This window comes from Populus alba, chromosome 17 (assembly GCF_005239225.2).
Source record: "Populus alba chromosome 17, ASM523922v2, whole genome shotgun sequence".
Classification (NCBI taxonomy): Eukaryota; Viridiplantae; Streptophyta; class Magnoliopsida; order Malpighiales; family Salicaceae; genus Populus; species Populus alba.
In genome coordinates, this window is record NC_133300.1 from 19,091,779 (window position 1) to 19,213,792 (window position 122,014).

The 122,014-nt window shown below is 35.7% G+C and overlaps 11 protein-coding genes, 2 long non-coding RNA genes and 3 pseudogenes across 15 annotated transcripts; 7 read left to right on the forward strand and 9 right to left on the reverse strand.

Moving 5' to 3' along the window:
• Positions 1 to 11,407: 11,407 nt before the first annotated feature.
• LOC118052532 (protein ABA AND ROS SENSITIVE 1) lies at positions 11,408 to 16,271 on the reverse strand. 2 transcript variants are annotated; one of them, XM_035063530.2, is made up of 7 exons: positions 15,946 to 16,271; positions 15,151 to 15,250; positions 14,449 to 14,659; positions 13,038 to 13,326; positions 12,197 to 12,272; positions 12,037 to 12,083; positions 11,408 to 11,915 (listed from the first exon to the last, which is right to left on the reverse strand). In XM_035063530.2, the coding sequence occupies exons 1-7, from the start codon at positions 16,029 to 16,031 to the stop codon at positions 11,735 to 11,737; spliced, it is 990 nt and encodes a 329-aa protein (XP_034919421.1). In that variant the 5' UTR covers positions 16,032 to 16,271; the 3' UTR covers positions 11,408 to 11,734. The 2 variants fall into 2 exon arrangements, with proteins under 2 accessions (XP_034919421.1, XP_034919420.1); XM_035063529.2 differs by having other exon boundaries at positions 13,038 to 13,332; positions 15,946 to 16,263.
• Positions 16,272 to 16,899: 628 nt separating this feature from the next.
• Positions 16,900 to 18,864, reverse strand: LOC118052533 (polyubiquitin). The gene is made up of 2 exons (XM_035063531.2): positions 18,697 to 18,864; positions 16,900 to 17,937 (listed from the first exon to the last, which is right to left on the reverse strand). The coding sequence occupies exon 2, from the start codon at positions 17,935 to 17,937 to the stop codon at positions 17,020 to 17,022; it is 918 nt and encodes a 305-aa protein (XP_034919422.1). The 5' UTR covers positions 18,697 to 18,864; the 3' UTR covers positions 16,900 to 17,019.
• A 2,514-nt stretch (positions 18,865 to 21,378) lies between these two features.
• LOC140954751 (uncharacterized) lies at positions 21,379 to 23,866 on the forward strand. The gene is made up of 3 exons (XR_012168256.1): positions 21,379 to 21,513; positions 21,640 to 21,686; positions 22,270 to 23,866. It is a non-coding gene; the product is annotated as an uncharacterized lncRNA (long non-coding RNA).
• A 4,372-nt stretch (positions 23,867 to 28,238) lies between these two features.
• On the forward strand, positions 28,239 to 30,507 carry LOC118052530 (1-aminocyclopropane-1-carboxylate oxidase homolog 1). Its single transcript, XM_035063526.2, has 3 exons — positions 28,239 to 28,880; positions 28,970 to 29,291; positions 29,788 to 30,507. Exons 1-3 carry the CDS (start codon positions 28,333 to 28,335, stop codon positions 30,076 to 30,078), a joined length of 1,161 nt encoding a protein of 386 aa, XP_034919417.1. The 5' UTR covers positions 28,239 to 28,332; the 3' UTR covers positions 30,079 to 30,507.
• A 2,243-nt stretch (positions 30,508 to 32,750) lies between these two features.
• On the forward strand, positions 32,751 to 36,739 carry LOC118052531 (1-aminocyclopropane-1-carboxylate oxidase homolog 1). Of its 2 annotated transcripts, XR_004688202.2 has the most exons (4): positions 32,751 to 35,210; positions 35,305 to 35,626; positions 35,957 to 36,342; positions 36,448 to 36,738. XR_004688202.2 is itself a non-coding variant. In XM_035063527.2 (3 exons), the coding sequence occupies exons 1-3, from the start codon at positions 34,681 to 34,683 to the stop codon at positions 36,212 to 36,214; spliced, it is 1,110 nt and encodes a 369-aa protein (XP_034919418.1). In that variant the 5' UTR covers positions 32,751 to 34,680; the 3' UTR covers positions 36,215 to 36,739. The 2 variants fall into 2 exon arrangements, 1 of the variants encoding a protein (XP_034919418.1); XM_035063527.2 differs by having other exon boundaries at positions 35,957 to 36,739.
• Positions 32,915 to 33,322, forward strand: LOC118052521 (1-aminocyclopropane-1-carboxylate oxidase homolog). Its single transcript, XM_035063517.1, has one exon. The coding sequence runs from the start codon at positions 32,915 to 32,917 to the stop codon at positions 33,320 to 33,322; it is 408 nt and encodes a 135-aa protein (XP_034919408.1).
• Positions 36,740 to 39,365: 2,626 nt separating the features above from the next.
• LOC118052547 (NADH dehydrogenase [ubiquinone] iron-sulfur protein 1, mitochondrial) lies at positions 39,366 to 46,052 on the forward strand. Its single transcript, XM_035063545.2, has 5 exons — positions 39,366 to 39,957; positions 41,684 to 41,930; positions 43,168 to 43,462; positions 44,208 to 44,582; positions 44,814 to 46,052. The coding sequence occupies exons 1-5, from the start codon at positions 39,555 to 39,557 to the stop codon at positions 45,711 to 45,713; spliced, it is 2,220 nt and encodes a 739-aa protein (XP_034919436.1). The 5' UTR covers positions 39,366 to 39,554; the 3' UTR covers positions 45,714 to 46,052.
• Positions 46,053 to 54,693: 8,641 nt separating this feature from the next.
• On the reverse strand, positions 54,694 to 58,345 carry LOC118052544 (putative disease resistance protein RGA3). The gene has a single exon (XM_035063543.2). The coding sequence runs from the start codon at positions 58,151 to 58,153 to the stop codon at positions 54,893 to 54,895; it is 3,261 nt and encodes a 1,086-aa protein (XP_034919434.1). The 5' UTR covers positions 58,154 to 58,345; the 3' UTR covers positions 54,694 to 54,892.
• A 7,587-nt stretch (positions 58,346 to 65,932) lies between these two features.
• Positions 65,933 to 69,662, reverse strand: LOC118052520 (putative disease resistance protein RGA3). The gene has a single exon (XM_035063516.2). It carries the CDS (start codon positions 69,432 to 69,434, stop codon positions 66,147 to 66,149), a length of 3,288 nt encoding a protein of 1,095 aa, XP_034919407.1. The 5' UTR covers positions 69,435 to 69,662; the 3' UTR covers positions 65,933 to 66,146.
• A 1,919-nt stretch (positions 69,663 to 71,581) lies between these two features.
• LOC118052546 (disease resistance protein RGA2-like) lies at positions 71,582 to 76,672 on the reverse strand (annotated as a pseudogene).
• A 1,421-nt stretch (positions 76,673 to 78,093) lies between these two features.
• Positions 78,094 to 83,335, forward strand: LOC140954799 (NADH dehydrogenase [ubiquinone] iron-sulfur protein 1, mitochondrial-like). The gene is made up of 5 exons (XM_073405568.1): positions 78,094 to 78,099; positions 78,425 to 78,798; positions 82,284 to 82,335; positions 82,848 to 82,946; positions 83,036 to 83,335. The coding sequence occupies exons 1-5, from the start codon at positions 78,094 to 78,096 to the stop codon at positions 83,333 to 83,335; spliced, it is 831 nt and encodes a 276-aa protein (XP_073261669.1).
• Positions 83,336 to 85,407: 2,072 nt separating this feature from the next.
• On the forward strand, positions 85,408 to 93,113 carry LOC140954834 (uncharacterized). Its single transcript, XR_012168359.1, has 3 exons — positions 85,408 to 85,482; positions 92,306 to 92,387; positions 92,978 to 93,113. It is a non-coding gene; the product is annotated as an uncharacterized lncRNA (long non-coding RNA).
• Positions 93,114 to 94,080: 967 nt separating this feature from the next.
• Positions 94,081 to 95,847, reverse strand: LOC118052518 (putative disease resistance protein RGA4). The gene has a single exon (XM_035063513.2). It carries the CDS (start codon positions 95,845 to 95,847, stop codon positions 94,081 to 94,083), a length of 1,767 nt encoding a protein of 588 aa, XP_034919404.2.
• Positions 95,848 to 96,850: 1,003 nt separating this feature from the next.
• LOC140954846 (putative disease resistance protein RGA1) lies at positions 96,851 to 102,728 on the reverse strand (annotated as a pseudogene).
• A 2,187-nt stretch (positions 102,729 to 104,915) lies between these two features.
• On the reverse strand, positions 104,916 to 108,762 carry LOC140954847 (putative disease resistance protein RGA3; annotated as a pseudogene).
• A 2,163-nt stretch (positions 108,763 to 110,925) lies between these two features.
• On the reverse strand, positions 110,926 to 114,866 carry LOC140954822 (putative disease resistance protein RGA3). Its single transcript, XM_073405612.1, has one exon. It carries the CDS (start codon positions 114,436 to 114,438, stop codon positions 111,040 to 111,042), a length of 3,399 nt encoding a protein of 1,132 aa, XP_073261713.1. The 5' UTR covers positions 114,439 to 114,866; the 3' UTR covers positions 110,926 to 111,039.
• Between the last annotated feature and the right edge of the window lie 7,148 nt (positions 114,867 to 122,014).

Sequence of the window (122,014 nt, forward strand, 5' to 3'; positions counted from 1 at the left end):
CAATCACACATCCACCTATAGAAATCAGAACTGATCCTTGAAACGAAATTCCAGTTTATATTCTGAATTTTTATCTTTTCTTAACGTTGGTTAATTAACGGATCCACCGTATAACTAACCCTAACCAACAAATAATCACAGTGTCCGCACTAATGATTTAATCCAATGGCAGCCTTAAGATCTAGATAAATTCATTATCTTAACAACTAAGTTGTCTGCTTATGTTGCTTTGATCGAATGTTCTCCTTAAGATTAATAACGTAGATCCGCTACAATTATTAAACTCAGTTGCTTCACAAGTTCATATACCACAACTCCGGTTTTGATATCAAACTTAGCAATAAATTGTCTATAATAATAACTTAGAGTCCACTCTAGCAATTAAAATAAACAATCATAGGAAAAATAAGCATAGGAGAACAAACATATTCATCATATATAAACTGAAAAGAAAAGGTAGAATAGATCTCACAGTTCTTGAAATCCGAAGGTTTCCGTGTCCTTGCAACCAAGAAAATGAGTTTAGCCTTGCATGTTTTATTGAACAACTAATCAAAAAGATGGAAGAATGCATGATTTAGGGTTTCTTAGAGTAGGGGGGCGTTTTTTCTCCTCTTGGGTGGCTGCCCCCTTCTCTTCTCTCATTCTTTTTATATGCTAGGAAACCCTAATCTCTATTTTACAAAATAGTCCTCCCTTAAGTAGACAATTTACATTTAAGTAGTTCAATAACTATTTTCCTAAAAAAGGAGAAATAGTTTTGCATGAAATCTTCAAGCTTTGACTTAGAGGAGCTACATTGCTGAAATAAAAACTTGGATGTCGGTTTAGATGCTTCGGAACGTAATCTGGACTCGTTTCTTCACGAAACCTGTTTGCTGGCAGAATTCAGTTGTCATCTTTGAAAAATCATATCTCCCTCATATGACATCGTTTTTGGCTGAAATTTGGAGCGTTTATAGGCCTTTGAGTCAGGAATCCAAAACAATTGAGTTTTCATCAATTGGACTTTTGTAGCTCTAGATATTCAAGTCGGACTGACCGAAGGTCAACACTGGCAGATTGCGAGATTTGACTTTGAAAGCTGCGATTTCCATGCTCTTCCTTATTTTATTGTCTTGCCTTAGATGTCCAGAAAGGTATGGATGTTAGCTTTTTAATGCCACTGGAATCACTTCATTTTGCCCTTTAGAGCTCACGTTCTGCACAAAACATCGACTGAACGTCAAATCTGCCAATTACCTTCAATTTACTCCTTTTTGCATCTTTCATCCAAAAGTGCCTTCAAAACATAAAACAAAGAATATCAAGGCATTTTATATATAAAACATAGGCAAAACACTAGTTAAATGTGGGTGAAACTATCGAATAATATGGTTGCATCAAATACCCCCACACTTAGCTCTTGCTCGTCCTCGAGAAAGGATAGGTAAAATCAAATCAAAGTTAAATTAAATCAAATCATTATGACCAATCTCCTAATCTCCCATCAATATCTAAGAATATATGCATTATAAACAAGAACACAATTAAGAAGGATAAAGAGTATAAATTTTTCATGAATTTATTTACATGCAAACTTCAAAACTCAATTAATTGCGGGATTTAAATGAAAATATATGTCATGCCAAAGTGATAGGTCCTCTCATTGATATACACTCCAACACTCACGTGTTTAGGGCTTATGTGTTTAAATCTCTCAAATTCAATCAATGAATATGTTCTACCATAAGCTTGCTCTTCAATCTCATCTCCATTACTAACATATTACAAGCAATGCATGAATCAAAAGGTCTTATTTCCGGTTGTAATGGGGCTAAGGTTAAGGTGAGGTAAAAGAGAAGTAAAAGAGAAGGTTCAAACCAAAGAAAGTAGAGCATTCTAAAAAATGATATTTCAAACAAGATATTCCATCAAAGCACATAAATTTTCCATCTTTAATCACCAATGCTTAACCTTTTTTTTTTTTTTTTTATTTCAAGCTCTTTCAACATAAAAATCTTAAGAACATAAAGGAACAATATTTCTTTCTTTCTTTCTTTCTTTCTTTCTTTCTTTCTTTCTTTCTTTTTTTTTTTTTTTTTTTTTTTTTTTTTGTCTTTCACCTTTGGAAACTTGCCCATATTTTCATCAAGCATCACTTCTTCTTTCTTTTCACATAATTTCCAACCATAATTCCATAAGATATCACAAGTATATGCTCTACTAATCCTTGGCCACGGGAAAGGAAAACATATATAAAGTTAAGGCTTATACATGGATAAAGCAAAGAAAAGATAAACAAGCTCAAAAGGGGCTTACTAAGGATAATATGCTTTAGGTTGGCTTTTTGGCTCAAATGGTTAAAATTCCTAATGCCTTTATCATCTTCATGTATATATGTAATGTGAATGTAATCTCAACAAGATATGAAGCAAGTTCTAGAGATACATATCATTGAAAGAATGCACACTCAAAGAATATAATGTTGAAGGCTCAAAAGCTTACATTGGTATAACACTATAAAGTCAACATGGCATATTCTCAAAGTCAATCCCTAAACCAATTAAACCTTAAAATTTGCATGCATAGTCCTTCATTTGATTTATATCTTCATCTATCTCAATTAATTCTCATACATAATACTCATATTCTCAAAAACCAATGGGAGTCAAAAAGATCAAACATATATATATATATATATTTTTTTAGAACAACAAAGAAAACTAAAATAAGAAAACCAAAATTCTCTCAATACCCCCACACTTAAAACACAACATTTTCCTCAATGTTGAAATAAAAGCAAAGGAACATAAGAGAATGAAAAAAATAAATTAAAATGCGAAAAAAAAAGATAAGGAAAAAGAAAGCAAATCTGATTTTTTTTTTTCGTGCTGGGTTGCCTCCCAGTAAGCGCTTTTGTTTTATGTCATTGGCTCGACATGTGGCATGCTTATTCTTCATAGATTGGTTCAGCTAACTCTACAGAAGCGGTGAGTTCTGCCGTCCAACCTTCATAGAAAGGTTTCAAACGATGCCCATTTACCTTGAGTACTTTGTTGGTTTCTAAACTTGTAATTTCAACTGCACCATAAGGAAAAACATTAGAAACAACAAAGGGTCCAATCCAACGGGAGCGCAACTTTCCAGGAAAAAGTTTCAAACGTGAATGATAAAGAAGGACTTTGTCCCCAACATTAAATTCTTTTCTTATAATCATTCGGTCATGGAGACTCTTAGTCTTTTCTTTGTAAATCCTTGCATTCTCATAAGCATCATTTCGAATCTCTTCCAACTCTTGCAATTGCAACTTTCTTGCAATCCCGACAGCATCATAATCCATGTTACATTTTTTAATGGCCCAAAAAGCTTTGTGTTCAAGCTCCACCGGTAGATGACATGCTTTTCCATAAATCATCCTATAAGGTGACATTCCTATAGGTGATTTGTAAGCAGTCCTATAAGCCCAAAGTGCATCACCAAGTCGTAGACTCCAATCTCGCCGGTTGGGTTGCACTGTCTTCTCTAAAATGGACTTGATTTCTCTATTTGAAATTTTAGCTTGGCCATTTGTTTGAGGATGGTATGCTGTGGAAGTTCGATGAGTCACATGATATTTGCGTAACAATGCTTCCATTGAACGATTGCAAAAATGAGTACCACGATCACTAATGATAGCTTTAGGGATTCCAAACCTGTCAAATATATGAGTCCTGATAAAATCTAAAACAACCTTAGCATCGTTAGTTCGTGTGGCTTTTGCCTCAATCCATTTGGACACATAATCAACAGCAAGAAGGATATAAAGATTGCCTAAAGAAGAAGGAAATGGACCCATAAAATCAATACCCCAAACATAAAAAAATTTCACTTACAATAATATTCATTAAAGGCATTTGATTCTTATGAGTGATATTACCTGTTTTTTGGCATTTTTCACATGATTTGCAGAAAAATGATATGCATCCTTAAAAATAGAAGGCCAATAAAAAACCACTTTCAAAGTACCTTGTGGGCCGTTCTTTTTGCTCCAAAATGCCCACCACAAGAATGAGAATGACAAAAGGTAAGAATGGAATGAAATTCATCTTGTAGTACACATCTCCTAACTACTTGATCCACACAAAATTTCCACAGATAAGGAGTTATCCCAAAAATAATATTTAGCATCAGCTCGTAACTTGTCTTTTTGGGATGTAGACAAACCTGGAGGGAATTCTTTGGTGACTAAATAGTTCACCAAATCAGCATACCATGGTCTTGTAGAGGAATGTAACACATACAACTGCTCATCAGGGAATGTCTCTCGTATTGTTTCGGTTTGTATATCCTTAGTCCTTAGTCGGCTCAAGTGATCAGCCACATGGTTTTCGGCACCTTTTTTGTCTTTAATCTCAAGATCAAATTCTTGTAAAAGCAAGATCCACCTAATCAATCTTGGTTTGGACTCCTTTTTCTTCAAAAGATACCTTAAAGCTGCATGGTCAGTAAAAACAATGACTTTTGTACCAAGTAGATATGACCTGAATTTTTCAAGAGCAAACACTACTGCAAAAAGTTCCTTTTCAGTTGTATGGTAATTGCATTGTGCTCTGTCCAACATGGCGGGAAGCATAAGCGATAACATGCAAATTCTTCCCTATTCTTTGCCCAAGGACAACCCCTATCGCATAGTCACTCGCATCACACATTATCTCAAAAGGCTCATTCCCAATTTGGTGGTTGGATGATAGGTGCAGATGTGACACGCTTTTTAAGCTCATCATGGGCATCTTTACATGCTTGATCAAAACACAAAATCCACTTCTTTAGCTAATAGTTTGCACAAGGGTGATGTAATCTTCGAGAAATCTTTGATAAAACGTCGATTTAGAAACCTGCATGGCCAAGAAAAGAACGAATTTCCCTCACGCAGGAGGGGTAAGGCAATGATGAAATAACCTCTATTTTAGCTTTATCAACCTCTAATCCACGTGAAGACACAACATGCCCAAGAACTATTCCTTGTTCTACCATAAAATAAACACTTTTCATAGTTTAAGACAAGGTTGGTTTCAATGCACCTTTTCAAGATCAAAGATAAATTTTCTAGACATTTATCAAAAGAATCACCATACACTGTGAAATCATCCATGAAAACCTCAATTATTCTTTCAACATAATCAGAAAAAATACTCATCATGCATCTTTGAAAAGTTGCAGGTGCATTACAGAGACCAAAGGGCATTCTCCTATATGCATATGTACCAAATGGACATGTAAATGTAGTTTTTTCTTGATCCTCAGGATTAATAACAATCTGATTGTATCCACTATATCCATCAAGAAAGCAATTAAAAAGACTTACCTGCTAGGCGTTCAAGCATTTGATCCATGAATGGTAATGGGAAATGATCTTTACGTGTAGCAAGATTTAGCTTTCTATAATCAACACACATTCTCCATCCACTCGAGATGCGAGCAGGAATGAGCTCATCCTTTTTGTTTTTCACCAACGTGATTCCGGTCTTTTTGGGCACCACATGGATTGGCGCTACCCATTTACTATCCGTGATGGATAAATGACTCCTGCATCTAACAGTTTCAAAAATTTCAGCTTTCACTACCTCCATCATAGGCGGGTTCAACCTCCTTTGCATTTCCCTTCTTGGTTTTGCATTGTCCTCCAATAGTATGTGATGCATACACATTGAGGGGACTAATGCCTTGATGTCAGCTAAAGTCCATCCAATGGCCGTCTTGTGATCACACAACAACTTCACAAGTTTTTCCTCTTGCGTATTTGTCAAACCTGTTGCTATAATAACGGGAAGTGTATTGTTTTCACCAATGAATACATACTTCAAATTATCGGGCAAAGTTTCAATTCTAACTCGGGGGCCTGTAAAATAGATGGCAAAAGCTTTTTATGTGAAAGTATTAAATCAACAAAGACATTACCATGGGAACAATTTGCAAAGATTGCAAAGCCAATGCTGATTCGTGCACATTTTGGGGAACACATATGTGCCTCTCCATCTTTTCTATCTCGGTAAAAATCATAGCCATAGCTCAAGGCTACACTTAATCCATCCTCACACTCAAAATCAAAAACTTGCTGCACATACTTATCAACTTGGTCATAGCATGTGATAGAATAAACATTGCTATAAGGATATTTCATTGCATCATGAAAATTAAATTCAATCTTTTCATCTCCTACTTCCATAGACAAAGTATCCTTACCACAATCAATCTTTGTATTGGCAGTTTTCAAGAATGGTCTCCCAAACAATATTAGGAGTGTTGTTTGATGAATCACAAGAGTCATGTTCCATATCAAGAATATAAAAATCACATGGAATGATCAAACTATCAATCTTGACTAGGACATCTTCTATCACACCAAGTGGGTAACAAAACTCCGATCCGCAAGTTGTATTACAATGCTAGTTTTATTCAAAGGCTCAAGACTAAGAGAATCATAAAACATGTTTGGGCATAACACTAATGGATGCACCTAAATCACACAAGGCCCTTTTAAAACTAGCATTACCAATAACACATGGGATAGTAAACGCACCTGGGTCCTTTTGCTTCAAAGGCATATTCTTTTGAACAACAGCAGATACAACTTCACCCATACTTACCCATTTCATGACCCTTTCAGTTTGAAAGCTCTCTTGGTAGTACACAACTCTTTCAAAAATTTGGCATACTTAGGAATTTGTTTGATAGCATCAAGTAAAGGAATGTTGAGTTCTACTTTCTTGAAGACCTCTAAAATCTCTTTTTCTTTGTCCTCTTTCTTTGACCTAGAAGAACTCATAGGAAAGGGTGGAATTGTTTTAAACTAGAATTCATTAAGTGAGGAGTTACCTTTGGAGTGTTGGTCTTTGTTTCAGTTTGTGGAGAAGGAGGATGTTCCTTCTTTGTACTCAATTCAGTTTCTATCTCTTCTTCTTCCTCCATCTCAATTTGTTTTAACCTTTTCTCTTCAAGTTCTTTCCCACTTCGCAGCATGATCGCACTAACATTCTCTTTTGGATTCAATGCTTGGGAGGGCAATTTTCCATTCATTTGTGCTTCTAATTTCCCCACACTTGAAGCTACTTGCCCCATTTGCTTCTCCAAGTTGTGAATACTTGACCTTGTTTCCTGTTGAAAAGACATGACATTTTGTTGCAAAGTCACAGTGTTAGAAGCCAAAGTTTTCATCATCTCACGAAGATCATCATTGGATGAAGACCCCATAACATTGGAGTTTGTGAATGGAGGGGGTTGTCTTGCTTGATAATTCTGTTGGGATTGAAATCCATTAGGATGGAATTGTCGGCCTTGATTGCCTTGTTGAGGTTGGTTCCCATACCGTAGGTTAGGATGATCTCTCCATCCAGAATTGTACGTGTGGGAAAAAGGATCATACTTACACTGAGGCTGTCCATTAAATGCTCCATCAACTGCATTAGCTTGTTCAATGTAATCTTCTTGCATTGTTGGGCACATATCTGAAGTATGTCCTTGTAAGGAGCATATGCTACAAGCTTTCACCTGTTGTACATTGCCACAAGCCAAAGAACGCACAAGAGAAGTAAGATCATTAACTTTATTCTCAAGGTTAGAAATACTTACCTCATTTACTCGTTTGTTTGCGAAGTCTCCACGAGTGCCAAACTGTTTTGAGTTGGCTGCCATGTTTGAGATTAATTGGCGTGCAGCCTCGGGTGTCTTATCTACCAATGCCCCTCCACTTGCAGCATCAATGATACTACGGTCAGTAGGTATCAATCCTTCATAGAAATATTGAATGAGCAGCTGATCGGGTATTTGATGATGAGGCACTGAATACATAGTTGCTCAAATCTTTCCCAATACTCGGAAAGTGTCTCTCCATGAGATTGTCGAATCCCACATATTTCTTTTTCTTATGTTGGCAAACTCGAGATGCTGGGAAATACTTCTCAAGGAAGATCTTTTTCATGCCATTCCAAGTTCCAATTGAACCTGGGAGAATGGAGAAAAGCCATGCTTTTGCTGCCCCTTTTAAAGAGAAAGGGAAAGCTTTCAACTTAACCTGTTCTTTCGTCAACTCCATTCGGTTTCATGCCAACACAAACCATATGGAACTCCTTGAGATGAGTATGGGGATCTTCTCCTGCAAGACCATTAAATGTTGGTAGCAAATGTATAAAACCAGATTTGAGCTCAAAGTTTACACTATTGTTGATGTTTATGCACAATGGCTGATTTTCCACGTTAGGAGCAAGCAAGCTCCTTGAGTGTTTGTTGTCGTGCATTAGCCATGGTGTTAAGGCGAGCTTCCTTTCGTAACCTGCGTAAAGTTTTTTTCTATTTCGAGATCTAACTGCACTTGACTTTGATTAGTAGAACGGGTTTACTGGCATAAAGCATCAAGAAAACTCAAAAGAAACCAACCACGCAAGAGATCAAAAACAATGCAAATTGTACGAAAATCTTACGTTAGAAAACTAAACTGCCGAAAAACCCTAGAAAACAGTGGAATTTAGCCTCGATAGAGTGGGGCTAGTGGTTTACCACTAGTTCTGTTTAGAACGTCGTTTCCCTTCTAGAAACAAAAGGCCAAAACCTAATTCCACCAAACAATCTGTTTTGAACAGTACCGTTTGCCGCAAGTGAACAGTACCGCCGCAAGCAAAAATTATGTTTCTCTTTTTTTTTTTTTTTTTTTTTTTTCAGAAATATAAATAACAATCACAGCAACTAAAAATAACAGTAAAAGCACAAGAATCAATTAAAATTACTTCCCCGGCAACGGCGCCAAAATTTGTTGCGATGTCGTGGTCGCACAAATTAAATACCCTAGCTTCAAACACAACACACAAGATAATATAGAGCAAGCAAGGGGTCGATCCCACGAGGAAGATTTAGTTCAGATTTTATGCTATACGTTATGCAATTTAGGGGGTTGGATGTTATATAGGCTAAAGAAAAAATAAAACAAAAAAACTATCAAACAAAATTTAATAAGATCAGAAAATTATCAAGAGAACAAACCTTGGTCGCAATCACACATCCACCTATAGAAATCAGAACTGATCCTTGAAACGAAATTCCAGTTTATATTCTGAATTTTTATCTTTTCTTAACGTTGGTTAATTAACGGATCCGCCGTATAACTAACCCTAACCAACAAATAATCACAGTGTCCGCACTAATGATTTAATCCAATGGCAGCCTTAAGATCTAGATAAATTCATTATCTTAACAACTAAGTTGTCTGCTTATGTTGCTTTGATCGAATGTTCTCTCTAAGATTAATAACGTAGATCCGCTACAATTATTAAACTCAGTTGCTTCACAAGTTCATATACCACAACTCCGGTTTTGATATCAAACTTAGCAATAAATGGTCTATAATAATAACTTAGAGTCCACTCTAGCAATTAAAATAAACAATCATAGGAAAAATAAGCATAGGAGAACAAACATATTCATCATATAAACTGAAAAGAAAAGGTAGAATAGATCTCACAGTTCTTGAAATCCGAAGGTTTCCGTGTCCTTGCAACCAAGAAAATGAGTTTAGCCTTGCATGTTTATTGAACAACTAATCAAAAAGATGGAAGAATGCATGATTTAGGGTTTCTTAGAGTAGGGGGGCGTTTTTCTCCTCTTGGGTGGCTGCCCCCTTCTCTTCTCTCATTCTTTTTATATGCTAGGAAACCCTAATCTCTATTTTACAAAATAGTCCTCCCTTAAGTAGACAATTTACATTTAAGTAGTTCAATAACTATTTTCCTAAAAAAGGAGAAATAGTTTTGCATGAAATCTTCAAGCTTTGACTTAGAGGAGCTACATTGCTGAAATAAAAACTTGGATGTCGGTTTAGATGCTTCGGAACGTAATCTGGACTCGTTTCTTCACGAAACCTGTTTGCTGGCAGAATTCAGTTGTCATCTTTGAAAAATCATATCTCCCTCATATGACATCGTTTTTGGCTGAAATTTGGAGCGTTTATAGGCCTTTGAGTCAGGAATCCAAAACAATTGAGTTTGCATCAATTGGACTTTTGTAGCTCTAGATATTCAAGTCGGACTGACCGAAGGTCAACACTGGCAGATTGCGAGATTTGACTTTGAAAGCTGCGATTTCCATGCTCTTCCTTATTTTATTGTCTTGCCTTAGATGTCCAGAAAGGTATGGATGTTAGCTTTTTAATGCCACTGGAATCACTTCATTTTGACCTTTAGAGCTCACGTTCTGCACAAAACATCGATTGAACGTCAAATCTGCCAATTACCTTCAATTTACTCCTTTTTGCATCTTTCATCCAAAAGTGCCTTCAAAACATAAAACAAAGAATATCAAGGCATTTTATATATAAAACATAGGCAAAACACTAGTTAAATGTGAGTGAAACTATCGAATAATATGGTTGCATCAATAAACATCAACAAGAGTTAATGGACTAACTTATAGATTTTTCAAACATGAAGGACTAAGAAATAACTTCATGGAGCCAAGCACTTGAGAATAATTTCCTCAGGCCACCACTAACCTATAGAATAAGCCATTAGGCTCCAGCACAAGTGCAGAGGTTTAGACATTTGTCTTGATAAGGAGGGGGGGGGTAAGGGTGATCTCCACATTTCTAAACAATGTTATTGCCACCGGAGCAGCTGACGGTAGCCCTGGCCTGACATATCCACGTCAAAGTGATTCAGCTCCATTACAATATGGTTATTGGTTAAGCTCTGTCCTTTCCTTGTACAATCTGATCATCTCAGCATTGAAGAAAAGTGAATTGAACATATCTGTCTGTCATTTTGTATCAGTACGTTGGCTTTGGATGGTTAGGTCAATGAGGAGAAATAGCACTAATCATTACCATGATTAGGCACCCTCCCATCTTTGCAACTTAATTTATTTTTATGTTTTTAAAAATATTTTTTAATATTTTTATATATTTTCATATACTTATCTCAAAATAAATTTTAAAAAATAAAAAATATATTGTTTCAATATATTTTCAAGTTAAAAATAATTAGTACTACAATAACAAATAAGATCTCAATATCAACCGGCTGTTTAGATTAATAAATATGTTTTCTTCATCATTTACTAAACAGGAGTAAAAAAAATCAAACTTCAGCCCGGTGGCTTCGGGTTCATTATCATGGTCGTTCGGTCAAAACCACTTTGCTAACGAATTCTTAGAGAACTTGTTCATCCTAGATTTCTGAACTCCGAAGCAATTGGATGTACAGCTAAATTGAAGAAAATGCAGGCCACCATTCACTAAAATATTTAATTGTTTGAGCACATAGCAAGTTTCCATGGTCACAAGTTCAAAACTTCGGAAGTTGAAGAGTGACAAGGCAATCACTCATCATCTTACTCGGCAGCCAGCTTGTGACCCATGACCATGCAAGGTCTACGGCGATTTTATATATATTAAAATGAAAAGTAGGAAAATATAAACATGATTCTTTTCAATTGCAATTGAAGAGCGAGTTAGGGTTCAAAGTTTACAGATTCATCTCTGATAATTGAAATGATGCCTTCTCTTCCCTTTTAGTTTATGACAAGCATTCATATTTGAATTAGTTGTTTGAAAACCTAATTTACAATACAGTAAATATGGAAAATTTTGCTCCCTGTTAGTGTTGTAAAATTTGGACTCTTCATCTGGAAAGACTACGTAGGCTATACTAATGTCCATACAATGACCATACAAAGATGAGCATGCAGCAGTCCCCTCCAGCAGAAAATTTTGTCATGTCTCCACGTCGTTTCATAAATGCTGAGCTCTCCAATCAACTGCAAAATTTACATCACTGTCATCGTCGCTGGATGAATCTTCATGGCTAGACTCTTTGCTGGCAACCTCAGAACCTTTGCTGCGTTCGGAAGCCCTGGCGGCCATTAACTCCATTTTCTTTTTTTTCAACAATTCAACTCTTTCTCTGTACGTCCTGGTAAAACAGAGATATATAAAAAAAAAATTGAATGCAGAAGCAGGAATAATTAGCAACCAAACTAACAATGATGTTATTGAGGACAGCAGAAAATGAATTTTGGCCAAAATGAGCTTACTTCTGCTCCAATGATTCAGCTTCTTCGATAGTTTCAGCTGCATCAACCTGAAGTTACAATGTAACATATTAAGGACTTGAGCTTCTTGTGTTGGCAAGTGTCTAAACGGAAAATAGAACTAATTCTAAAATGATTGGTATTAGGATAGATAAGCCCAGACCTCCTCTTCTTCCAAGCGGTCATCCACCTCCCGCAGGTCTTCTTGGATCAGCTTTTCAAATTCCTTGTACTCATCACTAACCAGAATTTAACATAAATACAAGGTTACGCTGCATCCCAAAATAATATAAAAATATAATGGAAAGAATATCAACAACACATTGAAGAGCTATAAGAGGAAACATAACATGCAGCAACTTCAGTAGGAAGATGCAAGATACTGGAAACTGTAAGGCATCTCAAAATATATATCTACACAAAAACTTCTAATGTACTACAGAATTCCATGGGAGGTACTATTCCAAAGGAAAAAAGGAAGAAAAGGCACCCTCCAATAAACACACATACAGTCATCTGGTTTGCATACTTCTCTTAGAAGACCAGAAGGTCAAGACAGAGATTGAGTGGGGTAGCAGAGAGAGTTCATCATGTAGGATAAAAAAACTGATCACTGTTTGAGAATGTCAAAAATTTATGTACACTCATGATATCGAGACTCAGCAGTTTGGTTTAACTAGCAGTTAAAGATTTCAAATCTGCACTGCATAAACAGACACCAAGAAAACTACGTTTTGAAAACAATAGTTTCATTAGTTCCCATTGGTTCTTAACATCCATTCTCATTCTTCTTCATATTTTGCATGTGACTAGTTTCTTTGTGCTCACTATAAAATGGAATATTTTGTGCCTTTTCTCTCTCTCACCATCAACTGGATATGCCTATAGTAAACTTGATATTCAGGAAACAGAAGAAATAGATCGCAATGAAGAAGAGACCTATTTAACATCAGTCTAAAGAAACTAGGATTGCCACAAATAAGATATAATAATAGACAACTTACTTGACATCTGGCTTGACAGGCTTAATACCACGAGCACGTAAATCAGCTTCCTTGTTATCAAAGAAGCCTTCAGGAAGAGCTCCTTGTCCTTGCTTGGCTTGTGAGTCAGAAATTTCAGTGGGTGTGGGTGTGTTTGTAATCCCCCGAGCATCCTCAGTATTTTTTGTCTGCAGATGATTACCACTGGGCAGTCCACCAGTCTCATCTTCCAAGAGAGACCGTGTAGCCTTACTTTGAATAGAACCGGCTGGCTTTGAAGATGAATCTAGCTCAGATGGCTTGACAGCATCTGCACCTAAATGCAATATTTTAGTCATAAAGTTCATACTCGTCCAACAGCCAGTGCCAAATACTTTTAAGGACAACATATTGAACATATTGCTGAGAATGACAGAAGCACAGGTTCAATGCAAACATGGAAACAACAATAACATGATGAAAACTAGCATAGACAAAGAAGGGAAACAGGGAATAAAAGGTTCTATTTTAGGTTAATGACTTCATCAGGTAAAGCAATTAGAGGGTGCTACCGCAACTAAAATTACTTTATATGAAGAGCCCAAAAAATAAAATTTGCATGGATAGCATTATGCGAGTGATTTATCATGTGGTAGGTTGAAGGTTATCTTCATGTGTAAAATCTTTATCAATTTTTAGACTGAAGTTTAATGATCAACTACTGCATGCAAGGGGACAAAAAAGGTTGAAGAGGGGATTGTTAAAACAGGCAAAGGGAGCAGGTGTAGTCAGGAGGGAAAACATCATGCCTTTGGGGGAGTTATGTGGTGGAAGAGAGGATCGAGGGCACGGTTACAATCTATAATGCATAAGATAAATTTTATGTGCCTAAAAGGTGGCTGGAAATTAAGGAAAGAGGTAATGGAAACAAATTTGTAGATATCAACACATGATGCAGGATGAAAATGTTAAAAGAGCCTATGTAATTTCGCCTGGAATTCCAAGGAAATGACAGCTAGGAAACAAATATCATACTTTCACGAAGACCTCAGTTGCATCTTAAATGTAAATATTGCTCTCATTCATTTAAAGTTGCAGGACCATTTAACAATGACACTGTTTGAAGTAAGATGTGATACTTTACACAACTATGTCAAAATTGCTTCTCAATAAAATTCAAAAAGATATTTCCCATCATACCACTTCTTTCGGATTCACTGAATTGCTCTTTTCCTCTTTCACCAACAATCTAGATAGAAAGAAGTCATTTTTGTAGATTGAGATGGATTGATCTTGATCTTCTCATCACTAAACTAAAGCATAATTTTTCTTTATTTCTATTTTCAAAAATAAATTACATCATATCCATGACATAATGGCCACTTGATTGATTTATTTATTTTGCCTAAGGAATTCAAATGAACCAAAAAAAGAAAAAAAAGTACTATTGTACCAGTTTTTTGTCTCTTTGCCTCTTTATTATCAAAAAAATCTGGAGGAAGTGCCGACTGAGGTCTGGGCAATTGTGTCAATGACTCGGATTTTGCATCTTGCAGCTGAGCATTATCTGCATGTTTGGATCCAGTTGACACTGCAGAGGGTTCAGATTTTGCATTGTTAACATTCTTTAATCGAGCTGCATTCGCTTTGATGTTATTTATTGCCTGTCCAAAATAACCCAACAGTTAGTGCATGGTCAGTCTGGAAACACAGAAAAATGAAAACACAAGTGATTCGAAATGCATCCTCAAGCAGGAATGGTAGCTATATACCTTGTAGCAGAATGCAATACATATATAGGAGTATTTGCTGAAGTATTTCTATCACTATTACCTTGAAATTTCTATTGGCAAATTTCCCAATTAGAATGAAATAACACTCTAGTGCCAGTGTTACTTATGTCACATTGCTATTGAGATGGCTTAAATTGAAGTTCAACTACAACCAAGACACATTTTCAGGAGTTTTCAAGCTTCTAACTAAAGAGCAAAGGATCATGTTCAATTGTCGAAGCTCTTTTACCTAGCAGAAGATTCTCACCATAAAAAATGCGGTATCCCAAATTTATTATGTCTATAATTATGGCTAATTTCCCAACAGTGTTATCCAAAAATCATTTGTAACAGAAAAGGGGATTGAGATATCTCTATATTACCTCGATATGTTTACGAGAAGCTTGGTGAGCATCCCACTGGAATTCAGATTTCAAAACAACATCGCAAACCCTACAAACTGGTTGATCCAATTCATTGTACCTGTATATTGTACAAGAAAGAAAGATAGGTAAAAACTTCATTCTGATAAGTAAACAAAAGAGAGTAGCAATAAAAATATTAAAAAAAAAAAAAAAAAAAACATTGTGCATCTGAAAGTCTCAATTTTCAGAGACAAATAACCAAAAACATCATAACACCAAAAGCATAATGCTGAAATTATATATCACAAGTGATTCTCCACTGTTTCTCCATCATATGTACCGAAAAGCCAACTACCATTTCTCCATAATACACCATAGCGCCATCTCAATCACAGCTAAAACTGACATCACCACACTTGTACAAAAAAAGTTCATCTTTTTTATATACTCACATAACCCACGATTTCGTTACATCAGCATAAACATCAAATAACACCATTTGTTTTTTTATTTGATCAAAACCCTCACTAGAAAATGACTCAAAAAAGTAAAACAAGGTAACCCATGTATTCCGTCAACCTCATTTTGCAGTCTTTTTAACTTCAACAACTACTTCAGCAACACCAACCCATCAAACCCGCCATCCAAAAATCTAAACAGAAACCAGAGAAAGAATCATAATAACAAAACGGGTTTCTTATAAACTGCTGAAATTCTAACTTAAAACACTAACCCCCCATGCTTAGATACTATTATTTGCTACATTCAAACTCTACATGGAATCAATTAAAGAAATTTCAAAATAGGGTGTACCTAACAAGAGGAGAATCGATTTTCTTCTCTTTCCTTTGGGCGTTCAGTTTGGATCGAAACAGTGCCTTCTTCTTCGCTGCATCCATTGGAAAATCGGGCTGGCGTCTTCTTCTTCTTCTTGTTCCTCTCGTCCTCTCTTCTTTGCTCGGACAAAGATTCTCTCTTTTTTTTCTTAATTTTTATTTTGTGGATTAAGATATCGGAATTTTTTGAGAATTTTAAATTTTTTATAAACATGGCAATTTTATTTGAATGGGTAATGGGCCCAAATAACTTCAGCGGGGGGAGGTGGTTAAAATCCAGGAAAATTGGGATGATAATTTGGCCCAATTTGAATAAACCAGGCCCAATTAAGAACCATCTAAATAACTGCCATGGTTTTAAGAAAAAAAAACGTCAGTTTTGATTTATATTTTTTTATATAATAAAAAGTCAGATGAAATTATATAAAGTAAATTCTCAGAAGATATAGGCAAGTAGAGCTTTTTTTAAAAAAAAAAAAGATGTTTTTAAAGAAATTTTAATTTTTTTTTCTTTACTTCACTTCAAATTTTTTTTTTTAAAAAATATTATTTCAATTTTCAATCTACTCACCATGTTTGAGCCAGATTTAATAACATTGCTATCAATACTCAAGTAATGCTTATTATTAAACAAATTTGTAATGAATGATGACAGGGATAGGAAGAGGAGCAGGTAATGAGACAGCACAGGGCATAGAGGAACAAGTGCTGCTATCTTTGGGTTTGAATCACAATCATTTCATTTTCGATTGCAATTTTTAGCACTGGTTTGTGAGATTTTTATGCGTATAGCAAGGAAGAATAAGTGCACTTTGCATTTATACCCTCGTCACGATGTGATTTAGCAAAAACATTTCGAAGGAAGAGTAAAAATTTATACAAGAAGAAAGATTTATATATTGAGGCTAAAATGCATTAGAGACACCGAGAATATCAAGAGACTAAAATGCTCGTTCCGGCCAACTCAACATTTATTCATCCAGAAACAGTTCTACAACTTTGCAAAAGTAGTAAAGACTGACAGGAGATGGATCAATCACAGAATAACGACTCAGAAACCACCACGAAGGCGGAGGACAAGGTGCAATGTGGACTCCTTTTGGATATTGTAGTCTGCCAGGGTACGTCCATCTTCCAACTGCTTACCAGCAAAGATCAACCTCTGCTGGTCAGGTGGGATCCCCTCCTTGTCTTGGATCTTTGCCTTCACGTTATCAATGGTATCGGAGCTTTCCACCTCGAGAGTAATGGTCTTTCCTGTCAATGTCTTGACAAAAATCTGCATCCCACCACGCAGACGGAGCACCAAATGCAGAGTCGATTCCTTCTGAATATTGTAGTCTGCAAGGGTGCGACCATCCTCCAGCTGTTTTCCAGCAAAAATCAACCTTTGCTGGTCCGGTGGGATCCCTTCCTTATCTTGGATCTTTGTCTTGACGTTATCAATAGTATCCGAGCTCTCCACCTCCAAGGTGATAGTTTTTCCAGTGAGGGTTTTCACAAAAATCTGCATCCCACCACGCAGTCGGAGCACCAAGTGCAGAGTTGATTCCTTCTGGATATTATAGTCTGCAAGGGTGCGACCATCTTCAAGTTGTTTCCCAGCAAAGATGAGCCTCTGCTGATCTGGTGGAATTCCCTCCTTATCTTGGATCTTTGTCTTGACATTATCAATGGTATCCGAGCTTTCCACCTCCAAAGTAATTGTCTTTCCTGTCAAGGTCTTGACAAAAATCTGCATCCCACCGCGCAGACGGAGCACCAAATGCAGAGTAGATTCCTTCTGAATATTATAGTCAGCAAGGGTCCTTCCATCTTCAAGCTGTTTGCCAGCAAAGATAAGCCTTTGCTGATCTGGTGGGATCCCTTCCTTGTCCTGGATCTTGGTCTTCACATTGTCAATTGTGTCAGAGCTTTCCACCTCAAGGGTAATAGTCTTGCCAGTAAGAGTCTTAACAAATATCTGCATCTGTTACACCCAAAGATAAAAAATCATGAGTACCTCTGTAATTCAAGATCAAAAGATTTAAAAAATAAATAAATTAAACTATAACAAAACCCTAAAAAGATTAAGCAAAAGAAATCTAAATAGACCCTCATCAAGCAAGAACTTCGAAAACCCTAAAATGATAAAACTAAAAGAAATCAAAACAGACCCTAAACAAGCAACAATTTCAAAAACCCTAAAAAGATTTAAGAGAAAGAAACCAAAACAGACTCTAAAAAAGCAAGAACTTAAAAAACCCTAACAAGATTAAGCAAAAGATATCATCCTAATCCCCAAATTCAAGTGAACAAAATCTTTTAAAAGTTTCTTTTTTCAAAATATAAAACAAAGACAGATCAAACTTCCAACATTAATACACACTAATCTTAGGACTGTCTTCAACTAATCCAAATTAACCAACTTGGAAAGAAAATTATTAGCACCTCCATAGATTGCACAATCCAGCATCGAAACAGAGCAATTATAAAGAACAAATCCTCTTCAAATAAAAACAAAAACAGAAGAAATGCAGAATTTCTTGATGCTTAAAAACAATCAAGCAACAACTTGAAAAAAACCCTAAGAAGATTCAATTCAATTAATCAATCAATCAAAAGGCAAGCATAGATGAATTCTCTGACAATACAGATTTTGACAGATAAATAAAAAAACCTAAGAGATTAATTAAAGAGAATAGAGAGAATAATTAAAGAAAACGAAAGTAGTTCAAGAAGAAATTACCTTAGCTAAATAAGAAAAATGATAAAAAGCTTGAAAGAGAGAGATTTATCAACGAAATCACAAGTGAGAGGAGCTGGATGGGAGTTGGGTATTTATAGGACGTGGTGAAGGTTTCTCAAAGCGGTGCGGTGGCCTTTAATTAATAGAAACTTGCTCGCAACGATGGGTCCAGATTCTTCTCGTGTTTTACGAGGTATTTATAGAATGTGGTGAAGGTATCTGAAAGCTGTGCTGTGCGGAATTAAAATTTGACTTGCACGCCACGATGGGTCTAGATTCTTCTCATGCTCTACGGGATTTGATTAAACGTGTTTCACCGTGGTTTTAAGTGACTTTCAAATTATTTTGTATTTGAAAATATATATAATTATTTTTTTTTTATTTGTTTAGTTTTAATATGTTAATGTTAAAAATAAAAAAAAATAAATATATTTTTTATTAAATAATATTTTTTAAAAAATTACATACCGCATTACTGAATTCTTGCTTAAAACTTAATTATGTATTAGAAGAATTAACTTTTGAGTTGAAGGATTACGGTCTCCATGAATACTCTATTATAAAAAGCTCATTGAAATACAAAATGTAATGTAAGAACAATTTTTTAATTTATTTTTGATTAAAACTAAAATAAAAAATAAAAAACATTTTAGTATGTGAGTGAAAATATTATTTATTTAAATATTTTTTTTTAATTTTATCTTTTCTACTTAAAAATACTAAATTTATTATTAGAGTAAAAAGGTCTTTCCACATGGACTTATTAGTTATTATTCTTTTATATAGGGATAAATTGGTCTTTGCAATTTAAAAATAAACAATTAAATGATTACACTACCCTTAAATAAAACAAAAAAATTGTTATTTTTAATTTCTAAGCACAATAAAATTACTCTACTGGACTTTGAACGAAAACTTTTAAAATTATCATCCAAGGTCCTTTTGGACTTCCAATATAGCGGAGCATGTATTGTGTTTCGTGACGGTGAGATTTATTCTTTCCTGTTCCCTTTTCTCTCTTATGCATTGGGATTCGTGCTAGCCTAATCAAATTAAAAAGATAGTACTCTGTTTACTTTGTATTTTAATTGTAGTTTTCATTCTCTTAATTATTCTTTGTTTATTTTAAATTATTTTTTTATTTTTCTTTTCAATTTAAAAAATAATTTAAAATAAAAAAAGAATAATTAAGAGAATGAAAACTACAATTAAAATTTCTCTTAATTATTCTTTTTTTATTTTAAATTATTTTTTTATTTTCTTTTCAATTAAAAAAATAAATAGGTGTCATCTCATTTTTTATTATAATCCTCATTATTTTAATTTTTTTTTTCATTTTAAATTATTTTATTTAGTTAGTTTTAAATTTCATTCCTTAATTTTTATGTAATTTAATTTTTATATTTGTTCCCTATTCAATGTGATTCAGCCAAATTCTTTTAGTATAATAGTTAATTCTATTTGTAGATCCTATTTACTATATTTTAAAATATAAAATTAAATTAGAATATAGATTTGTTGATTGTTTCTGTAAGTTTCACAAATCGTGTAAAATTATTATTGTTTAAAAAATTAGGACATCTAAGAAACTGATTTGTTTGCAAAAAAAATCAATAATATGTATTGCCCTTTCTAAATCTCTATCATAACAAAATGATAGAAGTTAAGGCTCTGTTTATTTGTTGAAAAATAATTTTTTTTGAAAAATAAATTATGAGGAAAGTGAATTTCGAGAAAGTATTTTCTGATATTTGGTAATGTAATGAAAAATGAGTTGGAAAACATTTTCCAGTGTTTGGTTATGTCATGGAAAATGAGCTGAAAAATAACTTATTAATATTTTATTTTTCTCAAGTTTATTAAAATAATAAGGAACAAATCTTACAAATTAAAAAGTTGAATGAGAATGAAATTGAAAAAATATATAATTTCATAAATTATCTCAAATAAAATAAAAAATAAAATAAAGAGATCAAATCTAAAAATAAAATAAAAATATTTCATAAATTATTTCAAATAAAATAAGTAACAATAAAAAATTGAAGACCAAATTTGATAGATACAAAAAACTAAAAAAAAAAATATTCAAAAAAAAAATATATATATAGCAATTAAAAGTTTGAGGATCAAATTTGATATAATCAGCAAATAATGATATTTTTAAATTTTTCACAACTTTCGGAAAGTGTTTTCCCCTCAAATTTTTCAGGAAAAACTTTCCTGAAAATCAAGTCAAATTTTTCTTTGACTGAAATTGACTAGAAAATGTTTTTCATTGATTGGAATATATTTTCCGTTGACTAAAAAATGTTTTTCGTTGACCAACTTTTCTAATGACAAACAAACACATGAAAGTTTGAAAAATAGTTTTCCGGAAACTGCTTTTCAAGAAACAAACATAACTTACTATAAGTCAAATCGGTGAATCGTTAGTCGATAATTTACACTAGTTGGGTTTTATATTTAGAAGTTGACCAACTCTTTTTTAAAACAAATTAAAATAACATTATTGTTTTGATCAACTAGATTAACTCACCTAACTGAGTCATGAGCAGTCCTGATTTTATTTCTATGCCTTAACTGTTAGAGTTGGAACATTAGGAGCTTGATAGGTAATAGTTTTTGTTTTTGTGTTTTAAAAATCACTTTAACCCTGTTGCCTGTATCCGTTGTCTTAAAAAAAAAAACCAACTGCTACTTTGTTCTGCTTGGCAAACCCTGAGGCTGAGAAGCAGAAGAAGAGTGAAAATTAAGAGAAAGCAATGGAGGAGAGACTGAAGTATTTGAAAGTACGAGTGGGAGCTGGAGCTCTCTTAGGTTCTGTTTCTATTCTATTCATTCTCAAGCTTCTTCCAATCAAAAGTTGGAAAAATTAAGAAAAAGGATTTTCTTAAAGTTTGAATCTTTTGTTTGAATTGATTCGTTTTGTTTGTGTTGTTACAGAAGGGTAGCAAAGGAATGCTGTGAAAGGGTTAGTGAATCGAATGCTGGTTAGTTGCTCTCTGATTTGCTTTCTTAGTATTTATTATTCAGTTTTTGTTTGTTCTTGATAGTTTCTGGCATTTCTTGAATGCCTCTTTTCAAATACTAAAGAGCAGAATCATAAGTCGGAAATGAGGTCTTAATTGAAGTCTAGGGTTGTACTTTAGGTGTACTGGTCTCTTCCCTCCTCTTCCAACCTCCTCAATTTACTTGTATGATACAGTTTTGATAGTGACTTGAATAACTCGAAACATGCCATTGGACTAGATTAGTTTTACACCTGCTAGTGGAAATTTTGGAATCTTAACGACACCGTCCTCCGGGTCTCTTTCCCTCCTCCTCGGACCTCTAAAATTTACATCCATGGCAGGTCCTAAAAATAAGTTGGATAGCTCAGTACATATGACCTCCAAGCCTGAATCTTAAGAGCTGAGATTCCGACAATGGGTCTCTTGTCGTTTTTGATTTCCATTTTTCAACATTTTTTTCGTTCTTGAATTATGGCAACTTGGCTGCTCTATTTTAATAGATGCATCTCCTTCTCACTATTCCCCATCCGCTTCTGACACCAGGAAAAAAAAAATTACACAGGGAAAATTATCAGTATCCACTTTTGCAATCATCGAAGTCGTGAGTTCCAATGCTGTAAAGTCCATACCTGAAGATGGGTCCTTCGGCGATAGAGCTAGGGAAGTGAAGGCATTTGATGCTTTAAAAGCTTGTGTTAAGGGACTAATGGACTCTAGTGTGACCAAGATTCCCTGTTTATTTGTCCACCCGCCAGCGAATGTCCAGAAATCATCATCCGAGACTTGCAGTCTTCAGGTTCCAATCATAGACTTCGAAGGGTTGGAGAGTTGTTGGAGACCTGAGGTGGTCAAAGCATCAGAAGAATAGGGTTTCTTTCAAATTGTTAATCATGGAGTTCCAGTTAGTGTTATGGATGAGATGTTAGCAGCTACGGAACGATTCCACGAGTAACCCCAGGAAGTGAAGATGGAGTGGCACTCATGTGACCTAACCAACAGGTGAAGTTCTTCAGTGGGGAGGATTCCATCGGAAAAATGAATCAGATGCGTGTAGGGATTCAGTAGCAATGAATCAGATAAATGGGCATCAAGTTCCAGATTCCTCTCTATACATTCAATTATCTGGAGATTGTTATTAGGTGTATGTTAAGCATGTTTTTCAGAGAAGAGATAAATGAGTACATCAGACACATGGTCAAAATCAGCAAGGTCCTGACAGAACTCTGATCAGAAGCACTCAGACTTCATTGTAATGTCACTGCAAATCATACAGTCTCATCTTTCTTTACTTTACTTCTGCAAAACAACATGGGTGATCTCCAAGTTCGGCATCAGAATCAATGGGACTTAATGCAGGTAAATTGATTTAGATTCTCCTTTTGTGAAAAAAGGATTATATAACTTGGTGACGAAACATTTTCTTGACACTGTGAGATCACTATACATGAGCATGAAAAACAAATCACCAAGACTAATCTTAAATTAACACAATGCTAAATAATTAAATAAAAAAATTGATGGGCCAAAATTGAAAAAAAAATTATTGAACTGCCAAAAAAAAAAAAAAAGAAGAATTAGGTGCTGATAACATATTTTCTAATGGAAAAAAATGTAAATTGCATTGAGGTTAATCCGATCACTTGGTGGGTGTAAATGCAATTTGGACTTTTAGAAAAAAACAACAAAAATAAATATTTATAAAATCAAGCATCAACAAAATAATTGGATATTTATTTAAGATCATAATAATTACATAAATGAAAACATATTAAAAATAAACCAATTAAAAAAAATTAGAAGAAAAACATTACCCAGATACACAATCCTAAGTGGCCCAATATGCCTGAGCCTTAATAAAAAAAAGTCAATGAGTGCGAGATGCTAGCCGAAGCTTATGCACTTAAGCCTTGATTTTTTTTTTTGTTCTTATCATCATTTGTAGCCTTTTTTGAAGAAAAAATAGGCAATACATCGCATGCTATGCCAAGATTCCACGACCAGAGAGTCGAGGCACAAGTATTTTACATCTAAAAAATTATTTTTAACTATTTTTTTATCCAAAAATAAATAAAAAAACATAAAAATTTATATAAACTCATTTATGCATTCAAAAAACTTGAAAAAACGGTTCAAAAATAAAAAATTAACCCAAAACCTAAAGATTTATGAAGGTAAAATCTATTATCTCAAATAATTTAAAAGTAAAAGAAAACCCTAGCGGAACTTCTCTAATCAAATAGTTGTTGATATTAAAATCAATTATTATGATGATTATAATCGGTGTCGAACAATAATATTTTTTTTTATCATCAAAATTTTGTAATTTTCTCACTGTTAGCTTAAAACATAAATCGAGAAATATAGTTTTGGATGGAAAGAGAAATTTTTTAAAATTAAAGGGACTGAAAATGGATGAGTTGGAAAGTAAAAGGAATAAACTTATAAAATTGACTTTATTCCTTTCAAATTTTACAAGGAATAAAATAAATTTTACAAGTAAAAATATATTGTACACACCAATTAATGGACTGATAATTTAGGAGAAATCCCAAGATACTAGCCCAAGCTGTAATTATCATTCACTTCAGTATAAGAGAAACAAGAGGGATAGAAATTTGAAAAAGTATCTTTGTTTGAAAAGAAAAGAAATTCCTATCATTTTTATTATGTCTAGACTTTATCTTTTCTTCTTCTATCTCTCTCTCCTATGTTATAAATATTGATAATTACAGCTTAATAATCATATATATATATATATATATATATATATATATATATTTTGTAATTCAGTGCTATATCGAACAACAAGATAGATGAAGTCTTAAGTCTGAGGAACGTGCATTCAACTCAAAAAACAGTACTGTTCAAGCTTGGTTTATGAACTTTTTGATGGAGATTTAGCACAAATTAAGCAAATAAGATTAAAAAGAAATACGTTAGAAGAAGAAGAAGATCTTGAGCAGTGATTCATTGCTTGCCCTTCCATGGAAACAGAGGCAAAACTCATTGCAACATATTGCTTGAAGGGTCCGTCCATAAACGTCTGAAATGGGTACTCCATGATTTTCACCCTCTCTTTTCTTGTTCGTGCATGCTTTCCATTTTTAAAAAAATATATCTAAGTGAAGGGAATGAAGGCAATCCATCGACGTCAATCTGATTGTTAGCTAGTGATACCAAATATAGAACTATTTTAGACAAGATATATTGTAGCTTAATTAGGTGTTAAGAGAAAGAAAATCCATTGATTTATATATTTATATATATATATACTAATTGAATGATTTATTCATAAAATAATCATTCAGATAATGACAGGAAAAAACAGGATGAACTAAAAAAATTAAATAAAAAATTTATTTTAATATATTTTAAAGTGAAAAGCGTCTTAAAAAAATATTTTATGTTTTAATCTCAAATATTTATTGTATAGATTAAGAGTCTGTTTGTTTTTGGGTTTTAAAAGTATTTTTGTAAAATTAATTTTTTTTTTATGTTTTTAAATTATTTTTATATATTAATGTTAAGAATAAATTTTTAAAAATATAAAATATTTAAAATATAAAATAATTTTTTTTATATTGTTAGCTAGTGATACCATATATAGAACTATTTTAGACAAGATATATTGTAGCTTAATTAGTTGTTAAGAGAAAGAAAACTGATTGACTTTTTATATATATAATAATTGATTGATATATTAATAAAATAATCATTTAGATTATGACACGATAAATAAAAAAAATAATTAAAAATTTATTTTAATATATTTTAAAGTGAGAAGTATTCTAAAAAAATATTTTATATCTCAATCTCAAATATTTACTGTATAGATTATAAGTCTATTTGTTTTTGTGTTTTAAAAGTGTTTTTTAAAAATTTTAATTTTTTTGTGTTTTTAAATTATTTTGATATATTAATGTTAAAAATAAATTTTTAAATAAAAAAATATATTTTTAAATTAACTGAATCTTAACCCTTATTTTCAAAAGAAAGTGCCTGCAGGCTTGTATGGTATGATCACTGATGGTCCCGATTTTTCTCTTTTAGGGCATAAAAAACAGGGCCTTATATTTTGTCCGGTGTGGTCACGCGCAAACACCAGATATGGTTAGCCAGGCTGTGCAGCAATCATGTTTTCCAGTCACCAAGTTACCTCGGGGATTAAGCTGTAGTTTTTGGAATGTTATGCATATAAAAAGGATTAAAATTCCTGAAAACATTCTCGCTTCTCTCGAGCATTGCTGCTCAATGATTACCCTTTTATATGTGATTGAAAAAAAAAAACTTTTTAAATATCTATTTAATAACAAAAAAATAATTATCTTCATTAGATATTCATAAACAAAGTTTTAATTTTATTTGCACACAAATGAAAAAGAAAATCTTAACATTCCTATAAAAATGCTTAACATTATTTGATAACTATGCCAAAATTAAACAATAACTTAAGGGTTGATAACGTGCATTAGTTCTTAAAAACAAGTTAAAATAAATGATGCGTTATCTCTAAGGCTGAGTAAAAAAACGATAAATCAATTAACTAGAAAAATTAAAAATAAATAAATAAATAAATTATAAAAAAATTTGATTAAAACAATTAAAATATTTTAAAAAATATTTAGTTCGGTTTCATAAGACTGAAACCAAAAAACCTCAACTGAATCAAACCAATTTAATTAAAAATAAACTTAACTAAATCAAAACTGAAATCTATCATAAAGTAAAAAAAAAATCCAAAAAAGAATATAATTTTTTTAATTTTAATATAAAATAATCAAATCAAACCGAATCAAATTAAAACTGATCAGTTGGGTTTTAAATTTTTTTTAAATGGGTTAAATGCAGTGAACCCACAACTTTCCTTTTCCTCTTCTATTTTTCAGGGATCTTCACTCTTCTGCCAAACCCTAGTGATTGAAACCCAAAACATATGAAATTTAGGGCTGAAAAGCCAAATCATAAAAAAACAAAAAATGAAGAAATACAAAATTTAGAGGTCAAAGTGTATGTTTTCACGTTCTATGACAAAAAAAATAAAATATAGGGATGGTTATCTTAATTTTTGCAATTGATAAGACTAAATATAATTTTATAAAATTGGGCATCAATTAAAAGGCAAGGCACTTTTAGGCACGAAGAGCATGGCAAATAAACGATCCGAAAGGAATAATATGCTTTAATTTTATTTTTCATCCAATAGCAAAAAAGTAGTTTCACTATGCATCACCGCACAGTAACACATCGAGCTTTTTAGGTTTATGATATAATATAATGACTTTGATTTGATGAAGAGATGCATTGAACCTTGCATCGAACCATGATGCGTGAAAGGTGTCCCTATGATGGAAACAAACAGCAAAAAAAGAGAGACAGGAAGTTAGAATTAGCTAAAGGTAAAATGAAAACATATGATGTGTTTGTTTATCTACATTATTTTTGAAAATTTTTCATTTTTTTAAAAAAAAATTCCAAATTTATTTTAAAATTTTAAAAATATCAAATATTATTTAAATTATTTCCAAATAAAAATATTTTTTAAAAACTTCTCGTAATTAAAATCTCAAACAAGCTATTACTCTAACTATTATATATAGCAAGGGATCAATAATGGAATGGCAAATCATGGTGGTGGTTCCAAAGTCCATCTCAATACGTAACGCAACAGTGTGGATGAATATGGAAAATTAAATTGACATTTTTCTTTCTTTTCTTTTTATGATTATATGGTAAATAGAGAGTACTGATTGGAAAGGAAAAATTAAAGAAAAGGATGTAAACCAAACAAATATTATTGGTAAGAAATTAGTATTTAATCTCTTTACGTTTTTTATTAATTTAGTCAAAGCAATTCTTCTAGTTTTGAAAGTGTAATAATTTTTTTTTAGATATTTTTTAAAATATATTTAATGTAAAAAATATTAATTAATATATATTTTTAGTTTGTTATCATATTTTTAATTTTTTTTTAATAAATTTTCAATAAAATATATTTTTAAAAAATAAAACAAGATAAAAATATCCATCCACCATAATCAAATCAAAGGTGATTTGACATCCTCCAAACATTACATATTATATTATATTATGTCATATCATATCATACAAACAGTCATGATATTTATCCTCTATATAATTTAAAATAGTAAAAGAGTTGATGAAATGATATTAAGAGTATGGTATTGATTTGACCAAATATAAATATAAAAAGTAGAGGTAACTATCGATTTTTTAGTTACTAAAAAAACAGAGAAATATGATTATGTAAATTCTAAAATAAAGAATGAATTAATAAAAAAAAATCAATTAATCTATGGATTCTTTCTCTTTTAGTTCTTCGAAAGACATTGAAAAAATGAGTTCTGTAATTAGAAGAAGATAATTTATTTTACCCAATTTAAAATTATAAATTTGATTTGACGAGATGAGGTGAAATTTAAAATAAATAATAAATTAAGTAAAACTCAATTAATTTATGAATTCTTTCTCTTTCAATCATCTGTCGTATATATTTGCTTGCCATATTGGTTATCACTACTCAACTTCAGCTCTCTTTCCTTCATTATTGAATTCCTTTCCATCTTCATCAGATTCCCACTGACCAGTACTGTTGCAACTTGCAAGCATGGAAGTTATGGCTTCCAATGCTGCAAGTTCCTTTGATCCTGAGGATGGATCCAGCTATGACACTGCTAATGAAGTGAAAGCATTTGATGAAACCAAAGCTGGTGTTAAGGGACTAGCAGACTCTGGTGTGATCAAGATTCCCTGGTTTTTTGTCCACCCACCAGAGAAAACCCAGCAACCACCATCCAAGTCTAGCAATATCAGCCTTCAGGTTCCAATAATAGACTTCGAGGGGTTTGAAAGTTCTCGGCGGATGGAGGTAGTGAATGAGATTCGCAAAGCATCAGAAAACTGGGGTTTCTTTCAAGTTGTTAATCATGGGATTCCAGAAAATGTCATGGATGAGATGTTAGCAGGAGTGAAACGGTTCCATGAGCAACCTCAAGAGGTGAAGATGGAGTTCTACTCTCGTGACGCTGATCAACGAGTCAAGTTCTTCACTGGTGTTCTCCTTCTGACTCAAGAACCAGCAATTTGGAGGGATACGGTAGCATTTGATTTCAAGGATGGAAAACTAGACCCTCAACTCTTTCCTGCCATCATAAGGTATTGAATATGTGTAGGAAGATCCTAATCTATCTATGAGTTCAGTTTTCTTGGAGATTTTTATGGATTTAACCAAACTTATGTTTCAGAGAAGAGGTAAGCGAATATTTCAGACACGTTACCAAGATCGGCAAGGCACTATCTGAGCTCTTATCAGAAGCACTCGGGCTTCGAAGCAATTTCCTTTCAAGCATAGAATGCATGGAAACAGAATCATTGGTGGGTCACTACTACCCGGCTTGTCCTCAACCAGACTTGACCCTTGGCACCACCACACATTCAGACCCATCTTTTCTGACCATACTTCTGCAAGACAATATGGGTGGTCTGCAAGTTCGTCATCAAAATCAATGGCTTGATGTCCCCCCTCTTCATGGTGCTCTCCTAGTAAATATAGGGGACTTGATGCAGGTAATTAAGATTTAGTTCTCCCATTGTCTGCATTTTTCTTTCTGAAAGTGATAGCCATTTAACGTATCCATAATTTCATTAATTTGAGCTTGTCTAATTAAGAATATAACCCTACCAGCCTGGGACAAACGGGAAAGGTTCAACTAATCATGGTCTTGCAGTGCAATGATCAATTTTTGGTCCTTTATATTTTGCTGTGGCAGTGTCTTTTTTGTATGGACAGTACACTAGCAATGTTTCTATGTAATATTCATGTTTCCGGGTATTGTTTTGGTTTTTCAAAGAAAATATGAAATGCTGATTGCTAGTCCAGATGAGCATGATTGATGCACATCCTACAGATCAACGGGGATCAAAATCAAATAACTAGCAAGTAGGACTTCTCGACAAAACACAGCATCGATCATATAATGCCTCTATGTCTGAGAGGTTGTTGCTTGGTATAATAGTCTGGAAAAATAAAGAACTAATTCAAGTTTGTTTCTTCTTTCTGTAGCTCATCACCAATGACAAGTTCAGAAGTGTGGAGCATAGAGTTCTTGCTGGAGAAGTCGGGCCTCGGATATCAGTAGCATGCTTCTTCTTCCCAAGCACAGCAAATAAGTTTAAACCCTATGGGGTAATAAAGGAGCTTCTATCTGACGACACGCCCATGATCTATAGAGCAACTCATTTGGCTGAATTCATGGGTCAATACATGTCCACAGGATCATATGTTTCCACCCTTTCTCATTTTAAAGTTTCAAGTGGCCATGCCTGTTCCTCTGGAGAAGAAGATACAGATTGAAATCAATAAACGGCCTGTAACCTATAGCATTATCCTCCCCTTGTTGAATTTTTTTTAGTTGATTTCAAGAAGTCAGTTTGGCTTTAGCTGAGCAGCTCATCCTTTATGCTCACTCTACATTGTTTCCTGCTTCAATGTTTTCTGCTTTACAGTCTAAGGAACCATTACACTTTTGCAAAAGAAGCTGTTTTCCTAGCTAGAACTTGTTGGCATAGCTAGCAGATTGTTTTGAAAACGTGTTCCAAGGCAATTCCTTGCGAATCTACTAATCCCACTGTGGATGTCTGTTCTTGGCAACGTTAGAAGATTGGATCTAGCTAGTTTTGATGCTTGGGGATAAACAACCTGTCGCTCGCTCCATTATAGCAAATGGCCCATTGTTACGTACAATAAAGGTAATGGTTATAAAGTCCTATTCTTTTCACATCATGCTATCGTGTCGATAAACGATGGAACATAAAGAGGATTTACTCAGAATTATGGCAAGTAAAGAGGATTGGTCGGAAAGGAAAGAAGAAAAGGATGGAAAGCAACCGATATTCCCGATTGAAAATCGATAATGGTGGTGGTATAGTGCTGCTTAACAATATATACCTTCATATGAACAGTGTTTATGATAAGTTCTAAACAGGGGTGATAATCTTACCATATGCAGCATATATTTAGTGCCCGAGTTGAATTTTTATCTAATTTCATCATAATTAAAATGGATCAAGTGAAAATCCAAGTTGTTTTCATTATCTGACTTGTATCCAACCTGATATTTTTATTGATTTCTTGTTAATATATTATTATTATTATTATTAATCCTATAAAATATATAAACCCAATGATCTAACATTTACTTATTAACTAAAATTTATTTATAAATAAAAAAATCTTTAATTTATATAATTGTTATTATAAATCCTGTAAAAATCAATCTAATTTCTAAATTTATTTTAATTATAGTTGAATTTTAATTTATAATTAATGATTATTAATTAAGTAGTTTATATATATATTTTTTGAAATGTATGTTCAAAGTTTATTTAACAAATAATAAGCATATAATTCAACTTTATATATACAAACACATATAAAATATAAAGACATCTTGAATAATTCTTATATATAACCGTGTTAACCTCTAATGATTTATCAATTAATATAGTTTACTAGTAAGTACTTTAATGATATATTTTTATATTATTAAATTATAAACACATCAATATATTAAATATTTTGAAAAATAAGATTAGATTTGTTATGTGAGGGTAGAACAAATTTAAAATAAAAGGTTATTTTAAGGATTAAAAATTCTCTTGTTAGATTAGTTACCTACCAGATATCTTGTCAGTGATAAAAACTCTTTAACATCATAGGTAGTGCAAATTACAAATTAAAGTAGATTAGACTAATATTTGAATTTGAGATTAGACCAGTTTTTTTTAATAATATTTTAATTTTTTTTATTTTAAATAATTTTTTTAAACTATTTAAATGTGTTGATATAAAAATGAATTTTATAAAATTAAAAAATATATTATTTTAATATATTTTAAATAAAAAATTTAAAAATATTTCCACTAATCTTTATAACGACATAATTACCCGCCTGCAGGCATCGATATTTTTGAATGTAAATTAGATAGGAGTACGTTAACACCCTCTCCAAAAGTCAAAACTTTAACATGATAGCAAGTGGCCGGTGCAAGCTAAGGGCAATAATGGTGGTGGCACAAAAGTCCACTTCTCATAATTATATGATGTTGTAGTCTTGATAAATAATGACAAATAAATAGGATTTTTTTTTTTTTCAAACAGAGGATTAATTGGAAACGAAATTAAAAAAAGAAAAGAAAAGATGGAAAGTAACCCTAATCTCGGCTAAAACTAGGATGGTATTGTGTATTTGCATGTCGAATTTTTTCTATATTCATGAAAAAATTTAGATATCTATATTATATTAATTAATTTTTGAAAATTCATTATTCAAGTATTATGTATTATTTAATATAAAATAAAAATAATACATATATATATATATATATATCTTGGGTCATATTTAATAATATTTATATTATATTTATTATTCATTAGATAAAATAATCATATAAAAAATCTATTTATTTATGTCATTTTATATTAACATTGAATTTAACTTAAATTATCATTCATAAGGAAAAGACAATACATCCTTTTTATATATACACTAAAGCTTAAAAAATTTTAATGAGAAAGAAGATAAATTAATTAATCTAATCAAATTTAAAATTTATTTTGATCAAATAAAGATAATAAATATAAGTTTTGAACATTGAATTTTAAGGAGTACTAGGGAGAGTAATAATAGTTATTATATTATATTTTACTTAAAAATATATTAAAACAATATATATTTTTTATTTTTTAAAAAATTATTTTTGAAATCAATAGCAAAACAATCCAAATATATATATATATATATATATATAATTTTAAATAAAATTATTTTAGAAAACTCTGTTAAGCAAACAGGCGCATGAGAAAACATCTTTCTAATCATTGATAAATCCTGTAGTTATGTATAAAGTTGGCTCATGCAGAATAGTGGAACTGTGGAAGAAAAACTATTAAATAAGTTTTGGGGCTAATATGCCATGATATCTCGAAATGAAGATCGTTGCCATATTCATCAGTGGAGTCAAAAGGAGTATGAAGCAGCGTTTTGGCGTCTTACCGCTTTTTGCTTACCATATTTATTTTGGACTCCTCATCATGGCGAGCGTTCTCTTTCCTTCATTATTAAATTCCTTTCCATCTTCACCAGGCACGAAATCTTCAATAAGATCACTCACTCAGTACTGTTGCAAACATGGAAATTATGATTTCCAACGCTGCAAGTTCTATTAATCCTTTAGATGGATCCAACTATGATCAAGCCAAGGAAGTGAAGCCATTCGATGAAACAAAAGCCGGTGTGAAGGAACTAGGAGACTCAGGTGTGCCCATGATTCCCAGGCTTTTTATCCGCCCATCAGAGAAAGTTCAAAAGTCGTCAACTAAGTCTAGCAATTCCGGCCTTCAGGTTCCAACGATAGACTTTGAAGGGTTTGGAAGTTCTCGGCGAATAGAGGTTGTGAATGAGATTCGCAAAGCATCAGAAAACTGGGGTTTCTTTCAAGTTGTTAATCATGGGATTCCTGCTAGTGTCGCGGATGAGATGTTAGCAGGTGCAAGACGATTCCATGAGGAACCTCAAGAGGTGAAGCTTATCTTGTAGAGAAGAGGTTAGTGAATGTATCAGACACATGATCAAGATCAGCAAGACACTATCTGAACTCTTACCTGAAGCACTCGGGCTTCGTTGCAATTACCTTTCAAGCATAGAATGCATGAAAACTGAGTTATGGTGGGTCATTATTACCCTGCTTTCCCTGAACCAGCCTTGACGCTTGGCCTCACCTAACATCAGAATCAATGGATTGATGTCCCCTCTGCAGGGAGCTCTTCTAATAAATATAGGGGACTTAATGGCCGCAGGTACGTCATAGTTTATGCAGCAACAGTTTTATTTGAGTTTGTCAAAGGGAGGCAACCTGCCTGTCTCGGACAAGCTCGAAACGTCGAATTCAAGTACTGTCTTGCAATGAAACAAAGCATTGATCATATGACACTCTCTCTTGAAAGGTTGTACATGACATAAATGTCTGCAATTAAGTCCTCAAGATTGATATAAATGGATCGAAAATCATAACTCACTATAACTTGATGTTGTCTAAAGTTTGATGACCTTTTCAGGACGTGCCTATCTTTGTTTCGGACATAGAATCATTCTAAATGTAATGACCTAAAAGTGTTGTTTTCTTCAATTTTTAGCTTATCACCCATGACAAGTTCACTAGATAGCTTGTAACACCAATAACATTCTCATTACCTTGTTGAAATTGTTGGTTGAGTTTGGATTACACAAAATAATTAAACCTTGTGGTGAAGGATCCATTTTCAACCTTTTATGTGACATCGCGTTTGTATTTTTACTCTTTTATACTTCTTTCTTCAACAGCTTGCTTGAGGGCCTTTTGTTGTTCTTGAATGATTCCGAACACCAATCCAATTACTCTCTAATGTTTATAGAAATGATCATGGAAAATGAAAGCATGGATCTGATCAGGTAATAAGAGCAAGGGTGGAAACTAAATCAAAAGAATGAGAGATTAATTAAGGAAAAGGTCAATTTTGTGTGTTTAAAAACCACTTTCAATACTTTATTTATTCTTTCAATTCTTTCGACTGAGACTAATTCAAAGATGTAACAATGAAAGAATTGAATGGATTCAATCATGTAGGCTAGAGTGGACCTAGGCAATAGTAAACAAAATTATCATACGAAGAGAACTGGGAGAGAGAGAGGGGGAGGGAGAGATTTGAGGATGGGATTGCAGACCTTTCATGATGTCTCATAATTATGGCTAGACCAGGAAGATCAAAAGTTCTGATGGGCCATTCCAGGTTACAATTTTTCTTATGCTTCAATTTTGACCATCCGGCTGCTCTAGTTAATTAGACACAAGCCCTTTCCGTAATCACAAACTCTACTTCTGTAACCAAAAACTAGCATCATCATCCGATTCTGCAAACATGGAAGGCACGATTTCCAATTTAGAAGAAGGCTCAAACCATGACATAGACAAGGAAGAGAAAGCAATCGATGCAACAAAAGCTGGTGTTAAGGGACTTGTTGATTCTGGTGTGACCAGGATTCCCAGGTGTTTTGTCCACCCACCTGAGAATGTGCTGAAGTCATCATCCAAGTCTAGCAAAATCAGCCATCAGGTTCCAATTATAGACTTCGAAGGGTTTGAAAGTTGTCAGCGATCAGAGGTGGTAAATGAGATCCGGAAAGCATCAGAAGAATGGGGTTTCTTTCAAATTATTAACCATGGAACTCCAGTTGCTGTCATGGATGAGATGTTAGCAGGGGTGAAAAGATTCCACGAGCAACCCCAGGAAGCGAAGGCGGAGCTGTACTCTCGTAATCCTAAACAAAAAGTGAAGCTCTTCTATGGAGGAGTGGTTCTGACCAAAGAATCAGCGGTTTGGAGGGATACAGTGGCAATAAATTTTCAGGATGGTGAACTTGACCCTGAACTATATCCTGAAATTTTAAGGTATTGAAACTTTGCAATAAAATCTAAAACTGTCTCTCTGTGAATTCATTTCTCTATGAGATTTTCACTGGAATCAGCTAAATTTGTCTTGCAGAGAAGAGTTAAGTGAATACACAAAACACATGACCAAAATCAGCAAGACTCTGTCTGAGCTCTTATCAGAAGCACTCGGGCTTCGTTGTGACTACCTTTCAAACATTGAATGCATGGATACTCAAGCATTGGCGTGTAACTATTACCCAGTTTGTCCTCAACCAGACTTGACAGTGGGCACCACCAAGCATACAGACCCTTCTTTTCTGACTATACTTGTTCAAGACAACATGGGTGGTCTCCAAGTTCATCGTCAAAATCAATGGGCAGATGTCCCCCCTCTGCAAGGAGCACTTGTAGTAAATATAGGGGACTTCATGCAGGTAAATTTTCTTACATTTTCAGTTGATTAGGATTTTCCTCCTATGAACAAAATGATTTTGATTTTCTTTTGCAATATTTTTATGTGATTCTATCAAAGAGAGGCAACCTATCTCCCTACGGAAAATAGAACGAGATCCCATCTAAACACGGATGTTAAATCATCACTATTCTGACATTTTCAGAATTATAGTTTCAGAATTTGTGTCGCACCTTATCCGATGCAATGATATGAATCGTTAATGTTGAAATCATGATGGGAAATGTGCCAAAAATTGTTTTCTAACTTCTACCATGATGGATGATCTACATTTTGTTTCTTCATTTTGCAGCTTATCACTAATGACAAGTTCAGAAGTGTGGAGCATAGAGTTTTGGCTCAAGAAGTCGGACCCCGGACATCAGTCGCAAGCTTTTTCTTTCCAGGTGCAGCAAACAAATTCAAACCATATGGGGTAATAAAGGAGCTTCTATCTGACGACACACCCATCTATAGAGCAACTCATTTGGCTGAATTCATGGGTCAATACATGTCCACAGGATCATCTATCTCAGTCCGTTCTCCTTTTAAGGTGACGAGGCCATGCTAGTTGCTTCACTATTTCTGCTGCGCGAATTTGTTGAATTTTCTCTTTCTTTCATGGATGTTGAACATCAATAAAGTAATAAACAGCTTGTAACAGCATAATGTTATCATCCAAAAGACTTAAACCTTACTGTGAGTGATCCATTTTCAACCTTTTGTGTGACTTTGCTTGTATATTTTTGTTCCATGTTGGGTTGCCTACTGAAATGCATTCTTTTATACCTTTTACATTGACAGCAACTTAAGAGTTGTGTAATTGAATCATCCACTGCATTGATCATGCATGCCAGCTCTATTCAATCGAATAATTAACGAGATGAATTCAACTTCTTACAAGGCTTGAGCTCGTCATGCGAGCTTAAATGGGGTAGAGTTGAGGCGCTGTCTACTACTTTGGACATGAAGTTAGCCACAACTTTTATGTTAAAAGTCTTGAATCATCACTTGCATGTGATGATTCACTCACACGCAGCTATGTTCCTTCAAGTCTGAAGGAAATTCAATCTGCACAAAATACAGACTTGGCCTCCAGGGTACCTTATTTAGACTGGACCTTATTTCGGCCAGCTTGTCAGAAGCTCATAGGTTGCCTTTCTACTCATTGGTCTACTCACATTAATAAAACTGTTGGCATATCAATTGATAGTATCGTTAATATTAATTCCTGAAATCTTCTCTGAATGGTCCATAAATATTTTATTTTACACAAGCTCAAAGTTTTATGTGAATATATACGTGTATATTTAACATTGTTCAAAGAAACAGTAAGTGCACTAGGATTTTAAACATATATATTATATAATTCCAAAAGCAAAAATCAGTGCATGAAAAATCTGGCATGTTTGTATAATATATATGTTCCACATTGGCTCCATGTGAAAAACAAGCATAACATAATGAATTCCATTTTTTTTTTCAAATCCATATCTTGAATATATATGTTAATGATGTTTCCCGGTTCATATGGAATTTTCTAGCTGATAGAACTTCAATCTCAATGAAGAATGCAAGCTCTGATTGTTCAAAAGATTGCAACAACAATGGTGGTGACTGGTGAGTGCATGAGGTTGCTTTGAGTGCTTAATCTGTTCTCTACCCACACACAGGCTATTGCCTTGCTCCAACGGACTCTGTACTTTGAAATTTCCTTCTACGGCTAGCTCTACTACCATATCTACGTATGAAGCAAAGAATCTAACTGCAGAAAGGATCGGTAAATTAGGACTGATAGATTGCTTATAAGAGTGAAAGCTGAATGTGTTAACATGAATGTTATGGAAAAGTAAACCATACCTTGCATAAAATTTAGCATATGTGCTATCAGATTTGAATTTTTCCCTGCCATTAGTGCGTGATATGCTGTGTTACATCAATATGCTTCACTGCCTGAACTGATCTGCTATTTTTTCTGTCTGCTCACACGACAGGGAAAGGACTTGCAATGCGGTTTCCATTACAGGTACGAACCTGCATATTCAACACGCCTGAACCGTGAATCTGGAACTCGGAATGTGTTTCCATCAGATTCGTCCGATCTCATGGGGATGGTGGAATATCCCATCTGGACACAAAGCAACTGACACACAACCCGGCTCCTGTGCAGGATGCAGTTTCTGAGTGTCTAGTTTTGCCATAACAGAGGCTTACCTTGCAATTATTCATACAAGAGCTTATATGGCACAGGCCTTGAAGCAGGATTGATTGATGATCCTAGTTTAGGTTGATTTTATGAATTACACTACCTAAAAATGTTAGGATCAAAGCTAAAAAACTTTTTCTCGTTCACAATCCATTATCGAAATCACTAGTGTTTATTTTAACTTTGGCTTGGATGCTGCATTATTTGACTTGCATCCTCTTATCATACAGGGAACTCTTGTCATCGAATTCGATCCTTACGAATGGATTGTTCTTCAAGTTAAATGTTTTCCAGTAATGCAAAGCTAATCAAGTAGGTTATCCTTCTGAATTTTGATCATGACAAGAGTCAAATTACAACTTCCTTCCTCTTGGAACACCCTTTTTCTTTTTGGGATTTTAGGATTTGGGAGAATACATCAACTCTGTGGGTGATTGATTGTATTTTTGGTGCTCTATGAAAAATGAATTTTGAGATTAATTTCTTGTTTAGAAAATCCAAAGTCAAGGTAAAACCTTATTGACAAGCAGTTGCGGGTTTATTTTATACTTCTAAATGTAAAACCTAGATAACATGAATTTAGCTCGCTTTCAAGTCCAATATTTTTTGATGTAATTATGAGTTGAGTCCAAATGGATATAGATTTGACAAACTATTAGATTCCGCACCTCTTGAATCTAGCTAAATATTGAGCTCAATTGGACATGAAGTTAGTGAGTTACCAGACCAATTACCCTTGAACTTGATTGCACACCAAGCCTAATTAAGCATATGCTTTGTGAGCTGCTAGACTTAGCATTTTTGGACTTGGTTGCACACCAAGTCTAATTAAGTATAGATTTAGTAAATTGTTGACCCATCATTTTTATAATTAATTGCGCCATAAACCTTAATAATGTGCATGTATTATTCATTTAAGTTGATTTACATGATCAAATTAATATATTTTGTAAAAATTAAACAATGTTAGAATAAAGTCTAATATTTTCCTTTTCATCTTAACTCATGCAAATCATCTAGTAAATTCCATACCTGTAATTACATACTTTTTAAATAATTATCTTTCTTTCCATCAAAGTAATTAAACTCGGTTCTCATTTCAATCCATTATTTAATTCAAAGCCTAGACAAGTAAGGTAAAATAATACTAATTATTTTAAAATAATTTTGTTTTTTTTTTGAAAAAATATTTCTTAAAAAAAGTAATTTAAAATTTGATTAGTTAGACTAAATTACCGGTCAATTTTGTGGGTTAATATTTTTAACACTTGGCTTTGATCAAAAAGATGAATCAACTAAGTTAAAGTATTTAGTGTTGTGATGTATGGAGGATAATATTATTTTAAAAAATGTTTAATTAAAAATGTATTAAGTTTTTTTATTTTTAATATCAAAATCATAAAAAAATATTAAAAATAATAATTTAATAATTTTTCAAAACAAAAACATTTTTTTAAATTCCCTCGTACTCTCTTTCAAAAGCAAAAACAAACTTTTACCTCGAACCCCATTAATGAAAAACCAAGTATGATCAGGTTTCAGTGATCCACCCCAAACAGATCCGGGTCGGTCAAATCATCCTCCACGTAAACAATCCTCCTTCATAAACCATTGCTGACACTTAACACACGCCTTCTTCCTCTCCACCATTTCTTTCTCAGTAACACTTGAGATCTCAAACCTTGGCACCAAAAAGTAACACAAAATGGGGTTAGGCTTATTAGCTTCAAGGCTCATAAGACCTCAAACTGCAGCCCGAACCCTTCTTCTACGCTCCATCGTGACCAAACCGGAGCTTCAATCACCCGAACCCGCAACCGCCCCACAACCCGACCCAACACCTGGTATTCCGCCGCGAACACCATTGGGTGGTGCCCGAGTTCACTTTCCGAACCCGGAAGATGCAATCGAAGTGTTTGTTGATGGGTACCCAGTGAAAATCCCGAAAGGGATGACTGTGTTACAAGCTTGTGAAGTTGCTGGTGTTGATATTCCGAGGTTTTGTTATCATAGTCGGTTGTCGATTGCTGGGAACTGTCGTATGTGTCTTGTGGAAGTGGAGAAGAGTCCTAAGCCTGTTGCTTCTTGCGCTATGCCTGCTCTTCCTGGTAGGTTCTTTGATTTTTTTTATCTGGCTTTTTAATTTGGATTGTCAATTTGGTGGAATTGAGTGGAATTTGTTTTAATCTTGAGTAAATATCGGAATTTTTTGGTAATTCATTGTTAGGATTTTCCCCTTTTGTGTTTTTTTTTCCTTGAAATGATTAGTTTTTTTTTTTTTTTTAATTTTAATTATGAGTGGAATTTGTTTTAATTGTCAATAAAGATTGGAAATTCTTGGTAATTTATGGTTAGGATTTTTCCCTTTTGTGATTTTTTTGTTGTTGAAGTGATTAGTTTTTTAATTTGTTTTGTAGGTAGAAATGAATGATAATTTATGTCTGTGATTTGGCTGATTTTAATTAGAATTTGGAGTGTTGGACTTTTCTTTTTTGGGTTTTTGAGCTGGATGGTGAATTTGGTGGAAATGAGTGTAATTTGCGTGGATGTTGAGTAAAGATTGCAAATTTTTGTTGTTTATTTGGGGCTTTGCTTTAATTGTTCATTTTGTAACTTGTATTTTGGGTTTTTATGACTTCTTTGGGGTTTGATTTTTTAACTGGTTTATTTGGTGTTTAATTTGGTAAAAATGAGTGCAATTTGTATGATTATTGATTGAAGAACAGAACATTTTTGATAATCGATGGTTTAGGCTTTTGGCTTTTTGTGATTTGGGTTCTTAGTTCTCTAATTACTCTATTGGTAGAAATGACTGCTAACTTTTGATGGTGATCGTGTGATCTTGATGGGCTTAAGTGGTAATTGGTGTTCATGTGGTTTAACTGGGTTTTCAATTTAGTTCTGGATATCCATTTACCAATTGAAAATGGGATTTAATTTATTATATATGGTGTTATTTTTTTGGAAATTGGAATCTTATGGATCATTTCATTAAAAAGGATAAGATTTAATTTGGCATCTGTTTGCTCATTTGTTATAATAGATTTATGTCCTTGATGCCCTGAGTATGAAATGCAATGTAACAATGTGGTACATTTGGGGGTCTAGATTATGGTGTGCTTTAATTGTTTGATATATTGAACATTCTATTATTTATGATTTTTGCTTTCTCCCAAACAAGTCATGATGGGTAATTCGTTTTTAGTTGGATGTTGTTCTTAAAGCTATTGTTTTTCTCGTTGCTTTTTTTTTTTTTACCCTAGAGGTTCATTTAGATGTGTATTATTTTGTCTCATTTTTGTGTAGTTCACCTTTTCAAGTTTGCAGGTGATCTCTTTTGCTCTTTTGATTTTTTCCTTGTTTTCTGGTCTTGTGACTGAGAAACTAGTTGGTTTTAGTTTCTTGCCATGTGCTCAGCAGAAAATTTTGTTTTTATTTTATTATGATTGATTTAATGTTTCTAGTTTTTTGGTTTGTTTTTGCTCTCAATGTCAATGTTTCTGATTTATTTGCTACTTTAAAAGCTTCATCACACACACACATATATGATTCATCTCAGATTTGATTTATGGCATGCATTGTATATGCAAATGCATTTTGATTTGCTTATATAACTATAAGAAATGGCTATTTTATGATGCAAGCTCTTTGTATGAATTTGCATGTATCCTTAGTTTTTCCCTTTTGTTTCATAATCTTTTTTTTTTAGGATCTTTTGGTTTCTTAATTTGTTGATTGAAGTTTCAGGATTGCATAGTTTAAGAATATGTATTCTCTTTAGCGTCTGTTTTATTTCTTAATGATGTTTCATTTATCAGAGGGTTTATATTGTAGGAATGAAGATTAAGACAGACACACCCGTGGCAAAGAAAGCACGAGAAGGGGTTATGGAATTTTTGCTGATGAATCACCCATTAGATTGTCCAATTTGTGATCAAGGTGGAGAGTGTGATCTTCAGGATCAGTCTATGGCATTTGGATCTGATCGTGGCAGGTTCACTGAAGTGAAGCGATCAGTTGTCGATAAGAATCTTGGCCCTTTGGTGAAGACTGTGATGACTCGTTGCATTCAGTGTACAAGGTTTGATTCTGAAACCACTTGTTCATGTTATCTATTATATGAACATGATTATTTTAAATCATCAGACATTTTTTTTGTGCAAGCAGCGTTGAATATGACAGCATATATGTGCATATTCTTTAAAGCAATAATTTGACTTTAGGAGTGCAATGCAATTACTTCTGTTTAGCCTTTTCAATTAGGATAAATTTCATACTTTGGACAAAAATCTTCATGCTGCAAAGAGTTACCAGATCTTGTCAGTGAGTCATTTTCTATTATTCCCCATTGTGGTTGATTTTTCTTTTCTGTTTTTGATGAATGATACACTGAGACCTTGCTAGGGTTTGAATCCTGGACTTTGACCCCATGATTAAGGTTTTAAGAGATTACTTGGTGCAAATTGGGTTAGACTCCACTGCTCATTTCATACTTGATTTTTTATCTCTGTTTTCAGTCTTCCACTTAAGGAAGCTAGTGTAATCCTTGCCATTGTTCTGACTTATCAAGAAATCCAATCTCTATTCAATATGATAATATTCTTTTATTGTTCTGTTTCTTAGATGCGTTCACCTTTGACATCTAGTAGTTTGCGTTTTCATGCTTTTGTCACCTCGCCCTGTTCTAAATACATTTGAAAGAAATTTATGTGGCATGTCCCACATTGATGAATAGAATAATTCCTAAATTAGTTCTGCATACAATGGAAAAACTCTTATCCTTTACCCCCTTTTATGATTAACTTGTTCAGAAGCCAACAGGTTTTGGTGTTTTTCTTTTTAACCAACTTATTTGGTCTTGGATAATCTTCCTTGTACTTTCTTGGTTAATCCATTTTAGCATTTCATATGTTGTTTCATTGATTTTTTTTTTCACTCTAGTGATGTGATCAAGTTAGGTCATGTGCTGTGGGTACTGCATAAAAATGAATCTTTGATGTAATTGTGTGTGAACGCAGCTTTGCCAAATTATTTGATCTGTAAGCTTTGCTAATGGTTGAAGATGCAGTTGATGTCTTTGTAAGTTGCCATAAACTTGTAATAAATCTTTGATGTAATTGCATGTGAATGCAGCTTTGCAATATTAGTTGATCTGTAAGCTTTGCTAATGGTTGAAGTTGCAGTTGCAGTTGATGTCTTTGGAATTTGCCATCAACTTGTTCTTGTTTTCTGTCAGCATTTATACATCTTGATTATAGTTTTGTGCACACTGTGCTATCTTATGATGTGAACTCAAATATTCTTTTGGGACCCTACAGGTGTGTGAGGTTTGCAACAGAAGTTGCTGGGGTTCAGGATCTTGGCATGTTAGGTCGTGGCAGTGGAGAAGAAATTGGAACTTATGTTGAAAAACTTATGACAAGTGAACTATCTGGAAATGTGATAGATATCTGTCCTGTGGGAGCCCTTACCTCAAAACCTTTTGCATTTAAAGCTCGAAATTGGGAGCTGAAAGGTACAGAGACCATTGATGTCTCTGATGCAGTTGGATCCAACATCCGGATTGATAGCAGAGGTCCAGAGGTCCTGCGCATCACTCCACGGTTAAATGAGGTAGACTCCCTGCACTGCAGTGTGTGTTATTTTCATTATTTTTCAGATATTTTTTTGGTTGGGCTAACCAAAATGTCAACTTGCTTCCTTCTAAAACAAATTTGTCTTGTTCTTTGAAGGGCTCAGAATTTTTGTGAATAGGAAATAAGGCTATTGTTTTATATTTGGCAATTAGGTTTACCAAGTGGCATTTGCATTTTATCTTCGTTCTGGTGTTGACAAGGATTTTATGAGTTTCAATAAATGTTAAACTATACAAAATCCATCAATTTTACTAGTAGATTCTTTTGCTTGAGAGTGTATGAATAGATCAACAGCTTAATTGTAGCATTCTAAAAGTAGGCTGCTGTGTTTATTCTAGTTTTATGTTATGCAAAATAAGTTAATGTTCAGTGATGTTAGACCCGCTGTTTTCAGTTTGTGAAGGACTACTGGTCCTCTTAACTTGTTTCTTTCAACAGATTGATTTATGATCTTATTGCTTTGATTTCTTTCAAGTGAATTACTTCGAAGATAATCAAGCTGATTAATTCTGGCTCTTTTGTTGTGTATTTTACATAAATTAATTATGGGGCAAAGCACTTCAATATACTCTGTTTTAAATATCCTACTATGATTATAATAGATTAAAAAGGTGGAAGAAAAAAAGATCAATAATTTCTGCTTTTATGTCATGGATTTTTAATTGTTTTTTGGTGTACAAGACTGCAAGGCCTGTTCATGATTTTGGACTGGCTTATTTCAGGATATAAATGAAGAATGGATATCAGACAAGACTCGGTTTTGCTATGATGGTCTAAAGAGGCAGAGGCTAAATGATCCTATGATTCGTGGCACAGATGGGCACTTCAAGGTCGTGAGCTGGCATGATGCCTTAGCTGTGGTTGCTGAGATTGCCCATCAAGTTAAACCAGAGGAAATAGTGGGGATTGCTGGTAAACTATCTGATGCTGAATCCATGATGGCGCTGAAAGATTTCTTAAACAAAATGGGGTCAAATAATGTGTGGTGTGAAGGAAATGGACCTAGCCCAAATGCTGATCTTCGATCTGGATATATTATGAACTGTGGCATTAGTGGTCTTGAGAATGCAGATGTTTTCCTCTTGGTTGGCACCCAGGTAATCGTATGGACATTTTTAGTCATTTATAGAACGGAACTCTTAGATTTCAGCTGTGCTTTGTGCTATTTCTTTGTGTATGACTTCACAGCCATTAATTTGTTCTTTGCACTTGTACACTGTTTTACACTTTTTCCTTGCCACGCTGACTTCGAAATAATCTTGTTTCCAAGGCATTTGGATTGATTGAGACTTTGTCATTATCTCATATATTGTTTGCTGAATTGTCAGCCAAGGGTAGAAGCTGCCATAGTTAATGCCAGAATCCGCAAGACAGTTCGAGGAAGCAATGCTAAGGTTGCTTATGTTGGCCCTCTTACAGAATTCAACTATGATTGTGAGCATCTAGGCACTGGCCCTGAAACTCTTACTGAAATTGCAGAGGGTCGCCACCCATTTTGCTCAACACTTTCAAATGCCAAAAACCCTGCCATCGTTGTTGGTGCTGGACTCTTTGAGAGATCAGACAAGGATGCAATTTTCTCTGCTGTTGAAACCATTGCGAAAAATGGAAATGTTGTAAGACCTGATTGGAATGGTTTCAATGTGTTGCTTCTCAATGCTGCCCAAGCTGCAGCACTTGACCTTGGACTTGTGCCAGAATCTATCCAAAGTATTGAGAGCGCCAAATTTGTGTATCTGATGGGTGCTGATGATGTGGATTTGGAAAAGCTTCCAAGTGATGCCTTTGTTGTTTATCAGGGGCACCATGGGGACCGAGGCGTGTACCGTGCCAATGTAATTCTCCCAGCATCAGCATTCAGTGAGAAAGAAGGGACATATGAAAACACAGAAGGGTGTGCGCAGCAGACTTTGCCTGCAGTTCCAACAGTTGGTGATTCCAGGGATGATTGGAAGATAATTCGTGCTCTTTCCGAGGTAGCAGGGGTGCAGTTGCCCTATGATACAATTGGGGCTGTCCGATCTCGGATTAGGACTGTTGCACCAAACCTCTTGAGCATGGACGAGAGAGAGCCAGCTACCTTTTGGGCTTCATTGAAGCCTGAGGTTAATCAGAAGATGAATTCAACTCCTTTCCAGGCTGCTATAGAGAATTTCTATATGACTGATTCTATTACCAGGGCATCAAAGATAATGGCTCAATGCAGTTCACTGCTGCTAAAGAAGTGAGTTCTTGATTTGTTTTATCTTTCCAAAAAACTTGCAAATTTACTTTTATTTGTATAATCATTCAAGCCGTGCAAGGCCTTGTTTGGCAAAGGGGCAAGCTTGTGGAACTTTGGAAGTACATCCAATAAGGTTACTTTTGGATTCTGTTTATTTCACTGTAACATGTCCAATGTAATAGCATTTCCCTGTAACCTTTTTGTGTGTAAGACACTGGACTTCCCAGGTTTTTTTTGGCTCAATCTTGTAAGATGCTCCAGTTTGCGGCAGCATCTGCTTTTGTTCACCAATTCTATTTAATAAAGAAACATCCTCGTGGAGTGAAGTTATCTTTTTAGTTAATTCTTATCCATGGTGGGCTAGTGTGTTAATTAAAAAAGCAGGTTGTCTCCTCATTACTTGATAAGCTCTTTGTTCACAACTGTTGAAAACCATATTCAAGGAGTTTCCTTTCAGTTTCAAGTAGCTCACTGTTTGGTCTCTAACCCTCCACGAGTGCATTTTGTCATCTCCATTGCAAGCTTCTGTAGCTTCTTACCCTTAAGCATCTTGCCATGATCTCAACCCATTCGCTATACGGTATGGACCCCAATTTGTCCCACTTTAGCAAACTATAAGGTGCTACTTTGGCAGTTAGGGACAATCTAGCAATGAAGGAATGCCTACCTCGTTCATGCATTACAAGATTCATTGGATTTTACATCAAATTAAAAAGGGCTGTTGAGTAGCAGACTCGGTATTTGAAGATATTTGAAAACAACAAAAAAGAAAACAATTGGAGATATTTGAAGCACGTCGTGTTGCACACTGATCATGGAAACATCTCATAAAACTAGAGCAATTATTTATTTTGCTCCTTAAATTCATCTAAATTGATAGTGTTGCTCATAGACGATCAGAAGCATTATTTCTACAAGTTCCATGGCCAGTAATATCAGTTTCCTGTGACTCTGTCAAGTTCATGAGCAGACTTGGTATCGTCTTGAGAAGCAGAATCAGCATTTCCACCACAAATTTTCATAATATTATTACAGCATCTACTAAATTGAAGCGTGCTAAAAGTGGCTCCATGACTAACACCAGTTGTTGCAGTAACAACTGGTGTTAGTCAAACTGATTGGATGATGGGGGTTGGACATGAGGTTAGAAAGATTTTCCATGATGTTACCAGCACTGTTTACCTATAAAATCTAAAAGGAGGAGCCATTGGCATCTGTTAAGGCATTTTTTTATTGTTTCTTGTAAATCAGGGAGAATCAAGCTCAAGACTAGTTGATTACTCTAGTTCTAAGCACTGTCTTTTAAGTGCATTGATTAATTAAAAAATGCAAGTCAATCTTGTTTTTTTTCATAGAGCATTTACCTGATCTTTATGTTTTCATCTCATAATTGAAGTTTCATCAAGGTTATGCATGCTGATGTTACAGCCAGATTAGCAGGGGTGATTATGCATAACAGAGAGGATCCTGTAATTCCAATAGGTGCCAGCAAATGGTCATCAGTTGACTACTCACCATCCAAAGTCTAGTACCATAATATCTTTGAATTGTCATCTCCTCCTTTGGCCACACTTCTATGTCATCCTCTGACGCTAAACCAAGGAAGCCTGCACTTTTGCTGATTAGTAACATCAATTCTGGAAACAGAACATCTTTGTTCTCACCAGTATTTCATCAGTGAGAAAACGAGAATTACATCATCAGCATAATTTCCTACTCGATTCATTTCCTTCTATGGCTATGGATCGATGACATTACTATCATTTCCTTTGATAATGAAAACCATAAAGGATTTTCAGAAAGGAGAATCTGATTATAGATTGGTTCCTGCGAAGAACTTTCAGAAATGCCCTAAAGTGGCTTCTGGAGGAATGTCTGGCAGATGACTACTTGGTGTTCTACTTCTCAGGACATGCATTCAGAGTTCTAATAACCTGATTTCAATGTCGATGCCTCAACTAGGAAAATCAGAATTCAGAGTTCTAGCTAAATGTTATCAAGAACACACCAGAAGATCCTCATAATGAAGATATTTATGATTTATAAAATAAGACAAACAAAGATAGTATGAAGTAGAATTGCAAGTACAAGGTAATGGTAACTCAAGGTTCATTTGGTCTCGCTCTCGTTATTTACAAGGCTAAGTAAAGAAAGAAAAGGCATGAACAACAATTTCACCAAAAGAAAATACGCGGGGAAGGAAATTAAGATGAAATCTTTATACCCATAAATGCAATGCCAAAAAGTCCAATTGCTGTAATCTATTACAATCCCCAATGTCCCCGTCATTCCAATGTTGATGCGTCCAATCCATTCAAGGATTCTTGGATCGCTTTACAGTTGATTTCAATGTCAGGGATGTGAGCTATCTGAGACCAGTCCTTTCCTCTCTCTTTCTCATACCTTTTCTCCAAATTTGGACAATCGTAGATCACTAGAGATAGGAGAGAAGTGAGATGTTGTCTTCGAATCACACTAAAAACAGGGGATGTGAGCAAGAAATGGCAAGTATATTGAGAAATGGAAAGGGTGAAAGTGTTTGGTTATGGGATTTACTTCTGCTATCGATCTATTTTTATCACTGATTTTAGTGTGATTCGAAGACAACATTCGTCAACTTGAATTTTCTTGTTGGCATGGTAAAAGTCTTCTTCCGGCGCTTGCCAACCCGCGTGCTAGTGTTGAATAAAATATAAATCACTATCAAGTGTTGAAATTTATAACCATGGGTTCATGGATACGAGTTCTTAAATCATATTATGCCTTCAGGTTCTTTGACAATTGTAGATTAAAGTATCATTTTTACTTTAAGGGTGCTCAACGTAATAGGAAGAAAAATGAATAAATTTTTTATTTTTTTCCCCTTTGGTTTTACATTTCGGTTTGACTAAAAAATACAGTATCAATCCTTATATTTTTTTTTTGTTTATAAAATTTTTAGTATAGCCTGTACGAGCTCGGTCAATAATCATTTAGGGATTAATGATTCAAGGGAAAAGCATGGAGTAATTTCAAGTGTATAAAGTAACTTTCTTAAATCCAGTCACAGCTAGAGATGTGATCTGCATTACCTCAAAACAAAATCTTTTTAAACCATTTCCAGGCACTGGAAATCTGGATATCCATGAAGGTGATTAAAGTTAAGATTCCATTATTCAACACAAAATGCAGAATCAATCATAAGACAAGCAAGCAAAGGAATAACATCCCTTGCAGCCTCAAATACAAATGGAAACAAATTGAAAGATATCCATCCTACTGACACAAATCTTTCCAAGGTTCCTTGTAAGTACAACTACTAACAACATTATTTTGTTTGAGGTGTTGCTTGAGATTCTCATGGCTTCCACAGGATGGTGGTTTCTACAATCATGGAAGTCGCAACATGTAGATCCATGTTTGAAGCAGGCATTATGTCCTCATAATACCCCTTTCCTTCTCTCTCTATGTCACGGCCAACACAAATGGAAGCTTTGCGATTAGAGAACTTAAGCAGCAAGGAAATTGTTTCTTTTCCCTCTTACCCAATTGAAAGTACTAATATCCTCTGTTTCGTGCCGCCGTCCGGTAAGTCTCTGCTCAATCCCTTTCTCCATAGACTGCAATATGTTCTTTATGCCTCAGACCAAGCTTTTCAACTGCTTTCTTGATGACTTCACAGCCTCCTTCATTTCTCATAGACATAGCACTGAAAATGTGAAGAATTTTCAAGTATAAGATAAAAAAAAAATAGCAAGTGTGGAACAAAGAAGCAAATAAATTAAGCTTCAATCAACGATTCAAATTTGAACCTGTAATTTTTATGTGCCCCCGCTCCTTTCCAATCTTCTTGACAAAACAGAAGTCCAATTTCCTGAGAGATCAGACAATAAAAGTACTGAAAACATGCACACTGGCAGCATCCAGTAGGGTACGATGAAATAAAAATTGACCTGAGTTGGCTTAGGATCGAATGAAAGCACAACTCCAGCAACATCAGTAATCCTCTGTTAACATAAATATAGACATTTCAGAAAACAATAGAAATTGGAATAGTTCTACCATCTTCTGTATTCAAGTACCTCCAAAATGTACCGAGCTGCAGCCCATAATTCATCTCCAACAGAGATACCGACTGAAGGTCAGCTTGAAATTTCCACTGCATGAAAATGAAAATGGTTTAACGTTGTAAAACAGAACAAGATTAGAATGGTTCTAAACTAGAACTGTAAGATTAAAATGGTAGAAGGGATATGCTCGTCCTTTTATTTTACCTCGCCCTACATCACTTCTCCGTTCATACCACTAATGTTCATACCGGCATACAGGCATCCCGTCTACTGTGCATCAACAATGCCGAAGGCTTCATCAACACCTACACCACAGTAGTATTGTCACGACCCGAATCCTGGATCCATGACCGACACATAAATAAGATTCTCCTCCAAAGTTCCATACCTATGCGAACCCAAACTTACATACAAACTTATCCTTCAAAACTCAATCAGAGTTCAACACAGTATTAACAACAAAATTAACTTCTTATAATATAATTTAATTGTCTTAATACAAGAGTTAATATAATTTCATAGTTTTGAAGAACTAACTTGACAAAAAAAGAAGGTACAAATTACAACCAAAAAGCTGGTTCAGAAGGTTCAACAAAAGTGACCTGCTATCAAGCTACAAGCCTGAAAAGGATAAATAATGAGAGGGTGAGTTCAACAACTCAGTGAGTAGATAACGTTCAATATACACACACGAGGTAATACAGCAATGAGAAATATATATACAAGTATGGCTCTAGGTTCTTATAGAAAGGTTTCTCAAATTGGCCATAACAAGAATATCATATGGTAGAACTCGTCAGAAAATCAAAATGCAATAAGCATGAGGCTCCGTACTGTGAAATGATCAGTCCACACAGGTTGGTGACTCCCCCAACCAACTAGGGTTCAGATACAATGTGCCCAAAGACTAACACTACCCTGTTAGCATGGGTATTATGACTGACATACCATAGGTTCATAATCATAATCAAACAAACATATTCATATTTCAAGGCTCAACTCATGACATCAATCAAATGAGGAGCTATTAATTCAGAAGTCAATTCAAAATATATACCGGTTCATATCAAGAATTCAAATTCAACAAATGATCATGCTTTATCATAACAAAGATAATAGTCAACATATATATTATAAAGAAGCATGATCCAATTATATTAACAATTAAAATATTTATAATATTTCTCATGCATATGGAAAATTATCCACTCACTTGACTCAAAAGCAAACAGTACTCAAAAGTTGATACCGAAGGAAATCCTATTGACGTCTCGCCGGTAGAATATCAGGATTATCTGAATACAAAGGAGACACATTCAAGAACGACTCGAAAGAACATTTAACATATTTAATACACTTAACTAAAGGTGTATTCCATAACCCTATATGTTTTTAGACTAAACTAGTTATTTTTTCAAAAACCTAAAAATTAACGGTTTTCCTCGAAATCTAATCCATAATAAAACAACTAATAAAATTGGTAATAATTCACTAAATAACTCTTAATTATTCATCAAACTAATCTGCAAAAGCTAATATTACAGCTAAGGACTAATCTGGAATTTATCATATTTTTAGGGCCAAATTGTAATTTTCGTCTAATTGGAGGACCCAACTAAAAATATCATAAATTCATGAATATAGTGGAATTATGTCCATAATTCATCCTCATTTCTTTCCAGAACCTCTAATTATGCTCTAGGGACCATTTTGGAATTTGTTTCCAAATTTTTAGGGTCAAATGGTAATTTTTATCAAATGGAGGACCAAACTAAAATTTATCATAAATCCATGAATTTACTGAAATTCTGACCATAATTAATCCTCAATTTTGTCCAGAATATCTCATTATGATCCAGGGACCATTTTATAATTTTACCAAATTTTTAGGGTCAAATGGTAATTTTTGTCAAATTGAAGGACCAAATTGAAAGTTTTAAAATTTCATAACTATACAGTAATTCTGCCCATAATTCATATGTTTTTCTGTTCAGAATCTCGGAATATACTCCAGTGACCAATTTTTAATTTTTCAAAGTTTGGGGACTAAACTGTAATTTTCATAAATTGAGAGACCAAATTGAATTTTCATCATCTTCAACCTCAAACCCAGAATTTTCAAAGATTACCTACTGTTATCCCTTGATTTCTAGCATAAATTCACCGTTCAAACAAAATCATAACTCAAAATCATCATTTTATGTACAATCTCTCAAATTCAACTTAACAATCGATTACCCACGATATCAACCTCATAACATCCAAATTAATTCATCAATTAAACCCAAAACATAATCTTCAAAACCCTAACATTTATCAAAACCAAAATTAAAGCTTAATTAACACATATTTATACATAATCTTACATTTAAACTTATTTCCTTCAATTCCTTTTTATTTCCCTTCTAATTCCCTCTTTTCTCTTCTTCTTCTTCTTCTTTTCTTCTCTTCTCCCGATTTTTCATTCTTAATTGCAGATCTCTCTCTTTTTTCTTTTTTACTTTCTATTTATATTTATCATCTCTTTATTCAATTACTACAATACCCCTCATTAATTATACTTACTCTTTAAGCCTCCAAGAGCTTTCTAGCATTTTCCTATCTCTTTTTAATTCAAAATATTACAAGTATGGTCCCCGAGGACATTTAACATAGTTCTGCAGCCAGATGTATTCTTGCTCAAGGTCATTCCTAATTTTTTTTTTTATCATATTGCTCATTAATCATAATTGTAAAACACTTTGCAGTTATCTTATAAGAAAAAAGAATGAAGAAAGTAAGGGTGGATTAGGATAAAATTAAAATAAAATACCAGAGCCCTTCAGCAACAACATCTGGAGTTTAAGCTTCACATATGACTACTCCAATAAACATCAACATCGGAGAGAATGAGACCAAGCTGTGGTGGCTATATCAAGTGGAAAGATATAAGGGAACAAGATTGCACTCACAAGGATGCTATTGCCCCTCTTAAACGGACCTCTGAAAATAGAATGCGGCCTGTTTCATTAAATAAAAGAGGTGTGAGTTCAAAAATATTTAAAAATTAACAAAAAAAAAGTAACATAAAAAAACTTAAAACAGATTTGGAATTCACTACGCGCACAAACTCAGAGAAATGTGGACGACAATAGTGTATTTATTATTTTAACCTTAAAAAACTCATTTATATTATTTTTAGGGTCCAATTGTAATTGGAGATATCTATCATTATTAATTTGATTAGGATCTAGAATGTATTTTTTATATATATATTATATAGTGTAATGACTTGGATGCCCTTGATATGCAATAAAAATGGCTTCAATTGAGGGGTGATTTTAATTTTTTAATTAAAAAAACATAATGAATTAACTTTGTTGCCCTTTAAAACAAATATATTTTAACTATGGTCTTAAGGTTACTCGTATTTTCTTTTTTGGTCTTTTGGTAATCATTGGGTCAGGACAAGGGCAGGTCCGTTTTCTACTTTTCAAATGAACAATTTATTTACTTAATTTCCTCTCAAGTCAAGATTTTTTAAACTATGGTTAAAGGGCTTATTGTCTTTTCAATTCAGTTATTTTGTAATTGTGAGTTAAAACAGGGCAATTTGATATTTAAAAAATAATATTTTTTGAAAAAATTGTTGATGTATTTTATTCACGGGTCATCATGTTAAACCACTCTACATGCTTTAGGCGGCTGTTCAGAAAAGATAATGAAAATTACCCATGCAAGATAATGTTAGAAAGATCACAATATTTTTTTTTAATGTTTATAAGCTTTGTATTGTATTCTTTATTTTTTTAAGATTTTTAAAAAATTATCGTTATCTTGTGCATGGGTTGCACGTCGAGAAACGCACTATGGTTTGCTTTGGTCATTTTTACCCCTTGAATTCTCAATTCTTTTATATATAGATTGAAATATATTTTGTTATTTTTTTTATTAATGTTTATTTTTTTAACATGTTCACTCATTTTGATTTCTTTGTTTGGTGCATAAGATGCTGTGAGATAGGAGAAACTTATTTGATCTAATCCTAGCCGAGTTAATGATCCAGATCCCAACATTTTCTTGTTTTTTAAAATATGTTTGCAGTCTCATGATATTATTTTTTTAATGCCAAGATTTTTTTTTTCCCAGTTTGCGTAGGGGGGTTCATGTGGTCTCTCGTTCTTGCAATTTACAAGGATAAGTAAAGAAAGAAAAGGCATGAATAGCAATTTCACCAAAAGAAAATACGTGGGGAAGGAAATTACAATAAAATCTTTATACCCATAAATGCGATGCCAAAAAGTCCAATCTCTGTAATCTATCACAATCCCCAATGTCCCCATCATTCTAATGTTGATGCATCCAATCCATCCAAAGATTCTTTGATTGCTTTTCAGTTGATTCTAATGTCATTGATGTAAGCTATCTTAGATCGGTCCTTTTATAAATTTTTCTTCAAACAAGAGCAACTCAAAATAAATAGAAATTGAAAAGAAGTATTGGATATTTTTTGGCCATGAATAAGAACTTGATTAAATTAATTATTTTTAAAATTTTCTGAATTAACATATAAATATTATTAAAAAAACAAAATTGATGTGTATTTTTATGGTGCGAGCAATGTATATTTAATTTTAAATTTAAAAAGTTTTACTTAATAAGATCGCTTTTATCAAAATTAAATAAAATGGATAAAAAGCAATCGAGCGAATATTTTTCCACGGCAATCTTGAATGGCAAAACACGCAAAATATTATTAGTTTCAATTAATTAAGTAAAATGACGTCTTCATAAAGGCTAAAAGGATGTTTATGAGATTGATATTTTAGTTGAGAAACCTCAACAGTAGATTTTCTTATACAAGTTTTGTTTTGAAGTAACAAAAAAACACTTCATTCGCGTCTCTTTGACTGTTTTATGAGAAGTTTTGAAGAATAAAACAAGTTTACATGATAATGATGAACCAAGTTTCAATTAAAAAACAAGTGGTAAAACAAGTTTCAATTAAAAAAATAATAATGAACCAATTATTTTTACACATTTACATGAAGAATAAAACAACAATGAATTTAAGAAAATTATTTAAACAATTACAACAAATTAAAACTACAAAAAAAATATATTTTATTCTCATTACAAATTTTGCATATCAATTTTAATTGATAATAATCTGAGGGATGTGAACTATTTTAGGCCAGTCTTCTCCTAAATCTTTCTCATACCTTTTCTTTAAATTTGGACAATGGTTAATGATTAGAGATTGGAGAGAAGTGAGATATCTAATCTGATTTGGCAAAGAAGCTAATCCGTCGCAGTTCTCTATACATAGAGATCGGAGAGAAGTGAGATGTTGGATACTCTCTGGCAATGAATTCAGCTCTGGACATCCATAAAGGTCCAAATCCTCAAGTGTCGTCAGATACCGCACTCCCTCTGATAGGGATGTGAATTTATCACAACCATGAATAAATAATCTATGAAGAGAAGATAAGCCACACAGCCCATTCATTGGCAGACAATTTAATCTTCCACAAGACCATATCCCTAAAAACTCCAAGGAATTGAGGTTACGAAGACCTTCCTCTGGCAAGCTTTCAAGTTTCTCGCATTCAAAAATCCTCAAGCTTTTAAGAGCAGAAAGGTTATCTAATACCCTATTTGACAAAGACTCCAAATCTAGCATCCAACTAATAAATAAGCTTTCAAGGAGGGTATGATTTTGCAAAAACCCATCGGGAAGCTCCCTCACATTGTGAATCCCTTCAATACGAAGAGAAGTGATGGAAGTGAGATTCCTAACTGACCTTAGTAATGAAAACTTACCTCCCAAGATGACTAATGATTTGATGGAGGGTATAATTGGTATTTCGTTCAACACAGGGCAACAGGCTATCTCCAATTCTCTAAGGCGAGGAAAAGTACACGCAGACCATTGCTCTAATCCCTCCATGTACTTAAAAGTCAGCGTCTCCAAAGATGGGAATGGATTGTGCCCATCTCCATGCACATTGCTGTCAAAACTCTTTACACCATTCATTCCACGCAATACAAGACTCTTGAGGAACTGCAGTTTCCCCAATGGTGGAAGTTGTTCACAGTGGTCACATGCTGATAGCGCTATCTTTACTAGATTTGGTAGCGTCATGTTCAAGTTCATCATCCAATTAGGAAATCTTGAACCTCCATATCCACATATCCTCAACTTCTTCAGATTTGAATGAGGTGGAAGCCCTTCGAGGACCTCCTCGCTATTTACCTGAATATGACTCTTTCTTTGTTGCGGTCCCTCAAATGTCATAGGGTCAAAAAGGTAATATCCATTCCCATGCCAAGATAAAGTCAGTGATAAAAGAGCTATCTTCAACTTCAAATTGGCACTTGTGGCATCTTTTAAATTCTTAACATTCACAAGATCTGCGATACTCAATTCACCGCCAAGATTATTCAGCCATTCCAACTCACTTATGCCACGACCATTCTCCCCACCCACAATGAATAGGGTAAGTTTTCGCAGGCATATCAATTGCCCCATTCCAGCAGGCATAAATCGAAGTGAACGACAATCTGTAATGTCAAGATAGACAAGACTTTTCATGTGCTTCATACCTTTGGGTAATTTGATGAGCTGTTTGCAAGAACTCAGATCTAGTGTCTGGAGGTTTTGGAGTGAGGTTATACTTTCAGGCAGTGTTTTGAACTCGGAGCCTGATACATCTAGATACCTTAGATGCTTCAAATCACAAATTGACTTCGGCAATTTCTCCACCTGGATATTTCTTAAGCTCAAGGCTCGATGTTTTCGACCACGAATCTTTCCCCGTCCATACCCATACTGTTCATTCCTCACAAGAAGCGAGCGAAGACTGGCATTTTTAGGAATTTCCAACTCCCCATCGCCTTCTGTCGTATAGCATTCTTGTGCTGCAATGGATTGTGCAAGATCATGCATAAGGTCATGCATTTTACATGTTATGTTGCCAAATCCATCATCCTCGACCTCTTGCAGAAATGACCTTCCCACTAGTTCATTGAATATCTCAATGCCCATGACGTGCAAATCCATTCCTCTTCTGCGAGAAATAAAGCCATTTGCCATCCACAAAGCAATCATCTCCTCCATCCTCATCACCTCATCTTTTGGAAATATAGCGCAATACGCAAAGCATTGCTTCAAATGTGGTGATAGATTAGTGTAACTCAACCTCAAAGCAGGTAAGATCTCGTTTGCTTCTTCTCTTAGATCCCAAATCTCACTTTCTTTGACAGCTATCCACTGATCTTCACTTTCTTTTAACCACATTAGGTTCCCTAGTGCCTTTATAGCTAAAGGAACACCACCACACTTCTTCATTATTGATACTCCAATGGCTTCCAGACGTGCCCGCTCCTCTTTCCTTCTCATCCCGAATGCAAGCTGTTGAAACAACCGCCAAGAATCTTCTTCAGACAATCTCTCCATGTGCTTGACAAAAGCTGTTGCCATTCTAAGAGCAACCATCTCAATACGCGTAGTTACTATGACAGCACTACCTTTAGCTCCACACCTTAATACCTCCTTCAATTTATTCCACCTATCACCATAATCATCCCACACATCATCCAATACAAGCAAAAACTTCTTTCCATTTAACTTCTGTTGGAGGCGTTGTTGCAAGGGATCCAATTCTTGAAGACCACAAGGGGAACCATCAATGGACTCTATGATAGCTCTTGTTAATCTTCTGAGATCGAAATCAGTAGATACACACACCCAGATCCTCAAACTGAATTGCTGTTTAACACTTTCTTCATTGAAGACCAGTTGAACAAGTGTTGTTTTACCCATCCCCCCCATCCCCCTTATAGCATGAATAGGGAGATCACCTGAAGTAGTGAGCAGCATGTTGATTAGTTCCTCTTTCTCCTTGCCTCTTCCATAAATTTCTGATTCATTCACCGAAGACCAAGTCTGACGCTGAACAAAACTATCTGCTTCCATCTCCACAGTCCCCTCTGTTAGGTGGAAATTTTGTCTCTCCTTTGCAATGGCATCTAGTTTTTCTCTAACATTCTTCAATTCATGAGCCATCCTTTGTCGAAAAACAAGTGGATTATGTTTGCTAGAAAAGAAGGATCTTACTCGATTTTTGAGATCTCTTCGCTGCAGAAGCCACTTAGCTTCAATTACAAACTCATCCAGTACATCATCAACAACATAAGCTGCATCCTTGAGGTCGGTGAGCCACACCTTGATAGGCTCACTCTTCCACTGCTTCTTCTCTGCATCTTGCAGCACACCTTGAATGGTTCTAAACGTGCGCTTGATATTTTCAACCTCAGTCTCTAGGCCCCCAGCAAGTCCATGCTCTCGAAGAAATAAGGAATTCAAGTTCCCCACGATTGTACTCACGAGAGCAGAAACAATAGCATCAGCCATAGCTTGTTTTGGAATGGAAAAGAAGTAGAAAAGGTGCAAGGAAAACTAAAAGCAGGAGAGGTGAGCAAGAAATGGCAAGTAAATATTGAGAAGACGGAGCAGTATGAGATGAAAAATGGAAAAGGCAAACAGCAGTCTCTGATTATATTGATGAGGCTCCACACGGTGCAGGCTTGACTTGGCTATGCCTATAATAGTATAATAAAGCAATCGAAGTTTCAGAGAAGGAACATAAGAAGTAAATATTTACTTTAAAATAATATTATTTTTTAAATAAAAAGATAATAATATATTGGATTCAAATCTATTTGAATTTTTTTAAATTAATTCAGGTTATTATGTTAAATTTTTAATTTATGTTATAAGATCCTGATAACCTTATAAAAATAAATAAAAAAAATCATTAAACTCATTTCTTAATCAATCCAATATTAAATAATGTAATTGAAAAAAAAAAATCAATTAAAAAAATAGGTCAAGTAAACTCGGGTTAACCTGCAAAAACTTAATCATGAGACCAAAATAACAACATAAAAAAAATTTAAAATAAATTATGAAACTCAATTCATAATTAATTTAATTTTAAATGATGAAATTAAAATAAAAATCAATTAAAAAATAACATGAAAAAACTACTTAAATCAACTCGAGTTAACTTACCAAACTTGTAACTTGAGTAATAAGACTTACATAACTTTATCTAAACAAACTGAAGAAATAAATTATAAAATATAATATTTAATTAATTTAATATTAAATAATAAAATTTTTTTTTAAAAAAAACCTCGAGATAATCAAGAAAACCGTGACCCGGGTGAATTCTAATAGTAACACAAGATTGGTTATGGAAAAGAGAAGTGCAAAAGGACCAAATAATTGCTCACTTCGTGGAATAGTCAAATATTAGTCTATCTTGGACATGAATAGAGAAAGGTTCAATTTTATCAAAATATTAAAACCGTTGTCTTTTAACTACACTGATTAGGCTCCACACGGTGCAGACTTGACTAACATTGAATGTTTGTATTAAAGCATTGAAGTTTCTGAGCAACAACACGGATGTGATTCGAAGATTTCCTTGTTGGTTACTAAACGTCTTCTTCCCGCGCTTGCCAACCCACGGTGCGGACTTGACTAGCCATGCCTGTATTAAAAATACTACGTTCGGGAACGCGGTTCAACATGTTTTCAAAAATTTTAAATTTTAGATAAGTATGGTTTATATTTTTTGGATCGTTTTGATATGTTGATGTTAAAAATAATTTTTAAAAAATAAAAAAACATTATTAACATGTACTTCAACATAAAAAATTATTTGAAAAGAAATTATTACCACAATATCAAATACGCTGTAAAGGAATTGAAGTTTATGAAAAGCAACACGGCTGCGATTAGAAGACAACATTCCACCTGATTTTTCTTTTCAATTGAAGTTTTTGCTTTCTCAAATAATTTATCTATGCAAAAGTCAAAATGTATTTTATAACGAATAATTACTTTCTCAAATAATTCTGATTATAAAACTTTAAATACCATTGAAAATGAATTCAACAAGAAAAAACACAAACATGCGTAGTTGCTCATATGCTAATGTACTTATCCACTACTGTGCTAATTTGTGAAATATTTTTGTAGAAAAAAACTCTCAAATTTCTCTTCGTTCTCTGTTGTACCATCAAAAGAAAAATCCAAAGTGATAATGCAACATCCAAAAGGATAAAATATGGTATAAAAACCAAATAAAATAATAATAATTAGGGATTAAATTAAAAAAATAAAATAAAATAAGAAAAAAATTATAATAACAATAAAAAGAATAAAAATTATTATTTAATGAAGAAGTTAAATGAAATAAAATATTGAGAATTAAAAATAAAAAAACAATAAATCAAGAAAATAATAAGAAAAAGAAATTTAAATAATAATGATAAAATTTAAATAAAAAAATAAAAAAAATAAAATGATAAAGGAAAAAAATAAATCAAGAAAAGAGTAAATTATATTAAAAATAAAAAAACATTCAACAAAACAAGAATTAAATTAGATACCAAAACTAAATAAAATAACTGACTGGGCTGTACACAGTGCAGACTTTGACTAGCTATGCCAATTGAAGTTTCAGAGAAGTAACATGGCTATGATTCGAAGACAACATTTGTCAACTTAAATTAGCTTGTCGGTTAGTGAATGTCTGTGTCCCGCACTGGCCAATCCGCGTGGGTCTCACACGCCAAGCATGAAAGACAAGAATGCCTCAATCAGATGCATGAACATAAAAGATGGAAGAAAAAAAAAAGATGGTGGGGTTGCTTTTGTATACTCCCCAAAGTCAAGAACGTCCTTTAGGTGGGTCTCCACGAAGAAATTATGCAACCAAGAGGCAATGTACCCTTCACTTTCATATCCAAAGATCGCAAAAGATCTGATCAAAACTGTGATGCAATTTTGAACCCCTAGATAGTTTAAGGAGTATGTATACCCAAAAACATTATCATTTTCCTTAAGTGAGGGGGGTTTGAATGTTATTTTACTGATAGTATTAAAGAAGAACAAAAATCTTTCATATATATATTAAAGAGAGAAAAATATTTCTAACATAAATATTAATAAGATTAAAAATGATACGTAATAAAAAACTCTTGAATACCTAAAAATATAGATTGAGCATGATTCAACTAAAGAACTTGGATCAAATAAAAATATCAAGAAATTTGATATGGGTACAAGCCACAAGACAATGCTCAAAAGATGTTAAGCCTAGCATGGGCCTAAAACCTTTTTTAAAATGTTCTTCCTGAGTTGTCGTTAAAAGATGCTGATAAGAGAATAATATAATTTGCTGGAATGAGAATTATTATTGATTGCATCGCATATTTATATATAAGAGTATGTGCATTTATTCTCTTCTACTAGAAATCCAACACTTTCTTGGAATTCATTGTCCTATAGAGAATTATTATTATAGTAGGGAAATCATGTATAAATTATTCATTTCTAATATATCTCTAACAGGATTCATAACACCCCCCTCAAGTTGAAGAGTGGATGTCCAAAACTCTCAACTTGTGAATCATAGGAATGAAAACATATTTTCCTAGGGTTTGGTGAAGATGTCTGCCAATTGATGTTCAGAATGAACATGTCTTGTTATCATAGAACTATCTTGAATTTTATCCCTAATATAGTGTCAGTCCATCTTAAAATGTCGGGTGCGCTCATGAAACACTGGGTTTGCTACAATGTGTAATGCAACCTTGTTATCACAATGTAGTAAAGCAAGTTCATGATGTAAAAGGTCTAAATCCCTCAACAGACATCGGAGCCATGTTAACTTACAACATGCTCCTGTTATTGCATGATACTTTGCCTTTGTAGAGAAGAGTAAGACTGTTTTATGTCATTTTGATCTCCAGGATATCAACGAGGGTCCAAGGAACACACAAAAACCCGTGGTAGACCTCTGAGTTAGTGGGCAACCTGTCCAATCTAAGTCTAAATAAGCTCTTAATTTGTAATCAGTGTGTGAAGGAAAGAATAACCCTTGACTAGGAGCTCCTTTCAGATATCGGACAACCTGAAAAGTAGCTTCCATATGAAGCTTTTGGGGTTGGTGCATGAATTTAAGGAACTACGGGCTCCTCAATGGTGGAAGTTGTTCACGGTGGTCAACACATTTCACTGTATAATAATAATAATAATAATAATAATAATAATAATAATGTACTCAAAACTAGGGGTGAGTAAATTCGGTTCGGTTCGGTTTTTATCTAAAAAAGTAACCAAACCGATTTTTTTTTTTAAAAAACCGAAACTGGTTCGAACCGGTCGATTTCGGTTCGGTTCGTTTTTTTAGGGAAAAAACAGGTTTGGTTCGGTTTTTTCCGGTTTGGCTCGGTTTTTCCGGTTTTGGCTCGGTTTGGCTCGGTTTTTTTCGGTTTTGGCTTGGTTTTTTTCGATTATTTTTTTGGTTCGGTTTTATAAGCCTAAAACCAATACCAAACCGAACCGGTCAGTTTTTTCAAAATTTTAATCGGTTTTTTTTCTTTGTTCGGTTTTTTCAATTATTTTTTTCTCGGTTTCTCGGTTTTTTTGCTCACCCCTACTCAAAACTTAGAAGTTATAAAATAAAAATTTTGAATTTTTATATCTTATATAACATAATAATTCTTATCAAACAATTTCTTACCATCATAATCATTATATCAGCCACAATAAAAACTATCGGAGCCAGGCAGTTGGGCATAACCTCGAGCCCAGCCGACTATTAAAAAAACCTAGATTCTTTTAGGTATTTTTTTTATTTTTTTTGTATATTTCATACATATTTTCTTTTATTCTTTTTTAGGTTTTGCAAATATTTTTTTATATTTTTCTATACACAATCCCATAAATTCTACTTGTTTTCATGCCAATACTTTCATGGGTGGAGAAACGCGGTGAATCAAGCATATTTTTCTAAACCAACCAAAGCTTACCATAAGAATTTTTTTAGCATAATCGTGTATTACTGCCTTTGACTGTATTTTTTAAATTCAAAACGATATTATATTTTAAATAGTAAGACGACAATATATTAGATATACTTGAATTTACTCAAATCTATTTGGATTCCCTCGAATCAACTTAGGTTATCCTGTCAAATCTTCAATTCATGTCATAATACCCTGATAACCCTGTAGAAGTAAATAAAAAAAATCATTAAACTTATTTTTCAATCAATCCAATATTGAAAAATAAAATTAAAAAAAAAATCAATTAGAAAAATAGATCGAGTAAACTCAGGTTAACATGCAAAAACTTAGTCATGAGACCAAAATAACCACATAGAAAAAATTTGAAATAAATTATGAAACTCAATTCCCAATTAATCTAATTTGAAATTATGAAATTGAAAAAAAATTAATTAAAAAATAGCACGAAAAAACCACTCGAGTTAACTTACCAAACTTGTGACTTGAGTCATGAGGCTCGCATAACTTCATGTAAACAAATCAAAATAAATTATAAAATATAATATTTAATCAACTCAATATTTAATAATAAAATAAAAAAAATAAAAAAACTTAGAGATTATCAGGCAAACCGCGACATGGGCAAATTCCAACAGGAACACAAGATTGGTTATGGAAAAGAGAAGTGCAGAAGGACCAAATAATTGCTCACTCCGTGGAATAATCAAATATTAGTCTATCTTGGACATGAATAGAGAAAGGTTATTATATTTTCGAATATTTGTGATTTTAGAGTGGTGGTTCAATTTTATCAAAATATTAAAACCGCTGTCTTTTAACTACACTGATTAGGCTCCACACGGTGCAGACTTGACTAACATTGAAGTTTCTGAGCAGCAACACGGCTGTGATTCGAAGACAACATCTGTCAACTTGAATTTTCTTGTTGGTTACTAAACGTCTTCTTAGGACTGTCAACATCTGTGATTGGAAGATAATCCGCGCTCTTTCCGAGGTAGCAGGGGTGCAGTTGCCCTATGATACAATTGGGGCTGTCCGATCTCGGATTAGGACTGTTGCACCAAACCTCTTGAGCATGGACGAGAGAGAGCCAGCTACCTTTTGGGCTTCATTGAAGCCTGAGGTTAATCAGAAGATGAATTCAACTCCTTTCCAGGCTGCTATAGAGAATTTCTATATGACTGATTCTATTACCAGGGCATCAAAGATAATGGCTCAATGCAGTTCACTGCTGCTAAAGAAGTGAGCTGTTGATTTGTTTTATCTTTCCAAAAAACTTGCAAATTCACTTTTATTTGTATAATCATTCAAGCCGTGCAAGGCCTTGTTTGGCAAAGGGGCAAGCTTGTGGAACTTTGGAAGTACATCCAATAAGGTTACTTTTGGATTCTGTTTATTTCACTGTAACAAGTCCAATGTAATAGCATTTCCCTGTAACATTTTTGTGTGTAAGACACTGGACTTCCCAGGTTTTTTTGGCTCAATCTTATAAGATGCTCCAGTTTGCGGCAGCATCTGCTTTTGTTCACCAATTCTATTTAATAAAGAAACATCCTCGTGGAGTGAAGTTATCTTTTTAGTTAATTCTTATCCATGGTGGGCTAGTGTGTTAATTAAAAAAGCAGGTTGTCTCCTCATTACTTGACAAGCTCTTTGTTCACAACTGTTGAAAACCATATTCAAGGAGTTATCTTTTAGTAGTTTCAAGTAGTTCAATGTTTGGTCTCTACGAGTGCATTTTGCCTCCACGAGTGCATTTTGCCATCTCCATTGCAAGCTTCTGTAGCTTCGTACCCTTTAAGCATCTTGCCATGATCTCAACCCATTTGCTATGCGGTATGGACCTCAATTTTGTCCCACTTTAGCAAACTATAAGGTGCTACTTTGGCAGTTAGGGACAATCTAGCAATGAAGAAGGAATGCCTGCCTCCTTCATACATTACAAGATTCATTGGATTTTACATCAAGTTAAAAAGGGCTGTTGATAGCAGACTTGGTATTTGAAAACAACAAAAAAGAAAACAATTGGAGATATTTGAAGCACGTTGTGCTGCACATTGATCATGGAAACATCTCATAAAACTAGAGTAATTATTTATTTTGCTCCCTAAATTCATCTAACATTGCTATAGTTGCTATAGATGATCAGAAGCATTATTTCTACAAGTTCCATGACCAGTAATATCAGTTTCCTATGACTCTGTCAAGACTTGGTATCTTCTTGAACAGCAGAATCAGCATTTCCACCACAAATTTTCATAATATTATTACAGCATCTACTAAATTGAAGCGTGCTAAAAGTGGCTCCATGACTAACACCAGTTGTTGCAGTAACAACTGGTGTTAGTCAAACTGATTGGATGATGGGGGTTGGACATGAGGTTAGAAAGATTTTCCATGATGTTACCAGCACTGTTTACCTATAAAATCTAAAAGGAGGAGCCATTGGCATCTGTTAAGGCATTTTTTTATTGTTTCTTGTAAATCAGGGAGAATCAAGCTCAAGACTAGTTGATTACTCTAGTTCTAAGCACTGTCTTTTAAGTGCATTGATTAATTAAAAATGCAAGTCAATCTTGTTTTTTTTCATAGAGCATTTACCTGATCTTTATGTTTTCATCTCATAATTGAAGGTTTCATCAAGGTTATGCATGCTGATGTTACAGCCAGATTAGCAGGGGTGATTATGCATAACAGAGAGGATCCTGTAATTCCAATAGGTGCCAGCAAATGGTCATCAGTTGACTACTCACCATCCAAAGTCTAGTACCATAATATCTTTGAATTGTCATCTCCTCCTTTGGCCACACTTCTATGTCATCCTCTGACGCTAAACCAAGGAAGCCTGCACTTTTGCTGATTAGTAACATCAATTCTGGAAACAGAACATCTTGTTCTCACCAGTATTTCATCAGTGAGAAAACGAGAATTACATCATCAGCATAATTTCCTACTCGATTCATTTCCTTCTATGGCTATGGATCGATGACATTACTATCATTTCCTTTGATAATGAAAACCATAAAGGATTTTCAGAAAGGAGAATCTGATTATAGATTGGTTCCTGCGAAGAACTTTCAGAATGCCCTAAAGTGGCTTCTGGAGGAATGTCTGGCAGATGACTACTTGGTGTTCTACTTCTCAGGACATGCATTCAGAGTTCTAATAACCTGATTTCAATGTCGATGCCTCAACTAGGAAAATCAGAATTCAGAGTTCTAGCTAAATGTTATCAAGAACACACCAGAAGATCCTCATAATGAAGATATTTATGATTTATAAAATAAGACAAACAAAGATAGTATGAAGTAGAATTGCAAGTACAAGGTAATGGTAACTCAAGGTTCATTTGGTCGCGCTCTCGTTATTTACAAGGCTAAGTAAAGAAAGAAAAGGCATGAACAACAATTTCACCAAAAGAAAATACGCGGGGAAGGAAATTAAGATGAAATCTTTATACCCATAAATGCAATGCCAAAAAGTCCAATTGCTGTAATCTATTACAATCCCCAATGTCCCCGTCATTCCAATGTTGATGCGTCCAATCCATTCAAGGATTCTTGGATCGCTTTACAGTTGATTTCAATGTCAGGGATGTGAGCTATCTGAGACCAGTCCTTTCCTCTCTCTTTCTCATACCTTTTCTCCAAATTTGGACAATCGTAGATCACTAGAGATAGGAGAGAAGTGAGATGTTGGATACTATCCGGCAATGAATTCAGCTCTGGACATCGATAAAGCCCCAAATACTCAAGTGCTGTCAGATGTCGCACTCCCTCAGTTAGGGATGCAAATTGATTACAGCCTTGAATCAAAAAGCGACGAAGAGAAGATAAGCCACACAGCCCATTCATTGGCAAAGAATTTAATCTTCCACAATCAGCTATGTGTAAAACCTCTAGAGAAGTGAGGTTCCGAAGACCTTCCTCTGGCAAGCTTTCAAGTTCATCACACCACTGAATCGACAAGCTTTTAAGAGCAGAAAGGTTATCTAATACCTTATTTGACAAAGATTGTAGATTTTGCAGATAAAAAATTCGTAAATCCTCAAGGAGTGTATGATTTTGCAATAACCCATCGGGAAGCTCCCTCACGTTGGGAATCCATGAAATATGAAGAGAAGTGATAGAAACGAGATTCCGAACTGACATCAGCAATGAAACATTCCCTCCCTGGATATCTAATTTTTTGATAGAGGGTATAGTTGGTATTTCGTTCAACACAGGGCAATCAACTATGTTCAATTCTCGAAGGCGAGAAAAAGTACACGCAGCCCATTGCTCTAATCTCTCCATTGAATCGAAAGTCAGCGTCTCCAAAGATGGGAATGGATCTTGCTCATCTCCATACACATTGTTGTCAATACACTTCACACCATCCATTGCATGTAACTTAAGATTCTTGAGGAACTGCAATTTCCCGAATGGTGGAAGTTGTTCACAGTTATGACATGCTTTTAGCTCCATCTCCACTAGATTTGGTAGCATCAAGTTCAAGTTCATCATCCAATTATTTGGAAGTTTTGAACCACCATATCCAACTAACCTCAACTTCTTCAGATTTGAATGAGGCTGGAGCCCTTCAAGGACCTCCTCCTCATTATTTGGTAGTGAACGCATAATGTAAGCTCCATTCACTTGCCATGATAAAGTCAATGATAGAAGAGCTGCCTTCAACTTCAAATTGGCAGTTCTGGCATCTGTTGAATTCTTAACATTATGAAGATCTGTGATACTCAATTCACCAGAAAGATTATTTAGCTTTTCCAGCTCCCCTATGAAACGACCATCCTCCTTGCCCACAATGAACAAGGTAAGTTTTCGCAGGCATATCAATTGCCCCATTCCACAAGGCATAAATCGAAGTGAATGGCAACCCGTGATGTCAAGATATACAAGACTCTTCATCTGCTTCATACCTTTCGGTAATTGGATGAGTTCTCTGCAATCTCTCAGATCTAGTGTCTGGAGGTTTTGGAGAGAGGTTATACATTCAGGCAGTGTTATGATCCAGGAGCCTGACACATCTAGATACCTTAGATGTTTCAAATCACAAATTGACTTCGGCAATTTCTTCACCCGGACATTTCTTAAACTCAAGGCTCGATGTTTTTTACTAGAAGAATACATATTAAGGCTCTTTCCCCAGCGCTTTTGAATCCAATCATAATCCACCAAAAGACATGAGCGTAGTGAATGGACATTGTGAAGTTTTTCTTCCGGAGAAGCTACTCGTCTGTGGTTAAAAGCTACATGACGAACAGTTTTAGGAATTTCCAACTCCTCATGGCCTTCGGTGTTATAGCATTCTTGTACTGCAATGGATTGTGCAAGATCATGCATAAGATCATGCATTTTACATGTTATGTTGCCAAATCCATCATCCTCAACCTCTTGCAGAAATGACCTTCCCACTAGTTCATTGAATATCTCAATAGCCATGACATGCAAATCCGTTTCTTTTCTGCAAGAAATAAAGCCATTTGCCATCCACAAAGCAACCAGCTCCTCCCTCCTCATCACGTGATCTTTTGGAAATATAGCGCAATACGCAAAGCATTGCTTCAAATGTGGTGATAAATTAGTGTAACTCAACCTCAAAGCAGGTAAGATCTTGCTTGCTTCTTCTCTTAGATCCCAAATCTCACTTTCTTTGACAGCTATCCACTGATCTTCATTATCTTTTAGCCGCATTAGGTTCCCGAGTGCCTTTATAGCTAAAGGAACACCACCACACTTCTTCACTATTGATACTCCAATGGCTTCCAGGTGTGCCCACTCCTCTTTCCTTCTCATCCAAAATGCAAGCCGTTGAAACAAATGCCAAGAATCTTCTTCAGACAATATCCCCATGTGCTGGACAAAAGCTGTTGCCATTCTACGAGCAACCATCTCAATACGCGTAGTTACTAACACAGCACTACCTTTAGCTCCGGACCTTAATACCTCTTTCAATTTATTCCACCTATCATCATAATCATCCCACACATCATCTAATACAAGAAAAAACCTTTTTCCAGTTAACTTTTGTTGGAGGCGTTGTTGCAAGGGATCCAATTCTTGAATATCACATGAAGCACCATCAATGGACTCTATGATGGCTCTTGTTAATCTTCTTACATCGAAATCAGTAGATACACACACCCAGATCCTCAAACTGAAATGTTGTTTAACCCTTTCTTCATTGTAGACCATTTGAGAAAGTGTTGTTTTCCCGAGTCCCCCCATTCCCCATATAGCATAAATAGGGAGGTTGTCTGAATTTGCGAGCAGGATGTTGACTAGTTCTTCTTTCTCCTTGCCTCTTCCATAAATTTCTGATTCATTCACGAGTGAGCTGGTAAGCCGCCAATCGTAGGTATCAGCTGCTGTGTCCCCAACTCGTGGTGTTAAATTGAACTTGTTTTTCTCATTGGCAATGGCATCCAGTTTTTCTCTCACATTTTTCAATTTAAGCCCCATTTTCAATCGAAAAACTAGTGGATTATGACCAAAAGAAAAGAAGGATCTTACTCGATTTTTTAGATCTCTTCGCTGCAGAAGCCACTGAGCTTCAATTGCAAACTCATCCAGTACATCATCAACAACATAAGCTGCATCCTTGAGGTCGCTGAGCCACACCTTGATAGGCTCACTCTTCCACTGCTTCTCCTCTGCATCTTGCAGCACAGCTTGAATGGTTCTGAACGTGCGCTTGAGATTTTCAAGCTCGGTCCTTAGGCCCCCAGCAAGTCCAAGATCTTGAAGAATTGGGGAACTCAAGTTCCCCATGATTGTACTCGCGAGAGCAGAAAGAATTGCATCAGCCATAGATTGTCGAGAAGAAGAAGTAGAAAGGGTGCAAGAATAACTAAAAGCAGGGGATGTGAGCAAGAAATGGCAAGTAAATATGAGAAATGGAAAGGGTGAAAGTGTTTGGTGATGGGATTTACTTCTGCTATCGATCTATTTTTATCACTGATTTTAGTGTGATTCGAAGACAACATTCGTCAACTTGAATTTTCTTGCTGTCATGGTAAAAGTCTTCTTCCGGCGCTTGCCAACCGCGTGCTAGTGTTGAATAAAATATAAATCACTATCTAGTGTTGAAATTTATAACCATGGGTTCATGGATACGAGTTCTTAAATCATATTATGCCTTCAGGTTCTTTGACAATTGTAGATTAAAGTATCATTTTTACTTTAAGGGTGCTCAACGTAATAGGAAGAAAAATGAATAATTTTTTTTATTTTTTTCCCCTTTGGTTTTACATTTCGGTTTGACTAAAAAATACATTATCAATCCTTATATTTTTTTTTTGTTTATAAAAATTTTTAGTATAGCCTGTACGAGCTCGGTCAATAATCATTTAGGATTAATGATTCAAGGGAAAAGCATGGAGTAATTTCAAGTGTATAAAGTAACTTTCTTAAATCCAGTCACAGCTAGAGATGTGATCTGCATTACCTCAAAACAAAATCTTTTTAAACCATTTCCAGGCACTGGAAATCTGGATATCCATGAAGGTGATTAAAGTTAAGATTCCATTATTCAACACAAAATGCAGAATCAATCATAAGACAAGCAAGCAAAGGAATAACATCCCTTGCAGCCTCAAATACAAATTGAAAGATATCCATCCTACTGACACAAATCTTTCCAAGGTTCCTTGTAAGTAAAACTACTAACAACATTAGTTTGTTTGAGGTTTTGCTTGAGATTCTCATGGCTTCCACAGGATGGTGGTTTCTACAATCATGGAAGTCGCAACATATAGATCCATGTTTGAAGCAGGCATTATGTCCTCATAATACCCCTTTCCTTCTTTCTCTATGTCACGGCCAACACAAATGGAAGCTTTGCGATTAGCAAACCCTGTCAATCGGACAAGATGTAAAGAAACTAATGTAAGACATCTTATAATAAGAGAACTTAAGCAGTAAGGAAATTGTTTCTTTTCCCTCTTACCCAATTGAAAGTACTAATATCCTCTGTTTCGTGCTGCCGTCCGGTAAGTCTCTGCTCAATCCCTTTCTCCATAGACTGCAATATGTTCTTTATGCCTCAGACCAAGCTTTTCAATTGCTTTCTTGATGACTTCACAACCTCCTTCATTTCTCATAGACATAGCACTGAAAATTGAAGAATTTTCAAGAATAAGATAAAAACAAGTGTGGAATATTGAAGCAAATGAATTAAGCTTCAATCAAAGATACAAATTTGAACCTGTAATTTTTGTGTGACCCCGCTCCTTTCCAATCTTGACAAACAGAAGTCCAATTTCCTGAGAGCTCAGACGATAAAAGTACTGAAAACATGCACACTGGCAGCATCCAGTAGGGTACGATGAAATAAAAATTGACCGGAGTTGGCTTAGGATCAAATGAAAGCACAACTCCAGCAACCTCAGTAATCCTCTGTTAACATAAATATAGACATTTCAGAAAACAATAGAAATTGGAATAGTTCCAATATGTACCGAGCTGCAGCCCATAATTCATCTCCAACAGAGATACGGACTGAAGGTCCAACTTGAAATTTCCACTGCATGAAAATGAAAATGGTTTAACATTAAGACAGAACAAGATTAGAATGGTTCTAAATTAGAACTGTAAGATCAAAATGGTAGAAGGGATATGCTCGTTCTTTTATTTTACCTCGCCCGACATCACTTCTCCGTTCATACCACTAATGTTCATACCGGCATACAGGCATCCCGTCTACTGTGCATCAACAATGCCGAAGGCTTCGTCAACACCAACACCACAGTAGTATGGTCCCCGAGGACCAGGATAGCCACCAAGAGACCAACCACTAGGCCATTTAACATAGTTCTGCAGCAAGATGTATTCTAGCTCAAGATCATTCCTGGTATTTTTTATCATATTGCTCATTAATCATAATTATAAAACACTTTGCAGTTATCTTATAAGAAAAAAGAATGAAGAAAGTAAGGGTGGATTCAGATAAAATTCAAATAAAATACCAGAGCCCTTCAGCAACAACATCTGGAGTTTAAGCTTCACATATGACTAATCCAATAAACATCAACATCGGAGAGAATGAGATCAAGCTGTGGTGGCAATATCAAGTGGAAAGACATAAGGGAACAAAATTGCACTCACAAGGATGCTATTGCCCCTCTTAAACGGACCTCTGAAAATAGAATGCGGCCTGTTTCATTAAATAAAAGAGGTGTGAATTAAAAAATATTTAAAAATTAACAAAAAAAAAAAAGTAACATAAAAAAACCTAAAACAGATTTAGAATCACTCCAATCACAAACTCAGAGAAATATGGACGACACTAGTGTATTTATTATTTTAACCTTAAAAAACTCATTTACATTATTTTCGGGTTCCAATTGTAATTGGACATATCTATCATTATTAATTTGATTAGGATCTAGAATGTATTTTTTTACATATATTAGATAGTGTAATGACTTGGATGCCCTTGACATGCAATAAAAATGGCTTCAATTGAAGGGCGATTTCAATTTTTTTAATTAAAAAAACATAGTGAATTAACTTTGTTATCCTTTAAAAGGCTTATTTGTATTTTCATTTTGGTCTTTTGGCAATCACTGGGTCAAGACAAGGGCGGGTTCGTTTTCTACTTTTCAAATGAACAATTTATTTATTTAATTATCTTTCAAGTCAAAAGATTTTTTAAACTAGGGTTAAAGGGCTTATTTGGCTTTTCAATTCAGTTATTTTGTAATCATGGGTTAAGACATGGGCAATTTGATATTTAAAAAGTAATATTTAAAGAAAAATTATTGTTTGTGCATTTTATTCACGGGTCATAATGTTAAACAACTCTACATGTTTTAGGTGGCGTGTGCATATGAGATGATGAAAATTGCCTATTCAAGATAGTGTTAGAAAGATTACAACATTTTTTTTTTTTATCTTTATACGCTTTGTATTCTTTTTTTTTTTGGAGGTTTTTAAAAATTATTATTACTTTATGCATGGGTTGCAGGCTGATAAACGCACTCAGGTTTGCGTAGGACATTTTTTCCTCTTGGATTCTCAATTATTTTTTTATGACATCTTGGTTAGGTTGAAATGCATTTTTTGTTGTTTTTTTATAAATGTTTTTTTTTTTTAACATGATCACTCATTTTGATTTCTTTGTTTGGTGCATAAGATGTTGTGAGATAGGAGAAACTTATTTGATCTAATCCTAGCCGAGTTAATTATCAAGATCCCAGCATTTTCTTGTCTTTTTAAAATATGTTTGCTGTCTCATGATATTTTTTTTAATGCAAGATTTATTTTTTTTCCAGTTTTCGTAGCGGGGTTCATGTGGTCTCGTTCTTGCAATTTACAAGGATGAGTAAAAGAAGAAAAGGCATGAATAGCAATTTCACCAAAAGAAAATATATGGGGAAGGAAATTACAATAAAATATTTATACCCATAAATGCGATGTCAAAAAGTCCAATCTTTATACAGTAATCTATCACAATCCCCAATGTCCCCATCATTCTAACGTTGATGCATCCAATCCATCAAAGGATTCTTTGATTGCTTTTCATACGATTTCAATGTGAGGGATGTGAGCTATCTTACACCAGTCCTGTCCTAAATCTTTCTCGTATCTTTTCTTTAAATTTGGACAACTCTCAATTAATAGAGATTGAAGAGAAGTGAGATGTTGGATACTCTCTGGCAATAAATTCAACTCTGGACACATATTAAGATATAGATTCTCAAGTGTCGTCAGATGCCGCATTCCCTCAGATAGAGATGTGAATTTAAAACATTTTATAACAGATAACTTTCGAAGAGAAGATAAGCCACACATCCCATTCATTGGTAGAGAATTTAATCTTTGACAAGCCCCTATCTCTAAAACCTCCAAGGAATTGAGGTTACGAAGACCTTCCTCTGGCAAGCTTTCAAGTTTCTTGCAACCCCAGATACTCAAGCTTTTAAGAGCAGAAAGGTTATCTAATACCCTATTTGACAAAGACTCCAGATCTCGCATCCCACTAATTTTTAAGCTTTCAAGGAGGGTATGATTTTGCAAAAACCCATCGGGAAGCTCCCTCACATCGTCAATCCCTCCAATACGAAGAGAAGTGATATAAGTGATATTCCTAATTGACCTTAGTAATGAAAACTTACCTCCTCGGATGACTAATGATTTGACGGAGGGTATAATTGGTATTTCGTTCAACACAGGGCAACAGGCTATCTCCAATTCTCGAAGGCAAGGAAAAGTACACGCAGCCCATTGCTCTAATCCCTCCATTGAATCGAAAGTTAGCGTCTCCAAAGATGGGAATGGATTTTGCCCATCTCCATACACATTGCTGTCAATACTCTTCACACCATCCATTCCACGTAATACAAGACTCTTGAGGAACTGAAGTTTCCCCAATGGTGGAAGTTGTTCACAGTTGGGAAATGCTGATAGCTCCATCTCTACCAGATTTGGTAGCGTCATGTTCAAGTTCATCATCCAATTAGGAAATCTTGAACCTCCATATCCACATATCCTCAACTTCTTCAGATTTGAATGAGGTTGAAGCCCTTCAAGGACCTCCTCGTTATTTTCCTGAATAACACTCTTTGTTTGTTGCGGTGGCACAAATAACCAAGGGATAAAAAGGTAACATTGATTACCATGCCAAGATAAAGTCAGTGATAAAAGAGCTGTCTTCAACTTCAAATTGGCACTTTTGGCATCTTCTAAATTCTTAACATTCACAAGATCTGCGATACTCAATTCACCAGCAAGATTATTCAGCCCTTCCAGCTCACTTATGCGACGACCATTCTCCCCACCCACAATGAACAGGGTAAGTTTTCGCAGGAATATCAATTGTCTCATTCCGACAGGCATAAATCGAAGTGAAACACAACCCGTTATGTCAAGATAGACAAGATTTCTCATGTGCTTCATACCTTTTGGTAAATGGATGAGATTAGTGCAATATCTCAGATATAGTGTCCGGAGGTTTTGGAGAGAGGCTGTACTTTCAGGCAGTGTTTTGATCCCGGAGCTTGATACATCTAGATACCTTAGATGTTTCAAATCACAAATTGACTTCGGCAATTTCATGGCCCAGATATTTCTTAAACTCAAGGCTCGATGTTTTCGACCAGGAATCTTTCCCCCTCCATACCCAAGAAGTGAGCGAAGTGATAGGACCTTGAGAACTTCAGAAGACGGAGCTGCTGATTTGTTATAAAAAGCTACATGACGGGCAGTTTTAGGAATTTCCAACTCCCCATCGCCTTCTGTCGTATAGCATTCTTGTACTGCAATGGATTGTGCGAGATCATGCATAAGATCATGCATTTTACATGTTATGTTGCCAAATCCATCATCCTCGACCTCTTGCAGAAATGACCTTCCCACTAGTTCATTGAATATCCCAATGCCCATGACGTGCAAATCCATTTCTCTTCTGCAAGAAATAAAGCCATTTGCCATCCACAAAGCAACCAGCTCCTCCCTCCTCATCACCTGATCTTTTGGAAATATAGCGCAATACGCAAAGCATTGCTTCAAATGTGGTGATAGATTAGTGTAACTCAACCTCAAAGCAGGTAAGATCTCGTTTGCTTCTTCTCTTAGATCCCAAATCTCACTTTCTTTGACAGCTATCCACTGATCTTCACTTTCTTTTAACCGCATTAGGTTCCCTAGTGCCTTTATAGCTAAAGGAACACCACCACACTTCTTCACTATTGATACTCCAATGGCTTCCAGGCGTGCCCGCTCCTCGTTCCTTCTCATCCCGAATGCAAGCTGTTGAAACAACCGCCAAGAATCTTCTTCAGACAATCTCCCCATGTGCTTGACAAAAGCTGTTGCCACTTCTAAGAGCAACCATCTCGAATACGCGTAGTTACTATGACAGCACTACCTTTAGCTTTCCACACCTTAATACCTCCTTCAATTTATTCCACCATATCACCATAATCATCCCACACATCATCCAATACAAGCAAAAACTTCTTTCCATTTAACCTTCTGTTGGACGGCATTGGTTGCAAGGGATCCAATTCTTGAAGACCACAAGCGGGAACCATCAATGGACTCTATGATGGCTCTTGTTAATCTTCTGAGATCGAAATCAGTAGATACACACACCCAGATCCTCAAACTGAATTGTTGTTTAACACTTTCTTCTTTGAAGACCAGTTGAACAAGTGTTGTTTTACCCAGCCCCCCCATCCCCCTTATAGCATGAATAGGGAGATCACCTGAAGTAGTGAGCAGCATGTTGATTAGTTCCTCTTTCTCCTCGCCTCTTCCATAAATTTCTGATTCATTCACCGAAGACCAAGTCTGACGCTGAACAAAACTATCTGCTTCCATCTCCACAGCCCCCTCTGTTAGGTGGAAATTTTGTCTCTCCTTGGCAATGGCATCTAGCTTTTCTCTAACATTCTTGAATTTATGAGCCATCCTTTGTCGAAAAACAAGTGGATTATGATTGATCGAAAAGAAGGATCTTACTCGATTTTTGAGATCTCTTCGCTGCTGATGCCACTGAGCTTCAAAGGCAAACTCATCTAGCAAATCGTCAACATCATAAGCTGCATCCTTGAGGTGTCTGAGCCACACCTTTATAGCCGGGTCCTTCCACTGCTTCACCTCTGCATCCTGGAGCACAGCTTGAGTAGTTATGAACGTGCGCTCGAGATGTTCAAGATCAGTCTCTAGGCTCCCAGCAAGTCCAAGCTCTTGAAGAATTGAGGAATTCAAGTTCCCCATGATTGTACTCGCGAGAGCAGAAACAATAGCATCAGCCATAGCTTGTTTTGGAATGGAAAAGAAGAGGTAGAAAAGGTGCAAGGAAAACTAAAAGCAGGGGAGGTGAGCAAGAAATGGCAAGTAAATATTGAGAAGACAGAGCAGTATGAGATGAAAAATGGAAAAGGCAAACAGCAGTCTCTGATTATATTGATTAGGCTCCACACGGTGCAGGCTTGACTTGGCTATGCCTATATAAGTATAATAAAGCAATTGAAGTTTCAGAGAAGGAACATAGCTGTGATTTCAAGCAACATTTGTCAATTATTGCATGCCTTTTCCTGTTTTAAACCTGGACCTACTGTGATTAACGCTTTTGTCAAGGGTATTTTTCTTTTCAATATATTCTCCATTTGCTAGACACAGTGCAAAAAGTTTTTCATAAATGTGTTTTAATCCCCGGTTAGAGTTAATTTATCCTTAATGACAGTTAGAATGGACATCATAATCACAACTAATCTCAAAAAACTTATTCGAAACCAACATTAAAAAAAAAAAAAGGCCGAATGGAAGAGAATTATTCGAACAAGCTAGGTGTGGTCACGATCATGAACTCCAGCACTTGAACCGACCTCGATCCAAACCATAATCACACGGTTGCCCGTATTATGTTTTTAATAGCAAAGTTGATGAGGTCATTCCCTTATCTAAACACTATTATAAATGGAAAATGATTCGACCATATCATGTTTTTATTGGCTGTGTTTACTTAATATATTTTCTAACAAAAAAAAAATTACTTCGAAGCTAACCCGATATGACATAGTCAACTTTACAACTTTAAAAACAATTTAAATAACAAGTAAAAATATAGCTTCATAAAAAAATTCAAAACGATATTATTTTTTAAATAGTAAGACTACAATATATTAAATCTACTTAGATTTACTCAAAATCTATTTTGGATTCTCTCGAATCAACTTAGGTTATCCTGTCAAATCTTCAATTCATGTAATAAGACCCTGATAACCCTGTAGAAGTAAATATAAAAAAAAATCATTAAACTTATTTCTTAATCAATTCAATATTGAATAATAAAATTAAAAAAAAATCAATTAGAAAAATAGATCGAGTAAACTCGGGTTAACCTGCAAAAACTTAGTCATGAGACCAAAATAACTACATAGAAAAAATTTAAAATAAATTATGAAATTCAATTTTCAATTAATCCAATTTTAAATGATGAAATTAAAAAAAATTTAATTAAAAAATAGCACGAAAAAAACCACTCGAGTCAACTCGAGTTAACTTACCAAACTTGTGACTTGAGTCATGAGGCTCGCATAACTTCATGTAAACAAATCAAAATAAATTATTAAAATTATAATGTTTAATCCACTCAATATTTTTAATAATAAAATAAAAATTAAATAAAAAAACTTGAGATTATCAGGCAAACCGCGACATGGGCAAATTCCAACAGGAACACAAGATATTAGTTATGGAAAAGAGATGTGCAGAAGACCAAATAATTGCTCACTCTCTAGAATAATCAAATATTAGTCTATCTTGGACATGAATAGGGAAAGGAAGAAAAGTTATTAATAGTTATTATATTTTCAAATATTTGTGATTTTAGAGTGGTGGTTCAATGTTTTTAAAATATTAAAGCATTGAAGTTTCTGAGAAGCAACACGCCTGTGATTTGAAGACAACATCTATCAACTTGAATTTCATTAGGCTCCACACGGTGCGGACTTGACTGGCCATGCCTGTATTAAAGCAATTGAAGTTTCTGAGAACCAACACGGCTGTCATTTGAAAACAACATTCCACCTTGATTTTTCTTTTCAATTGAAGTTTTTGCTTTCTCAAATAATTTATCTATGCAAAAGTCAAAATGTATTTTTATAAAGAATAATTACTTTCTCAAATAATTCTGATTATAAAACTTTAAATACCATTGAAAATGAATTCAACAAGGATGCAATTTTCTCTGCTGTTGAAACCATTGCGAAAAATGGAAATGTTGTAAGACCTGATTGGAATGGTTTCAAGACTGCAAGGCCTGTTCATGATTTTGGACTGGCCTATTTCAGGATATAAATGAAGAATGGATACCAGACAAGACTCGGTTTTGCTATGATGATCTAAAGAGGCAGAGGCTAAATGATCCTATGATTCGTGGCACAGATGGGCGCTTCAAGGTCGTGAGCTGGCATGATGCCTTAGCTGTGGTTGCTGAGATTGCCCACCAATTTAAACCAGAGGAAATAGTGGGGATTGCTGGTAAACTATCTGATGCTGAATCCATGATGGCGCTGAAAGATTTTTTAAACAAAATGGGGTCAAATAATGTGTGGTGTGAAGGAAATGGACCTAGCCCAAATGCTGATCTTCAATCTGGATATATTATGAACCGTGGCATTAGTGGTCTTGAGAATGCAGATGTTTTCCTCTTGGTTGGCACCCAGTAATCGTTATGGACATTTTTTAGTCATTTATTAGAACGAAGCTCTTAGATTTCAGCTGTGCTTTGTCACGACCCGATTCCCGGATCCATGACCAACACATAGGCAAGGTTCCCCTCCAAGGTTTCAAACCTATGCGAACCCAAACTTACATACAATCTTATCCTTCAAAACTCAATCAGAGTTGTTCAACGCGGCATAAATAACAAACTAACTTCATAATATAATTCGATTGTCTTAATACAAGAGTTCATATAAAATTCATAGTTTTGGAGCACTAACTTGACATAAAAGGAAGGTACAATTTACAACCAAAAAGTAGGTTCGGAAGATTCAACAAAAGTGACCTGCTATCAAACTATAAGCCTGAAAAGGATAAATAATGAGAGGGTGAGTTCAACAACTCAGTGAGTAGATAACGTTCGATATACACACACGAGGTAATACAGCAATGAGAATATATATACAATTATGGCTCTAGGTTCTTATTGGAAGGTTTCTCAAATAGGTCATAACAAGAAGATTATATGGTAAAGCTCGTCAGAAAATCAAAATGCAATGAGCATGAGGCTCCGTACTGTGGGATGATCAGTCCACACAGGTTGGTGACTCCCCCAACCAACTAGGGTTCAGATACGATGTGCACAAAGACTAACACTACCCTGTTAGCATGGGTATTCTGATTGACATACCATATGTTCATAATCGTAATCAAACAAACATTTTTATATCTCAAAGCTCAACTCATTACATCAATCAAATGAGGAGCTATCAATTTAGAAGTCAATTCAAAATATATGTTGGTTCATATCAAGAATTCAAATTCAATAATTGATCATGCTTTATCATAACAAGGATAATAATCAGCATATATATTATCAAGAAGCATGATTCAATTCATATTAACAAATCAAATATTTATACTATTTCTCATGCATATGAAAAATTATCCACTCACCTGACTTAAAAGCAACAGCACTCAAAAGCAAACACCGAAGAAAATCCTACTGACGTTCTGCCAGTAGAATATCAGGATTATTTGAATACAAAGAAGACATATTCAAGAATGACTCGAAAGAACATATAACCTATTTAATACACTTAACTAAGTGTGTATTCCGTAATCCTATATGTTTTTGAACTAACTAGTCAATTTTCTTAAAAACTCAAAATCTAACGGTTTTCCCAAAATCTAATCCATAATAAAAAAAACTAATAAAATTGGTAATAATTCACTAAATAACCCTTAATTATTCATCAAAATAATCTGAAAAAGATAGGATTACAGCTAGGGACTAATCTGGAATTTTTCCATATTTTTCGGGCCAAATTGTAACTTTTGTCAAATGGAGGACCAAACTGAAATTTGTCATAAATCCATGAATATACTGAAATTCAGACCTTAATTAATCCTCAATTCTGTCCAGGATGTATCATTATGCTCCAGGGACCATTCTGGAATTTTACCAAATTTTTAGGGTCAAATTGTAATTTTTGTTAAATTGGAGGACCAAATTGAAAGTGTTAAATTATCTTATCTATACAGTAATTCTACCCATAATTCATATTTATTCTGTTCAGAATCTCGGAATATGCTCCAGGGACCAATCTGTAATTTTCCAAAGTTCGGGGACTAAACTGTAATTTTTGGAAATTGAGGGACCAAATTGAATTTTTGTCATCTTCAACCTCCATTCCAGAATTTTAACAGGAACCCCACTGTTCTCTCCAAAATTTCTAACACAATTTCACCATTTAAACAAAACTCTAACTCAAAATCATCAAAATCTTCATAATCAACTAAATCATCAATTAAACACAACAATCAACCTCCATCATTCAATTTAATTCATCAATTTAAACCAAAACACAAACTCTCAAAACCCTAACATTCATCAAAACTGAAATTAAAGCTTAATTAACATATTATACACATTAAACAATCTAAATCTTACCTTTTTAACTTATTTCCTCAACTCCTTTCCTTTTTCCCTTATTTTCCCTTTTTTTTCTCTTCTTCTTCTTCCTCCCTTCTCTCCTGCCGATTCTCTCTCAAAATTTTCAGATCTCTCTCTTTTTTTTTCTATTTATATATCAACTATTTATTGAATTACTACAATACCCCTCCTTCATTTATTCCTACACTTTAAGCCTTTAAGGGCTTTATTGTATTTTCCTATCTCATTAATTCAAAACATTACATGCTTTGTGCTATTTCTTTGTGTATGACTTCACAGCCATTAATTTGCTCTTTGCACTTGTACACTGTTTTACACTTTTTCCTTGCCACATTGACTTCAAAATAATCTTGTTTCCAAGGCATTTGGATTGATTGAGACTTTGTCATTATCTCATATATTGTTTGTTGAATTGTCAGCCAAGGGTAGAAGCTGCCATGGTTAATGCCAGAATCCGCAAGACAGTTCAACGAAGCTGTCGCACCCGACATCGTGGCCTTAAAAATTTATTAAATCTTTGAAAAGAATGGATTTGTGGCATCTTGTTCTTTAATGTGGATATTCTTCTTGTTTAAAGAGTCGCCACCTAGTATTATGGTCACTAGGAATCCTGACTGGTCAACAGAGATTCTATGGTTCAGGACTGGTTACATAAAAGGGAAGATATTATCACCCCTTAAACGTCCTGCTTGAGGCAGGCTGCATTGTTGTTTTCGTCTTAAATTGCTAAATGTTTATTAATTTATGTTATGAAAATTTACTTATAATATACCTGACTCTGGCGCCAGTGAATATTTAACTACGAATATTTCCAACTCTGGCGTTGGTAAATATTACGTAGCTATAAAAATAAATTTAAATCAGTATTATTTTTTATTCCTGACTCTGGAGCCAGTGAATAAATAAATAATAATACATTTATTTTTTTGAAATGCACATGTTTCTTATTTTTTTAACTAAATAAAATTGAATAAACGAATAAAAATAATATAAACTTAAACCGGTATTTTTATTCCTGACTCTGGCGTTAGTGAATAAACCAATAAATTTTACATTACTTTTATTTTCGCATACACATTCTTTATTTATTTTTTTATTTTTCTATATTTTTTATTTTTTTATTATTTTTTATTGGGCTGGGCTGGACCCAGCCCAGCATGTATTTTTTTGGCTGGGCTAGCCTAGCCAGCCCGGCCCAGCCACTGGCCCAAGCCAGTGGCCCGGCTGACGCACACGTGCTGCTGCACTGTGCAAGTGAATTAAAATTCACTTGCACAGTGCGCAAGGCATTTGAAATAATGCAGAAGAAGAAGCCACTTACTTGGTCTGCTGGAATCGATGGAGACGATGGCGAAGCTCTGGCTGGTCGGCACTGCCTCCTCTCCTCTGCTCTCCTTTGCTTTCTCTCCTCTAATTTTTTTTCCTATGTGTTTGCTCTTTGAAGACGAAGGCGAAGCTGGGGTGCGCTGGCCTTTTTCTCTGGTTTTTCTTGCTCTGTGTTCTGGGTGTTTCTTCTCTTTTTTGTGCAGGGGCGCCTACAGGGATGATGGAAGTGGCGGGGATAATTATATGGAAATCTTGGTTTTTCTTTCCTTTGTTTTGGCTCCGGTTCTGCCTCTGCTCTGTCGATTTTTTTGCTCTTAACTCTGTATTTTTGGGTTGTGTTTCTGCTTTGTTTTCGTCCCCTATATTCTGGGTTTTTCTTTTGGTTGTTGGCTCTTTTTTGGGTTGTTTTTTTTCGTTCTGCCCCTCTCCCTGGTGTTGTTTTTTTCCTCCTTTTATAGAGCAACTTCCCCTTCACCAGTCCTCCATTTGCAGGACTATTATGGAACCCACAAACGATATCATGGGCAAGAGATATGGTCCATGACCGGATTTGTTGCAGCAGATTTCCCCGTTGAACCGGCTTCATCCGCGCAAGCGTAGGAGACGATGAACAATGCTTCCAAAACGACGTTGTTGTGTCCCTGGGCATGGCTGTTTTTCAATTTAGTCCCTAGACAGTTTAAACTTAATAATTGGGACCCTAATCAGAAATAATTGATTTCTAATTGTGCTCTTGGATTAAATTCAATTGAATCTTTGAGTTATAGCGCCATTTACATAACAGTCTTGGGTTTTTGGACTATTCAATTCTCAATGCTGCCCAAGCTGCAGCACTTGACCTTGGACTTGTGCCAGAATCTATCAAAGTATTGAGAGCTCCAAATTTGTGTATCTGATGGGTGCTGATGACGTGGATTTGGAAAAGCTTCCAAGTGATGCCTTTGTTGTTTATCAGGGGCACCATGGGGACCGAGGCGTGTACCGTGCCAATGTAATTCTCCCAGCATCAGCATTCAGTGAGAAAGAAGCGACATATGAAAACACAGAAGGGTGTGCGCAGCAGACTTTGCCTGCAGTTCCAACAGTTGGTGATTCCAGGGATGATTGGAAGATAATTCGCGCTCTTTCCGAGGTAGCAGGGGTGCAGTTGCCCTATGATACAATTGGGGCTGTCCGAACTCGGATTAGGACTGTTGCACCAAACCTCTTGAGCATGGACGAGAGAGAGCCAGCTATACCTTTTGGGCTTCATTGAAGCCTGAGGTTAATCAGAAGATGAATTCAACTCCTTTCCAGGCTGCTATAGAAAATTTCTATATGACTGATTCTATTACCAGGGCATCAAAGATAATGGCTCAATGCAGTTCACTGCTGCTAAAGAAGTGAGTTCTTGATTTGTTTTATCTTTCCAAAAAACTTGCAAATTCACTTTTATTTGTATAATCATTCAAGCCGTGCAAGGCCTTGTTTGGAAAAGGGGCAAGCTTGTGGAACTTTGGAAGTACATCCAATAAGGTTACTTTTGGATTCTGTTTATTTCACTGTAACATGTCCAATGTAATAGCATTTCCCTGTAACCTTTTTGTGTGTAAGACACTGGACTTCCCAGGTTTTTTTTGGCTCAATCTTATAAGATGCTCCAGTTTGCGGCAGCATCTGCTTTTGTTCACCAATTCTATTTAATAAAGAAACATCCTCGTGGAGCGAAGTTATCTTTTTAGTTATTTCTTATCCATGGTGGGCTAGTGTGTTAATTAAAAAAGCAGGTTGTCTCCTCATTACTTGATAAGCTCCTTGTTCACAACTGTTGAAAACCATATTCAAGGAGTTTCCTTTTAGCAAGTTTCAAGTAGCTCACTGTTTGGTCTCTAACCCTCCACGAGTGCATTTTGCAATCTCCATTGCAAGCTTCTGTAGCTTCTTACCCTTTAAGCATCTTGCCATGATCTCAACCCATTTGCGATGCGGTATGGACTCCAATTTGTCCCACTTTAGCAATCTATAAGGTGCTACTTTGGCAGTTAGGGACAATCTAGCGATTAAGAAGGAATGCCTACCTCCTTCATACATTACAAGATTAATTGGATTTTACATCAAGTTAAAAAGGGCTGTTGATAGCAGACTTGGTATTTGAAAACAACAAAAAAGAAAACAATTGGAGATATTTGAAGCACGTTGTGCTGCACATTGATCGTGGAAACATCTCATAAAACTAGAGTAATTATTTATTTTGCTCCTTAAATTCATCTAACATTGCTATAGTTGCTATAGATGATCAGAAGCATTATTTCTACAAGTTCCATGGCCAGTAATATCAGTTTCCTATGACGCTGTCAAGACTTGGTATCTTCTTGAACAGCAGAATCAGCATTTCCACCACAAATTTTCATAATATTATTACAGCATCTACTAAATTGAAGCGTGCTAAAAGTGGCTCCACGACTAACACCAGTTGTTGCAGTAACAACTGGTGTTTGTCAAACAGATTGGATGAAGAGGGTTGGACATGAGGTTAGAAAGATTTTCCATGATGTTACCAGCACTGTTTACCTATAAAATCTAAACGGAGGAGCCATTGGCATCTGTTAAGGCATTTTATTATTGTTTCTTGTAAATCAGGGAGAATCAAGCTCAAGACTTGTTGATTAGTCTAGTTCTAAGCACTGTCTTTTAAGTGCATTGATTAATTAAAAATGAAAGTCAATCTTGTTTTTTTTTTTTTTTTCATAGAGCATTTACCTGATCTTTATGTTTTCATCTCATAATTGAAGGTTTCATCAAGTTTATGCATGCTGATGTTACAGCCAGATTAGCAGGGGTGATTATGCATAACAGAGAGGATCCTGTAATTCCAATAGGTGCCAGCAAATGGTCATCAGTTGACTACTCCCCATCCAAAGTCTAGTACCATAATATCTTTGAATTGTCATCCCTTCCCTTGGCCACTTCTATGTCATCCTCTGACGCTAAACCAAGGAAGCCTGCACTTTTGCTGATTAGTAACATCAATTCTCGAAACAGAACATCTTGTTCTCACCAGTATTTCATCAGTGAGAAAACGAGAATTACATCATCAGTATAATTTCCTACCCGATTCATTTCCTTCTATGGCTATGGATCGATGACATTTGTAATGTTTTGAAATAAATGAGTTGGAAAATACAATAAAGCCCTTGAAGGCTTAAAAGTTGGAATAAATGAATGAGGGGTATAGTTGTAATTGGACAAATAGTTGATATATATATAAATAGGAAGTCAAAAAAAAAAAAAAAAAAAAAAAGAGGAAAGAGTGATCTGAAATTAGAGAGCAGAACCGTGAGAGAGAAGAGAGAAAGATGAAGAAGAGAAAAGAAGGGAAAATAAGGGAAAAAGGAAGGGATTTGGAGGAAATAAGTGGAAAAGGTAAGATTTAGGTTGTTTAATATGTATAATATGTTCATTAAGCTTTAATTTAAGTTTTGATGAATGTTAGGGTTTTTGAGAATTTGTGTTTTTGGTTTAAATTGATGAATTAAATTGAAGGTTAGGGGTTGATTGTTGTGGGTAATTGATTATTAAGTTGATTATGGAAGATTGTGATGATTTTGAGTTATAGTTTTGTTTGAATGGTGAATTTGTGTTAGAAATCAGGGGATAACAGTAGGTGATCTGTTGAAATTCTGGGTTTGAGGTTGAAGATGACGAAAATTCAATTTGGTCCCTCAATTTCCGAAAATTACAGTTTAGTCCCCGAACTTTGGAAAATTACAAATTGGTCCCTGGAGCATATTCCGAGATTCTGAACAGAATAACATATGAATTATGGACATAATTACTGTATAGATAAGAGAATTTAACACTTTCAATTTAGTCCTCCAATTTGACAAAAAGTACGATTTGACCCTAAAATTTTGGTAAAATTCCAGAATGATCCCTGAAGCATAATGATACATCCTGGACAGAATTGAGGATTAATTAAGGTCAGAATTTCAGTATATTCATGGATTTATGACAAATTTCAGTTTGGTCCTCCATTTGATAAAAGTTACAATTTGGCCCTAAAAATATGGAAAAAATTACAGATTAGTCCCTAGCTGCAATATTAGCTTTTGCAGATTAGTTTGATGAATAATTAAGGGTTATTTAGTGAATTATTACCAATTTTATTAGTTGTTTTTATTATGGATTAGATTTCGGGAAAACCGTTAGATTTTGGGTTTTTGAGAAAATTACCTAGTTAGTTCAAAACCATATAGGGTTACGGTATACACCCTTAGTTAAGTGTATTAAATAGATTTAAATGTTCTTTCGAGTCGTTTTTGAATATGTCTCCTTCGTATTCAGATAATCATGATATTCTACCGGCAGGACGTCAGTAGAATTTCCTTCGGTTTCAGCTTGTGTGTGTTGTTTGCTTTGAGTCAGGTGAGTGGATAATTTTCCATATGCATGAGAAATATTATAAATATTTGATTTGTTAATATGAATTGGATCATGCTTCTTGATAATATATATTGATTATTATCCTTGTTATGATAAAGCATGATCAATTATTGAATCTGAATTCTTGATATGAACCAGTATGTATTTTGAAGTGAATTCTGAATTGATAGCTCCTCATTTGAGTGATGTCATGAGTTGAGCTTTGAGATATGAATATGTTTGTTTGATTATGATTATGAACCTACGGTATGTTAGTCAGAATACCCATGCTAACAGGGTAGTGTTAGTCTTTGTGCACATCGTATCTGAACCCTAGTTGGTCGGGGGAGACACCAACCTGTGTGGACTGATCATCCCACAGTACGGAGCCTCATGCTCATTGCATTTTGATTTTCTGACGAGTTCTACCATATGATATTCTTGTTATGGCCTATTTGATAAACCTTCGTATAAGAACTAAAGCCATACTTGTGTATATATTTCTCATTGCTATATTACCTCGTGTGTGTATATTGAACGTTATCTACTCACTGAGTTGTTGAACTCACCCTCTCATTATTTATCCTTTCAGGCTTATAGCTTGATAGCAGGTTACTTTTGTTGAACCTTCCGAACCTGCCTTTTGGTTGTATTTGTACCTTCCTTTTGTGTCAAGTTAGTGCTCCAAAACTATGAAATTATATTAACTCTTGTATTAAGACAATCGAATTATGTTATGAAATTAATTTGTTGTTAATGCTGTGCTAAACTCTGATTGAGTTGTTCAAAAGATTGTATGTAAGTTTGGGTTCGCATAGGTTTGGAACCTTGGAGGGGAACCTTGCCTATGTGCCGGTCATGGATCCGGGATTCGGGTCGTGACAAACTTGGTATCAGAGCTTTAGGTTAAAGAAACAATAATATAATTAATTTCATAATAAGTGGAGCATTAGGATCCGTATTGTCTTGTTTGTTGTTTTTGAAATTTTAAATTCTCATCAAGTATGTCTTCTTCCTTGTGATAGATATGCTATCCTAAAATTCTGTGATAATCATCATGCTATTGTTCCAGCATGACTTAAGTGCTCTCACTTTTATTTTAGGAAATGTCGAGGAATAGACGAACAACTTATACTATTAGAGTAAATGATAATAAAGATGATGTCCATATTGTGAAGTTTAGAAATGCAAGGTATAGGAGGTAGGGCAGTACATCCGCACCTCAACATATTCTTATGGTTTGCTCTTTTGAAGCAAAAGTTTTGTTTGATACGGGTGCAACTCATTCGTTTGTGTCCCCATATTTTGCCATGAGGTTAGATAAACAACCAACCTTGTTAAAATCCCCCATTTCAGTCTCCACTCCCTTAGATGAGTTAATATTAGTAAAGTATGTGTACCTGGATTTTGAAATTGAGATTGGAGATAAGATCTTTATGGGAGACTTAAATGTCTTAGATATGGTTGATTGTGATGTGATTTTAGGAATGGATTGGTTGGCGAAGCATAGGGCTTCAGTAAATTGTTGGGGTAAGAAAATAATGTTTGATCTAGATCAAGAAGTTGGGTTGGTATTTCAAGGAGATAAGATTGGGTCTCCATCAATTATGTTGTCGGCTATCTCGAGGAAAATGGCCCGAAAAGGGGTACAGTGCTACCTAGCATATATAGTGGATGTAGAGAAAGAAGTTCCCCAGTTAGAGGAAGTCCTATAGTAAGAGAGTTTATCGATGTATTTCCCGATGACTTACCTGGATTGCCTCCATATAGGGAGATTGAGTTCTGTATTGATTTGGTTCCGGGCACTGAACCAATATCAATGGCACCATATAGAATGGCTCCAGCAGAATTGAGGGAGTTAAAGGAGCAGCTGCAGGATTTATTGGATAAAAAAGTTCATTCGACCAAGTGTGTCCCCTTGGGGAGCTCCGGTGTTGTTTGTGAAGAAGAAAGATGGGTCATTGAGGTTGTGTATAGATTATAGGAAATTGAATCGGGTGACAGTTCGAAATAGATACCCACTCCCTCGTATAGATGATTTGTTTGATCAGTTACAGGGAGCTCAATTCTTTTCTAAGATCGATCTTCGATCTGGGTATCATCAGTTGAGGATTAGGAGGCAGACATTTCAAATACAGCTTTTTAGAACTCGGTATGGTCATTATGAGTTCTTAGTGATGTCTTTTGGGTTGACGAATGCACCAACAACTTTTATGGACTTGATGAATAGAGTGTTTGGCCAATTTATTGATCGATTTGTGATAGTTTTTATTGATGATATTTTGGTGTATTCGAGGTCTAGAGAGGAGCATGAGCAGCATTTGAGAATGGTGCTTCAAACTCTACGAGATCATCAGTTGTATGGCAAGTTCTCAAAGAGTGAGTTTTGGTTGGAGAGTGTAGCATTTCTTGGGCATGTAGTGTCAAGGAATGGGATTGAGGTTGATCCTCAAAAGATTGAGGCAGTTAAGCAGTGGCTTAGGCCTACTTCAGCGACAGAGATTAGAAGTTTCTTAGGTTTGGCCGGCTACTATCGGAGGTTTGTGGAGAACTTTTCATGGATTTCTGCACCATTGACTAAGTTAACGCAGAAAAATGTTAAGTTTCAGTGGTCTGAAGCTTGTGAGAAAAGTTTCTTAGAGTTGAAGGAGAGATTGACTACAGCGCTTATTCTAGCAGTACCATCAGGTTCTGGTGGTTACACAGTGTATTGTGATGCTTCGAGAGTGGGGTTAGGATGTGTTCTAATGCAACATGGCAAGGTTATTGCCTATGCTTCACGGCAACTGAAGAAACATGAACAGAACTATCCTACACATGATTTAGAGATGGCGGCTGTAATTTTTGCTTTGAAGATTTGGAGGCACTACTTGTATGGTGAAACTTGTGAGATCTTTACAGATCACAAGAGTTTGAAATACATCTTTCAGCAGAGGGATCTAAACCTGAGGCAGAGAAGATGGATGGAACTACTGAAAGATTATGATTGTACCATACAGTACCACCCGGGTAGGGCAAATATAGTTGCCGATGCTTTGAGTAGAAAATCATCAGGGAGCTTAGCTCATATTCATGAGGTACGAAGACCTCTGATTAGGGAGCTGCATGAGTTAGTGGATGAAGGAGTCAGATTTGATCTTAGGTTAAGTCAGATTTGTTTGATAAGATAGAAGCAGCTCAGAAGAAAGATGATTCACTACTCAGGATTAGAAATGAGGTTGAGCAGGGTAAGGCTGCAGGTTTTGTGATAGGTGATGATGATGTGCTGAGGTATATGGATAGGCTTTGTGTACCTGATGTTGATGATCTGAGGAGAGAATTGATGATAGAGGCACATCAGACAGTTTACACAATGCATCCAGGTTCCACCAAGATGTATAAAGACCTTAAGGTGTGTTATTGGTGGAATAGGATGAAGGCTGATGTAGCAGATTTTGTTTTCTAGGTGTTTGACCTGTCAGAGGGTAAAGGGTGAACACCAGAAACCTCCTGGATTGTTGCAACCATTGTTGATTCCAGAATGGAAGTGGGAGAGGATCACAATGGACTTTGTGACAGGATTGCCTAGGAGTCAAGAGGGTTATGATTCGATATGGGTGATTGTTGACAGGTTGACAAAATCAGCCCATTTTCTGCCAGTTAAGATTACTTATGGATATGCAAAGTTGGCGGAATTGTTTATTAGTGAGATTGTACGGTTGCAAGGAGTGCCAATCTCGATAGTGTCTGATAGAGGTCCACAGTTTACATCACGGTTTTGGGTGAAATTTCAAGAAGCTATGGGTACTAAAGTGCAGTTGAGTACAGCTTTCCACCCTCAGACAGATGGTCAGTCTGAGAGGACTATTCAGACCTTGGAGGATATGTTAAGGGCTTGTGTTATGGATTTTGGAGTTGGTTGGAGTAAGTTCCTACCATTAGTGGAATTTGCTTACAACAACAGTTATCAGGCTAGTATAGAGATGGCACCTTATGAGGCTTTGTATGGTCGGAAGTGTAGATCACCAGTTTGTTGGTTTGAGGTTGGTGAGAAGAGGCTAATAGGACCGGAGTTGATTCAGATTACCTCAGAGAAGATAGAGGTAATTAGAAAGAAGCTTCAAACAACTCAGAGTAGACAGAAAAGTTACGCGGATAAAAGAAGGCGTGACTTAGAGTTTTCAGTGGGTGATTGTGTGTTCTTAAAAGTATCACCTACAAAAGGAGTATTCAGGTTTGGGAAGAAAGACAAGTTGAGTCCTCGATTCATTGGACCGTATGAGATTCTGGAGAGAGTTGGGGTAGTTGCTTATAGGTTAGCATTACCACCAAACTTGTCTGCTATTCATCCGGTATTTTATGTTTCCATGTTAAGAAAATATATGTCAGATCCATCACATGTATTAGAGGTTCATCCCATTGACTTGAGGGATGATATGGTTTATGAGGTGCAACCGGAAGCTATAGTCGACCGACAAGTGAGGAAGCTTAGGTCAAAGGACATAGCTTCAGTGAAAGTGAAATGGAAAGGCCATTCACGTGAGGAAGCGACATGGGAGCTCGAGGACAAGATGCGTGAGGAGTATCCTCATCTTTTCGATAATCTTGGTAAGTATTCAATCTTTTCTATTAAGTTTCGAGGACGAAACTTTTATAAGGTGGGGAGATTGTAATGTTTTGAAATAAATGAGTTGGAAAATACAATAAAGCCCTTGAAGGCTTAAAAGTTGGAATAAATGAATGAGGGGTATAGTTGTAATTGGACAAATAGTTGATATATATAAATAGGAAGTAAAAAAAAAAAAAAGAGGAAAGAGTGATCTGAAATTAGAGAGCAGAACCGTGAGAGAGAAGAGAGAAAGAAGAAGAAGAGAATAGAAGGGAAAATAAGGGAACAAGGAAGGGATTTGGAGGAAATAAGTGGAAAATGTAAGATTTAGGTTGTTTAATATGTATAATATGTTCATTAAGCTTTAATTTAAGTTTTGATGAATGTTAGGGTTTGAGAATTTGTGTTTTGGTTTAAATTGATGAATTAAATTGAAGGTTAGGGGTTGATTGTTGTGGGTAATTGATTATTAAGTTGATTATGGAAGATTGTGATGATTTTGAGTTATAGTTTTGTTTGAATGGTGAATTTGTGTTAGAAATCAGGGGATAACAGTAGGTGATCTGTTGAAATTCTGGGTTTGAGGTTGAAGATGACGAAAATTCAATTTGGTCCCTCAATTTCCGAAAATTACAGTTTAGTCCCCGAACTTTGGAAAATTACAAATTGGTCCCTGGAGCATATTCCGAGATTCTGAACAGAATAACATATGAATTATGGACATAATTACTGTATAGATAAGAGAATTTAACACTTTCAATTTAGTCCTCCAATTTGACAAAAAGTACGATTTGACCCTAAAATTTTGGTAAAATTCCAGAATGATCCCTGAAGCATAATGATACATCCTGGACAGAATTGAGGATTAATTAAGGTCAGAATTTCAGTATATTCATGGATTTATGACAAATTTCAGTTTGGTCCTCCATTTGATAAAAGTTACAATTTGGCCCTAAAAATATGGAAAAATTACAGATTAGTCCCTAGCTGCAATATTAGCTTTTGCAGATTAGTTTGATGAATAATTAAGGGTTATTTAGTGAATTATTACCAATTTTATTAGTTGTTTTTATTATGGATTAGATTTCGGGAAAACCGTTAGATTTTGGGTTTTTGAGAAAATTACCTAGTTAGTTCAAAACCATATAGGGTTACGGTATACACCCTTAGTTAAGTGTATTAAATAGATTAAATGTTCTTTCGAGTCGTTTTTGAATATGTCTCCTTTGTATTCAGATAATCATGATATTCTACCGGCAGGACGTCAGTAGAATTTCCTTCGGTTTCAGCTTGTGTGTGTTGTTTGCTTTTGAGTCAGGTGAGTGGATAATTTTCCATATGCATGAGAAATATTATAAATATTTGATTTGTTAATATGAATTGGATCATGCTTCTTGATAATATATATTGATTATTATCCTTGTTATGATAAAGCATGATCAATTATTGAATCTGAATTCTTGATATGAACCAGTATGTATTTTGAAGTGAATTCTGAATTGATAGCTCCTCATTTGAGTGATGTCATGAGTTGAGCTTTGAGATATGAATATGTTTGTTTGATTATGATTATGAACCTACGGTATGTCAGTCAGAATACCCATGCTAACAGGGTAGTGTTAGTCTTTGTGCACATCGTATCTGAACCCTAGTTGGTCGGGGGAGACACCAACCTGTGTGGACTGATCATCCCACAGTACGGAGCCTCATGCTCATTGCATTTTGATTTTCTGACGAGTTCTACCATATGATATTCTTGTTATGGCCTATTTGATAAACCTTCGTATAAGAACTAAAGCCATACTTGTGTATATATTTCTCATTGCTATATTACCTCGTGTGTGTATATTGAACGTTATCTACTCACTGAGTTGTTGAACTCACCCTCTCATTATTTATCCTTTTCAGGCTTATAGCTTGATAGCAGGTTACTTTTGTTGAACCTTCCGAACCTGCCTTTTGGTTGTAATTTGTACCTTCCTTTGGTGTCAAGTTAGTGCTCCAAAACTATGAAATTATATTAACTCTTGTATTAAGACAATCGAATTATGTTATGAAATTAATTTGTTGTTAATGCTGTGCTAAACTCTGATTGAGTTGTTCAAAAGATTGTATGTAAGTTTGGGTTCGCATAGGTTTGGAACCTTGGAGGGGAACCTTGCCTATGTGCCGGTCATGGATCCGGGATTCGGGTCGTGACAACATTACTATCATTTCCTTTGGTAATGAAAACCATAAAGGATTTTCAGAAAGGAGAATCTGATTAAAGATTGGTTCCTGCAAAGAACTTTCAGAATGCCCTGAAGTGGCTTCTGGAGGATTGTCTGGCAGATGACTACTTGGTGTTCTACTTCTCAGGACATGCATTCAGAGTTCTAGCAACCTGATTTCAATGTCGATGCCTCAACTAGGAAAATCAGAATTCAGAGTTCTAGCTAAATGTTATCAAGAACACACCAGAAGATCTTCATAATGAAGATATTTATGATTTATAAAATAAGACAAACAAAGATAGTATGAAGTAGAATTGCAAGTACAAGGTAATGGTAACTAAAGGTTCATGTGGTCTCGCTCTTGTAATTTACAAGGCTAAGTAAAGAAAGAAAAGGCATGAACAACAATTTCACCAAAAGAAAATACGCGGGGAAGGAAATTACGATGAAATCCTTATACCCATAAATGCAATGCCAAAAAGTCCAATTGCTGTGATCTATTACAATCCCCAATGTCACCGTCATTCCAATGTTGATGCGTCCAATCCATTCAAGGATTCTTGGATCGCTTTTCAGTTGATTTCAATGTCAGGGATGTGAGCTATCTTAGACCAGTCCTTTCCTCTCTCTTTCTCATACCTTTTCTCCAAATATGGACAATCGTAGATCACTAGAGATATGAGAGAAGTGAGATATTGGATACTATCCGGCAATGAATTCAGCTCTGGACATCGATAAGCTTTTAAGAGCAGAAAGGTTATCTAATACCTTATTTGATAAAGATTGTAGATTTTGCGGTTAAAAAATTCGTAAATCCTCAAGGAGTGTATGATTTTGCAATAACCCATCGGGAAGCTCCCTCACGTTGGGAATCCATGAAATATGAAGAGAAGTGATAGAAACGAGATTCCGAACTGACATCAGCAATGAAACATTCCCTCCCTGGATATCTAATTTTTTGATAGAGGCTATAGTTGGTATTTCGTTCAACACAGGGCAATCAACTATGTTCAATTCTCGAAGGCGAGAAAAAGTACACGCAGCCCATTGCTCTAATCTCTCCATTGAATCGAAAGTCAGCGTCTCCAAAGATGGAAATGGATCTTGCTCATCTCCATACACATTGTTGTCAATACACTTCACACCATCCATTGCATGTAACTTAAGATTCTTGAGGAACTGCAATTTCCCGAATGGTGGAAGTTGTTCACAGTTATGACATGCTTTTAGCTCCATCTCCACTAGATTTGGTAGCATCAAGTTCAAGTTCATCATCCAATTATTTGGAAGTTTTGAACCACCATATCCAACTAACCTCAACTTCTTCAGATTTGAATGAGGCTGGAGCCCTTCAAGGACCTCCTCCTCATTATTTGGTAGGGAACGCATAATGTAAGCTCCATTCACTTGCCATGATAAAGTCAATGATAGAAGAGATGCCTTCAACTTCAAATTGGCAGTTCTGGCATCTGTTGAATTCTTAACATTATCAAGATCTGTGATACTCAATTCACCAGCAAGATTATTTAGCTTTTCCAGCTCCCCTATGAAACGACCATCCTCCTTGCCCACAATGAACAAGGTAAGTTTTCGCAGGCATATCAATTGCCCCATTCCACAAGGCATAAATCGAAGTGAATGGCAACCCGTGATGTCAAGATATACGAGACTTTTCATCTGCTTCATACCTTTCGGTAATTGGATGAGTTCTCTGCAATCTCTCAGATCTAGTGTCTGGAGGTTTTGGAGAGAGGTTATACATTCAGGCAGTGATATGATCCAGGAGCCTGACACATCTAGATACCTTAGATGTTTCAAATCACAAATTGACTTCGGCAATTTCTTCACCCGGACATTTCTTAAACTCAAGGCTCGATGTTTTTGACTAGAAGAATACATATTAAGGCTCTTTCCCCAGCGCTTTTGAATCCAATCATAATCCACCAAAAGACATGAGCGTAGTGAATGGACATTGGGAAGTTTTTCTTCCGGAGAATCTACTCGTCTGTGGTTAAAAGCTACATGACGAACAGTTTTAGGAATTTCCAACTCCTCATGGCCTTCGGTGTTATAGCATTCTTGTACTGCTATGGATTGTGCAAGATCATGCATAAGATCATGCATTTTACATGTTATGTTGCCAAATCCATCATCCTCAACCTCTTGCAGAAATGACCTTCCCACTAGTTCATTGAATATCTCAATACCCATGACATGCAAATCCATTTCTTTTCTGCAAGAAATAAAGCCATTTGCCATCCACAAAGCAACCAGCTCGTCCCTCCTCATCACGTGATCTTTTGGAAATATAGCGCAATACGCAAAGCATTGCTTCAAATGTGGTGATAGATTAGTGTAACTCAACCTCAAAGCAGGTAAGATCTTGCTTGCTTCTTCTCTTAGATCCCAAATCTCACTTTCTTTGACAGCTATCCACTGATCTTCATTATCTTTTAGCCGCATTAGGTTCCCGAGTGCCTTTATAGCTAAAGGAACACCACCACACTTCTTCACTATTGATACTCCAATGGCTTCCAGGTGTGCCCACTCCTCTTTCCTTCTCATCCAAAATGCAAGCCGTTGAAACAATAAAAATGGCTTCAATTGAGGGGTAATTTTAATTTTTTAATTTAAAAAACATAATGAATTAACTTTGTTGCCCTTTAAAACAAATATATTTTAACTGTGTTCTTAAGGTTACTCGTAATTTTCTTTTTTGGTCTTTTGGTAATCATTGGGTCAAGACAAGGGCGGGTCCTTTTCTACTTTTCAAATGCACAATTTATTTACTTAATTACCTCTTAATCAAGTTTTTTTAAACGAGGGTGAAAGGGCATATTTGTCTTTTTACTTCAGTTATTTTGTAATTATGGGTTAAAACAGGGGCAGTTTGATATTTAAAAAAATAATATTTAAATAAAAATTATTGTTGGTGCATTTTGTTCACGGGTCATCATGTTAAACCACTATACATGTTTTAGGTGGCACATCAAGAGGAGATAATGAAAATTGCCCATTCAAGAGTGTTAGAAAGATCACACAATATTTTTTTTTTCTGTTTATACGCTTTGTATTCTATTTTTTATTTTTTAAAAGATTTTTAAAAAACTTATCATTATCTATACATGCGTTGCATGTCGAGAAGCGCACTTGGGGTTTGCTTAGATCATTTCTTCCCCTTGGATTCTCAATTCTTTTATGACACCTGTTAGATTAAAATGTATTTTTGTTATTTTTTTATTGATGTTATTTTTTTTTAAATGGTCACTATTTGGATTTCTTTGTTTGGTGCATAAGATGTTGTGAGATAGGAGAAACTTATTTGATCTAGCCTAGCCGAGTAGATGATCCAGATCCCAACATTTTCTTGTTTTTTTAAATATGTTTGCTGTCTCATGACTTTTTTTTTGAATGCCAAGATTTTTTTTTCCAGTTTGCGTAGCGTGGTTCATGTAATCTTTAGCTAATAGCAATTTCACCAAAAGAAAATATGTGAGGAAGGAAATTACAATAAAATCTTTATACCCATAAATGCGATGCCAAAAAGTCTAATCTCTATACAATAATCTATCACAATCTCCAATGTCCCCATAATAATCATGAATCAATTATTTTTACACATTTATATGAAAAATATAACAATAATGAATTTGATAAAGTTATTTAAAAAATTACAACAAATTAAAACTAAAAAAATAAAATTTATTCTCATCTAATGTCAATGCTAGGAATGTGAGCTATCTTAGGCCAGTCCTCGCCTAAATCTTTCTCACACCTTTTCTTTAAATTTGGACAACCCCGAATGTATAGAGATTGGAGGGAAGTGAGATATCCAATCTGATTTGGCAAAGAAGCTAATCCCTCGCAGTTCCATATTCTTAGAGATTGGAGTGAAGTGAGATGTTGGATACTCTCTGGCAATGAATTCAGCTCTGGACATCCTTCAAGCTTCAAATCCTCAAGTGCCGTCAGATGCCGCACTCCCTCTGATAGAGATGTGAATTTATCACAACTTCCAATAGATAACTCGCGAAGAGAAGATAAGCCACACATCCCATTTATTGGCAGACAATTTAATCTTCCACAATACTTTATGCTTAAAAGCTCCAAGGAATTGAGGTTACGAAGACCTTCCTCTGGCAAGCTTTCAAGTTTCTCGCATTCAAAAATCCTCAAGCTTTTAAGAGCAGAAAGGTTATCTAATACCCTATTTGACAAAGACTCCAAATCTTGCATCACCCAAATTTCTAAGCTTTCAAGGAGGGTATGATTTTGCAAAAACCCATCGGGAAGCTCCCTCATAGCGTGAATCCATCCTATACCAAGGGAGGTGATAGAAGTGAGTTTCCTAACTGACCTCAATAATGAAAAATTACCTCCACCGATGTGTACTGTTTTGACAGAGGGTATAATTTGAAGGGGCGGAATCCGGGACCGGTGATGTACTGATCATTGCTCATCGGAGGGGTAAGCACACTGAGACACAATATTTAACGTGGTTCGGCAAATCGCCTACATCCACGGGAGAGAGTCCATATATTTAGAGATAGAGAAAGAATACAACACATGGAGGAGGATCACATTCACTCAACTCCCATCTCTCATTGCTACATGGGGCAGCAGCTGCTTAAGGCAGCAGGGCTGCTGATGGCAGCCCTTCTCTTTCTTTCTCTCTTCTTCTCTCTACATGTCTCACAACTCTCACACTTTGCTCTCTAAGATCATGCCTCTTTTATAGGCATCAATGGCAGCTCCTCTTGCTCCTTTGTCATCAATGGTGGCTGCCAAACTCATCTCTTCTTCAACAAAGGTGGCTGCCAACTTCTTCTCTTCTTCAACAATGGTGGCTACCAAAGTCAAGGTTGGTGGTTGCCACCAACAAGCCTCCTTCTTTGACAATGTCAACATAATTGACAATATTCCAACAATCACCCCCTTTGCCATTTATGTGGGCAATTGTCATCTTGCTTCTTCAGCACACGCTCTCTGGAGCGTTCTGAAATGAGCTCCTTTCATGGCTCTCACACCTTCTCTAAGGTGTCTCCGTTTGTCGTTATGCGACGGTCTAAACTAGAGCTCCTATCATGGCTCATAGTTTGGCACATATAATTGGGTAAACATGTGCACCTTCTTCTTCTTCATCTCCATCGACCACCATCAAGACCTTCAGATGCCTCCTGATCGAGCAATCTCTCTTTAATAATTCACCACTGTCCTTTTCGGTCTCAAATCTCAACGATCGGACCATACAATTGCATCCGGAATGATCAAATTAGCTGGAAACATGTCTTGAATCATCCAAATCGCACATCAGACGGCTAAGCTTTGATCAAAACAATTCTTGCCTGATCAACGGCTCAGATTCAATCTCAGATCCGGTTGCACATAGGATCAGCTACACTGGATCCTATCCCTCGGCTCGGCTCGGCTCCAACTCAGCTCGGCTCGCGGCCGATGACATGGCAGGTGGGTCCCGCTATGCTGACATGTTAGTTGACTAGTCAATTGACTTGCTGACTGTGTATGTGATGTCATCCTTGCATCATGATGACGTCATCCTTTGCATGGTACTGTTCATGATACGTCACTGTTCATGTCTACTGTTCACATGGATCGGGTCAACTCATCCGGGTGAAGAAGACGCGTTGGCGCGCGTGGGTAGACGCCTTGCCGGAGAGTGATGGAGAGTGCGGCCATGTCCGACGTCCGATTTTGACGCCGTTTTCACCAGTGGCTTCGTATCGTCCTCCTCTACACGGTGGGATGGTCAAAACACCATTTTGACAACTTTCATTTTTGAGCAAAGATCAAACACCACTTTAAACCAAAAAGCTCTGATACCATTTGATAGGGGCGGAATCCGGGACCGGTGATGTACTGATCATTGCTCATCGGAGGGGTAAGCACACTGAGACACAATATTTAACGTGGTTCGGCAAATCGCCTACATCCACGGGAGAGAGTCCATATATTTAGAGATAGAGAAAGAATACAACACATGGAGGAGGATCACATTCACTCAACTCCCATCTCTCATTGCTACATGGGGCAGCAGCTGCTTAAGGCAGCAGGGCTGCTGATGGCAGCCCTTCTCTTTCTTTCTCTCTTCTTCTCTCTACATGTCTCACAACTCTCACACTTTGCTCTCTAAGATCATGCCTCTTTTATAGGCATCAATGGCAGCTCCTCTTGCTCCTTTGTCATCAATGGTGGCTGCCAAACTCATCTCTTCTTCAACAAAGGTGGCTGCCAACTTCTTCTCTTCTTCAACAATGGTGGCTACCAAAGTCAAGGTTGGTGGTTGCCACCAACAAGCCTCCTTCTTTGACAATGTCAACATAATTGGCAATATTCCAACATAATTGGTATTTTGTTCAACACAGGGCAACCGACTATTTTCAAATATTGAAGGCGAGGAAAAGTGCACGTAGCCCATTGCTCTAATCCCTTCATGGACTCAAAAGCCAGCGTCTCCAAAGATGGGAATGGATTCTGCCCATCTCCATACACATTGCTGTCGAAACTCTTCACACCATCCATTCCACGCAATACAAGACTCTTGAGGAACTGCAGTTTCCCCAATGGTGGAAGTTGTTCACAGTGGTCACATGCTGATAGCTCCATCTCTACCAGATTTGGTAGCATCATGTTCATCATCTAATTTGAAAATCTTGAACCTCAATATCCCCATATCCTCAACTTCTTCAAATTTGAATGAGGTTGAAGCCCTTCAAGGACCTCCTCGTTATTTACCTGAATAATACTCTTTCTTTGTTGCCGTGGCACAAATGACTGACTGTTAAAAAGGTAATATCCATTACCATGCCAAGATAAAGTCAGTGATAAAAGAGCTGTCTTCAACTTCAAATTGGCACTTTTGGCATCTTTTAAATTCTTAACATTCACAAGATCTGCGATACTCAATTCACCAGCAAGATTATTCAGCCCTTCCAGCTCATTTATGCGACGACCATTCTCCCCACCCACAATGAACAAAGTAAGTTTTCGCAGGCATATCAATTGCCCCATTCCAGCAGGCATAAATTGAAGTGAACGGCAATCTGTTATGTCAAGATAGACAAGACTTTTCATGTGCTTCATACCTTTTGGTAAATGGATGAGATTAGTGCAATCTCTCAGATCTAGTGTCTGGAGGTTTTGGAGAGAGGCTGTACTTTCAGGCAGTGTTTTGATCCTGGAGCCTGATACATCTAGATACCTTAGATGTTTCAAATCACAAATTGACTTCGGCAATTTCTCCTTCAACATATTTCTTAAACTCAAGGCTCGATGTTTTCGACCAGGAATCTTTCCCCATCCATACCAATACTCTTCATTCCTCAAAAGAAGTGAGCGAAGTGATAGGACCTTTAGAACTTTAGTAGACGAAGCTACTGATTTGTTATAAAAAGCAACATGACGAACAGTTTTAGGAATTTCGAACTCCTCATGGCCTTCGGTGTTATAGCATTCTTGTACTGCAATGGATTGAGCAAGATCATGCATAAGATCATGCATTTTACATGTTATGTTGCCAAATCCATCATCCTCGACCTCTTGCAGATACGACCTTCCCACTAGTTCATTGAATATCTCAATGCCCATGACGTGCAAATCCATTTCTTTTTTGCAAGAAATAAAACCATTTGCCATCCACAAAGCAACCAACTCCTCCCTCCTCATCACGTGATCTTTTGGAAATATAGCGCAATACGCAAAGCATTGCTTCAAATGTGGTGATAGATTAGTATAGCTCAACCTCAAAGCAGGTAAGATCTCGTTTTCTTCTTCTCTTAGATCCCAAATCTCACTCTCTTTGACAGCTATCCACTGATCTTCACTTTCTTTTAACCGCATTAGGTTCCCTAGTGACTTTATAGCTAGAGGAACACCACCACACTTCTTCACTATTGATACTCCAATGGCTTCCAGGCGTGCCCGCTCCTCTTTCCTTCTCATCCCGAATGCAAGCTGTTGAAACAACTGCCAAGAATCTTCTTCAGACAATCTCCCCATGAGCTTGACAAAAGGTCTTGCCATTGCATGAGCAACCATCTCAATACGCGTAGTTACTATGACAACACTACCTTTAGCCCCACACCTTAATACCTCCTTCAATTTAGTCCACCTATCACCATAACCATCCCACACATCATCCAATACAAGCAAAAACTTCTTTCCAGTTAACTTCTGTTGGAGGCATCGTTGCAAGGGATCCAATTCTTGAAGATCACAAGAGGCACCATCAATGGACTCTATGATGGCTCTTGTTAATCTTCTGAGATCGAAATCAGTAGATACACACACCCAGATCCTCAAAGTACCGAATTGCTGTTTAACACTTGCTTCATTGAAGACCAGTTGAACAAGTGTTGTTTTTCCTAGTCCGCCCATTCCCCATGTAGCATAAATAGGGAGATTGTCTGCATTAGAGAGCAGGATGTTGACTAGTTCTTCTTTCTCCTTGCCTCTTCCATAAATTTCTGATTCATTCACCGAAGACCAAGTCTGACGCTGAACAGAACTATTTGTTTCCATCTCCACAACCCCCTCTGTTAGGTGGAAACTTTGTCTCTCCTTGGCAATGGCATCTAGTTTTTCTCTAACATTCTTCAATTTATGAGCCATCCTTTGTCGAAAAACTAGTGGATTATGACCAAAAGAAAAGAAGGATGTTACTCTATTTTTGAGATCTCTTCGCTGCAGAAGCCACTGAGCTTCAATTGCAAACTCATCCAGTACATCATCAACAACATAAGCTGCATCCTTGAGGTCGCTGAGCCACACCTTGATAGGCTCACTCTTCCACTGCTTCTCCTCTGCATCTTGCAGCACAGCTTGAATGGTTCTGAACGTGCGCTTGAGATTTTCAAGCTCAGTCTCTAGGCCCCCAGCAAGTCCATGCTCTTGAAGAAATAAGGAATCCAAGTTCCCCACGATTGTACTCGCGAGAGCAGAAAGAATTGCATCAGCCATAGCTTGTTTTGGAATGGAAAAGAAGAGGTAGAAAAGGTGCAAGGAAAACTAAAAGCAGTGGAGGTGAGCAAGAAATGGCAAGTAAATATTGAGAAGACAGAGCAGTATGAGATGCAAAATGGAAAAGGCAAACAGCAGTCTCTGATTGTATTGATTAGGCTCCACGCGGTGCAGGCTTGACTTGGCTATGCCTATAATAGTATAATAAAGCAATTGAAGTTTCAGAGAAGGAACATGGCTGTGATTTCAAGCAGCATTTGTCCACTTGAATTTGCTTGTTGGTTATGTATGCTATTCTAATATATAGTTTTATATATGTTTTCCACCCATTTCCTTATCATCTTGAGTGGATTGAATTTTATCGGTCAATTCCATTAAACATTGCATGCCTTTTCCTGTTTTAAACCTGGACCAACTGAGAATCCTTCCTATATTTGTAAACGTGATTAACTCTTTAGGCTGTGAATTCTCCATTTGCTAGACACAGTGCAAAAAGTTTTTGATATATGTGTTTTAACCCTCCGTTAGAACTAATTTATTCTTAATGACAGTAGAATGACATAATAATCACAACTAATCTCAATAACTTATTCAAAACAAACATTAAAAAAAATGGTGATAGAAGAGAATTATTCAAACAAGCTAGGTGGTCAAGATCATGAACTCCAGCACTTGTCCCGACCTCGATCCAAACCATAATCACATGGTTGCCCGTATTATGTTTTTAATAGCAAAGTTGATGAGGTCATTCACTTATCTATACACTATTATAAATGGAAAATGATTCGAACCTATTATGTTTTTAATAGCAAAGTTGACGAGATCATTCACTTAATTTATTTTCTAAAAAATTATATATAGATATTTACATGATGTGATATAATCGATTTTACAAGTATAAAAATAACTCAAATGAATATAACTTGACAAAAAAAAAAATCATCAACTATTTTTTTACCAATTTTATTCCTAAATTATTTTTATTTCTCAATCATAACTTGCATAAGGGAAAACTGTTTAATTTTTTTATAAAATAATGTTGTTTTTATAAAATATATATATATATATGATTTTAATAAAAATACAAATGAAATGTCTTTAAAAATTAAATTTTTAAAAAAATTGAGTGTGAAATTGGAAAAACAAATGCCAAATATAAAATGCTAGATAAATATTGAAAGAAAACTTAAAATAAATGTGGCTAGTTGACAAATTTGCAAATCGTAGAGGATCAATTAAAATCAAACCTTAATTGAATAATTAATCAACTCGTTCATCATGTACACGCATAAAAAAAAAATTCAGCTTCCATCACCCAGAAACCTCCCTCCCTCATTTTTTATGGTTTAATTCTATAATAAACTTCAAGCTATTAGGACAATATTGAATTTATATTTAAACTATTTTAATTATAATTATTCCGAGTCATCAGATCATATGTTGCTACGCAATTTTTCTTTGGACAAAATTTATTTTATGGTGCCGGCGGGGTGTCTTTTGGAGTGTTCCAAACACAACTTGATGAGTTGCTGTCAATGGTTAGATTTCAGAGAAAGACATGGCAACTCCTCCTATATGTTGAAATACCTCACATAAAAATATATATTTCAGCTTCCATCATCCAGCAACCAGCAGAATCAGCATTTCCACCACAAATTTTCATAATATTATTACAGCATCTACTAAATTGAAGCGTGCTAAAAGTGGCTCCATGACTAACACCAGTTGTTGCAGTAACAACTGGTGTTTGTCAAACAGATTAGATGACGAGGGTTGGACACGAGGTTAGAAAGATTTTCCATGATGTTACCAGCACTGTTTACCTATAAAATCTAAATGGAGGAGCCATTGGCATCTGTTAAGGCATTTTTTTATTGTTTCTTGTAAATCAGGGAGAATCAAGCTCAAGACTTGTTGATTAGTCTAGTTCTAAGCACTGTCTTTTAAGTGCATTGATTAATTAAAAATGCAAGTCAATCTTGTTTTCTTTCATAGAGCATTTACCTGATCTTTATGTTTTCATCTCATAATTGAAGGTTTCATCAAGGTTATGCATGCTGATGTTACAGCCAGATTAGCAGGGGTGATTATGCATAACAGAGAGGATCCTGTAATTCCATTAGGTGACAGCAAATGGTCATCAGTTGACTACTCACCATCCAAAGTCTAGTACCATAATATCTTTGAATTGCCATCCCTCCTTTGGCCACTTCCATGTCATTCTCTAACGCTAAACCAAGGAAGCCTGCACTTTTGCTGATTAGTAACATCAATTCTGGAAACAGAACATCTTGTTCTCACCAGTATTTCATTAGTGAGAAAACGAGAATTACATCATCAGTATAATTTCCTACTCGATTCCTTTCCTTCTATGGCTATTGATCGATGACATTACTATCATTTCCTTTGGTAATGAAAACCATAAAGGATTTTCAGAAAGGAGAATCTGATTAAAGATTGGTTCCTGCAAAGAACTTTCAGAATGCCCTGAAGTGGCTTCTGGAGGAATGTCTGGCAGATGACTACTTGGTGTTCTACTTCTCAGGACATGCATTCAGAGTTCTAGCAACCTGATTTCAATGTCGATGCCTCAATTAGGAAAATCAGAATTCAGAGCTCTAGCTAAATGTTATCAAAAACACACCAGAAGATCCTCATAATGAAGATATTTATGATTTATAAAATAAGACAAACAAAGATAGTATGAAGTAGAATTGCAAGTACAAGGTAATGGTAACTCAAGGTTCATTTGGTCTCGCTCTCGTTATTTACAAGGCTAAGTAAAGAAAGAAAAGGCATGAACAACAATTTCACCAAAAGAAAATACGCGGGGAAGGAAATTAAGATGAAATCTTTATACCCATAAATGCAATGCCAAAAAGTCCAATTGCTGTAATCTATTACAATCCCCAATGTCCCCGTCATTCCAATGTTGATGCGTCCAATCCATTCAAGGATTCTTGGATCGCTTTTCAGTTGATTTCAATGTCAGGGATGTGAGCTATCTGAGACCAGTCCTTTCCTCTCTCTTTCTCATACCTTTTCTCCAAATTTGGACAATCGTAGATCACTAGAAATAGGAGAGAAGTGAGATGTTGGATACTATCCGGCAATGAATTCAGCTCTGGACATCGATAAAGCCCCAAATACTCAAGTGCTGTCAGATGTCGCACTCCCTCAGTTAGGGATGCAAATTGATTACAGCCTTGAATCAAAAAGCGACGAAGAGAAGATAAGCCACACAGCCCATTCATTGGCAAAGAATTTAATCTTCCACAATCAGCTATGTGTAAAACCTCTAGAGAAGTGAGGTTCCGAAGACCTTCCTCTGGCAAGCTTTCAAGTTCATCACACCACTGAATCGACAAGCTTTTAAGAGCAGAAAGGTTATTTAATACCTTATTTGACAAAGATTGTAGATTTTGCAGATAAAAAATTCGTAAATCCTCAAGGAGTGTATGATTTTGCAATAACCCATCGGGAAGCTCCCTCACGTTGGGAATCCATGAAATATGAAGAGAAGTGATAGAAACGAGATTCCGAACTGACATCAGCAATGAAACATTCCCTCCCTGGATATCTAATTTTTTGATAGAGGCTATAGTTGGTATTTCGTTCAACACAGGGCAATCAACTATGTTCAATTCTCGAAGGCGAGAAAAAGTACACGCAGCCCATTGCTCTAATCTCTCCATTGAATCGAAAGTCAGCGTCTCCAAAGATGGAAATGGATCTTGCTCATCTCCATACACATTGTTGTCAATACACTTCACACCATCCATTGCATGTAACTTAAGATTCTTGAGGAACTGCAATTTCCCGAATGGTGGAAGTTGTTCACAGTTATGACATGCTTTAGCTCCATCTCCACTAGATTTGGTAGCATCAAGTTCAAGTTCATCATCCAATTATTTGGAAGTTTTGAACCACCATATCCAACTAACCTCAACTTCTTCAGATTTGAATGAGGCTGGAGCCCTTCAAGGACCTCCTCCTCATTATTTGGTAGTGAACGCATAATGTAAGCTCCATTCACTTGCCATGATAAAGTCAATGATAGAAGAGCTGCCTTCAACTTCAAATTGGCAGTTCTGGCATCTGTTGAATTCTTAACATTATGAAGATCTGTGATACTCAATTCACCAGCAAGATTATTTAGCTTTTCCAGCTCCCCTATGAAACGACCATCCTCCTTGCCCACAATGAACAAGGTAAGTTTTCGCAGGCATATCAATTGCCCCATTCCACAAGGCATAAATCGAAGTGAATGGCAACCCGTGATGTCAAGATATACGAGACTTTTCATCTGCTTCATACCTTTCGGTAATTGGATGAGTTCTCTGCAATCTCTCAGATCTAGTGTCTGGAGGTTTTGGAGAGAGGTTATACATTCAGGCAGTGTTATGATCCAGGAGCCTGACACATCTAGATACCTTAGATGCTTCAAATCACAAATTGACTTCGGCAATTTCTTCACCCGGACATTTCTTAAACTCAAGGCTCGATGTTTTTGACTAGAAGAATACATATTAAGGCTCTTTCCCCAGCGCTTTTGAATCCAATCATAATCCACCAAAAGACATGAGCGCAGTGAATGGACATTGGGAAGTTTTTCTTCCGGAGAAGCTACTCGTCTGCGGTTAAAAGCTACATGACGAACAGTTTTAGGAATTTCCAACTCCCCATGGCCTTCGGTGTTATAGCACTCTTGTACTGCAATGGATTGTGCAAGATCATGCATAAGATCATGCATTTTACATGTTATGTTGCCAAATCCATCATCCTCGACCTCTTGCAGAAATGACCTTCCCACTAGTTCATTGAATATCTCAATACCCATGACATGCAAATCCATTTCTTTTCTGCAAGAAATAAAGCCATTTGCCATCCACAAAGCAACCAGCTCCTCCCTCCTCATCACGTGATCTTTTGGAAATATAGCGCAATACGCAAAGCATTGCTTCAAATGTGGTGATAGATTAGTGTAACTCAACCTCAAAGCAGGTAAGATCTTGCTTGCTTCTTCTCTTAGATCCCAAATCTCACTTTCTTTGACAGCTATCCACTGATCTTCATTATCTTTTAGCCGCATTAGGTTCCCGAGTGCCTTTATAGCTAAAGGAACACCACCACACTTCTTCAGTATTGATACTCCAATGGCTTCCAGGTGTGCCCACTCCTCTTTCCTTCTCATCCAAAATGCAAGCCGTTGAAACAAATGCCAAGAATCTTCTTCAGACAATCTCCCCATGTGCTGGACAAAAGCTGTTGCCATTCTACGAGCAACCATCTCAATACGCGTAGTTACTAACACAGCACTACCTTTAGCTCCAGACCTTAATACCTCTTTCAATTTATTCCACCTATCATCATAATCATCCCACACATCATCTAATACAAGCAAAAACCTTTTTCCAGTTAACTTTTGTTGGAGGCGTTGTTGCAAGGGATCCAACTCTTGAATATCACATGAAGCACCATCAATGGACTCTATGATGGCTCTTGTTAATCTTCTTACATCGAAATCAGTAGATACACACACCCAGATCCTCAAACTGAAATGTTGTTTAACCCTTTCTTCATTGTAGACCATTTGAGAAAGTGTTGTTTTCCCGAGTCCCCCCATTCCCCATATAGCATAAATAGGGAGGTTGTCTGAATTTGCGAGCAGGATGTTGACTAGTTCTTCTTTCTCCTTGCCTCTTCCATAAATTTCTGATTCATTCACGAGTGAGCTGGTAAGCCACCAATCGTAGGTATCAGCTGCTGTGTCCCCAACTCGTGGTGTTAAATTGAACTTGTTTTTCTCATTGGCAATGGCATCCAGTTTTTCTCTCACATTTTTCAATTTAAGCCCCATTTTCAATCGAAAAACTAGTGGATTATGACCAAAAGAAAAGAAGGATCTTACTCGATTTTTGAGATCTCTTCGCTGCAGAAGCCACTGAGCTTCAATTGCAAACTCATCCAGTACATCGTCAACAACATAAGCTGCATCCTTGAGGTCGCTGAGCCACACCTTGATAGGCTCACACTTCCACTGCTTCTCCTCTGCATCTTGCAGCACAGCTTGAATGGTTCTGAACGTGCGCTTGAAATTTTCAAGCTCGGTCCTTAGGCCCCCAGCAAGTCCAAGATCTTGAAGAATTGGGGAACTCAAGTTCCCCATGATTGTACTCGCGAGAGCAGAAAGAATTGCATCAGCCATAGATTGTCGAGAAGAAGAAGTAGAAAAGGTGCAAGAATAACTAAAAGCAGGGGATGTGAGCAAGAAATGGCAACTAAATATGAGAACTGGAAAGGGTGAAAGTGTTCGGTGATGGGATTTACTTCTGCTATCGATCTATTTTTATCCCTGATTTTAGTGTGATTCGAAGACAACATTCGTCAACTTGAATTTTCTTTTTGTCATGGTAAAAGTCTTCTTCCGGCGCTTGCCAACCCGCGTGCTAGTGTTGAATAAAATATAAATCACTATCAAGTGTTGAAATTTATAACCATGGGTTCATGGATACGAGTTCTTAAATCATATTATGCCTTCAGGTTCTTTGACAATTGTAGATTAAAGTATCATTTTTACTTTAAGGGTGCTCAACGTAAGAGGAAGAAAAATGAATAAATTTTTTATTTTTTCCCCTTTGGTCTTACATTTCGGTTTGACTAAAAAATACATTATCAATCCTTATATATATATTTTTTGTTTATAAAATTTTTTGTATAGCCTGTACGAGCTCGGTCAATAATCATTAATGATTCAAGGGAAAAGCATGGAGTAATTTCAAGTGTATAAAGTAACTTTCTTTAATCCAGTCACAGCTAGAGATGTGATCTGCATTACCTCAAAACAAAATCTTTTTAAACCATTTCCAGGCACTGGAAATCTGGATATCCATGAAGGTGATTAAAGTTAAGATTCCATTATTCAACACAAAATGCAGAATCGATCATAAGACAAGCAAGCAAAGGAATAACATCCCTAGCAGCCTCAAATACAAATGGAAACAAATTGAAAGATATCCATCCTACTGAAAAATCTTTCCAGGTTCCTTGTAAGTACAACTACTAACAACATTATTTTGTTTGAGGTGTTGCTTGAGATTCTCATGGCTTCCACAGGATGGTGGTTTCTACAATCATGGAAGTCGCAACATATAGATCCATGTTTGAAGCAGGCCTTATGTCCTCATAATACGCCTTTCCTTCTTTCTCTATGTCACGGCCAACACAAATGGAAGCTTTGCGATTAGCAAACCCTGTCAATCGGACAAGATGTAAAGAAAATAATGTAAGACATCTTATAATAAGAGAACTTAAGCAGTAAGGAAATTGTTTCTTTTCCCTCTTACCCAATTGAAAGTACTAATATCCTCTGTTTCGTGCCGCCGTCCGGTAAGTCTCTGCTCAATCCCTTTCTCCATAGACTGCAATATGTTCTTTATGCCTCAGACCAAGCTTTTCAACTGCTTTCTTGATGACTTCACAGCCTCCTTCATTTCTCATAGACATAGCACTGAAAATGTGAAGAATTTTCAAGTATAAGATAAAAAAAAAAATAGCAAGTGTGGAACAAAGAAGCAAATAAATTAAGCTTCAATCAACGATCCAAATTTGAACCTTTAATTTTTGTGTGCCCCCGTTCCTTTCCAATCTTTTTGACAAAACAGAAGTCCAATTTCCTGAGAGCTCAGACGATAAAAGTAATGAAAACATGCACACTGGCAGCATCCAGTAGGGTACGATGAAATAAAAATTGACCTGAGTTGGCTTAGGATCGAATGAAAGCACAACTCCAGCAACCTCAGTAATCCTCTGTTAACATAAATATAGACATTTCAGAAAACAATAGAAATTGGAATAGTTCTACCATCTTCTGTATTCAAGTACCTCCAGAATGTACCGAGCTGCAGCCCATAATTCACAATCCCCAATGCTCCCATCATTCTACTTTTGATGCATCCAATCAATCCAAAGATCTTTGATATCTTTTCAGTTGATTCTAATGTCATTGATGTGAGCTATCTTAGTTCGGTTCTTTTATAAATTTTTCTTCAAATTAGAACAACCTAAAATGAATAAAAATCAGAAAGAAGTGAGATATTAGATACTCTCTGGCAATGAATAAGAAATTAATTAAGTTAATTATTTTTAAAAAAAATTTAAATTAATATATAAATATTATTGAAAAAACAAAATCGATGTGTATTTTTATGGTTCGAGCAATGTATATTTAATTTTAAGTTTAAAAAATTTTACCTGAGAAGATCGCTTTTATCAAAATAAAATAAAATGAATAAAAAGCAATCGAGCAAATATTTTTCCACGGCGATCTTGAATGGCAAAACATGCAAAATATTATTAGTTTCAATTAATTAAGTAAAAATTACTTCTTCATAAAGGCTAAAAGGATGTTTATGAGATTGATATTTTAGTTGAGAAACCTCAACAGTAGATTTTCTTATACAAGTTTTGTTTTGAAGTAACAAAAAAAACTTAATTGGTGCCTCTTTGACTGTTTTATGAGAAGTTTTGAAAATTACATCTCTCTAATTTTCTTAATTTTATGATTTTTTTTTCATGAGAAGTATTGTGTGTTAAGGAAAAAAACTTATTACAGTAGTAAAACAAGTTTCAATTAAAAACAAATAATGAACCAATCATTTTTACACATTTATATGAAGAATAAAACAAGAATGAATTTGAGAAAATTATTTAAACAATTACAACAAATTAAAACTACAAAAAAAAATATTTTATTCTCATTACAAATTTTGCATATCAATTTTAATTGATATCAATGTAAGGAATGTGAGCTATCTTAAGCCAGTCCTCTCCTAAATCTTTCTCACAGCTTCTCTTTAAATGTGGACAACCCTCAATTGTTAGAAATTGGAGAGAAGTGAGATATCCAATCTGATTTGGCAAAGAAGCTAATCCCTTGCAATTCCATATACTTAGATACAGGAGAGAAGTGAGATATCCAATCTGATTTGGCAAAGAAGCTAATCCCTCGCAGTTCCATATTCTTAGAGATTGGAGAGAAGTGAGATGTTGGATACTCTCTGGCAATGAATTCAGCTCAGGACATCCAAAAAGATACAAATCCTGGAGAGAAGTGAGATGTCGCACTCCCTCAGATAGAGATGTCAATTTATCACACCATACAACAGATAACTTGCGAAGAGAAGATAAGCCACACATCCCATTCATTGGCAGACAATTTAATCTTCTACAAGAGTCTATCTTTAAAACCTCCAAGGAATTGAGGTTACGAAGACCTTCCTCTGGCAAGCTTTCAAGTTTCCCGCAATAAAAAATAGTCAAGCTTTTAAGAGCAGAAAGGTTATCTAATACCTTATTTGACAAAGACTCCAGATCTCGCATACACCAAATGTATAAGCTTTCAAGGAGGGTATGATTTTGCAAAAACCCATCGGGAAGCTCCCTCACATTGTCGATCCCATCAATATGAAGAGAAGTGATAGAAGTGAGATTCCTAACTGACATCAGCAACGAAGCATTCCCTCCCTTGATGTGCAGCGATTTGACGGAGGGTATAATTGGTATTTCGTTCAACGCAGGGCAATAAAATATCTTCAATTCTCGAAGGCGAGGAAATGTACACGCAGCCCATTGCTCTAATCCCTCCATGTGCTTAAAAGTCAGCGTCTCCAAAGATGGGAATGGATTCTGCCCATCTCCATACACATTGCTGTCGAAACTCTTCACACCATCCATTCCACACAATACAAGACTCTTGAGGAACTGCAGTTTCCCCAATGGTGGAAGTTGTTCACAGTGCTCACATGCTGATGATAGCTCCATCTCTACCAGATTTGGTAGCGTCATGTTCAAGTTCATCATCCAATTAGGAAATCTTGAACCTTCATATCCCCCTATCCTGAACTTCTTCAGATTTGAATGAGGTTGAAGCCCTTCAAGGACCTCCTCGTTATTTACCTGAATAACACTTTTTCTTTGTTGCGGTGGCACAAATGACCGAGGGTCAAAAAGGTAATATCCATTACCAAGCCAAGATAAAGTCAGTGATAAAAGAGCTGTCTTCAACTTCAAATTGGCACTTTTGGCATCTTTTAAATTCTTAACATTCACAAGATCTGCGATACTCAATTCACCAGCAACATTATTCAGCCTTTCCAGCTCACTTATGCGACGACCATTCTCCCCACCCACAATGAACAGGGTAAGTTTTCGCAGGCCTATCAATTGCCCCATTCCAGCAGGCATAAATCGAAGTGAACGGCAATCTGTGATGTCAAGATAGACAAGACTTTTCATGTGCTTCATACCTTTTGGTAATTGGATGAGTTCGCTGCAACGTCTCAGATCTAGTGTCTGGAGGTTTTGGAGTGAGGTTATGCTTTCAGGCAGTGTCTTGAACTCGGAGCCTGATACATCTAGATACCTTAGATGTTTCAAATCACGAATTGACTTCGGCAATTTCTCCGCCTGGACATTTCTTAAACTCAAGGCTCGATGTTTTCGACCAGGAATCTTTCCCCATCCATCCCAATACTCTTCATTCCTCAAAAGAAGTGAGCGAAGTGATAGGACCTTGAGAACTTTAGTAGACGAAGCTACTTCTTTGTTATAAAAAGCTACATGACGAACAGTTTCAGGAATTTCCAACCTCCCATCACCTTCTTTACTCATATAGCATTCTTGTATTGCAATGGATTGTGCAAGATCATGCATAATATCATGCATTTTACATGTTATGTTGCCAAATCCATCATCCTCGACCTCTTGCAGAAATGACCTTCCCACTAGTTCATTGAATATCTCAATACCCATGACATGCAAATCCATTTCTTTTCTGCAAGAAATAAAGCCATTTGCCATCCACAAAGCAACCAGCTCCTCCCTACTCATCACGTGATCTTTTGGAAATATAGCGCAATACGCAAAGCATTGCTTCAAATGTGGTGATAGATTAGTATAGCTCAACCTCAAAGCAGGTAAGATCTCGTTTTCTTCTTCTCTTAGATCCCAAATCTCACTCTGTTCGACAGCTTTCCACTGATCTTCACTTTCTTTTAACCGCATTAGGTTCCCGAGTGCCTTTATAGCTAAAGGAACACCACCACACTTCTTCACTATTGATTCTCCAATGGCTTGCAGGTGTGCCCACTCCTCTGTCCTTCTCATCCCGAATGCAAGCTGTTGAAACAACTGCCAAGAATCTTCTTTAGACAAACTCCCCATGAACTTGACAAAATGTGTTGCCATTGCAAGAGCAACCATCTCAATACGCGTAGTTACTATGACAGCACTACCTTTAGCCCCACACCTTAATACCTCCTTCAATTTAGTCCACCTATCACCATAACCATCCCACACATCATCCAATACAAGCAAAAACTTCTTTCCAGTTAACTTTTGTTGGAGGCGTTGTTGCAAGGGATCCAATTCTTGAAGATCACATGAGGCACCATCAATGGACTCTATGATGGCTCTTGTTAATCTTCTGAGATCGAAATCAGTAGATACACACACCCAGATCCTCAAATTGAATTGCTGTTTAACACTTGCTTCATTGAAGACCAGTTGAACAAGTGTTGTTTTACCCATCCCCCCCATCCCCCTTATAGCATGAATAGGGAGATCACCTGAAGTAGTGAGCAGCTTGATGATTAGTTCCTCTTTCTCCTCGCCTCTTCCATAAATTTCTGATTCATTCACCGAAGACCAAGTCTGACGCTGAACAAAACTATCTGCTTCCATCTCCACAGCCCCCTCTGTTAGGTGGAAATTTTGTCTCTCCTTGGCAATGGCATCTAGTTTTTCTCTAACATTCTTCAATTTATGAGCCATCCTTTGTCGAAAAACTAGTGGATTATGACCAAAAGAAAAGAAGGATCTTACTCGATTTTTGAGATCTCTTCGCCGCAGAAGCCACTGAGCTTCAATTGCAAACTCATCCAGTACATCATCAACAACATAAGCTGCATCCTTGAGGTCGCTGAGCCACACCTTGATAGGATCACTCTTCCACTGCTTCTTCTCTGCATCTTGCAGCACAGCTTGAATGGTTCTGAACGTGCGCTTGATATTTTCAACCTCAGTCTCTAGGCCCCCAGCAAGTCCAAGCTCTTGAAGAATTAGGGAATTCAAGTTCCCCATGATTGTACTCGCGAGAGCAGAAAGAATTGCATCACCCATGGCTTGTTTTGGAATGGAAAAGAAGAGGTAGAAAAGGTGCAAGGAAAACTAAAAGCAGGAGAGGTGAGCAAGAAATGGCAAGTAAATATTGAGAAGACAGAGCAGTATGAGATGAAAACTGGAAAAGGCAAACAGTAGTCTCTGATTATATTGATTAGGCTCCACACGGTGCAGGCTTGACTTGGCTATGCCTATAAAAGTATAATAAAGCAATTGAAGTTTCAGAGAAGGGACATAGTTAATTTATTCTTAATGACAGTAGAATGACATCATAATCACAACTAATCTCATAAACTTATTCGAAACAAACATTAAAAAAAAAAGGCGATGGAAGAGAATTATTCGAACAAGCTAGGTGGTCAAGATCATGAACTCCAGCACTTGTCCCGACCTCGATCCAAACCATAATCACACGGTTGCCCGTATTATGTTTTTAATAGCAAAGTTGATGAGGTCATTCACTTATCTAAACACTATTATAAATGGAAAACGATTTGAACATATCATGTTTTTATTGGCTGTCATTCACTTTATATTTTCTAACAAAAAAAATTAAATTACTTAGAAGCTAATAATCAACTTTACAGGTCTCTCAAACAATTTAAATGACAAATAAAAATATAAATTCATAAAAAAAAAAAATCAAAACAATAATATATTGAATTCTTTTAAATCAATTCAGGTTATCATGTTAAATCTCCAATTCATATCATAAGACCTGATAATCTTGTAGAAGTAAATAAAAAAATCATTAAACTCATTTCTTAATCAATTCAATATTAAATAATGTAATTGAAAAAAAATTAATTAAAAAATAGGTCAAGTAAACTCGGGTTAACCTGCAAAAACTTAATCATGTGACCGAAATAACAACATAAAAAAAATTGAAATAAGTTAATGAAGCTTAATTTGTAATTAATTCAATTTTAAATAATGAAATTGAAAAAAAAAATCAATTAAAAAATAACATAAAAAAATCACTTGAGTTAACTTACCAAACTTGTGACTTTAGTCATGAGACTGACATAACTTTAAGTAAACAAATAGAATAAATAAATTATAAAATATAATACTTAATCAATTTAATATTAAATAGTAAAATTAAAAAAAAAATGTTAGAGATAATCAAGCAAACCGTGACCCGGGTAAATTCCAACAGGAACACAAGATTGGTTATGGAAAAGAGAAGTGCAAAAGGACCAAATAATTGCTCACTCCGTGGAATAGTCAAATATTAGTCTATCTTGGACATGAATAGAGAAAGGTTCAATTTTATCAAAATATTAAAGCCGCTGTCTTTTAACTACGGTGTCTAACACTGAATGTCTGTATTAAAGCATTGAAGTTTCTGAGCAACAACATGGATGTGATTCGAAGACAACCTGAATTTCCTTGTTGGTTACTAAACGTCTTCTTCCCGCGCTTGCCAACCCACGGTGTGGACTTGACTAGCCATGCCTGTATTAATTAGATTATGTTTCGGAACGTGGTTTAATTCGTGTTTTTAAAAATTTTAAAATTTTTTTATGCTAAAATTGAATGTGGTTTGTATTTTTTAAATCGTTTTGATATACTGATGTTAAAAATGATTTTTAAAAAATGAAAAAACATCATTGACATGCATTTTAGCATGAAAAGTTATTTGAAAAGCAACCGCTATTACACTACCAAACACGCTCTAAAGCAATTGAAGTTTCTCAGAAGGAACACGGCTGTGATTAGAAGACAACATTCCACCCTGATTTTTTCTTTTCAATTGAAGTTTTTGCTTTCTCAAATAATTTATCTATGCAAAAGTCAAAATGTATTTTTATAACGAATAATTACTTTTCTCAAATAATTCTGATTATAAAACTTTAAATACCATTGAAAATGAATTCAACAAGAAAAACACAAAACATGCCTAGTTGCTCATATGCTAATGTACTTATCCACTACTGTGCTAATTTGTGAAATATTTTTATAGAAAAAAACTCTCAAATTTCTCTTTGTTCTCTGTTGTACCATCGAAAGAAAAATCCAAAGTGATAATGCAACATCCAAAAAGGATAAAATATGGTATAAATACCAAATAAAATAATAATAATTAGAGATTAAATTAAAAAATAAAAATAAAATAAGAAAAAAAAATTAAAATAACAATAAAAAGAATAAAAACTATTATTTAATAAAGAAATTAAATGAAATAAAATATTGAGAATTAAAGATGGTGGGGTTGCTTTTGTATAATCCCCAAAGTCAAGAACGTCCTTTAGGTGGGTCTCCACGTAGAAATTATGCAACCAAGAGGCAATGTACCCTTCACTTTCATATCCAAATATCGCAAAAGATCTGATCAAAACTGTGATGCAATTTTGCCCGTGTGAGATGTAGGAACTGTTGGAAAGTCAAATCTGTAATATCCTTTAATAAGTATTTGTTTCCCGTTTGTATTCCTTAATTATAGTTAGTTTCCCTTAGAGTTCTACTGATATTAGAGTTCTGCTGAATTGTAGCTATGAAAGCTTAATTATAGGAAGTGATAGACTTGTAGAAAGTAGTTAGCAAGTTGTATAAATTAGCACTCTGACATGAATGAAAATCAGTCGAGAAAACTCTCTCTTTTATTCACTAAATTTCATGGTATCAGAGCAAAGTTGAGATCCAAACTCATCTCTGCACTCCAATCTCTCGTATAAACATCTTCTCGTTTTATTTTCTTCACTGTTATGGCTAACGATGAAGTTCTACAAACATCTCTGTCAAATTCTGGCAATACTACTGCCTCCTCTGGTTCATCTAAATCAGATTTTCTATCAAATTTCTCCAAATCTGACATCTCGAATCCTTATTTCACTCATCACTCGGATCATCCAGGATTGGTTCTAGTCTCCAAATCTTTGAATCGAGACAATTACTCTGGTTGGAAAAGGGCTATGACTTTAGCCTTGAACTCCAAAAACAAACTTGGATTTGTCAATCGTTCTATCGAAGCTCCTTCAGAAAAGGATGATCCTGAAGGTTATGCGACTTGGTCACGATGTAATGACATGGTTCATTCTTGGATTGTTAATACCCTAAATCCAGAAATTGCAGACAGTGTGATCTATTATTCTACCGCTCATGAAGTTTGGGAAGATCTACGTGAGCGATTTTCTCAAAGCAATGCACCTCGCATCTTCGAGATTCAGCGAGATATTGTTTATCTTCGTCAAGAACAACTATCTGTCTCTGCCTATTACACAAAAGTTGAAAGGCTTATGGGATGAATTGGCTTCATATTCAGACGCAACACATGGAGCACAGGCAGATCAACAAAAATTAATGCAGTTCCTAATGGGTTGAATGAGACTTACTCTGCTATTCGCGGTCAAATCCTTTTGATGAATCCTCTGCCTTCCATCCGCCAAGCCTATTCTTCAGTCTCTCAAGACGAAAAACAAAGACTCCTCAGTGTTACACAGACCGCAACTGAACTTGGAGGGAGCGCTGCTATGGCAGTGCGTCACAACAACTGGGGAAAATCAAAATTTGTTTCAGGACCAGATCGTCCATATCATTCCCCAGCGAACCGCTCGTCTCAGTCTCAGGATGTTCGACCAACAGGAGAACGACGTTTTGACCAGGATTGGCACCGTTTTGGATCAGGAAGGGGACGACCTCAGTGCACTCACTGTGATGAAATGGGCCATTGGGTTCAAAAATGCTTTAAATTACACGGGTACCCACCAGGACATCCCAAGACAAGAATGCATTCAGGCTCAATTTCAAATCACCATAAAGGGTTCTCTGCTGCTAATCAGGTATCTGAGGTGTCACACAATGATGAGGTAAGGCCTACGGTTTCATTATCAGAAACCCAACTCAAGCAACTTTTGTCACTTCTTGACAATCACGACGACAATTCTGGTTCCAAAGCGAATGCGGTAACAAAGCCAGGTTTGTCCAAACTCAATTCACCAAAATGGATTATTGACAGTGGGGCAACGGATCATATTACTTCTTCATCCAAGTTGTTGTATAAAAATAAAAACTGCTCATTACCACCTGTGTTGCTGCCTAGCGGAGACAAAGCGAATATTATTGCAAAAGGATCATTGCCTCTGAATTCGGTCTATTACCTGCATGATGTGTTATCTGTGCCTACATTCAAAGTTGATTTGATGTCAGTTAGTCGTTTGACAAGGAGCCTAAATTGCTCAGTGACTTTTTTGCCTTATTGGTGTATTTTGCAGGATCTGGCTACGAGGAGGACGATTGGTTTGGGTAAACAACATAACGGACTATACTATTTGGTGGCACTAGCGACAGAAAAATCTTTGACCAACCTTCCCTCATCCACAAACCGACCTGCATGCAACCTAACCATTTCATCCACCGACCTCTGGCATAGTCGCTTAGGTCATGTATCACCCTCTCGCTTAAGTTTCATTGCTAAATTTTTTTTAAATTTTTCTGTTGAGTCAAAAAATGCTTGCCATACATGTCCTTTGGCTAAGCAGAGTCGTTTACCTTTTGGTACAAGTACTATTTCCTCTACAAAGCCATTTGATATTATACATTGCGATATTTGGGGTCGTTATCAGCATTCTTCTATTTCCGGTGCTAATTATTTTCTTACCATTGTTGATGATTATACACGTTTCACATGGATTTTTTTAATGCGTCACAAAAATGAAGCGCAGCCAATTTTAAAACACTTTTTTAGTTATGTTTTCACTCAATTTGAATCTCGCATTAAAACTTTTCGAAGTGACAATGGTGGGGAATTTATCTCACTTCGTTCTTTTTTTCAAGATAATGGTGTCATTTTTCAACATTCTTGTGTTTACACTCCTCAACAAAATGGGGTTGTGGAACGCAAACATCGTCACATCTTACAAGTGGCTCGTGCTTTAAAATTTCATGCTCAACTCCCTTCACAATTTTGGGGAGAATGTGCTCTCACCGCTGTCCACATCATCAATCGGTTACCTTCACCGGTTATCTCTTTCAAAACTCCTTTTGAACTTCTTTATTCAAAACCACCCTCTTATTCTCATCTTCGAGTATTCGGTTGTCTTACTTATGCCACCAATGTTCACACTTCTCATAAGTTTGATCTTCGTGCTCTGCCTTCAATCTTCATTGGCTATCCCCTGGGTCAAAAAGCATACAAATTATTTGATTTATCAACTAAAAATGTTTTTACTAGCCGGGATGTGAAATTTCATGAAAATATTTTTCCATATGCCTCTGTCAAGCCTAATTCTGCTGCACCTTTGTTGGACCAAAATTCTGGTCCTATTCCATTACTAACCCATGATCCTTTTGACTCGGTTTTTGACCCTATCCCCACCAAATCTCCACCTCCTCCCATTACCCAAACAGACCCCACTTCACCTCTCATACCACAAATAGCCTCCGACCTGCCATCTACGGCCTCTACCGAATCGGCGCCGTCTGACCCATCATCACCGGCGCTGGCTGACCCACCTACTCTCTCTGCCCAGTCTCTTCCATCACCCGAACAAAACCTCCTCCCTCCTGAGCTTCCTGCTCCGCCACTCGAACCCCCCCGTCGCTCCAACCGCCAGACTGTCCCACCAATTAAGCTCAACGATTATGTCTGCTCCACCGTTTACTCCGACCAATCGACTTCTCTCGTTCCAGTTCCGCCCAAAGGTACACGCTACCCACTGTCAAATTTTGTTTCATATCATAGATATCAGCCTGCTTATCACTCCTTTGTTGCCCAAATTGCTACTGTCACGGAGCCCAAGTCTTATTCTGAGGCAGCCGCTCACCTTGAGTGGCAAAAAGCAATGCATTCGGAATTACAGGCTCTCAAAGCTAATGGCACTTGGTCTCTAACTCCTCTTCCGGCTGGTAAGACTCCCATTGGTTGTCGTTGGGTTTTCAAGATCAAACATAAGTCTGATGGATCAATCGAGCGGTATAAAGCTCGCCTTGTGGCACAAGGTTTCACTCAATTGGAGGGGATTGATTATCAGGATACTTTCTCTCCAACAGCCAAGATCATCTCTGTTCGTTGTTTATTAGCTCTGGCTGCTGCCCGTGGCTGGTCTCTTCATCAACTCGACGTTAATAATGCCTTTCTCCATGGTGACCTCCACGAAGAAATTTACATGTCTCCACCGCCGGGGCTTCGGAGACAGGGGGAGGAACACTTGTTTTGTCGTCTCCATAAGTCATTATATGGGTTGAAACAGGCATCTCGTCAATGGTTCACCAAATTCTCTGAGGCTATCTGTTCAGCGGGGTATGAACAATCGAAAGCTGATTACTCTTTGTTCATCAGAAAGCAAGGCAAGTCCTTTACTGCTCTTTTGATATATGTTGACGACATTTTAATTACTGGCAATGATCCCGTGAGTATAACTGATATCAAGAAGTTCTTGCATAATAAATTTCATCTTAAAGACCTTGGTAAATTGAAGTATTTCCTTGGTATTGAGATTTCTACATCCAGGACTAGTATTTTTATTTCTCAACGGAAGTATGCATTGGAAATCATTAAGGATGCAGGTTTATTAGGGGCAGCTCCCATCAATACCCCCATGGAACGTGGTTTGAAATTGTCTGACAAGAGTGAGCTACTCAAAAATCCAGAACGATATAGGCGATTAGTTGGGAGATTAATATATCTCACAGTTTCAAGGCCAGATATTACATATTCTGTTCACATATTAAGCAGGTTTATGCATCAACCTCGAAAGGATCATTGGGATGCAGCTTTACGGGTTGTGCGGTATCTAAAATCTGCGCCTGGCCAAGGCCTCTTCTTCTCCTCAACCAGTGATCTTCGGCTGCGAGCTTACTCTGATTCTGATTGGGCAGGATGCCCTCTTACAAGAAGATCGACTACAGGATACTGTGTATTTCTAGGCCCCTCGTTAATTTCATGGAGGTCGAAGCGCCAGAAAACAGTCTCCCTTTCTTCAGCCGAAGCAGAGTATCGTGCAATGACAGGAGCTTGTTGTGAATTGACATGGCTTCGTTATCTACTTAGAGATTTGGACGTTTTGCATCAAGAGTCTGCATTGCTATATTGTGACAATATGGCTGCAATACACATAGCAGCGAATCCTATTTTCCATGAACGTACAAGGCACATAGAGATGGATTGTCATTTTATAAGAGATAAGATTCAAGACGGTTATGTGGAAACAAGATTTGTGAGTTTTGAAAATTAGCTGGCTGACATTTTGAACAAGGCTTTGGGAAAGGAATTTTTTATACCTATGGTTCGCAAGTTGGGATTGCAAGACATCCACTCTCCAACTTGAGGGGGAGTGTTGGAAAGTCAAATCTGTAATATCCTTTAATAAGTATTTGTTTCCCGTTTGTATTCCTTAATTATAGTTAGTTTCCCTTAGAGTTCTACTGATATTAGAGTTCTGCTGAATTGTAGCTATGAAAGCTTAATTATAGGAAGTGATAGACTTGTAGAAAGTAGTTAGCAAGTTGTATAAATTAGCACTCTGACATGAATGAAAATCAGTCGAGAAAACTCTCTCTTTTATTCACTAAATTTCAGGAACTTCCCGGAGGAGGGTGGGTTTTTAGGCGAGTTATTAGTAGGGGAATAAGGCTT

Excerpts from the sequence above, each read along its gene's own strand:
- LOC118052532 (XM_035063529.2), bottom strand. The coding sequence starts at position 16,031 with ATGGATGCAGCGAAGAAGAAGGCACTGTTTCGATCCAAACTGAACGCC. Across the intron at positions 14,660-15,150 it reads CTTCTCGTAAACATATCGAG|GCAATAAATAACATCAAAGC; the intron begins GTAATATAGAGA and ends TATTTTGGACAG. Across the intron at positions 13,333-14,448 it reads GGCAAAGAGACAAAAAACTG|GTGCAGATGCTGTCAAGCCA; the intron begins GTACAATAGTAC and ends TATTGCATTTAG.
- LOC118052533 (XM_035063531.2), bottom strand. The coding sequence starts at position 17,937 with ATGCAGATATTTGTTAAGACTCTTACTGGCAAGACTATTACCCTTGAG.
- LOC118052530 (XM_035063526.2), top strand. The coding sequence starts at position 28,333 with ATGGAAGTTATGGCTTCCAATGCTGCAAGTTCCTTTGATCCTGAGGAT. Across the intron at positions 28,881-28,969 it reads CTCTTTCCTGCCATCATAAG|AGAAGAGGTAAGCGAATATT; the intron begins GTATTGAATATG and ends CTTATGTTTCAG. Across the intron at positions 29,292-29,787 it reads ATATAGGGGACTTGATGCAG|CTCATCACCAATGACAAGTT; the intron begins GTAATTAAGATT and ends TTCTTTCTGTAG.
- LOC118052521 (XM_035063517.1), top strand. The coding sequence starts at position 32,915 with ATGGAAATTATGATTTCCAACGCTGCAAGTTCTATTAATCCTTTAGAT.
- LOC118052531 (XM_035063527.2), top strand. The coding sequence starts at position 34,681 with ATGGAAGGCACGATTTCCAATTTAGAAGAAGGCTCAAACCATGACATA. Across the intron at positions 35,211-35,304 it reads CTATATCCTGAAATTTTAAG|AGAAGAGTTAAGTGAATACA; the intron begins GTATTGAAACTT and ends TTTGTCTTGCAG. Across the intron at positions 35,627-35,956 it reads ATATAGGGGACTTCATGCAG|CTTATCACTAATGACAAGTT; the intron begins GTAAATTTTCTT and ends TTCATTTTGCAG.
- LOC118052547 (XM_035063545.2), top strand. The coding sequence starts at position 39,555 with ATGGGGTTAGGCTTATTAGCTTCAAGGCTCATAAGACCTCAAACTGCA. Across the intron at positions 41,931-43,167 it reads CGTTGCATTCAGTGTACAAG|GTGTGTGAGGTTTGCAACAG; the intron begins GTTTGATTCTGA and ends GGGACCCTACAG. Across the intron at positions 44,583-44,813 it reads TCCTCTTGGTTGGCACCCAG|CCAAGGGTAGAAGCTGCCAT; the intron begins GTAATCGTATGG and ends CTGAATTGTCAG.
- LOC118052544 (XM_035063543.2), bottom strand. The coding sequence starts at position 58,153 with ATGGCTGATGCTATTGTTTCTGCTCTCGTGAGTACAATCGTGGGGAAC.
- LOC118052520 (XM_035063516.2), bottom strand. The coding sequence starts at position 69,434 with ATGGCTGATGCAATTCTTTCTGCTCTCGCGAGTACAATCATGGGGAAC.
- LOC140954799 (XM_073405568.1), top strand. Across the intron at positions 78,799-82,283 it reads TTCCTCTTGGTTGGCACCCA|GGGCGCCTACAGGGATGATG; the intron begins GTAATCGTTATG and ends TTTTTTGTGCAG. Across the intron at positions 82,336-82,847 it reads ATAATTATATGGAAATCTTG|CGCCATTTACATAACAGTCT; the intron begins GTTTTTCTTTCC and ends TTTGAGTTATAG.
- LOC118052518 (XM_035063513.2), bottom strand. The coding sequence starts at position 95,847 with ATGAGAAGGAAAGAGGAGTGGGCACACCTGGAAGCCATTGGAGTATCA.
- LOC140954822 (XM_073405612.1), bottom strand. The coding sequence starts at position 114,438 with ATGGGTGATGCAATTCTTTCTGCTCTCGCGAGTACAATCATGGGGAAC.